This window comes from Haliotis rubra, unplaced genomic scaffold (genome assembly GCF_003918875.1).
Source record: "Haliotis rubra isolate DU_JTF1 unplaced genomic scaffold, ASM391887v1 Scf1120, whole genome shotgun sequence".
Taxonomy (NCBI): Eukaryota; Metazoa; Mollusca; class Gastropoda; order Lepetellida; family Haliotidae; genus Haliotis; species Haliotis rubra.
In genome coordinates, this window is record NW_025765027.1 from 68358 (window position 1) to 212536 (window position 144179).

At 40.4% G+C, this 144179-nt stretch overlaps 6 protein-coding genes and 1 long non-coding RNA gene across 8 annotated transcripts in view; 5 read left to right on the forward strand and 2 right to left on the reverse strand.

Moving 5' to 3' along the window:
* The first annotated feature begins 22578 nt into the window (after nucleotides 1-22578).
* LOC124290024 lies at nucleotides 22579-36469 on the forward strand. Its single transcript, XM_046726710.1, has 5 exons — nucleotides 22579-22895; nucleotides 28986-29348; nucleotides 30635-30985; nucleotides 33429-33504; nucleotides 33900-36469. Exons 2-5 carry the CDS (start codon nucleotides 29081-29083, stop codon nucleotides 34753-34755), a joined length of 1551 nt encoding a protein of 516 aa, XP_046582666.1. The 5' UTR covers nucleotides 22579-22895; nucleotides 28986-29080; the 3' UTR covers nucleotides 34756-36469.
* Nucleotides 36470-39304: 2835 nt separating this feature from the next.
* On the forward strand, nucleotides 39305-40287 carry LOC124290033. The gene is made up of 2 exons (XR_006901813.1): nucleotides 39305-39494; nucleotides 39751-40287. It is a non-coding gene; the product is annotated as an uncharacterized LOC124290033 (long non-coding RNA).
* A 7746-nt stretch (nucleotides 40288-48033) lies between these two features.
* On the reverse strand, nucleotides 48034-49857 carry LOC124290048. 2 transcript variants are annotated; one of them, XR_006901821.1, is made up of 5 exons: nucleotides 49771-49857; nucleotides 49329-49385; nucleotides 48757-48945; nucleotides 48293-48454; nucleotides 48034-48118 (listed from the first exon to the last, which is right to left on the reverse strand). XR_006901821.1 is itself a non-coding variant. In XM_046726739.1 (4 exons), the coding sequence occupies exons 1-4, from the start codon at nucleotides 49405-49407 to the stop codon at nucleotides 48054-48056; spliced, it is 495 nt and encodes a 164-aa protein (XP_046582695.1). In that variant the 3' UTR covers nucleotides 48034-48053. The 2 variants fall into 2 exon arrangements, 1 of the variants encoding a protein (XP_046582695.1); XM_046726739.1 differs by lacking the exon at nucleotides 49771-49857 and having other exon boundaries at nucleotides 49329-49407.
* An 846-nt stretch (nucleotides 49858-50703) lies between these two features.
* LOC124290039 lies at nucleotides 50704-55933 on the forward strand. The gene is made up of 6 exons (XM_046726729.1): nucleotides 50704-51175; nucleotides 51939-52115; nucleotides 52292-52657; nucleotides 53257-53512; nucleotides 53950-54062; nucleotides 54225-55933. The coding sequence occupies exons 1-6, from the start codon at nucleotides 50944-50946 to the stop codon at nucleotides 55730-55732; spliced, it is 2652 nt and encodes an 883-aa protein (XP_046582685.1). The 5' UTR covers nucleotides 50704-50943; the 3' UTR covers nucleotides 55733-55933.
* Nucleotides 55934-61574: 5641 nt separating this feature from the next.
* On the forward strand, nucleotides 61575-91448 carry LOC124290061 (zinc finger protein 345-like). Its single transcript, XM_046726753.1, has 7 exons — nucleotides 61575-61720; nucleotides 65671-65747; nucleotides 78863-79063; nucleotides 81030-81195; nucleotides 87540-87632; nucleotides 89207-90351; nucleotides 90602-91448. Exons 1-7 carry the CDS (start codon nucleotides 61684-61686, stop codon nucleotides 91184-91186), a joined length of 2304 nt encoding a protein of 767 aa, XP_046582709.1. The 5' UTR covers nucleotides 61575-61683; the 3' UTR covers nucleotides 91187-91448.
* Nucleotides 91449-100750: 9302 nt separating this feature from the next.
* Nucleotides 100751-116092, forward strand: LOC124290106 (deleted in malignant brain tumors 1 protein-like). The gene is made up of 13 exons (XM_046726799.1): nucleotides 100751-100777; nucleotides 102147-102183; nucleotides 103236-103371; nucleotides 103842-104013; nucleotides 104353-104407; nucleotides 104793-104937; nucleotides 106060-106229; nucleotides 109003-109175; nucleotides 109408-109560; nucleotides 110692-110894; nucleotides 112065-112393; nucleotides 115086-115199; nucleotides 115955-116092. Exons 1-10 carry the CDS (start codon nucleotides 100751-100753, stop codon nucleotides 110767-110769), a joined length of 1146 nt encoding a protein of 381 aa, XP_046582755.1. The 3' UTR covers nucleotides 110770-110894; nucleotides 112065-112393; nucleotides 115086-115199; nucleotides 115955-116092.
* A 27872-nt stretch (nucleotides 116093-143964) lies between these two features.
* Nucleotides 143965-144179, reverse strand: part of LOC124290113 (DNA ligase 1-like) — a 626-nt gene continuing 411 nt past the window's right edge. Inside the window, exon 1 of the mRNA XM_046726811.1 lies at nucleotides 143965-144179. This exon is cut by the window's right edge and continues 411 nt beyond it. Within this exon, the coding sequence (XP_046582767.1) occupies nucleotides 143965-144179 (215 nt within the window).

Sequence of the window (144179 nt, forward strand, 5' to 3'; positions counted from 1 at the left end):
GAATATGATGTTTTTGATATATATCTAATTGTGTTGTTGATATGATGTTAATAGGACTTGAAAATGCATTTTGAATGGTGTGACGAGTGTAAATGAGAACGTGTGTGTGTGTGTGTGTGTGTGTGTGCGCGCGCGCGTGAGAGTGAGTGAGGGGCTGTTGTTGACTGCTATTTTAGATAGAACATGAGAGAGAAGAATTGCGCGCGCAAGAGTGTGTATGTGTATGTGTGACAGAGAGAGGGACAGGCGAGAGACCGTTTGTGTGTGTTAAAATGCAAGGAGAGTTTAAGTTTGATTTGAATGGTGTGACGTGAGTACATGAGAACGTGTGTGTGCGCGAGCGAGAGCGACAGAGAGAGAAAGAAAGAGAAGGCGAGAAAGAATGGGAAAGAGTGTTGATGTCGAGATAGAACAGACGAGAGAGAGAGTGAGTGTGGGTGATAAAATAAGTATGATATGAATAGTGTGAGAACGTGTGCGTGCGCGTGTGTGTGAGAGAGAGTGTGTGAGGGAAAGAGAATTGACAAACTGTTGAGGTGTGTGTGAGAGTGTGTGTGTGTATGTGTGTGCCTTCAAATATAAGAAGAGTTTCATGTTTATATTGTATGGAAGCTTGACTAATATTTAGGAATTTGTTGTCCATGCATAGGATAAAATGTGCGCCGAAACATGCAATCTTTCACCTGAATTTCTTGAATGTATTTGTACTACAGCGCTACTTAAGCTTAATCAAGCAAATTATTCTGTCATTTATGTTATTGTTTTAAAGAAAAACAGAAAAATGGTTCCACGACACAAATCTTTACACAAATGTTGTCATTCTTAGGTCGATATTCCTGTCAGCAAACCTCAGCTGAAATCATGTTTTCAATTTTGCGATTATCAGGGTGTCTTTTTAACAATGTCGGTACTAAGAGCTTATCCCTACTACTGATGAATTTGTGTAATTATTGTCACATCAGCTAACCTGTGATGTTATTTGGCAATTTGAAACAATATCATAACTTTTCGTATAGGTGACGTATAATGTATCTAATGTATTTTGTAACTTAATCGCTACCTCATTCACAATGCTTATAAGGACGTGGGACACGTCCTTTTTCACAGAAAGGGCGTATGTCGTAGGCACTTTGATGGGGTATGGGTTTTATCGGGAAATATAGACATGTTTGTATATTCTCTGAGTTAAGTTAAAGTTGTGTTATCTAAATCTAAATCACAGTGCTGACAATATACATGAAATATCAGCAGCTTATTATCATGACCATCAGCACAGCCATGTGCAGATCCGCTGCCTGCATGTAATTAACCCTAATGAACCTTAGAGTATGGCCGGCTGGCCACGGAAGTTTAAGATTGTGGATGAGGTGCATGCTGGATACTGCAGGTTGACCATACATGTATCGTAATACGATACAGGGCAGCCTGACAGTCAGTATAGTATATAGACAATGAATTCTTAATGTAAGGGACTTGACCCTCGGACAGCGGCTAGGCAGGTGGGCTGACGATCGCCTCTGTGATGCTGCCTGGCCGTTGCTGCACTATCATGTAATTACATACTTAGCTGCCGAATAAAGTGTTGTAGACCCACATATGGACTTTTGTGTTTGAAGAGACAATATCCCCCAAAACGCTTTAACCAGCCCGGGATATTAGTAACTGAGATTGTTAGTGCGGTATTTCAGGTCAGCGACTGGTAATCAGATGATCAGTGGTTCAAATAGGCTTTGTCATCCCATATTTATTTATTGATATCCCAGCTTCAGACATATTATAACAGACATAGAATCATCGTTTTAGAATTTCACAACATGTGCCACTGCTTCGGAAGCATCCGTCTTTATTGTATGAACCAAAATGGAAGCATTAGTGCACACAGGTGCAACACTCCATCCCACTTGTGTTGTACTCCAACAAGCACCTGCTCCTTACCATTGATTAAATATAAGGTCGTAGCAGTCATGGCAAAAGTGAGTTAATGAGTAATGTTTCAGGCCGCATTTAGCAATAGCGTAGATTCGTACGCTACGCAAGATATGAGTTGTTGAAGTTTGTGTAACACGTTTACGCTATGTAACATTAAGTTGTGATTCGATTTAAATATATTTTATTCATTGAAGAAAAGGATAGGTCAAAAGTTTTCCAACTTAGTGAAGCCCTCTTCCAATATTTATAACAATTATATTTACATGATATAAATCAAATATGCATAAGTCAGAGAAATAGACATATATACACAACGGATCTTGACTTTGGGAATATCACAGTTTAAGATGAACAGAGGAATCGTTTAGTTTGATTGATGTAATGGTGGACATGTGTGGAGATTCTGGTTTTCTTCAATTGGGAGGCCGGCATTGTCATATAAAATAAGACATATACATGTACCTAGTAAACATCTATTTTCCAAAGTATCACTTATGTTAGCTAACAAAGTTTCTCTATGTGTTTTATAACGGGAACAATCAAAGAAATAAGTATATACATTTCACAAAGACATCCACAAGAACATGATTGATGGGTTATAATGCTGATTCTGTACAAATCATAGTTGAGCGTACTTACATTGTAGCCTAACATATTTAGCTTTCGTATACCGGATGTAAAAATATGATGGGGCACCATTACGCATTGTTTCTTTTAAATGAGACATGCTTGGCCGTGATTCTTTCATCACAAGGGATGCAAAACGGAGGATCCTCACCTTTCAATAGGTATTCATGAGTATATCTCGTGTGGCAAATACGACACCGTCATTAAGATGACCTCTTCAAATCTGGACTGACAACCCAAGTAGGTGTAACCAATATTGTGTTTTATTTCATGTAATTTATTGATACCTACTTTGGTGTGCCACTTCTTCTGCATCAGATAACAGATGTAGGTTCTAATGCTAGCTTTGTCATCAGAGTAAGCAATAAGAATTGGTGTCACAGATTTTTGAGTGTTGCATTGGCAGCAAGATCAGCCATTGTGCTCCCAGGAATGCCAACGTGGCTGGGTAACCAACAAAGACGATGTCGCATTGGCCAGTGGCAAGAACATTATACAATTCAATACTTTCAATTAGAAGTGGATGTTTACAAGAGAGATTTTTGATAGCCTGAAATCAAGAAAGAGAGTCAGAAAAGATTATGTAATGTTTATGTTTACGGTGTTTATTAATATATCTAAGAGCTGTTAATATAGCATTAGCTTCTGCTGTGAAAATAGAGCTGTTATTTGGTAGTCGACAAGATATTGTTCTCGATCCAATGACAGTAGCACAAGCCACCGCGCCACCGTCCTTGGACCCATCTGTAAATAAGGATTTGTATGTATTATATTTACTTCTTAATTGATTATATTCTTGTTTATATTGTAAGTCATTAGTTTCTGATTTTGTAACAGTGGTTAATGTTAGGTGAACCTAACCAACTGCCCAGGAGGAGAAGAAAGAAGACGAGAAGGAGCTATATTTACTAGCTCAATGCAGGCAGCAGAAATGAATGTTTTAATTCTTAAGCCAAGAGGAGGAACAAGAGAAGGCTTTTTGTTGTACAAATCCTCATAAAGAGGATTAAAAACACAGTTAAATGCAGGGTTAGAATAAAGGTTTGCTATATACTGCAAGGACAATTTTATATGGCGTTGTTTAAAAGATGGTTCATCTGCCTCGACGTAGAGACTGTCAACAGGAGAAGTTCTAAAAGATCCAAAACAAAGTCTTAGACCTTGGTGATGGACAGAATCAATTTTGAGTTGCTTTTGCAGGCTCCACCATATACAATGGAGCCATAATCAAGTTTAGATCGCACCAATGATCTGTATAAGTGAAGGAGGGTACTTTGATCCCCCTCCCCACTTTTAATTGGAAACAACTTTTAACAAATCGAGTGCCTTCAGGCATTTAGCTTTAAGAGTTTTAATATGTGGCAAGAAGGTTAAATGAGAATCGAAAATTAGACCCAAGAACTTGGCCTCCTTAACAACTTTGATGGGAGTGCCATTGAGAAACAGTTCAGGGTCTTTATGCGGTTGATATTTTCTACAAAAATGTATTCAATTAGTTTTGGATTTAGAAATTTTAAAGCCGTTTTCAAGACACCATTTATTTATTTTGTTTAAACATAACTGCAAAAGTATGCATATTTTTACCGCGACAAGAATTATTAAAATCATCCACAAAAAGTGATCCATCTATTGAATCATGTAAAACCTTGAATAAACTGTTAATCTTAATGCTAAACAATGCGGGACAATGCGGGACACCCTGCTCCTGATTATGATGGTCAGACAGGGTTGAACCCACTCGGATTTGAAACTGCCTGTCTCTTAAAAACTATGATATAAAAAGAGGAAAACGACCCCTCAGACCACAATCATGTAAATCTTTTAAAATGCCTTGCTTCCAGGTCGTATCGTACGCTTTCTCGCAATATAAAATATCGATACTGCATGTTGTTTATTGACTATGGCATTTTTAACAAAGGATTCTAAACGTACCAAATGATCAATGAAACTTCCCTGAAACCACATTGGATACTTGTTATAAGGTTATTGGTTTCAAGATACCAAGTTAATCCCTTTATTTATCATTCGTTCCATGGTTTTACAGACACAGCTAGTTAGAGAGATAGGTCGGTAATTCGATGGATCTATACGATCCCGGCCAGGTTTTGGAATTGGGATTACAATAGCATTACGCCACGAAGAAGGAAAATTTCCAGACGTCCATAGTTGGTCAAATATATCTAAAAGTGTCATCAGACATGGATCAAGCAAGTGTTTCAGGAGCTGATAATGTATATTGTCATCACCCGCTACAGTCTCATGAGCTTGCTCAAGAGCTGTATGTAGCTCATGTAATGAAAACACTGCATTATAATCTTCACCGTTATTTGATTTGAAAGTAAGTTTTGTCTTTTCCTGTTGTTTCTGATGTCCCTGAAACTCAGGAACATAATTTGCCGATGAAGTTTTGGCAAGAGTTTCGCCAATTTTATTTGCAATTTTAGATTTGTCAGTTATTAAATTATGACCATCTTTAAGATGGTGAACAGCAGATTTTGAACCTTTGCCTTTTATTCTCTGAACCATGTTCCACACCTTAGACATAGGCGTGCGTGAATTTATATTGGAGACATACTTCCTCCAAGATTGTCAAAGTTTTTTTTTTTAATGTACGAGGTGCCTTCGCATTAAGTATTTTAAATTTATTTCAGTTATGGACAGTTAGATGGTGACGGAAATAATGTTCTGCCTTTTTCCTCACTTTTCTGGCTTATATAGAGGCCTTTGTTATACACTCATCAGCTACTACCTTTAAAACGTCATCAAAAATCTGAATGGGATCAGTTACGTCACTGAACTGAACTATTTACACATATTTTGAAATACGGACCAGTTAGCCTTTGAAAAATTCCATTTGGTATGCGATGGAGAATCAGATGGAGTTATCTATCTTTTAGGTGGATTAATTGGGGATCTACCCCGCACCTTTCTTCGAGGGCGACAAGCTGTGTGCCCTAGAATGGACGTTTTCAGACACGTCCCTGTCCTCTAGTGATCCGTATTTGTTAAATAATTTAATTTTATCATCAAACCGATTTGGGGCTCTGCCACTTTGGGTTTTTTTTAAGAATCTGGCTTCGGTTTGGTTTTGCTTTTGACGTTTGTGTTAGATTGAGACCTTTCAGTTGACTGAGATGATGTGTCACGATCATGACATGGTTCCGCTGGATTTGGGCCGTGACAGGAAGTGGTTCCGCAGTTTGTGTAGACATAGCAGGTGACAAAATTGTAGGAGAATCGGTTTTGAGCCAAGTTAAATTCGTCTGACTGCTTACAGATGATTTGGCTTCGTCTGACTGCTTACAGATGATTTGGCTCAGACGATGTTTTGGTTATGGATGCATAGGTTTCCTTAATGTTAGATCTTAAGACAAGCTTTTTTGGCATCAGGAAAACTAATGCTTTGGGTGAACTTTATCTTATTGACCTCTATCTGCTGTTTCCAGATCGGACAATCTTTTGAGGATGATGAGTGATTGCCTGCACAGTTGGTACATTTCTTAAAGTCACTGTCACAATTTTCTGTTGTATGTGTCTCCTCACCACAGTGAGCACACACAACAATTTGCAAGTACTAACACCATGACCAAACTTCTGGCATTTAAAACACCTTAAAGGATTTGGTATGTAGGTGTCGACATCAATGTGACAATATCCCGCCTTTACTGATCTGGGAGTATTTGGAGAGGAAAACGAAAACAGGTACGTATTAATCTAAATGGTTTCCTGGTTTTTACGTGTTGTAAAACGCTTAACGTATGTCACCTCTTGATCTTTCATTTCTGAAACAATATCAAGTTCAGACATGTCAGCCAAAATCGATCTCTATCTCTGATGATTCCTTTGCTGGTGTTAGGTGTTCTATGAGGAGATACTGATACTGGAATGCCGACGAATGTTTCGAAGTCATCAGGTTAGTTTACTGTTGTCTTTTGCTGCACTCTACGAGCAATGCACCTGAACGTAAACGTTTAATATTTTTAACGTCACCAGCAATGCCTTGTATGCCTTGTATGTTGAGAGCTCTTAGCGTTACCCAGCACCCACCACGAGGAGGTGGCTCTTCACGGGTGCCTGTTTCCATCTCAAGGGACCGATGAATTGGTGCATTGTCACCTTGAAACAGCCATGGGTTGTCAAGGAAATGCTTACAACAACAGGCCACAAATAGTTGTCAAGTGTATCTACATACTAAGCACTGTTCGTAAACCTTATCTGGTCAAAGGCAGAAAAGTAAGCTATTCTCAAATCAAAATAATGATACTGTAATTATTGAACATGAGACTAGCAACAAAAATTCTAAAAAATAATAGGACTGTAGCTCAATTTTAATTCAATCGAAGAGACAGAAGTATCCGTTACTGGGATGAAATGTTCTTTGTGGTTGTTATTGATGCTATGGTAATGTTTCTATTGGCCACTTGTAAGTCTGCCTTATCAAACACAGAGTGACATTACTTTGTAAAATCCGAAACGTGACTAATAACAAAACAGTAAGTGATGGTGTTATTTTTTTTATTTAGAAATGCAATGTTCGTTAAATCGTTACTTCCTATTTTAGATGACCCTCGAATCTGAGTCTTTGGTGATTGTATACATCCTCTTTGACTTCCCCAATTGGATAGGAGTCACGTGATATTTGAAAAATAGCATCAGAACTTCACAAGTTATGTATAGTCACGAGCAGAAAAAATGCGACTAAAAACTTTATTCTGTAGACTCGATCCTACTATCAAAACAGCCGAAATACATTGTTTCTTGCCGCCAGTAGCTTGCCTCGTTGGTATGGAATTATCCCGCTTGGGTTCAAGGATGGCTTGATCACGTGACCTCGTTGCTAGCAGACGATACCGAAGCTTTGCCATGACGTTACAACACAAGAGAATCGACTCTTGGCATATTTGGAAGCAGATGTTACATCCGTAACTAGACTTGTGAAACTGACGGGACTGCATCCGGTTGTACTTTCGAATACCCTGGTAACGAACATTTCAGTAACGGAATTTACATACTCTCGCAAATGAAGCAGTGAGTTACCATTAAGTCTTACCAACTCACTCACTCACTCAGCTTAAAAGTGAGTAACTTCGGTGCTTACTAAACCTGTCTTCTTGGTCATACATTGAGTTCTTGGGTTTACCAGATTGTTTGATGTTCTGCAGATGGGTTCCTTTTAGTGATATAAGTTGCAAACATTAGCTGAATTCTGCAAAGGAGTGTCATTATTGCGTTGCTGTTCTGATCATATTTTCTAAATGCAGGCTTATCCTTGATTTCGTCGACTCTGTACATTACAATGCTCTTGATGTAGCACTGTTGAACAGAGCAGGTGTGGAGACATGCAGGTTGGCCCCTGCTGTGAGTAACTAATGATCGCGTATTTCTGATTAAAATACCATTTGTGTCAAACAATCATAATAATTATTATCATTGATGAATACAAATTGGGCATAAACACATATTTCAGCACTGTACTGTTCAGTAGAAATGAGAACACCTGCTGTCAGTGGTAACTAACCTTAATTAAATGTTTCTTCTTGCAACAGGCTTTATTAGTTCTCACTCATAATATATTGAAATTAAAAGTTCAATGGTTCCTATTGTTTTCACCCATCAAATATGCTTTGTGTTCCACTGAGACATTTTATGACATAGATATGGAGTGCTATCAGTAATGCTCGTGTTACTGAGAAATAAAGTTATATATTCAACTATTAATGTGATAGATAAGGCGTAAAAGCAGACAATACACAACGGACAATTTAACGGTAGCGTATAGAACTGAAATAGAAATCAAGTATCCAATATTGTCTTAAACGAGTTATTGATTGAAAGAAATTGACAGCAAGCTGTTTTCCCTGTGTCGTTAGATATGTTCATGTTCATCTGAGGAAATGTATTCAGTTGACAATGAAACACACATTGGGACTATGTCTATAAACTACCACGAGTGTATATTAACTTATTCTACACTGAATGTTTTATACCTTGTGACAGAATAGATCACCACAGTCAAGCAGAACACGTTTGCCGTGATCCTTTTATCACAGGGGTTAAACAGAGGATCCTCACCGTTCAATAAATATTCATATGTGTGTCTCGAGTGTAAAATAGGACTTTGTCTTATTATGACCTCCTCAATGATGGACTTGTAGTTAACGTCCCCACCTCTCCACATGCCACTTCACTGTTCCCTCTCCACGTAAATATCATACAAACATTGTCATGCAACGTTATTTTCGGTAGCAATAAAAGACAACGACTTAATCTCTATCCATTCAAGCCACATTCTTTAATTGTTAAAACTATCACTTGCTTCTGTTTTACCAAGTATGGGTCTCGTTTTGTGATTTATTCATTTTAATTGCTCCTAATGTTAAAATATTATATCTGCTATTCCATATCTGGCTCTTTACCTGTCAGTGTTGATGAGTGTATATATTATTTAATCCTAAAAGAAGAAATTTTTGCTTATCTTCTCACACAGCATTCACGGAGTTCAAAACAATAAAGTCAAGGATTTTTCAAGGCTAATAATTTATTGCACATGATTTCCAAATGTTTTGTAAAAATTGCATTATAAAGTCTATTATTATTAAGTTTTCATACAGCCAACTGTATTGCTTTATTTTCCTGAAATATACGTCAGTAATAATTCCGAACAAATTTTAACATAAAGTGTAGTCCGATTTCCAACTCTATCATAACATTCATTGACTGACTGACGGACTGAGTTTTAGTTTTACGCCACTTTTAGCAATATTCCAGCAATATCACGGCCGGGGACACCAGAAACTGGCTTCACACATTGTGCCCATGTGGAAAGTCGAACCCGGGCTCTTCGGCGTGACGAGCCAACGCTTTAACCACTAGTTTACCCCACCGCCCTCATTCATTCACACCTTTCTGTATGTTACATAGAACCCATATCAGCTGTCTCTGCAGCGTCTGGTTTAATCTTCCAATGCGAACAGAATATGTCTTCAAGAATCGATGCTTCTCATTACCGTCTTGATGATTTTACACAGATTGAAAGCAGTTAAACACCCATTGAAACCTATTGACAACAACAGATGTTGGTTTGTTCATTATGGATATGAGGGAGTTATAATGGTAAATTTTCAGAAATGTTGTTACTACTATTTACCATATGGATATACTCTTCAAAAACTATATTTTGGAAACATGGAATGTCAGCGAAAAGAAAAGTGCGTCAAATACACTTTATCATCAATAATATTTATTTATTGATATCCCATCCTCGGACATATTATAAGAGACATAAAATCATCGTTTTAGAATTTCACAACATGTGTCACTGCATCCGTCGTTATTGTATGAACCAAACTGGAAGCATTAGTGCACACAGGTGCAAATACTCTATCCTACTTGTGCTGTACTTTAACAAGCATTTATTCCTTATCATCAATTAAATATAAGGTTCTAGCAGACTGGGCAAAACTGAGTGAATGAGTATTGTTTTACGCCGCATTAAGCAATTCCCTAGATCGATGCAAATGCTGTTGGTCACTAGATTGTCTGGTCCAGACTCGATTGTTCATAGACCACCACCATATAGCTGGAATACTGCTGAGTGCGGCGTTAAACAGCAAACCAACCAACCGACCAACATTCCTCTCGGGAGATAAAGCACTTGCCAGACATACCTCGTGCACTCATGCTATGTCTAACCAAGCATAATGTAAAGCCAACACCAGGGAATAAAGTTATGTGAAGACATTGATATACAATGTGTGAAGACCATTTCTGCATAAAACAGAGAAACAGAGAAATATACCTCAGTGATCTTGGCTTTGAAAATATCACAGTTTAATATGAACAGAGGAATCGTTTAGTTTGATTGATGTAATGGTGGACATGTTTGAATATATTCTGATTTTCTTCAATTAGGAGACCTACATTGTCATATGAAATAAGACATATATCTAGTAAATATACATATTGTACCCATGTGGGGAATCGAACCCGGACCTTTGGCGCGACGAACCAACGCTTTAACCACAAGACTATATCCACCGCCCCACGTAAACAATGAACTATAACAAGATCAAATGTCTTCCAAATCAAATTTAATAGCTGAAAAACACCAGTGAATTAACTGTTACTTTCAACATGTGTCACTTAACACTTGTGTTCCTATAGCAGTCATTTTCCCATGAGCAGGGAGATGTGGTGCAGTGCGGCTTGCTGAATGCTCAGTCTATGCCCCATCACTATGCGCCATTCAGCATAATGATTATGATTTTCTGGAACTTATAGCAATTCAATGAGAAATATGCGAGCTGTAGTTACTCACAGCCCTTACGGCACAGAACCAGCAAACCCTGCACCCCTTCTGTTGGTATCGACTTCACTGATTATAAAGACCCTCGGATTCATCTGAGGGATGAAATTGTCTCTGAACGTTTATCAACTGACGTTAAGCCCCTGGCAATTGTCACAAATGTACATTTAGGTATTTCTCAGAAGATTAAGCAGGAATAACAGTTTACATTAGCCAAATGGCATTATAGATACCAGGGAGACAGAGCTGTTGATAACCGGCTGTTCAGGAAATGCTGCCTCAAGTGCTTTGGTTGTGTTTTACCTTGCCGTGGGTCTCAATGTATAGATTAGATGAGGTCAAGGATATGTATGCATTTAGGAAATATGCATCGGACCAGCAATGTGATAATGATGCTCCACTTGCTGAATTCAAGCCATACGGGATCTTGGATTGTTTCAGCAAATGTTTGCAGTTTGCAAGTTGTACACATGTAAGATATCACCCAAAGAAGCTGGTCTGCAGAACATCAAAGACTGTGCCATCTGGGAAACCCAAGAACTCAAAGAGTGACCAAGGCTGGATTTGTTGGAGAAAAACGCTTCTGGTAAGGAGATCAGTTTCTTGCATCTCAGCTGAGATTAAATGTAAAATACGTAAGGTATAGTTATCTGATCCCGGTCTTTAATTAAAGGGAGCCGAAGTATCATTTGTTGTTCATAATGTGACTGTAATTTGGCAACCTGTGTGCAGTGGACTGCGTCACTGTGTCGGCAGAGGAATGGTGTAATAGAGGGCGCTGGAGCTGACAAGAATGTTCTTTAGCTCAACCTACCACTTTGAACATAATTTAATTCATATGAAGGTTTGGCAGAAAGCCTTACTTTATCTTCTGTTGACACTCTATGTGTGAGGGGATGTGTGTGTGTGTGTGGGGGGGGTGGGCTTACGTAGCTCTTAACAATATTCCAGCAACATTACAGCTAGGGACAGCTGAACTGGGCTTCTCACTTGTATCCATACGGGGAATTGAACCCTTGTTTTCGGCGTGACAAGCGAACACTGTAACCACTAGGCTCTCTCCTCCCTCCACACCACACCCTATTGTAAATGGTAATAAACCATTTTCCTTTTGGCTTCCACCACCCAGAAACAAGAGATGACACTTTGACAATGACATGTGCTCTGACGTGAAAATGAACTAAACAGGATTCTTACTAGCAAACAAGGATAAGTTGAGCACCGACCTAAAAATTGACCCGTGTTGGCATGTATGAGTGCCGCCCACTGTAGCTTGCTATTGTGAGCGAAGGGGCCTCAGGTTGTCAGCGATCAAGTGTAGTGCGATGGGTGAAGCCATGATCGACGCCTTCTGCTCGGATGCGTCTCAGTGAAGAGAGCGAGAGAGATAAACCGGTGGCATTGCTAGCTTTTAACAGTGCCTCTTTCGTATATGTACATTCTTTCTCCATGTACTTAATAACATAGAATGCCACTTCTCTGGTCTGAGAAGATATTATCTGACTATGCTTAACTAACTTTGAAATATCTTTCGAATATCCGAATATTACCGACTTGCTACACCAACCACGTGATAGTCTTATGAGCAAAGCGTGTGAAGCTACCCGCGGAATCAATTTCATCATCATGCACTGCACATGCACTAGCCTACATCTGCTCTACCTTTCACAAACCTAATGGGTTCGCTCATTGCCATGCACCGCCTACTTCTCGTAAATGCGTTCTCTGTGCTGGTCCAACTTATACTTGTTTGCCAGTAGTTATTGAAGCTATTGACAAAGAACTAATCAACTGATTCCTTTTTCTTTTGTAATTTTCAATGGTAACGCTGCATTCAGCTTCACAGATAATAACTTCTTGTTTGTTTGCAAAGTGTAACGTTTGAATGTAGATGATAACACCATTACCAAGCTGAAAGTGACTATGATCACGTGATGGGTGGTATATATGCATTAAGATCTTGTGATATTTGGTGGTGGTCCGATTAATTGAAATACTTAACGTCCGAAATACTAAACGTCCGATTAATTGAAATGACTAAACGACCAAGCAATCGATCTCATAATCGAACACAAACAATTATAGAACACTTGTTTGCATTAACAATACTTTTCACAATGTTGGTTTTGTCTGTTACATTTCATAAACATTACAAGCTCGTTCGAAGTCAGGATTGAATTTATCTTAAAGACTCCAGGAAATTTATGTTCCTAACATACTACTCATCCTTTAAATATGTTAATTTTGCACATGCATTTTGTGGAATTTGCCAAAAGACTCTTAAAAACTACATGTTTTTTTCTCTGTTTTTAGTGCAGTAACAAACATACCCAGAAAAATTTGATAAATGATGCTGACCAATTATTTTCGATGATTGATCTGTTGTAATGAACCAATCATCAATTTTGATATTTTATCCAATTCCCAACACGATTGATATTAAGGGAAGGTAATTGATAACAAGTAGCACACAATTGTTTGAATCCACAAGAAAAAAAATGGTGATTTCCAAAAATTTCCAATTTGGAAAGATGATATTTCCAAAAATTTCCAAAATTGGAAAGATGATATTTCCAAGGCTTGGAAATCTTTGGAAATTTAGGAAGGATTTTACCACTACTTCTTTCAGTTTCTCCTTTTCCCAAGGATCCCCGTGAGTGTATAGACTGTGTATTCGTCCTCCTAGGAGTGTATTCGTCCTCCTATGCGATCAACTATAACCAGGGAGACTATAAGACGTTGTAGATTATTCCTGGTATAACTTCTCTCGTCTGCATCCTTGTTGTTCTAGGTGTCAAAAATTGGCATTAACTGTCATATTTGCCCTGATATGGCTAGCATTTTCCAAAATACAGTTTTAAGTGTATGGTTTACTTATTATCCACAAAAGCGCAAATAGTTTTTTGACCTGTCACGGTTTGCATAAACACAAATTACATAGACCTACGTTACATCATTGATTAAATAAAAGTTTACCGGACCCACTGACTGACTGACTGGCCATGGTTTATTACATGTCATAAAAGTGAACCCTTGCCAGGGAATAATAGGCTTATTGTAGTAGAATACATTCTTTAATGGTACCCTCTAATTAACACCTGACACAAGGGATGGACCGTTTAGGTGGTTTATCATTGCGAAATCAACAGTCAACAGACCATGAAATGTTGTTTTAAGACTGTGAGCGAATAGAGAGCAACCCGTTTGGGTTTGTGGTCAGAGACGGTGTTATGCAGTTGGTGTATTCACGAAATATCATGAACTTAATAATAGATAATTGGTTATATTGTCCACACACAGGCGGACTGGGGCAAAAAGAACCCAAATGAATTCCTTCTTAAAAACTTCATAGTGTAACTAATTAATTTGGTCATATACAATAAAAGGTAACTAGATGTTTAATTTTAGATAACGTTAAATAATTTCTAGAGAAACCACTACACAAGTTCATATCACAGATGATTCCAGAGACAAATAGTTTATGAGATTCTAGTTTATGAAAAGCATTAAATTCCAAACAAGCCAATCTGTTCTCTAATGCTCGGGAATTATTACCACTTACATACCATAGTTTGAGATGTCGAATCAGGAAGCCGACCTTTCGATTCTTATAAGGCTCAGGACATTGACAAGGGGTACGCTTTAAAGTTTGGGTGTTATTTTAGCACATGGCTAATCTCATGTGACGTGTTATTACAAGCTGGTGGTTGATGGAAGTGAACACATCGCACACTGAAGCCGACCGTGTAAAAACATGATCAAAACAATCATATGGTAAACACATTTAACAAGGCACTGATCCAGAGCAATTTCCGCGCACTGGTTGTTGCTTTTGTTATTGCTTTTCTCCCTGAGTACCCGGATGATATCCCAGTACTTTCGATTGGTTCGTGACCTTTGCTGCGCAACCCGCATGCGCAATTGATCGTATAGGTGTAGATTGATCAACAAAATAAAATCTTTTTACTCGATAATATTTCCATCATTTTGAAAATGAAATGAAAACACTTCAATCATCTGCCAGTGGTAAAAAATGTCAGGACTGAAAAAAAACGAAGTCTATGTATGTCTATATATTTTGTCTTATAATCCTAATTATTATATTGCCATATTTGGCATGCATTTTGAAACTTAATAAAAAGCATACGATTATACTTATAGCGTATTTATAACATGACTGTAATATCTAGACATTTTATAGAATGCCAACAAGAATCATATTTCACACACACCCTAGGTATGATCTAGTGTATGTTGTCTGTCTCATTACGGCGAAAACAAATGATTCTGTTGAATGCTACCACAAATGATTAAAAACAAAATGCAAATATTAGAAATAAAACCGACTAAAGTCTGCAACAATGTCAGGTTATTACCTTGTTCGAGGAATGTATCCATCAATATCCACATAGGTTAAGTCCCGATTTTGACAGCCTCAAATTTGGATATAGGAGCCAATAGAGCTTTGGTCTGGATGTGTATGCTGTTTGTCCCTCTTCTGACAACAGTCCCATCTGCTATTGTAGTGACTGAGGCTGTTTTCAGGCACTGATATCTCCATATAATGGTACCATTCCTGCTGGCAGTTCGTCTCGTATTAGTTTGTATTAGTGTTGAAGAATTTTACTTGTTCTGTACTTCTCTCAGGTGATTGCATTAACATAACTACCATTAATTGGTGCAGCTAGTTATCCCAGGTTTGAGAGCGAAACTTCGCGAATCAGTGACCAAGACGCTGTCAAAAATGGGACACTACCTCCACATAAAGGAACAATATGCCATGGATCTGCAGCTGACAAAGAATCCCGTTCCATGCCAAGTGTCTTTTAACAGTCTAATACCCGAAAAAGGGATGCATCGATTCAGTTTTCACATTGGTGTATAATCTCATTGGTCAACTAATTGCATGATGTCCGCCATTCTTTAAAAGGTAATCTAATTAGCCAATAATGAGCATTAAATCCACTTGTGTTTTCTTGGCTTGGTCATCTCCTCCCCCACACTCCCCACCCACCCGTACCATTGTCTTGCTAATTAACATGGTCTGGTGATCCTCTTACGCCTTAAATAAACAACTTGCCCGACTGGCAAAAGAGGAACACCCCCATCAACTTACTGGCGGTTAATACATTGAAGGAAAGATGTTGTTTTTACACAGGTACAGGGTAGGACAGGGTGTAATCAGTATAGATTAGTAAATCTACATACATAAACATTACCTTTTGACAAATCCACTGTGCAAGAAAAAAGTAATTAATCAATCAGCGTGTTATCGGTTAATCCTTTGATCAATGTTTGTTTTGTATCTCAGCTGATAATTCGTCTTGCTGCAGTTCCATGAGCATATTACATAACATGTAATACACTTGTCACATCAGACCTTAATTCATAATGCTGAGTACATGTATTTACTCCAGACACAAGAAATGCGAAATGGGAACCTTTGGCGGGTAACCTGAGTGATATTACCATCATACCTGTTATAAATGCATTAATTGACCATCAAGTGAATGATGACAAATAACATGTGTAGGTTTATACCACCAAACACTCGGCTGGTTACAGCAAAGGGGATAGTAATCGCTGAATTGCATGCAATGTTAATTGCCTGAAAAAAGTTTTGGGCCGACACTGTTTGGAGGATACGAACGGAATTTCATTGTTGCATAAGAAATACATATAAGTATTGGATGGGTACTGAAGTTAAAATAGTATATACCTAAGTACATTTTCATTTGTCATAAATATAATATATAATAGACATCATATGTTTACATGGCATGATTAAATATCGAGGTAAAAAAACACAGAAATAAGATCAAATTGGAAAATTGGATCAGTCACTATGCCATCTATGCATTAGAAAATCCGAAAAGCATATACACTGCTGGTATACTTTATTGCAATCAGACAGGAACTACTGGGGGTATTCTCAAATACATGTAACAGCATCTGATGAGCATCCACCCTTCCTAATGCCCCGCTGTTTGGGTTGAAGAAACTTTGTCAAGGTGGCCAGAAGCCCAGTCCCTGTGTCCGTCACGGTCGAGGGAGCAGATACCGACAAGCTTGCTGTTTGGTTTGGTAATTAGACTGTTGGCGAGAAACATTAATCGCTCTGGATCAGTTCCCCTCTAATTACATTGGGATATATACATGTAATGAGAAGAAGCATGAAAGTGTACATTCGATTTCGAAATGGCTAATGCTCAACTTGAACATAAGTTTATTCCTACACCTCGTTGGTGCAATATGCCGAAGAAGCCAAAGACAACCCACGACGAAGAAATACCGATACCTTGAACGACATCTTCAAGAACTGAGACACCAGTTTCAAAATAAAATGGAATGTTAACTGTTAGACAGTTTGCTGATTCAGCGTCTCTTCTTTCACATCTTTAATATATTTATAATGTACTTATAAATGTGTATGTATATTTATAATTATGTAATATTTTGAAACATTTCATAATATGATGTAATATAACTATTTATAAAAATCCTGTAATATGTAGCATGTTGTAACATGATTAAATAAAATCTGTCCATATAGTCTCCCGTTACCACTCGTGGCTTACGCCTTCTATGTTTTTTATGTGTTTTATATTTCAATGTTTATATGCTGAGACTGAAATGAAACACTATCTTTATACATATATTTGGCTCGTTTTCTCATTAGGTGTGCTCTCATTCGCATAATCCGGAATATCCTCTTCTATCAACACGTAGGCCTATCATTGTCTCTATAATCCAATGTTAATTTGCTAACGGACGGGACATCAACATTTCTCTTAACTCATCTGTTTGGACCAAAGGTCGATAGAGGGGAGTTTCCATGTATATTCTCACGCCGTTATCATGATGACAGTTACCAGGTGAACAGAAGTATATATGCATAGTGACTAGCAGCAAATTAACACCAGGTGATTCAGCAAGTAGCACATCGTTGGGGGCATGAGGAGAGTAAGATCAACAAGTCTAAATCCACTCCATTCTCCAAGTGATGGAATCAATCAACATTCAATCAGCTTGTCTATCCTGAACGTTGTACATCGAAATGCCCTTCTATGCAATAAACAGGGAGTTGTTATCACATCAGTGGTATGTTTCGTTGTGTATCCCCATACTGTTTACTGCAGTATAAGTGAAATCTGCTTCACTTTGCGAATGGCCAATCTTTTGAAGTTGATTTAAGTTCTACTTAAGTAAACTGCTACCTAACAGATTAATCCCAGATTAAAACATCTCATTCCAAAGTCGTGTTTTCTATTTCAGGTACTAAGAAATACTGAATTTTTACATATTAGATATAAATCTATCGGTACCAGTTTGACGTGTCTGGTCATGAGTCAACTAACATAGTGATTATATATTTTTGACCATTACACGTGTCATTCACACGTCACGTTTGCCATTCTAATGTTCTCTGATCCATTTCATCATACAGCATTTATGTCATTCAATGTTTTGAAGCTCATATGAAAACATGAAAAATGTTACTGTTCCAGTTCCTTTTGAAGAGTGAAATTATTTTTGTTCTTGGAGGGTTCCATCCAATATAGTCATTATGGTTACAATCGGCCTGATTTTAATTAATACCTATCAAGTTATAGATGTTATACACGCGTGCATGCACACACACACACACACACACACACACAAAAAACATCCGTAATTTGTGAATTCTGTTCGGACGATAAAGAAATATCTAATTTGATAAGAATCACTCTATAAATTATCAAAAATGTGGAACAAACTTCCGTATACTACCATTTCAGAAACATTGCGATATTGACCATGGAATAATGTTAACAATATGCAACCAACCCAATGTAATACAATTACAATTTTCACCGCCTGTGCATACAACACTGTTGACGAATCTCTCAGGTGTGTTAGAGGCGATAATCACATCGCGACATGATTAACAAACCTACAGCTCAGCAGATTTTTATAACTTACCTTTTAATAAGAAAAACAAGATTTATGGATGTCTACTTCTTTATTGTGAATAACACGAAGTTTCGGAGCATATGCTTGCTCCTTCATCAGAGTGAAAATCAGGTCACAGTAATGCATTCCACTTCTTAATGCCCATCAAAGATTTAACTTACTTCCAGAGACTTCTTTAAGAGGCATAAGGCCAAGGCAGTAGGCCTTGTTAATTGGTGACTCTTAACTGCCTTGACTCACTCATCAATCAACAAGGGATTAGGTCCTGGGGCGTGCAAAGAACAATAATTTACCATCGCCCACCAGTTATCTCCCCTTGTGGACATTTCCAAAATTGTACATTTTTGGAAATCTCATATTTCCAAAATTGGAAACATTGTTCTTGAATATGTCATGCTTTTTGCATATTTCATGCAATTCGAACAGCAACTGTTTGACTGCGTTATTCCTTTTTAACACATCCTTGCACTTTGCTATTGCTAGAAGACTCTGAAAATTTACATAGGTAAATAGGTAAATACAGTTTTAGCACACAGCAAATACTTATATGTATTTCTTTTGCAACAATGAAGTTCTGTCCGTATTCTCAAAATAGTGTCGGCCCATAGGTTTTCACATGCAATTAAAATTGCATGCAGTACAGCAATTAATACTCCCTTGTTGTAACCCGTGTTAGGTGGTATAAACCTACACATGTCACTTGTCATCATTCACTTGATGGTCAGTTAATGAATTTATAACAGGTATAATTAGTGGTAACACCACTAAGATAACCCGACAAAGGTTCCCATTTGGCATTTCTTGTGTCTGGAGTAAATACTCAACAGTATAAACATCGATCAAAGGATTAACCCATACTTTTATCTTACACAGCGGATTTGTCAAAAGGTAGTGTTTATGTATGTACATTTACTAATCAATACTAAATACACTCTGTCGTGTCTGTGTCTGCGTAAAACAACTTCCATCTTTCAAAGGATTAACCGCCAAGACATGATTCCAATACATATTTAACTACGAGTAGAAAGTAGTTTTGCTTTTCTAACTTGATGAAAACAAACCATAATCTCATTAATTCTTTAACAGACTTTAGCCCGTCATGTTACAATTATTAAAAATGGCAGCGCACTGTCGCGAACATCCGCGAGTCTGAGAATAAATGCTATTTAGGTTTGTTTTCACCGAGTTACAAAATCAAACTACTTTCTACTGGTAGTACAATATGTATTTGATTGATGTCCAATAGGATTTGCGTGACATATCTTATATCATAACAATTTCTCTCGAGGAAGCGAGGTGGGTGTCAATATAACACTACTTACAATATTATTGTCACTTCCACCACGACCTCACTTCCGAGAAAGAAATCTTTATGCTTCAAGTTGTGTCATGGAAAATATGTTTGGTCATCAATCATATATATATTGTACTACAAGTAGTAAGTAGTTTGATTCTTTAACTTCCGCGAAGCGATCTGGACAAATGTAAGATATCGTTCCAAGCTTCCACAACGCTTGTTTCGCACTCACAAACATAACTCATTTACTAAATGATTTAGCACGAACTGCGGGGTCCGGTGGAAATTAGTGCATGGTGACACCATCATCGACCCCAGGACGGCAGCGCAACGATTGACAACAACGCAACGATTCGTTTTGCTTTGAGTAAGTTTCGTTGTTCAGACCATCCTTTAATGTTGGAATAAGGGCGAAAAGTAAATATAAAACAACATGAGTGATTCTACCCTCTGTGTATTGTACTTACCATTGAATCAGAGTACCAATTCTTTATTGAATGTTCATTATACTGTGATCTGAGAAACAGCCTTCTCCCACAATACTACATAAATAATCCATGTGAGAACATTGACAAAAGAGCGAAGTTTTGAATATAAATTATAAGATTAAATTAGACATTGTACACGTTAGCATACAGCTTAATATTATATGGCGCTGGATTGTATTTTCATCTTTATAATTGTAAAACGGGTCGGTGGCCCTTGTACGAGAATAACTCTCACTGACTAGATATAAGCTTATGATGATACATATTTAAACTCAACGTGACAAATTCACTTTTCACCCACAACATTGAACACTTAAAATGTGTTCACTGCAATTTCGAGTTAGTCAAGTCGATAATCCTTTCGTTAACCCCTTAAACAATCATTACTAAAACAACACCAATTGGGATAATCAATACCAATAGACTTCCTGATCTAGCAGAGAGCCACAATTGATACTTACGTATACTTGAGGGAAATATCAATACAATATTTTAAACTTTCAATTATATTTCTGTTACATTAAAAAACAGCTTTGTAAGCATTCAGTAATATGCATCACATTACATAATTTTGTTGTATCTATTGGCAGTGTAATCAGTAATATTTTCAGCATGTTAATGTGATAGCAAAGGCCATAAGCTGGTATATGTATGCAGTAACTAAAAATAACATTAGAGTTAACTATAGATTAACTACATATTGAGTTTAGTCATTTGCTTGTCTGAGTGAGTTAGTGATTCAGTGAGCAGAGAGAGAGAAGGGAGGGAGAGAGAGGTTGATAGAGATAGAGTGAGTAAGGAGTGAGAGCGAGTGAACCAGTCAGTCATCAGCGAGTCAAGTCAGTCAGTCAGTCGGACACTCAGTCAGTCAGTCAGTCCAGACAGTCTCTCAGTCAGTCAGTCAGTCATTTCACTCAGTCAGTGTGTCAGTAGCATTTCACCTGTGTGGCTGCATCCTGTAAATAATCAAGTCTGAACCAGGAAACTGACAGCAAGATCAGTGATCCACAACCGTAAGGTGATAATGAACACAATCAGCCTTGTCACTGAGCCTGAACACCCGATCCATTAACTCTCCACAGACTCTTACCACAGTCACAGGTTACTGGGCACCTTTACTACCCTGTAATTCTCTTCAGGACAATTATATTTACATTACAAACATATTCAGTGTGTGGTAATTTAGAGTACTGGCTAAATTCCACAGTCCACAAAAATGTATTCCATACAAAATACACACACCAGCTGAGCAGTGGGCAACTGATAATTTACTATAGACTGATCTCAAGAATGCTTGCTGACTTGGACCTTTCAAGTTCCATTTAACTCCATTCCATATGTTGAATGAGACCACCTCTGGTATAGTGGATAGAATGTCTATTCAGTGACAACTGTCGACTCAATGACAGTTGGTAGTTTGTACCCTGACTGTGTCATACAAGCTGCTACTTTATAGATGATATTTGTTGTTACCCTTGTTGTTACCCTTCCTGGCCCAGCATTAAGGGAAAATAACAAGGACTGGTTGCCTGAGAATCTGGATACAGTATGTTTGTGGTTTATTCATGACAAAACTATCTCAGTTACCTAAGTTAAAAAATCTAGCATTATTCTGACTATTATATGCACATACACAAAAGATGAAAAAAACCACTAATAAAAGTAACTATGTTTTTGTACAAATACATGTTGTGATGGTTTAAAATTCAAAGTTTAAAGAAGGAATCATGATGCTTGGAGTGTTTCTTTGAACTGAAAGTGAGAATACAGTTACTTCCCTTCCCATATTGATCTTGGTCATTAACTCAATATTTTATGGGGAAAACAAACAAAATTTTGTTATCAGACTTCTAAGCCAGGTTATACAAAAGAATAAAAGATTATAAAAAAGTTTATACAAAATCATGTCGGACTTAGGGACGGTATAGAATTCAGCCCTTAGACAACCAAAGGTGCATTTATTGCATACAACACGGTATAGTGGTGTATGTTCACAGCCAACACATAAGTCCATGCAGGAGCAATACCTGTGACAGCGGTGCTTACTTGACTGCTAGATTACACACTCAGTAGTCCATGAATGCCTGTGATGACTGGCCTGTAGTCTCCTGTACAGTCCAGGAGTGGAAGAGTCAGGTGCTATAATATAGCTAGCACTGGTCCCATGTGCTTTGTGTGAGTGGACGGCTCTGTGGATGGTTACATAGACAGCATGGGGATCTCTCGCTGCGGAGGAGGAGTTGTGTCACTTGGCTGATTCTCCTGCTGATTTACATCTTCAGTGATGTTACATCAGGTAGGACAACTCACTTAATTGAAATGACATATAAATAAATGTTGATGATTGGATTTAATTTTTTCATTGTAGGGATATAATTAATGTGTATGTTCACCCCTATGTGTCTGGTGATGTTTGGATGTGGGTTTATATACATGTTGAACATATACCCTGTAATGACAACTGAAATCAGTTCATGTTGAATGAGGCAGTGGGGTAGGCAATGGTTAATGGTTACAGCGCTTATTCATGGGGTAGCTTGAAGCTCGTCCCCTGGATTTCATTAAGCCCCTGGTGTCATGGGTACAAATATGTTAAGCCCATTTTCTGGTGTCCGCTGTGATAATGCTTGAATATTGCTAAAAGCAACATAAAACCATACTCACTCACACGTGCTGAAGGATATTTTCATTGGGGTATTCCATTGGAACAGCTCATGCAGTACTTTCTAAACCATAATTGTATAAGATCACAAATGCTTTCATAACCTATGGTATTCACAAGTAGTAACAGAGGTAGAAATCAGCAGGTATCAAGTTGATAAACACATTTTAATGAAAAAATCCCCCTAAAATAACTTCTCTTAACATGACAACAATCAAAATGGGTTTCCTGTTTTTATATACAGGTGCACACATCAAATTGCATTAAGTAGAGATCATCAGCGTCAAACTAACCTGCTGGGTATACAAGAGTACACATCCATGTTTGATGGTGTCTAAAGCTGTACAAACAACAAACAGTATTTTCATGGTGATGCATTTGATATGGTCATCACATACAGCTGTGTTTAGGACCTTGATATTGTTTCAAACACCAGTTTTAATCCAATTGTGATATTTTAGTCATTATACTGTCCTTCGCTGGCAGGTTTTTAAATAAGTATACATATGTTTATTATTAGTACATAACTTTTTGTCATCACAATATGGCTGAAATATTGCCGATGTGACGTTAAATATTAACTCACTCACTCACTCAAACACCAACATTTTGATAACATTAATAGTTATTTGACGAATCCCGTTTTCTTGGGTATCCATTCTTTGCCCATGCGCAACAACTAAACCAGGAAATGGTCATGAAACCACACAGTTTTAATTTATTAGAACAGTATTTTTTTAAGTCTCATGGAGAATCAGATGGGTATGTCTCCAGTCCTATTCAGCATCTACACATGATGAGGTGTACAAAATGAATGAGAATTTAGTGTAATGAAACACAGGAACCATCTTGATGGTTCTATATCTGAATTTACAAAACAAGCACCAACTGAATGAAAATTATCCCAGTTAGAATGCTGACACAATGAAATCTATCTTCAAAATGCAAATAATTGAGTGTCAGTTTCATGAATCATTTCCTCATTTAAACAATAATTAAACATATTCACATGGATGAAACAATTGTATCTAGATGTTTTCATCACCATTGTTACCTGTCATAAAGCTCCATTGGTGTCTATGTTTATAATATATAGGTGTCTATGTTTACAATATAAAATAGTGATAATGTCACAAAGGGTAGGTTTTACATGGATTGTCAGCAGAAGCCTTTGCTGATAATATCATTTCTATTTTCAGTCCTTAAACTTGAAAGACATGTGGTCTGGCATTACACACCATGAGCATTGTACTAGGTATTCAGAAAGATTTTTGGTCTCTTGACAGAACCTGGCAATTCCATTGTCTATGATGTCATCTACACATTACAGTTGATGAATGTGCCAAGGCATTGAAAGGAGTTGCATCCCTTATGTGGGCCATAGACTTGTGTGTTTGAATCCAAGATTCACCTTGGTTCTCATATAATTTGCATCATATGTTTGAGTGATGGTTTCACCTCATTGGAGGAAATATTTTAGTATCTTACACATCTTAAAACGTTTCAGAAAATCATCACATCATGCTTTCCCTTGGCATCAAGCTGACCTAACACGATGTGACTGAAAAAACAAGTTGCATACATTGCATTAAACAAAACTCACTCACAGTATGATGTTACTTTTGAAAGACATTATGGATATGCAATTGATTTTTCAATATTTGTGAACTTTACATTCATTACTTGGAAAATATTCCTGCCAATTGTACATTTTCAGTCAGTTGTACATTTTTATACATGTATACATATACCATTGTATTATTATGAAACTTATCAATACATGTTTGCCTGTACCATGAAATATGGAACAAAAATATATACAGAAAAATGTGGAAATATATCCCTGCCCTAAAGTATTGCATGAAATCAATGGTATAAGGCAGAGGTTTCAAATGTTAAAATGTCTAGGCATATAACACTACATGTCAATTCCAGCGGTAGGTATGAAAGAAAATATGTTTACCTCCTAAATGAAAACCCAATGTATCATATGTTTAAAGATTTGTATGAACAGAGGTGGTACTTGGATTAAATGGCCCACATCCATGGTGAAATGGTCAGACTTTACTGAGAGGAAAAATGTTGGTTTCTTGATTCTCTGACCATGTCATACCAGAAGACATTCAAAGATGGAACTTGTTGTTCAGTAACCCTTCCAGGCAGAAGACATCATTACAACAATACTGAGTAGAATAATGCAAGCAGCCACACATATTTGCAGTTTGCACACCCTCATCCTATTGCCAGTTTACCTCACCTCACCCTATTGCCAGTTTACCTCACCTCATCCTATTGCCAGTTTACCTCACCTCATCCTATTGCCAGTTTACCTCACCTCATCCTATTGCCAGTTTACTCTCACCTCATCCTATTGCCAGTTTACCTCACCTCATCCTATTGCCAGTTTACCTCACCTCATCCTATTGCCAGTTTACCTCACCTCATCCTATTGCCAGTTTACCTCACCTCATCCCATTGCCAGTTTACCTCACCTCACCCTATTACCAGTTTACTTCACCTCATCCTATTGCCAGTTTCATCTCTCACCTCATATTGCCAGTTTACTCTCACCATCCCATTGCCAGTTTCACCTCACCTATTACCAGTTTACCCCACCTCATCCTATTGCCAGTTTTTCACCTCATCCCACTGCCAGTTTCACCCTATTGCCAGTTCCCACCTCACCCTATTGCCCTCACCTCACCCTATTGCCAGTTTACCTCACCTCATCCTATTGCCAGTTTACCTCACCTCATCCTATTGCCAGTTTACCTCACCTCATCCTATTGCCAGTTTACCTCACCTCATCCTATTGCCAGTTTACCTTCACCTCATCCTATTGCCAGTTTACCTCACCTCATCCTATTGATAGTTTACCTCACCTCACCCTATTGATAGTTTCTGAAGAGGAGATGGATTTGTCACTGGCAATGGGGAAGTATTGTGATTAAAGTATTCCTTCAGACCAAAGTTTGATGTCACGTATGGGTCATATATGTAAAGCCCATTTCTGGTGCTCCTCACCATTACTATTGCTAAATGTGGCTAAACACCATACTCACTTACTCCTTCATGAAAAAACCCCAGCTTAACTTAAATTGATGACACATGTGGCCCAAAACTTAATTATTCCTAAAGAAATGTGATGTACACGAGAGACCTTCCGCACTCACCATATCCCACTGGATTGGATATATTATGCAAGATTTTCCATTTCAATAACATGCATCAAAATGCCTATTTGCCACACCACCAAACTGTCCCTATCCCTTAATTTTTATGCAAGCATTGAGTCATGTTAAGTTCTGTGTAAATTTTGATTAAAACTTATATTACACAGCTCTAAACCTCCAGCATTTGGGAAATTGTAAATATTGTCTTGGCTTGACTGTTATTGACATACAATAACCAAGGTGATATATGTTTCACCATATCTTACTCAGTGTTTTAATCATACTCTTGATAGTGGTAAATTTCCATCTTGTTGGGGTATAGCATTATTTGTCCTGTTCATAAGTCTGGTTGCAGAGGTGATACTAATAATTACAGAGGAATTTCTCTCATAGATTCTACTTGTAAAGTGTTTATGTCTATTCTTAATCGTCGCCTTCAACTATGGTGTGACGTTCATGATATTATCAATGAATCACAGGCTGGTTTCAGGGCTGATTATTCAACAATTGACCAAATTTTTCCATTGCAGTCCTTAATTAAAAAATATATTAGCAAAAAAAGGGGTAGAATTTATTGTCTCTTTGTAGACTTTGCCTAGGCTTTTGATACTCTAAGACTTGATGTTCTTCTAAAGTCACTCTACGAAGCTGGTATACGAGGTAAATTTCTTATGTCGTTAACATCTATGTATAGTTCTTTATCAGCTTCAGTCAGGACATCTAAGGGTGTATCAAAAAGGTTTTTTGTGTGTGTAAAATCGGTACTCGTCAAGGCTGTGCTTTGAGCCCTCAGATTTTTACTATTTTCATAAATAAGTTATGCAGTCTTATGAAGTTGGAAGGTGGTCAAGGTATTACAGTTTCTTCTTCTATTAGCAATCTCTGCTCTCTTATGTTTGCTGATGATGTGTCAGCAATAGTTGACACCTGTGCACAGTTGCAAAAAAAGATTAATGTACCTGGTAAATTTCATGAGTAAACTGGTGAGCGTGAATTTAAAGAAAACCAAGATCATTGTGTTTAGAAATCGTGGTCCCTTGCGCTCATATGAAAATTGGTTTTATAATGGTAAGGCTATTGATACTGTGTCATTTCACAAGTACCTTGGAATTATGTTCACTCCTAAATTATCCTGGAGTAAAGGTACATCTTGCCTTGCATCACAAGCTAATACGGCAATATTCTCTGTTAACAATTTCCAAAGGAAACTTGGCAGCATTAATTGTACAGATTTATTTAAGATTTTTGATTGTATGATATCATCCATCCTATGTTATGGGTCTGAAATATGGGGCACATCCTACTGTAATACTATTGAATCTGTCCATATTAAATTTTGTAAATATGTTTTGAAACTTTGAAAATGCACCTGTAACAATATGGCCTTGGGAGAATGTGGAAGAGTGTCTTTACAGTTTACTTATAATACAACCAATGCAGTGAAATACTGGTGTAGACTTCTAAACATGCCTGACTATAGATTACAACAATGTTATAGAAAACAATGTTAACTTATGCTATTATCTTTAGACAGGGTAGGGCAAAATTCATGGGCAACTGAAATTAATAATATTCTTTTTCAATTTGGTTTTGGATTTGTTTGGATAAGCCAGGATATTGGTGATTACAAAATCTTTGTTGAATCATTTAAACAGAGATTACATGATAATTTATTCCAGTCTTGGCAATCATCTTTGGATAGGTGTGAGCCATAAATGTTTTTTACTACAAGCAATTCAAATCTTTCTTAAATGTAGAGCACTACTTGATCAATTATGATATCCCTCAATATTAAAAATTATGTAAGCCCGATTTTGGTGTTGTAATTTTAAACTAGCAGTTGAAACTGGTAGATACATTAATGTTGCATATAATGAAAGGCATTGCCTGCTTTGCAAATTAAATGGTATCTTCGCTGTTGAAGATGAATGGCATGTGTTTTATATCTGTGATGCATATCAGAAATAAGTACATATCAAAATATTTTAGTAAATGTCCATCAATTATTAATTTTATATCTATATTACAGAGGAAAAATATTATGTAAATATATATGTATATATTTGGGCCGGAGACCAATAACTGAAATATGTTATTCTGTTATGTTATGTTTCCAGATAGGGGAGAGTCTTTTCTTTCATGACCTTCCACACAAAGACAATACACAAAAGCAATGTATATTTATTTATGTATTGTCTATTGCTGCATGACCCTTGAAAAATATGTATGTCATATTTTTATGATCCTCCGCTAAAGACCTTTTTTAGGTTGACCCTGACCCCTCATTCCCTCTCTGCCTGAGGTAGCAAATACCACAAACTACCAAGGACCTACTAATGATACTGCTTTTCTATCCCTACTGAGACTATATTCTGACAATTCATTTAAACTTTCACAACTTTATTTGCTTCAGCAAACTCAACATTGTGTTTGTGAATATAGCTATTTTATCCACATTACAGAAGTAAAAATAACATCACATATAACTAGACCCACATTGCAAAGATAGTGTATATATATACCATTGATGATGTTTCTACTTTCTACCAAGGACTACCGGTACAGACATGCTCCTCAGGGACAGAGACCAGCTCCACTCCAATCCTGCTGGATGTGTCTAACACACAGATCAACACTGAGGGAGGGATGTGTTCCTGTAGACTGACTGTGACACAGACAACACAGGTGGATATGTTTGCTTTCGGCTGGACACCACAGTGTGATACATACATGACTATACCAAAGCAAAGTGGAGGACAAGTACACAGTGTACAAATGGTGTTGTTCAAACTCCACCTGCACAGACTCACACCCGTCACTACCGGTGAGGAGATATGGATCCTGGTGGTGGCTACAAAACCTGGAGCCAGAGGACTGTCAGGACAGCTGCAGTTTAAGGTGAAGCAGCCATCAGGTGAGGAGATATTGTCAAAAGTGTAAAGGCTAAAACACAAACTGATGTTGTTTGACATCAAAAGTGTCCTTATGATATTCATAATGGTACAGATGTCTATACTCCATTTACTTAAAGGTATGATAACAAACAAACATGAAGTATTGGAACACACACAATAAACAACATTTAGATTTCAACAATACACACAACACACACAGACACACACACACACACACACACACAAACACACACACACATATATATATATATATGAATCTGATCACATGCAGTTGAACTCCTATGCTTTTAACATACCATATACTGCTGTCTATAAAATTACCCCACATATAAGGCAACACAACCTGTAAAAGCTTCTGATTAATGCTAATTAATACATCCTGTCCATAAAGACAGAGTCAATACTGTTACACTAAAAGACAAGATACCCTAAATCTGATTCAAGTTGTATTAAAATTCAGCTAAAGGAATCTAATATCTTTTTCATTTCAACTTTCTGGAAATTAATTTCCCATTATGTAGAGCAATATTCCAGCACCTTGGGCTTTCAGTGCTTACTTTTCATGACTTTTGAGGTACAATTGAGCACCCTCTCTCACGCAGGTTTCAGTTAGCATCATATGACCCTTGCTTTATCAAGGTTAAATTGCAATGATGTATATTTCAAATTTGACACTTCAGTGAGTAAAATTGATGTCAAATACAATTCTCTATTTTGATGGGGTTTTTTTTCAGGTTATCAGTAGATTTGTGTTTAAATGTACTTGCGCTACATGCCATTGGTGGGTCAGGATAGGCTCATCCTTTCATGGAAAGCTGGTATCTACATTAGTTCTTAGATAATCATAAAAACCTGCTCATTAATCATAAAAACCTGCTCATGACAAGTCAGAATCATTAGAATCCACAATCTGTTCACATTGGTGCTGCAATTAACCAATCAACATCCCAAGGCTGTACTGGGTTCGATTCCCCACATGGGTACAACATGTGAAGCCCGCTTCTGGTGTCCCCCGCCATGATATGGCTGGAATATTGCTAAAAGCGGTGTAAAACCATACTCACTCACTCCAAGACTGTATGTTTCATGTAACAAAATTTCGTTCATAACCCTGGAAACAATGTAACTTAATCAGTGACCTCTTGAGGATTGTGATGATCTTGTATTGTTAGAATATTATTTCTGCACATATCAGGATGTATTACTTCTCATTTCAATGTTGTATGTCTTCATACAATTTACATTCTGAATAACCTAAATACACTTTCTCTCCCCACTGCATTAGCCCAGCTTACCATTGAGTGTTTTGAGCCAAACACCAACAGTTCTACAACAACTCCCACAACAGCATCACCTACAACAACACCAGTACCAACAACAACAACAGTTCCAACAACCACAGTAACAAGCATGATGACAGCATCAACAAGGTCAACAACAAGTACAGAAAAACATTCTGTCACAAGTCCAACAGACAGCACACCTCAAGTACAGACCACTTCTGGTGCTGCCACAGGAGACACTTCTACTAGTTCATCAGCTGAAGTTACTTCTGGGTCAGCTGCAACACCAGCAGGAACTACTCAAGCTTCTTCTCCTACTCAAGGTGCCATTACAGACAATAAGGGCTTCCCAGGTATGTATGCTTTCCAAAGTTCCACACTGGCTCTCTCACTGACTTCAGAGATTGATTAAAAAGAGGAGTGTTACTTCAAGTACTATCATGAAACAGTTCGGAAAATACTACCATCGAAGTTACAAGTTAATGTGGGTGTCTTTCGTAACTGACAGGTTAGTCTGTTAAACATATGCATTTAATAACAAATAGTGCGGAAGTGCTGAGAATCATAAATGTAAATGCTATGATTCAAGCAGACCAAAAGATGCAACCTTGTACACAATATTAGGGCGTCTGTAATAAATTCTGTGTTTCTCATCTGCCGCCGCCCATAAAAGTTCCACCCGCCCATACAATAAAAAAAACTTTTTTATTTCTAAACTATGTGCCGACCATTCTCATTTGTACACCGCCCATTGAAAAAATAATGTTTCACAACAAGTAAAAATAAAAATTGAGCTTAACATGTATTAAATTTCATTAAAAACAAACAAACAAATCTTCAGCAGGTATTCAAATGGAAGCAACTAGTTGCATCTTTACTCCCTGTCACGATTTAGGATTCAATTCCACTAATGTATACGATCCGGCAATGTTAGGAGTTCCCATTTTCACTTGCAAATATGCAGTCAACTCCACAATATCGTGTGTATGTTCACTGGTAGGGAACTTGGTTACAGTGAGAGTGGAGTCTATCTGACTTTTGCTACAGAAACTTTATGATTTGTCACTGAGTCTTTGCAATGATATGTGTTATAATACGATAAAATGATAATCATAACTATAGTTTGTGGTATTAAAGACTATATTTTTCCATATCAACACATGATATCATCTTGCAACTTGATAATTTACTTTGATAAATCTAACAATAGCATAGATATCATTTTTATCATAATTTGCAATGAAAGTCATTTTGATAATATATATGAATAAAACATCAAAATTAACAACCCACGAAGGACAAAATATTCACAACAAATAATGTCAAGTTTTCCACATGAAGTTGTGTCATATATATCAATATTTCAACATTAATTTCCCTAAAATGATATTTTAGAAATGTCTTTACCTCTGGTAACAGAGAATGTGGCAAGTGGCTTTTTAAAATAATTTTGAACCCCTGAGTGTGCATCATGTACAGTTCTCCAGTTTTTAAATTCTTAAAGCATGTCTATGTAACATTTTTAATGAGTACCTGCAAGTGATTGCAAGTCACAATATTATTACCTCTGGAAATGGAACACATACAAATAGATCGTACAAAGCCACATTCACAATACTTAACTCACATAGTTTGTACAAAAACAATTATTTTCAGAAAATGATTTTGAGGCTGATTGTAATCTACACATTGTTGTAGATTATGATGACTATCTGTTAGTCATAAATATAGTATAGTGTTGTCTCATGTAACACAATATGTGAATAAACACTACAGGCTTGAAGAATAGACTGTAGTTTTACATCCCTGTTCATGTGGTGATTCATGGCTATTTTAATCCCACAAGTGGATTCATTAGATTGGTTTTTACTGAACTATATAAATATTCAGGAATATTGAAGTATATCTATGGATAGAGAAAACTATGCGAAAAAGGAAGGTACTGGTATGACAGGTCTGCCTTACAGCAAGTTTTGTGCCAGGAGAATTTCACCAAAAGTGAACCGATTCTGCACAATTCTATATTAAGGAATCTGCGCAAATTCATATGCTTCATGATGAAACTAAGGTTCAGTTGTTAACTAAAGGACCATTCACATCATCGGGACTGGTGGAAGCTCTGCTGTACCAGTCTCTCAGATTATTGGAATTGCAAGGGGCACACTTTATTGTCTTTACGGTGATTCCCAATGCATTTGGGGAGTATACATTCATATTTGAATATTCAATTTTTTGTTTCGTTTATTTTTTTTTCGCTCGCTCACCCACCCCAATCTGGGAACAGTCAGGTGATGAGAAACACAGAATTAAATACGGACGCCCTTAATCAGATGAACATTTTTCAGGAAAATCTGATATTACCATTAGATATTTCTTAAAGCAAATGTGCACTCACTTCAGCACTGGACTGGCCAAACAAAGACTTCTGTTTCAAGGTTAAACTAAAACATATATAAAACAGTCCAAACTTGCAATAATAGTTTCATATATTGAATATTTGCATCACATTACAAATTAGATAGCAAAATGAATACTCTACCTATCTCTAACTCACTGTCACAAGATAGTCAGCAGAATATACAATGTAAAATGTTTAAACAAGATACTTGTTTATAATGTTGTTGATTGAAAGAAAACTGTAATGAAAGAATCACAGAAAATGAATGTCATTGTCAACACTTTATATACCAGTAGTTTGAAATGATCACGTCAATAACTTATTTGTTAGAATTGTTTCTTTTGTCCTGTGAAAGAAGAGGTGTAAATAACTTTGAAGCATGGCTGTTTTCTTCACAGTGGCTGCAGTAGCAGGTGGTATTGGAGGAGGTCTGATTCTCATCCTCATCATCATCATAGCTGTCACTTGCTACAGGTCAGATGAATCATATTGTTTACTGCAGTATACACTTTATGACTCCCTTCTTCACAGACATGAAGGTGACTAGTTATCCGTATTTCAGATATGAACATCTGTATATATTCTGCAAAAGTCATATTGACTTGTTGGAATTCAGTATAATCTGATAAGGTCCCCCTCCCATCCCCCATACTATGCTACTTTTTTTCTCTAAGTTGATAATTCATCCTTGCATGAAAATATGAATCTCTCCGAAAGTATACATATATACAAAATGTATCATTCATGAAATAAATTCAAAATCATCTAAATATTTGATGTGTCCAGATAGTTATGTACCAGCAAACACATGCTTTATCTATTTTTCATTTTCTTTGACCTTCATATGTGAAAATTGTCTGTTTTGACAGGAGAAAACAGGATAATGATCCAAGGATTCTGGAAGACATCCCAAGTACAAACAAACAACACAGTGGCTATGTGAACCATTCCTATGAAAATGAGGAACCTGTAACCCAAGGAAATGTTCTCTACCATTCTTGCGGAGCATATGACAAGCAGCCTGAAGAACAGGCACTTGGTAAGGAAGAAGACAACATCCAGAAACAAGAATCATCCCCTGTCTCAGGAGCTCCCCCAGGTGAAGGTGGTGATGGGATGAAACATCCAGGTGCTGATGCTGATCCAGGACCTGCCCTAGTGTCCAGTGATGTCTCTGACATGTATGCAGCTGTGGATGAAGTTCAGGCTGGAAATCCTGTGCTAGTTGACAATGACATGTATGCTACTGCTGATGGAATTGCCCAAGAACAACCATCAGGGTTAAATAGCACTCTTGGCCTGTATGCAGTTGTGAATTATCCTGATGAACCAGCTGCAGCAACAGAAGAACCCAAATCACAGGATGGTATTGTTAGTCCATCAGGAGATATCTATGCTGTTGTGGACAAGTCGAAGCCTGGAGAACAACCTACAGAAACAGATGAACCTGGTTCACAGGAAGGCATTGTCAGTCCATCTGGGGACATCTATGCTGTTGTAAATAAGTCAAAGTCGGTTGATGATTCTGCAACTGATGATGTGTATGCTGTTGTAGACAAATCCAGAAAACATGGATCCATGGATCAAGATGGTTCTGGTCAGGAAGGCGATTTATCAACTGATGACCAGGAAGCAGCTCTCAGCATGATGAACTCTGCATTAGAGGAAGGGCTGGATGATACTGCACCACCAGCATCTCCAACAATCCAGTCTACTGACCTCTAGGGACTGACATGTGCTCCTAATATACTCTGATATGTGCTTTTGTGCTCAAACATGAAGTAGCTGTTTCCAGGATTAGTTCAGGCAACTTTTGAGTACACTTTATGAAATCAGTCAAGTTGGTTGTGCTTGAAATGAAGACATTTTATTTTGGTTTAAAAGGGATACTATTAGCAATGTCAAAATATACATGAAGCTTTGTTGATCTGAAAATGTGTAATACTGTGACTTAGAGAAGGGGTCAGTCGGCCCTGTTGTATGCCATGATGCAACTTACTGTTAAGAGTTGTGTCCCCTTGCTGCCTGTATTTTCTGGTTGTGGGTCCAAAATTGTTAACTTCTCCATTCATAGGCTTTTATCTGTTTGCAGTATATTTATTACATGTTTCACCAAAGTAGTATACATTGTATGTCCACATCATTGTGAACTTCACATAAACTGATACACACCACTGTGACAGTGTTTCCATCTCACTCATGCACATTGCCCAACATTTATATCTGAATGGTCACCTCTGCTTGTTATCTTACAAATTAGACAAATCATTGTAGAGGCACAAGAAATACTTGGTTTAAAAAGGTAGACACATATCTACTTGATCAGGTACAAAATATCTAGGCATATTTTCTGATCTTGTTTAAAAAGTTCACCTTGGCAATCTGTTATAAATATTAAATACAGTCAAAAGCCATTGTGTTGAAGTTGAAGGGGCCTCCATAAATACTTCAAGCTATCCAGTGTCGACATAACCACAATATGATGACTAAATTAGGATATACACTGGCCAAGCTGTTAGATCGACAGTTGACAAGTGATAAATGACACTGTCCCAGTTCCATGGCGTGACCACAGGTCTGATAAATGAAAACTCAGTAAGAGCTGTAAACATAACAGGAAGAAAAAAACATTGACAGACAGGAGATCATGTTACACCAAACAATGAAAAATATATATATACCACAGCTTACAAGAAAGAAAACACCAGGGAAAAATAAATGTATTTTTTTCACAATGTGCAGAATATTCATCAATAAATTCAGATCATAACCAACAATAGGCAAAAGGGACTGTCATGAGAAGAATAACTGCCATTTACATAAAATAATTTAAAAACACAAAATGAACTTGCAGTTTTAAGTAATAGGCAAGAAGAATAAAGCAAAATTTCCAATAAAAGAGATGCATTTAAACTGATGAATAATATCCCTTTATGCTTGCCATGTGATAATGTTGTGATATCCTATACCAGATGTGGGAAAGATCCGGGTGATACACATGAGATATATAGGTTCAGCTCCTGCCACAAGGTAATTACCCTGGATATGCTTGACAGGAGACAATAGTTAATGGTGTGAACACCAGGAACATTATAGATGCAGCCTGTGACATTCAGATGATGATCTATGTTTCTACAACAGGAACTAGGACATATGAATTGATCATGGTTGGAACAGTGTATGGGTCGACTAACACTTTGTTTCTGAAAATATATCATTTTGACAGACACAAATTACTCTGTTTAAATTTAAATGGAGGGCATGGTTTAAAGGGCTGGGAAGTATCTAGACCTGCTTCATTTAGGACTTTTGGGCAAGAAAATGATATGGTTCACAGACTGTAAGACAGACTTTTGTACAAGGTACAGTATGTCGTCACAGGGTCTGGAGACATATAATGGAGGTTCAAAATTGGCTTGTTTATATTATGAACTATGTCCTTGAACTGAACCTGAAATTCACCTCTACATTAATATATTTCCTTTGTATAATGCACGTTTGAGTATATACACACCATGAATAAGGGAACAAAATATTGTCACAGGGGTTGGACACATATTTATGGAGTTTATAAATTGGCTGGGTAAGGTATGCAGGGCTCCAGATAATTATTTTGACTCATGGGTATTTCACTCCTCAAAATTAAAATTGAGGAGTAAAATACCTAATGGAATTAAAAGGAGGCATATTTCACTCCACGAGTTTCTTTTGGTTAGTCATTTTTACTGCAGACGACAGGAAATAAAGGAGAGTGCAAGTAGAGCTATTGCACATTAAATATTTTCCTACGCTGGTTGAGGGCCAGCACATAATCTACAGTAGCCAAAAAGCTGTATTACTACTGATATGGACCGGGAACTCTGTTATTTCAGTTGAAGGGCTAACTTTTCAAAAAATATAACTTTTGAATAAACATTGTTCCATTCGTCACAGTGATCTTATGTCAGGGGATATGATTTCTGATCATCTTAGTAATCTGGTGTTAAAGTATGGGATTTCTGAACCCCTTTGTGAAATGTTGAAGCATGGGATTTGTGATGATCTTAGTGAGCACATCCCTTTGTGATGAACGTGATCCACACATAATCAATGTAAATGAGAAATTTATGATAAAGTGAAAATTAGGCAAAATTTTCCTTGTTTCTAAACTGAAATCTGTTGATTCAAGATTCATAGAGCTGGCCATGGTACATATGCATGACATATCTTCAATGAATCAAGTAGTCATGCTCGATGACATTCATTTAGTATCATCATGCCTAGCTTTGTGAGTCAGGTCATTAGAGGACTTGATTTTATATTTGTGCTGATTAGGGCTGCAACGATTCACCAAGACCTCGATTCGATTCAATTCAATATCGAACCCTTGATTCGATAATTTTCGATTTGATTCTTCATACAAGTAAAAACTTCAAATTTCATTTAACTCTCAGAATTGGCTTTTTTAGCGTGAAATCCATCATCACCTTGGCGATGTCTACTAACAACAATTCTCATTGGATAATTAGCTGGTGTCTGTGTACAAGCACAAGCACATTTCGCTTATTTCAGCACTCTAAACTGCTCGAGTTGGAGTCAAAATTACGTTCTGGCTGTGTGGAAATAATTATAATAGTTATTCAAAATATATCTAATCGAAATACATGTAGTGATAATGCTTATCGAAAATTGAAACTAAGGTGTCAGATTTGATTTTAGATGAATTGAACCAAATCATGCAGCTCTAATGCTGATCCCAAGCTACGTTACAAACCGGTATATCTAAAATGAAATAACTTGTCATGCTTGATGATATTCATTTAGTATCTTCATGGCTGGCTTTGTGGGTTGGGATTCAAATCAGGAGAGCACTTGATTTCAGATTTATGCTAGTCCAGTCAGCTAACATGCTTGCTATATCTTAAACATAGTGGGACAGAGCTCGCACACAGTCATCTATAGGTGATGACATGTTTACCTTGTAAAATAAATCAAAGCAATTATTCAACAGCGTAGACATAGCTTTTGTCTTACTGAAAGGTGTGTCTAAGAGTTGAGTCCTTAAGCTAGGATTTGTCTAGAAAAATCTTTTGAACTATGTAGCCATAACTTATATCTTTTTGAATAGTATGTCTGTGAGATGAGTTTTTATCACTTTTGACTGAAGTCTTTCTCTAAGTGATTACAGATCATGGTGAAACTAATATTATATATTTATATTTTCCTAATATTTGAATCCTAATATATATCGCTTGTAGTGGTAATAATTAATAATGAGTTTTTGTATGAATTATTACTCCATGATAGAGCACCATCATACCCAACATAGTGGGACAACCTCACACACAGTCATCTGTTTGTACATTCTAGATTTGATTATTTTCAAGCTACTGTAATATTACTTAACTACTCAGCTGATTGTGTCTTTAAACAATCAATCAAACAAACAAAATTTTGCAAATAATATTTATGCATTGTTTCCCTACATTTCATGATCTTAAGGAGTAGTAGAACAAACGTGTGCATAAATCGTGACATGATGGGTTCAGAGAGACATCAGTGTTTCTGGATGTATCCTATTTGTGTACTTGACCTCCTGTGTCATCTGATGTCCAGTGCTTATCAACACAAACTATAATAACGATGCAAAATAGCATTATGTTTCATCAAACTTTTATTCCACTGAACTATTTTTCTGAAAAAAAATGTATTGGACCAAACAATGTATTATGGATCTTGGTAACATATGGTCATAAATTCATCATCAAATGATTTACCAGAAATGAAATGCAATAACCAGTTGTAAGGTTAGAGTGCCATATATGGTTTGTGTCTGTTAGATTTAGCTCAATAGGGTTCTCTAGCAGTTTAGTTGGTGTACTGTTAAGGCAAGATAGTCTTTTAAACTTGAAGAAACAATATAACATACATGTAATTTCTGTTCACAAGTTATGATCAATGTCTCATATTCCCAAATAATGATATATATTTTCTACAACTGACATACAATATGATTGTCATACAACAATGCCTTAATCAACAGAAATTAATGTACATCCCAAGATAATTACATCTGTATCAAAATGTGTTATGCTCAGTTTTTCAATCTAAGTATAGTCAGATTATTCAGCAGCAGCGATACATTGCAAGACCAAACAACGTATATATATTTCATAGTCTTGCCAGTCTTACGGTCTCTTGCCAAAGGATAACTTTAAACTTTCGCTTTTTGGATCTGGGATGGATTCCCCACATGGATACAACGTGTGTCCCCACATGGATACAACGTGTGTCCCCACATGGGTACAACGTGTGAAGCTAATTTCTGGTGTCCCTTACTTACTCACTTCACATTACTGCTGTGCAGTCAGTTGATTGTGGGGTTGAGTAACACAGCATGACATCACACTATTGCAATAAACCTAAATCAATCCAACCCTCATCTTGAATAAACTGACAGAGAAACGGAATATTAAACACTTTTTGTCATTACTGAATTTGTGGTTAAATCAGAAATGATATCAGTTGTTAGTGAATGGCAATTGTGTAAGCAAATGTTTCACAAGTTTTTAGTTTCAAATATTTTTCCTCACTTACCAGGCTAGTGGTGTTGAAGTGGTATAATGTAAGCACTGCTATTTGAATGAAGCACTGAAAGTTGCATGTTATCATACCTATGACAATAATATGTTGTGTCGTAACATTCCGTTTGTATTTCAAACTGTAACTGTAAATATTGAGAAACAGGGACGGAATATTCAAAAGAATGGACAGGAAAGTTTATGATGATTGAACATGACTTTCTTTGTTATTGGGTAAGATGAGCAGCCTTGCCTTGAGGAGTTACCTCCCTTCCTGAGGAATTCTGAAATTCATCGATATTTATGATGTTCAGTCAACCCATTGACATTAGTGTAATGTTTTGATTGTGTGGGTATCATTTTTATCTCTGCTTTCTCTGATTCTCTTGAAGTGTAAAACAAACATATTGAATAATTGCATGTTGTACAGTTAGGAATATTCTTGATTGTGTAAATAAGATTGTATCAATGTAAACATTATCACTTTTATCATAATGGATCTCTGAGGTGCACTGTTTGGATTTGATACAATGGACTATTTTTTTATAATCTTTATGTACATAAAATACTCAATATTTGATAATGATCAGCTTTGATGTCTCAAAACAGAAACCAAAAGTGCTTGCATAGTTTACATCCTGAATAATCTTCACTCTACTTGATAATCAGGTTTTGATAATAAAGTGTAATTGAACAAGAACTTGTTGTGTTGTTCCTAAATTGTCAACTATATATTGTTTCACAACTGCAAGAATGAATACTTGGACATATTGTAGTTTCCACCATAATACAAATTACAACAAAATGCTTAACCATTCAGGTATTGTGAATCACACCTTCAATTTATAACGTCTTAGTTTAAGTGCTGTGAACACTTATCATTTTGCATAATTTGTTTGCATCAAAAACCGCATTTCTGTAAACGAACACGAATTTGAACTTTTTTTACGCAGTTAATGCCAGGAAAAACCCAACAACATCCAGCTTGTTATTAGACTTGACATTTTACCATCGCTTACCCTGCTTGATTAAATACAGTGACTTACTTTGTAAAACAGTTTCATGGAATCTTTTAGCTGAAAACTAAGCAAAAATGTCATCATTATGTCATAGTCTTAATTCAAGTTGTCAAAAAGGATTTCATTAATATATGAAATGTTATCATCATGGTATGATTGAAATACATGCTGATTTGACAAATTTTAACACACTCACTCACTCAAAAGTACTTGACATATATTACATAACATTAAAGTTTAGGGTTACAAATACTCATGCAGATAACATGAACTTCACAAATAATAAACCTATAGCATTATTTAAGGGCCTGGAAAGCTCTCAGTAATCACTTTTGTGACAATCAAGATTAAAATCAGTTTCTAACAGCTCTGTATCAGAAACAGTATTGATGCTACTTCTATACATCTATTTAAATTCGTTAAGGTTCAGTTTATCAATATATTATATATAGTGTAGAGAGATTAATCACTGTGGTCGTTCAGGCATGAACTGATCTGTATCAGCAATGTACCATAATATACTCAACCAAAAAAGTTTAGCACACTGCACTAAATTGTCCTTACAGATATAATCAATGTTCTCATTAGTCTGAACCTGATACCTGTAAACTTGTGACACCTGTGGAATTGCTGTGTGACGAGAGAATTGAAAGTCACGTGCATTTGTCTGTGATTTTCGTGGAATTCACGTGAAACACATTTTTCATGTCTCAAAAACAATGAAAATCATCCCGTGGCCGATGCATTATTGCATACCCACTGAGACATTCTCCTGAAAGGATAAAACATTTTTAAAGTTTGAAAATCAACCATGGGACGCAGAGGAGGCATGCCTGAAAATAAGAGACATGAAGCGATTGGGAGACTGAATGCTGGTCAAACAATTACAGACGTAGCGCATCATTTCAACGTGCACAGGAGCAAAATTTCACATCTCCAGACACGTGTACAGCAGACCAGTCATGTCAGAGATCGGCCACGCTCTGGCAGACCCCGTAAGACCACACCCCGGGCAGACCTATTTTTGGTGGCGTCATCCACCACAGGTTTACAAGTGCACACAAAGTTGGCTAGACAGTTGCAACAGGCCACCGGCAAGCCTCTACATCCCCAATCGGTAAGGAACCGTTTGCACACAGCCTGACTGTTTGCCCGACGTCCAGTGGTTGGAGTTCCATTGAGTCAACGTCACAGACAGGAACGTTTGCAATGGGCACGTGCTCATCGGCGCTGGCGTCGTCAACAATGGAACTAGACATTATTCACTGATGAATCACGTTTCTGTGTGGAATTTGCAGATGGACGACGCAGAGTATGGCGTCGAGTGGGTGAACGTTTTGACGCCAATAACGTCATCGAACGTGACCACTAAGGAGGAGGCAGCATCATGGTATGGGCTGGGATCCATGCAGGAGGAAAGACAGACTTGATTCTTGTCCCAGGAAACCTGAATGCACAACATTATTGCGACGAGATCATCAGACAAACTGTCATCCCATTCATGCAACAAAATCCTGGCTTTACGTTTCAACATGACAACGCTAGACCCCACACAGCCATTCGAACAAGAGATCTTCTTCGGCAACACAACATTCAACCTCTACTTTGGCCAGCAAGATCCCCAGACCTCTCTCCCATAGAGCATGTGTGGGACATTCTCGCAGGAGGGTCAGAGAACATCACCCCCTTATTGATAATTGTTGTGACCTTGAAAATGCCCTCATTCGTGAATGGGGTAACATTAACGTTGGTGAGTTGAGTGCAGTTGTTAACAGCATGAGACGGCGATGTACAGCTGTAATTCAGGCCATTGGAGGCCACACGCGATATTGACGTTTTTGGAGCAATACCCCACTCTTGATTTTGGGGTCATAGTGGCGTTATGGAGAACAATGAACACAAGTCTGAGTGATTTTAAAATGGAAAAATGAAATTTAACACCAACATGATTTGGATATACAATATATTTTTGGTACCACATGGTTTTTGTCATTTTTTATACCAACATGCTAAACTTTTTTGGTTGAGTATAGAATAGGGTTCAAATATCTGCCTTAGCTGACACACTGCTGGATATACCTGCCCGAAGTATATTCTATGGATGAAGTATCTACATCTATAAAACTGTGTTGTTATTTGGAGGTGCAGTCAGTGTGAGGCTATTTGTGACCATTTAAACAGGATACATGGTGACATTTGGTGCCACCGGGGAGCAGAGTATGGTCACCATTTCACGTACTACTGTTTTCAAGAGACTCATAAACACTTCCACATTCAATGTGAAGCTTGTGTGTGGGTGCCATGATGTGCCATTCATTATTTTCCAGATAAAAGGATGCTGCAATACACTTTTCCTCATCTGTGTTGTTACTACATGATAGCAGTATGATACACAGATAATTTCATAACACACTACTTCCATTGTGGGATTCAATTTAACAAGTGTCAAGTTTTTTATTATGATGAGTATATTTAAAATGCCAGTGTTATGAAGAACAAGAGTCATCAGAAGATGACATAAGCCCCCGGCCCCCACATCTTTGGAAGAACAAATCATCTGACAGTTACTTAAAGTCCAGCTTGATTTTAGACTAAGTGCAAATCGTTTCCATGGAAATCATGAAAAAAATAAATGACAAAAATCTGCAAATAGCAAAAGGCACCACTTCAAGATCTGCCTAACATATCTGCCAAGTTTTTACTGAAAGATGTTAAGAAGGTTTTGGGCTGTGCTCCGGAAACGAAACCTACCCCTCCCTACCAAGTCCAAAACGTTTCCATGGAAACCGAGAAAAATAAAAAGGACAAAAATCTGTAAATAGTAAAAGGCACCACCTTAGGTTCTGTTTGATATAGCTACCACTTTTTGTTGAAAAATATCGAACGGTCTTGGAGTTAAGCTCCGGAAACAAAATGATTATGGACGGACAGACAGACGGACAGATGGACGGATGAGGCGACAACTATATCCCCGCGGCATGTAATGCCGGGGGGATAAAAATCCATTCCAGGCTAATTGGTTCCTATGGTCACTAGAGGACTGGTTTAGCATAGTGACTAATGTATTCGCTTTTCATGCCTCATTTTTTTCACCACATGGGTACAATGCGTGAAACCAGCTATGATATTACTGGAATATAGCTGAAAATAACACAAAACATAGTTAAAATGGTTGCTCACTGTCACTATCTCACAGAACAGTGACCATCTGGAAATACAGACACACTACTTTGTTTAAAGGATAACAGGCTTCATGATTGCATTGCACAAATAACAAGAGTTGGGATATCCACCACATGACCGATATCATAGTAAACAGTGGTATTAGTCCTTGGCCAGTGGTGCTAGAAAAGTCCCGATCCTTTAGGATCTCTCAGCAGCAGTAAAAGTGCTATCCAGCAATTAGTGTGACACCTCCCACCCTCCAAACATTCTTCTTGATTTTGAACTAGCCACAGAATATATCAGGTTACTAAAAACAAACAAGGTTTACCCCACTGTTGAAGGTGAGGTGAGTTGAAATTGGGTTTAATGTCCTGCTTGAGAATATTTTGCTCATGACGACGTGCATGCGTGTGAAAGTGTATGTGCGGCTGCTTGTACTAGCCCAGACTTAAGCTGGTTTTATAGTGCTAGCCCACTGAGATACCATACCGCAGTGAAGCATGAATACCCCACTCAGACACATTATACGGACTCCGACCTGACCAGTCCTTGTACCCATTAATGTCGAGCGCCAGGCAGGAACCAACAAATACCATATTTTAATGTCTTTTGGTATGACGTGGTCGGGGATCGAACCCGCGACCTTCCGCTCTCCGAGCGGACTCTCTAACCACTACACCATGGGGGCGGTGGAGTAGCCTAGTGGTTAAAGTGTCCGCTCGTCACTCCAAAGACCCGGGTTCAATTTCCCACATGGGTACAATGTGTGAAACCCATTTTCCGGTGTCCCCTGCCGTGATATTGCTGGAATACTGCTAAAATCGGCGTTAAAACTAAACTCACTCACTCACTCACTCACTACACCACGGAGGCGGTCCCTACTGTTGAAACAGTGTCCACATGTTCATAGACAAACTGCATGAGTACTAACCACATGATATAAAGGACTGTGACAAGCATTGATGTTCAACATGGTCAAGATATGCAGTATGGGGAATAAGGCCGGGTGTATCATATTACCTGATTTGATACTATCTCTGCATTTGGCCTAGGAGTAGTATGGGTTGTCTAGACAGAGTGACAACTTTCATTTCACAGATTATGACAAGTTTTGTTTGTCCTTTAACACTACACTCTGCATATGAATAAAACTGTATGTAAAAAATTGTGTCTGAAACACAATCCAGGTGTTGATTTTATTTGGTACATGTGATGAGAGGAGTCGGGATGAAACAAGTCCTGACCCTGACCATCCAATCCACTGAATCACCCTTGTGGAAACAGAAGGATGCTGAGAACCTGCTCTAATCCAGAATCCTTATGAGGACACAGAAAGCCTATTCTTCACATTCCTGATGGATAAATAGTTGATATCATTCTGCAATTCAGTGCTATTTGTGGCACTGCATGAAACACAAAATGGTAATCTGAAATAACATTTGTCATAATCGTAATAAGAATACCTGTAATTGATCATATTATAATACATATCCCGTGAACATTCATAAGCAATCAATCTCCAAGACATGCATATCACATTAATCATGTTAGTGCCATCTCCGCAGACACTGATCGGTTTAATGCATTTGACATGTGGATATAAGCCTGCAGCTTCCTAACAAAGACATTTCGTTTTACAAAAACTTTCACTATACAGTAATGTACGCCATTAAGCAGAACACAGTTTCTCAGTTTAGCTGATGGACATTCTTGATCTGGAATTAACACTGGTATTGATATATTGATTTTGACACCAATCACCTACATGAATCAGATTAACAGTTGATTACAGGATCAGCAAACAGTGCTACAGTGAAAAACAGTCATACATAATACACTGTGTTGTGTGTGAATAGCCGTATTCCTTGGGTAATTGATCAAACCGTTTTGTATCCTGATGAGTGAGTCATTAGGGCTTTAAGTTGCTTTCAAGGGTATTTCATTTATGTTGTTGCATGTCAACTTAATGTCCCTGTAAAGATCAAAGTGATGAAGGCTGCAGATGTTTGTGTGATTGATGTAACCCGTGGATGTGGTTAATAATGGGAATTTGCTCCAAGTTTCAAATTCGATAAAAAGTGTGAAACTGAGTCATTGATTGTTGATATTAAGTGTAATTATTAACTAACAGATCAATCAGTACGATAAATGATAACAGACAAACACAGGGGTGTTATAACAAATTGATGCCAGAAGTGCCAAGCTGCCTGAACTTGAATTGAATTGTTGGAATTATAAGATTCACCGGGTTGCTGAATCAGAGTTGATATTGTTAAATATAACTTTGTAAGCAAATATTACACTGAACGATTAGTCACAAGTTATCATAACTCAGACTGAGTTTCAAGAACAGAACCTCTTCCATCAGCTACTCAGTGGGTCATGGGTTTGAATCCAAGACTTTTCAAATAATGATCCTTTGTCTTGCTGAATCACTTTGACCTCATGTCTTTCACCAAAGTGATAAAAGCCCATAATTCCTGTAGCTTTCTTCCCAAAGTGGGTGGGTAGCCTAGTGGTTAAAATGTTCGCTCATCACACCAAAAACCTGGGTTCGATTTACGACATGTGTACAATATGTGGTGTCCCTAACCATGCTGTTGCTGGAATATTCCCTTACCGCTTGGAGGTATCATTTGGAGTGCCTTTCGAGGTCTTATTTTTAGTCCCCTGGTAAAGCGCCATTAAGGTCTCAATGGAAGCGCCCTGCTCTCAGCATGGGGTCTCATTTGAAGCGCCCTTTTTCAAAGTGGGGTCTCAATGAAAGCGCCCTTTCCCAATAGAAACTTGCATTGTTCCAAATATGTAAATTACGCTCCATAAGAAGCACCCCTGTGGAGTACCCACTGTGGTTCTACCTGGAGCGCCATATAAGGTGCCCTCTCAGTGCTAGCACATGTAGTCCCATTTAAAGCGCCCTTTGGGCACTGCATATGTAGTACCACTCAGGGCGCCCCAGACCTTTTTGTGCTACACCATGTAGCGCCGTTCTGAGCGCCCATTGATATCTTGTCCATATCATGTAGCGCCCTTCCAGGCACCCCTTGAATTAGATTTGAAGTCCCATCTTAAGCACCCATTTGAGTACCCTTAAAGGTGCCTATTAATGTACCATAGGAGGTGCCCATTGGAGTACCATGAAAGGCACCCTATGGAGTACCCATGATCAACCATAAAACTGCAACTGCATGAGAAGTGAAAACCCATTAACCATATGAGCAAATTTAAAATGGATTACACCATGTACATTATCAAAGGACAACAAATTTTATAAAAAGAAAAAATATATATTTCTTTTTTTCACAGCTATATAAATCAATAAATCCACAATCCAGGTTTATAGAGTAGCTTCGACTTTGTTGAGCTGCTTCTTTTTGCGGCATCTGAAGGCCGAGAGCTTGTTCCTGAGAACTTTTGTTACTCTCGACCTCAGAGAGTCAGATACACTCATCGTGAATTCTACAAAAAAAAAGAAAGAAGAAATCAATCACTGACATTATGATCTAAATACACAAACCAATGATATTCATTTTCAATTTAACAAAATTAAAGGTAACTAGATGAGATGTTTCCGAGGTTTCACATTGTCCCCAATGCATTCTTCCTTAAAATCCTTCAATCGTCATGCAAGTCAAAACAAAAAAATTAAGGAAGTATAAACAATAAACCACACAAATTTTAACATGAAAATGAAGTTGGAAATTAGTTTTTAAATCTACTTAAATTATTCAAGTTTTAACAAATAAAAATGCTGAAGGAAACACACCAATTATCCCGTTCACAAGGTAAGGGTTGAGGCAGGGATATTGCCCATCTGATGTCAGGGACTTGTTTGACATATCTTCCTTAGAAAAAAATATGCCCAACAAGTACCTGGCACAGCTGGAGCCATCCCGCCTCCCTTCTTGACCCAACGAGATTTTGTTGGAGGCCCTCCTCAACTGGTCCTCATATAAATATATATGAGAGTGGGGAAGCAGTTCTTTCATCTGTAAACAAAAATGACAAGGAATACTTGGGATGGCATGGAAACAAACAATTCAAGGATATTGTGGACAAATGTTATTTCATTCACTGGTGCCAAATGCTTCATGACAACATTCACTTCTGAGAACCTGAGCTACATCTCACAAAATTATCAAAAGGACATTTAAATAAAAAAAATCTATTAATCCCTTTCTTTTTTCCACGTCAAGCGGACAACAGAACTATCACACAAAAACAACTCTGGTGTACTTACACTACTGCATCCCTTTGGGTAGTAACCCGCTTTGGCCTTTCAAAGCAAGATGAAGGAGGGTTTACTTGTCGAGGGAGGCATGCTCCTGGCTGATTGCAGAGATTCTTAAATTGAAATTATTTTAGTTTAGGTTTCATTGTTGATTTTAAGTCACACAAACCTCTCCAATCATGTGAAATGAAATAACCTTCATAAAACATTTACAAAAATAAAATATATATTTGAATTCACGATTCATTCATTATACATATCAAACAATATATGAATTTTCTACCAACCCAATTGTTCCTCCAGTTTCTTTATGTGCCTGTTCTTTTTGGCCAATTCATCCTCGAGGAGACGACACTTGGTACATGGATTGTCGTCCTCCTCATCTGTCCTCCTTTTTCTTGGCTGTTTCACAGCCATTGTGGGATGTCCCTTGCTGTTTCTGGGAACATCTGTTTTAAGCAAGACAATTTTACCAAAATTAATGAAACATGAACACAAACGGCATGTAGTTCATGTGACATAACTGTTTACAGCACAAATATATGGAATGAGTGCACTCTGTTCAACCTCCAACATCTCCAGTGTAATGGTACATTTAAGATGAAGGATCAATCAGCATATACAGCTACAACTCTTACATGTTTATGTACGTCAGGGTAAACAGTTAAGACTCAAAATTGTTTTCGACTTTTTCTTTCAGTTTTACCTGTAACACTAACAAATAAACATCTAATTCCTGGTTCTTATTTACCCTCTAAATTTGTTTCTTCTTCTTCGGCCTCCGTCTCACTGGCTGAAGCGTATTGAGACTCGAGGAGACTGTCCATCTCCTCCAGGACCCTCTGTTTTGACTTTTTCAAGGCCTCGGCCTTCTCGGCCTTCTCCTGGCGGGCTTTCAGGAGGGCATCCTTCTTCAGTGTATCACGCACACTTTCTTGAACTGAAAAATATTTATTCATTTGTATTCACAATGATGTCAGTAAAAACCTTTTTTTTAATGTAGATAACAATAATACTATGCCATATATCCTTTTTATTTCATAAAGCATATACTTCAAAAGAAATCGTTTAAGAATGACGTAAACAAATGTTTACAAAGGTAAACAATAAGTTCAATCTGTTTGGGCGTATTCATTGGTAACAAAACAAGTATCATTTGTGATCTATACTGAATTTTTTCTCATAAAATGCTTATGAATTAGAGATATTTAAATCTACATATATTTCACAATGTCTACATGATTTGTTTTACTACTGTATTTCATTCATATATTATTTCTATCTACCCAAATTTAAATCATGAAAACGTTGAATTTTTCATACCTGAGTTTGAAGGTATTGTGACACTAACAGTTTTTCTTTTCTTTGGTCTTGGAGTTTCTGTTGACAAAAACAAATTCATAATAATTTTTCAAATAATCTTTTTCAATTCAATTCAAAAGTCAACAGTTATCATATCAACTCAATTTGCATATCAACTCAATTTGATCCTTGCAATGAGCATTCAGAAAGAGTTCCGCCCGTACCCCCCTCTTTTTACCTGTTATATTTGCTCCAGGAGGAGTCCTTCCCCGGTGTATTATTCCAACACTGAAATGAGTTCATTGATTGTTTTTTATAACTGTTCTAGTTTATTGAATGAATATTTAGTGTGGGGTATGCATGTTAGTTTGTAATTTTGGTTTTTCATGGGGGTTGGGGGTACGGGCGGAACTCTTTCCAGAGTGTTTAATCCCAAAGAACCAAAATACACATTTCTGCTTACCTGTCACAGTGTTCAAATCCACTTCCTTCTGAGCCTTGTATTTTTCCACAAAGCTGTTCCCTTCCACATGGAGTGCCTTTTTGTCATCTGAAATAGACAAATGAAAAATACAATCTATGAATAAAAATACAATCTATGAATATTCACTTGCTTATCTACTTATTTCCCTTCCTAATCTCATTTTAATTTGTATATGAGAGCTTGAGCAGTGTGCTGACGTAAGTTTTGATTTACTTTAAGTGAACCTCTTCCTTTTCACGTTTCAGTAGTATTATCGTGTTGCATAACAATAATAATTCATTTATATAGCGCCTAGTATCCATCTGACTTGTTGCTCACTGGACACACACTGCACAGGACCACAATACCACAAATATCCTTTAATAAAAATGAAAGCGAATCGAAATCTACAAGATCATTTAGTATTAATGCAAAGTGTAATGGCATTGGCATAATTGTCACTGGCATAATTGTCACGACTGCAAGAATATTGGATAAATCTATAGGAATAATATATATACGCCCACCTGAGATATGGATGACATCCGCGGGGAACAGTTTTCCTGCAAACTTAGCCTGCACCCGATCACCAGGCTTGTACTCCCAAGCTTCTTTTCTTGGCACACAAATTGTGTTCGTCGATTGGACACTAAATGCCGAATCCTCCACCCAGAACAACGCAACAAACTTGTAGGAAGACATGTCGTAGTACTAGTAGTAAGATATCGCGGATTTCTATGATAGTAACGGTAGATCCAGTCAAATGTAAGCGCCAAAGTTGTAACCGGAAGTTGGAAGGAATGGTGGTTGTATTTATGAAGTATTTTAACAGTTATCTAACAACTAGCCATTTTCAAAGGGCAAAGTTGGAACCAAGTACAACAAAATACTCAAAACTAAAAAGTGTTACGAAGATGCGGATAATTCTAAACTCTTATTACCAAAGTTTCTATAAGATCTTCACATCGCTTTGCTTTGGTACCATAGAATATTATATTAGGAGCGGTGCCTACGACAAAGCAAGGAATTTTGCCTACTTCCGGTAGCAGTGACGGGTTTGGAACGCATTTTTTTATCAACACAAGGCCACGTGGCAAACAATTTGGTAAATAACAATTTGCATTGGCCCTTTTGTCGTGAATTTAGCACAATTGAGGTGATAAACTGGCAGAAATGACTGAGAGGGCAGAAATGACCAAAAGTAAAAAAAGAAAACGAGGCCCGTATAAGAAACATGAATTTGACGAAACTCTGACTCCAAGAACAACTTTATGGAGAAAAATGAGAGAAAGTGCCGATGAAGCAAGCAAGCAGTCTTCCGTGCAGTCGAACGCCAGTGATGAAACAAATCCCATTCACGGAAGACAACCCGATTGCAACGAAGAGTATGGACACAGCGATAATGGTTTGTAAAATTACGAATTTGTCTCTCTTGTTCCCTATGTATTTTGAAGTAACTTGGTATAGACATAATGATTGCTGGGCACTAAAAGTTGAAGGTTATTGTTTACTTATGCTTTTGGACAGGTGTGGATGAACCAGCGTGTTGTCAGCAGTTTCTAATTGAATGTAAACAGATGTATTGACACTGACGTTCCAAACTGGGTTTCAGATCTTCGTAAGATTCCAAACTTGAGAATATATATATTCAATTAGAAACAGACAAATTACAATATATTTTTCTGAAGAATATTATTTTAGTTTAGTCTTGAATGTGCTTATCTCATTGTTAATAATTCACATTAAAAAATGTTTTGCCAAATATATTTTTTTTTAGCTCAGAAGAAATGAAACAAATATTTTGCATCATGTTGATGCTATCCATTATATGTAATATTGCATTAAACACAACATCTGTATATTGAGAATGTTATGGCGCCTCGTTATCGTATTGTAGCGTTAACTCACATGTATGATGGGCCCCTTTATCGAAATATACACACTCTCATAATGGTTAATTCCAAATGATAATCGAGGGACTTCAAAGAACAAACCATCAATTTTAAAATTGTTTTTACTTGCTTACTTTTTACTACCTTACACCTAAAGTATAATTAATTGTATAATAGTTACAATAAGTTTAATGTAGTAAGTTAAGTTTAGTCAGAAAGTCTTTTATGCATTAAAATTGTGCTTACAAATTTCATGTTAATTTATTTAATGCTTAGATGAAGCAAAGGACCCAAAGAGCCCTGTATCTGAAGATGATATGCAGGTAGACGATTATGAAAATGAAGATGCAATGAAAGCAGAGGGAAAGTTTGCTGATGACGAAGAAAGCTCATCAGAGATTGAAGAATGTGATGAAGAGATGAAGAACCATGATATTGATGATACAGAGGACAGTAAGTGCAAAACTAAATGCACCTTTTTACAGATACATTTTAAAAATTTTAGATTCACATTGAAAGATTCACATGAAAATAAACATGTCAGTATAAGTTGGTTGGTCATGGAATGTTGGAATAAGATTTTTGAATAGTCATAATCATTTAAGTTATGTTTTTGTTCACATTTTCAGATTTCCAGAACTTTGCAGAGAAATCACCCCCATTGTACAGTGGAGCTAGAATTACGGAACTAGTCAGTGTGGTTTTGATAATGAGCTTCATAATAAGACATCAGCTGACTGGGGAAGCATTGAAAGATTTATTGGTCTTAATTGAACTTCATTGCATAACTCCAAATTTGTGCAGAACTAGTTTGAAAATGTTCAACAACTTCTTCAAAAGTATGTCATCACCTGTGCAGATGCACTACTTCTGTAGTTTTTGTAACACTTACCATGGGAAAGCAAGTCAGCCAACCTGCCAGAAATGCCAGAAAAATCAACAGTCATCCTTCATATACATTCCAGTCATAGGTCAATTACAGTCACTATTTTCAGGTAAGAGTCGAGATAGGTAGTAACCTAATTTATTCAAGGTTTTGACAGACTTGAAATTAGGGTGCTGCCTTGGAAAGACCCTAATTTCTTATTGAAAAATATGTAAAATGTCTTGAAAAACCTTGAAAATAAATAATCCCTATATTTCAAATAAAACTTCAATAATATTGTATTGCTTTATTAAAATTGATAAGATTGCAATTGCTTTATTTTCCTACATTCATTTCTTAAATTCTTAGGTATATTAGATGCATCAATTCCCTAAGCAAAGTTTTATCAGTAGTTGATATAATAGTCAGTGAACAAACCTGTATGACCATTTTACTATTGGGAAATGTTTGACAACTGTTGTGTGATAGAAACTTGTACTTATTCAACTTAAAAGACTTTAAAAGGCCTTAATTTCTAAGTGACATAGTCTGTATCAGCACAGTTTATTATCAGTTTATTTATTACACATAGATTACTATTTGTGTTGGTCTTTTGTCGTTCTAGTCTTCAAGATATTTTTTAGTGTTACAATTTTTGATTATATAATTCCAGTTACAATATCTAACCTGGCATGTGTCAAGTTCAACAGATAATCTTTCTTACAATAGGTTTAAAGAAGTCAGACTTACTTCATGGAGGAAGGGTTAAGGATAATCCATCAGCAATTGAAGATATCTTTGATGGGAAAACGTACAAAGACATCTTTGAGGATGACTTCTTCAAGGGAACACATAAAGGAAGAAAAGAGAAAGAAATTCACATTTCTCTACAACTCAACACAGATGGAGTAGCTCTTTTCAGATCTTCAAATTACAGTGTTTGGCCCCTGTATTTAACAGTAAATGAACTGAACCCAAAGTTAAGGTAAGCTTTCTCAATTTCATTGTTACTTTTAAGTTTCAACAGATGGAACTGGTGAACCTATGTATTAACATGAGGTCTGTGCATCCGTCTGTCCGGACTCTGGACAGGTTCATTACTCCCTTACTTCTAGTCAGATTCTAATAAAAGTTGGAAGGAAGATGAAGGATCATATGATGATGTTGAGGATGACTGATCTTGTGTAATAACTCTAGGAAATACAAGTTGTGGGGGATATTGTTCATTGTGTTAAGTGGTTAGTTTTAAGAATTGGTTATTCTAAAAGGAATTTGTCATAATGTTATCATAGATAGACTGAGTTCAGTTTGATTCATTTACCTGCTTATATACTCATATACATCCTCATGCAAACTTGCTGAGTAAAACATTGTAATATTGAAGAAGACCTGTCTCAGATAAATATTTGACAATGTTTTCAGGTACTCCGCTGAATGCAGACTGTTTGCTGGACTCTGGTATGGCATCAACAAACCTACAATGTCAATCTTTCTGCAGCCTCTTGTTGAAGAACTGAAGTCCTTGTATGAAACAGGTTTGTTTGTTGTGATGACTGGCGTTTAGATTGCTTGATGAATTCAATTTCTCATGCTGGACAGAATTTCATGAACAATAGCAGGTAATTATGTTTGAAATATCAAGCATTTATTACGGATTTTAACAGCAGTATTTACAGTTCTTTCTTTTTTTCACTTAGGTACTGATGTTGTCCTGGAGGGCAGTTCACTTCTTTTGCGAGCAGTTCTTCATAGTGTTGTGTGTGATGCTCCTGCAAGATGCCTAGTTCAAAACTTTGTACAGTTTAATGGATATTTTGGATGTGGAACCTGTTTGTCCAAAGGAAAATCTGTGAAAACTGGAGAACGTGGATCTATGATGTCCTATCCATTTGACATATCAGAAGCTGGTAATCTCACTGGTGTCTCTACGCCTCGCACGCATACCCAGTGTCTGACTGACGCAAGGAGAGCAGAAGAAGACGGATCAAGTCGAAATGGTGTCAAAGGCTTCTCCCCTTTGTACAAGTTGCCCTTTTTTGATATGATAAGATGTGTTACTGTGGATTATATGCATTGTGTTCTTCTTGGCGTGCAGAAGAAATTCTTACATCTGTGGACTGACAATGCAAACAAACATGAAAAATTTTACATTGGAAACTTCACGTCAATACTTAATGACAGGTTACGAAGACTCTCTCCGCCAAATCTTATTACAAGAATGCCGAGGTGCATTGAAGATTTGAAGAATTGGAAGGCCTCAGAGTTCAGGTCCTCTCTTTTATTTTATTCTGTTTGTTGCTTGTATCAGATTTTACCCGATGAATATTTCTCACATTATCTCCTTTTGGTTGAAAGTATATTTATTCTTTTACAGAGGTCAATTTCGCAAAATGAGCTTTCAAGAGCTAAGGTGCTTATTGCCAAGTTTTGTGCATCAGTTGATTTCTTATATTCAGAAAGGAACATGACATCCAATATGCATGCACTCCTCCACCTAACTCAGAAAGTTGAAGATCTTGGACCCTTATGGTGTCACTCTTGCTTTTTCTATGAAGATTTAAATGGGGACTTGCGATCGCTGTTTCATGGTACACAGAAAGTAGAACTTCAAATTTCAATGGCTGTAGTAATACATCAGAAGCTACCACGTTTATGTGCCCTTATTCCAAAATTCTCTGAAGCTGAATATATCTATCTCTCCTTTAAGGGAAAACATCACAGAAAGAACCTCACTTTGATTAAGGATAACATGTTTGCTGTCGACCCAATTAAGCCTTGTAACTTGTCTGTCGAAATACAAAATTTGGTTGAGGAATTTATGAATGCACCAGTAACAAGGTCAGCACAGTTTTACCGCTACTGGTGCAATGGTTTTATGTTTCATTCAAAAATGTACAAAAATGTAACAAGGAGAAACAGCTACTCAGTTGAGTATATTGGAACTGATCAGAAACGTTACCTTGGTCAGATTCAATATTACCTTGTTTTATTTACTGAGAAGAGTGCTATGTATTGTGCTTTAATCAAAAGGTTTATCAAGAAACGTAAGTGTCATTTGCGTGTACCAGCTCATTTTGTTGAAGTTGAAACTGGAACCTTGTTTGATCTCATACCTGTTGAGAATATTAAGAATATGTGTGTGTATATGGATCAGGGTAGTGTGAAATTTGTAGCACTAATGCCAAATGTAAGAGAAAAAGATTAGATTTTGTTTTCATCCTGTGATAGAAGTTATGATGCATTTTTGTACATACATGTACATGTATTTATGAAACAAAAGGAGTTTGTTCATTGTAATATTGTAAGACATGTGTATGCATTCTGTTACACTCTGTATTGCCTTCTGTTCTATGTACTTTTGTGTAAATATGTACTTGAATCCTTTCAAATTACTTTATGTAAACATTATTGCTCACACGCCTTCAAGATTTCACAGATTTATTTTGGAAGTAATGCAGTCAATCTGTAGTGCCCTTTATAGGTTCCAAATTAGGCGCCCACCCCAGTTGGAAGCCTCATTTTCAGTACCCTTTGGGGCCCTAACCACAGTGTAGTGGGGGAGCCTTGAGCGTAGTAAGGGTAACCCGTCGCCCGACAGAATGGATGCTCCACACACAGAAGATATTCAATCAAATAATCATGGAAATAGGATCTCCTCTGATAGACCTATTCACCCACTCGATTCAACAAGCAACTGACAACATTCGTATCGCCAGTTCCAGACCCACTAGCATGGGCAAAGGACGCTTCTAAGCATATCGCGGGAGGGACTCAACGCGTCACGCTTTCCGCCTTCCAGCGTTAATCCCACAAATCTTACAGAAAATCAGTCAGACGTAGAGCCTCCATCTGATTTTGGTCGCGCCCTACTGGCCAGAGAGAAATTGGTTTCCAGATCTCATACAAGAAATCGGGAAACCAATTCTTCAGCTCCCACAACGCGCCAATCTATTGATACATCCGCACACCAAACAAGTGCACGAAACACCAGAAGCATTCCAACTTCACGTATGGATTGTATCAAGGCATGTCTGAATAAGAGAGGTTATTCTGCCAGAGCGGCTGAAGCGGTCACGCTTGCACATCGTAACTCAACTCTAACTTATACGATGACAAATGGCACAGTTTTGTCAATTACGCTGCTAAGAAAGGATTTACAGCCAGATATGCTACACATCCTCAAGTGGCAGATTTCTTATGTTATCTACGTCAACCTTGTCCACTTATCTTGCAGCTATAAGTTCTGTCATAACTATGAGAACGAGGCGTCAAGTTGACAAAAACACCAGAGTTACTCGCTTTGTTACGAGCGTTCCGATTGGAGGATCAGAAACGGAAGTTTCACGCTCCAGCCTGGGATCTAAATATAGTGCTCCAACACCTCACTAGTGAGGCTTATGAACCATTGCTATCTACTTCGTTTGAATCACTGACCCACAAAACCTTGTTCCTGTTAGCACTAGCTACGGCCGCCAGGATGTCAGAGATTCACGCACTGGATTACGAGAGAACACGCTTTGATGATATTCATAACATCGCTCATCTGGGACTTCTGCTGGGATTTTATAGCGAAAAACCAACTGCCAGGTCAACCAGACAGATTATTCCACGTCCCAGCTCTCTCATCCATACTTGGACCGCATGATACGATGGATCTATCACTATGCCCAGTTCGAGCACTGAAAATATATCTCCAACGATCCAAACAGAGCAGAAGGATATTCAAGAGATTATTTATCCCTATATCTATAGCTACGCAGACGGAAGTCTCACGTACTACTATCTCTATCTGGATCAGAACTGTCATACTACGTGCCTACAAGGCTGCAGGACTCGACCCTCCAAGAGCTTCTAATCCTCACGAAATTAGAGCGCTAGCCTCAACTCTCACTCTACATGGGAATTGCACTTTGAATACCATAATGGAGGGATGTTTCTGGAGATCCGATATGGTGTTTGCCAACCACTATCTGAGAGATATCACCACCAAGGACGTCTCAGGTATCCACCATTTCGGTCCCATGGTCCTATTTTGCTTAAGTTTAAAGGTCACATGCAGCGTAAAACACAACTTTGCAGATTCTGATACCTTTCGGTATGGACATACCGAAACAAATCGTCAAAATGCAAATTCAACTTATAAAGTTGAAAATAGCGATAGAAAAAACGCGAAATCGAGTTCAAACGTTTCACTAATTTTCCCCAGACTTTTCTGGGAAAACGGGTTTCAACAGCTGGGCTGCGCTCATAGCACGTCGCGCAAAGTAAATAGGTTCAAGCGCAGCTTGGAAGGCGGGTTGTCGGGTGAATACTCGGTGAAGGCTTTGGTGTGAGCTATTTTTCTAATGTTTTGTTGATATCTCACAGGCGCGAGAGCTTTTTATATGTTATGACAGTAAATTAACTGTTTATATAATTTCATTTGTCTATTTCACCACACGTTCTTCTTACCGAGACACTTTCTCAGTTCGATGCTTAAAAGCAATGTCATTATTTAGCGTTGACACAGAATTTCTAACTGTGATATAGATATGTCGTTGTCACAGACAAAACTCAATGTCTTGTTTTATTGGCACCTGTGTGTCTGCCTGCCTGTCTACTAATGACAATATTCAATACACAACTGCAATCACTGACCACATGCAATTTGAACTTAACACCAATCAGGCTATACACCATAAACAAAACGCATTGATTTATGGCCCGAGTTAGGTCTCTGTCACATTATGTAATTACACAGACAGGCAGGTGTGATACTTGACACATGACATGTTATGATGTCTGTTGATTGCAAAATGTTATGCACAAAAAATGAGCATGTATTTACAAAACCCAACATCTCTATATACACACACAATATGAGGCCTGAAGGCGGCATCTGCTAATGAACCAGCCGTTACACTTGAGTGCACACCCACCAGCTCTGACTGGGTTCGGTATCCCGGCTGCCGTTTCGAGGGAGTAAACCCAAGTACAAAATATTGCACTTTTGATTTGCGATTATGCGGCTTATAATTTTGTTTATTTGTTTTTCATAATCAGCTATGCATATTATATGTCATGAAGAAGTGATAATTGTGTTTTAATTATGTTTGATTTTTGGGTTGCATGTGACCTTTAATTTATTATCTTAAGTTCAGTACTATGGTTTTATATCATACTATAATAAACTTACAACTCCTAGGAGTTTTGCTATTATATATATGTTCAGCTTAAGTTTCATCAATCCTTAAGCTCAGTCATATGGTCATATGGTCATATTCATAAATGTATTAACTAACAAACTCTAAAGAGTTGGTTACTATTATACAGCTTAAGTTATAATTATATCTTAAGCACAGTACTATTATAACTTAAATATATGCATATCTTAAGCTTAATACTTTGGTTCATTATAAAAGTATTCACTATAAACTCACAGAAGTTTATACTATCACATTAATAGCTTCAGCTTACATTAATGTTGTATATACTTTATTATATTCAGTAAATTGTAATAACCTTTATATGGCAGCTGATAAGTTAACAACAGGAATTCATCAGTTCAGTGCCTTTATGAAGTTCCCATAGAGGTTATTACAATCATCACAGTTCAAATCACTAATTATTAAAATCCAAAGTATATATAATCCCACCTCTTTTTCCGTCAGTTCTACAAGCAATAAGCATGAGTCAGGATAAGGAAAAATATGAAATTTTTAGAGTAAAATTGATATTTTATACTTATCCTGACTCATGAGGTAAGCCCTCCTGTCCTCCCCACTTAACACTTTGTATTTCTTGGGAAAAAAAAAGTGTCGGGCTCGAAACAAAAAAGGAGAGAGTGAGGCACATGGGTTCAGGTGGCGCCCTCATTCCCGCGCTTGTGGAAGGGAGGTAACTCGTGGTGAGTACTAATTAGTGATTTTTTATTGAAGGAAACTTCAATTGGGAGATACACGTGTTCCACTATGTTCGCAAGAAGAAGAGGACAAGCAATAAGCATGAGTCAGGATAAGTATAAAATATTAATTTTACTCTAAAAATTTTATTTTTCATCTGCAAAAGACTACTTTTCTTTGGTCAGGTTTACCAGTCATCAAACCTGACTTCATGCGAGGACCCAAAGGAAAGAAGCGGGTAAAGAAAGTTGTTGAGGACTCTGACAGTGATGAGGAATGGATACCAGCATCACGGAGGAAAAGTACCCGAAGTAGGAAAGTAGTTCAGAGAAAAAGAAATATCAGGGTTCAAAATTAATATCAGTATGCTACTTAGAGACTAGTGAAATTTAGAAATGCTTCAGGACTAGTAACATAAATTCAGTATTTCAAAATAACTAATGGCTTAATGCTTAAAGTTCCCTTGGAATTTTCTGAAAGTGTCTTAGATCAGACTAGTAAGGGAATTTTTGTCCCATCTAAATAATTAAAATTGTCTCAAAGTTTAAAAAAAAGAGAGATGGTATATTTTAGCGATGATTCAAATAAAGTAATACTTGCAAGTCGAAGCTTGTGAGAATACAGGAACCAGTTTTACATTCGCATTCACTCGTCAAGTCACTCCAACTCAGATGTGTATTTCCAACAATGATACCAATATGATATTGGTCCGAGGATTACAAAATATAAAGTACATTCTGAGTGCTGATGCATCACTAAGATGAGTTTGTGTGATAAGTTTGTTTTGTTACAGTCTTATTCCGGTTGAGACTTTCATTCTATAAGTACATCTTAATCAGAACCCATTGATGAATAAAAGTTAGTTTGATAGCAATTTCAGATGGATAATTTCATTACCTGAATTTATCTTGTTCAGAAACCCATAATGTTTTGAATCACGAAGTGATAAGTTTGTTCTATAGTAATTTCAGATGTATAATTTCATTCTCTAAATACATCTTGTTCAGAAACCCAATGATTAATGTTTTTAATCATAAGTCACATATTTTGTTTTAGTGATCTTACCCATGAATTGATAAGTTTGTCTTTTGGTAGTTCAATTGAAGACTATACAGTGAATTTGTTGAGTTTTTTTAAATAAAAAATTGACCACACTTTTGAGTACCTTATAGTAGAACTATAACGATGCACCGAACTATCAATGAATTGCAATTGTTGAGTTACCTTCTGTCACGCATGCATGCACGCACACACAAACACACACAAATAATTTTCTTGTTTTGCACTGAATTGGCATAAAGTGCTCTTACTGACAAAACCTGCAAAAAAAATAACATGAATAATGATTTGAAGGAAAAATCTTTCAATGCTTCACCACAAGGCATTGTCACAACATGGCATGGTATCCTTGAAGCCATTCTTAAGTCTGGGATTCAAGTTACTTGTCAGTTATCAAAAGAGACTGAAACTACTTCAACTTATGTTTATTTCATATAAACTATACATTCATTTGGGATGTAAATGAGACAATTCAAGGTGAGAAACACTATTGCAATAGTTGTTGCAATAGACTATCGCATCACATTAGTATGTTGCAATAGACTATAGTAGACTGTCCATATCACAATAGTTGTCAGTAGCAAGGTAGAACCTGATACAGAGATAATATATGTTGTTTTATTCACTACACAGCTAGTTCTTCATTATCAAATGAATTAAGAAAGACACCATTTCCCACATAAACAATCTGTGCAATAGTAAATTTACAACTGTTTTAAAAGTTCAAAGGAATATATTAGTATAGATAGTTAAAGCTAAATCTATGAATAGACCGGTGATGGACCACCCATCAGTAGTTACCAACACTGCTGATAATGGGATATACGAGCAATAAGGAATTTTTGTTTAATTGTTTGTAACTCTATAAGTCCAGTAGAATCCTGTCAATACCAGAGATAATATATGTTGTTTGATACCTGCCTGTCTGTGTAATTCACTACACAGTCTAGTCAGATATCTTCTGATTATCAAATGAATTAAAGAAAGACACCATGTTTCGCTTGACTGGCTGTTACCTGAGATATCACTACAACAAATCATGATATACCAGTAGCTACTAACTAGTTGGAGTGCAATTCATTTGGGTGATTTTCACTCAAACTGTAATGATTATGATGATTAGTATAACCTGTTGTTGCAGAGGGCTGTTAAACCAACAGCCACAGAGACTGTTAGCTCCCCCTATCCCCTTCGACAGAGACCTGAGTTGAACTACATGAGGATGGAAGGCCCCGATGATGATCATTTTCTTTGTGAGTTTCATCAGGAACAGTGTATTATAGGATATTTATATATTATTATTATAGGATATTTATATAGCGCACATATCCATGCACTAGTGCATGCTCAAGGCGCTGGTATTTTCCCCCTCGATCATTGGATGTCAATATCAACTGCACATCGTATTGTCAATCTCAACTCCCTGGGGAGTATACAACTCTTGCAGCCACTAGGCGCACTGAGTTATTGTGGCTTTCTCATCCTAACGAGGTACCAATTCACAGCTGGGTAGACTGGGACAGATAGTCACAGCACTTTGTCCAACTTCACTGCACGTTGCTGTACCCGCAACTAGGTGTTTGCACGTATTCATGTGGCCACCATCTGGTCATATACCAACGGATTCGTGGGTTCTTTTAAGTGCACAGGGTTGTGTACTGTACACTAGGGGTTGTGACAACACTGAAAGAGTCTGCACACAAAGTTGACTCCTAGGTTTTTTACACCCGGTCACAGGTGGGCTCGATCCCTGCACCTCAACCTCGCTGGATCAGTAGCCTGGCGCCTTAGCCAGCTCACCCACCGCACCCCCCCAACAGTGACGGTATTTTAGCATTGCATACAAAGAAATATTTGAAACTGGGTATTAATTCCTTCATTGTGAGTGAGTGAGTATGGTTTTACGCCGCTGTTTATGTTAGCAATTTTCCAGCAATATCACAGCATGGGGACACCAGAAATAGGCTTCACACATTGTACCCACGTGGGGATTCGAACCCGGGTCTTCGGGGTGACGAGCGAACGCTTTAACCACTAGACTACCACACTGCCCCAATACCTTCATTGTAACTGATGTAAGTGATATTTGTGCTGGGATTGGGATAGAGAACTTTGACAATGGGCCATTTTCAAGATTATTAGCCATTTCCTAAATTTAGAATGGGCCACTGCCCTTGTATCAATAGTAAACTTTTAATGGGCCATTTTTTATTCTAATGTGCAAAATGGCCGATGGCGCCTGCCTTTCCCAATCCCTGTATGTGTATTTTTATACATGAATATTTTGTGAATAATAATAATAATGGAAATCTTAGCAATGTATTCTTTGCATTAAATGCATGCTACTCAAAAGTTGAAGACCACACAGTGTGCTCAAATTACCAACACCACTGAAGATGTTTATGGGATATGATTCTGAATGGTTCTTGTAGTAGTAGTAGTAGTAGTGTCGGTGAGTATGGTTTTTTGCCGCTTTTAGCAGTATTCCAGCAATATCACGACAGGGGCACCAGAAATGGGCTTCAGTAGTAGTAGTAGTAGTAGTAGTAGTAGCAGTAGTAGTAGTAGTAGTTCCCACTGGCACTATAATTATCTTGGCAGTAATGCAAGAGGATGTCAACCTTATGTTGTGTGTAAAGAAAACACGGTTTTTGACAGACACTAACAAATCTGTAAATGTAACACATGTTATGTTTGGGATTACACTTGATGAGTAAAGAACAGATTCTAGTCCTTATGTTGGCTTGAGTATCTTCTGGGATTCAAACCCACACCCTCAGAGTCAGGCACCCAGTCGCCAGCACACAAAGTCAGTCTTCTAACATGATCAGGCTCTGTGGCTTCCACATAAAGTGGAAGTCTGACAATTGGCTGACATTGTGAGTGAATGAGTGAGTTTAGTTTTACGCCGCACACAGCAATATTCCAGCTATATGGCGGCGGTCTGTAAATAATCGATGCCAATGTCATCATTAAATGTCATTCTGTACCTAAACGTATCTGTTTCAGCAGACAATCGTGACTATGTTTTCTCAACGTTCAGTTGACGTTTTGTAAAGGTTAAGGGCGTCCGGTCTGTGCATTTGTAATTGTTTGATTGGCATTCTAGAGGTCTGTGAGTCAATAATGAAGCATAGGACTTTATGGATAACAACTTCATGTTAATTGCATAGAGCGACATTTCGATGAAGACTCTTAACCTCTATGAAGCTATTTCGCTTGATAGCAACTTCTTGTCTATTGCATAGAGCGACGTTTCAGTGTTGATTCTTTCACCGTTATCAATCTAAATAGCTATTTCGGTTTGATAACGTTTTAAGAATCTACACTGAAACGTCTCTCCATGCAATAAACAAGAAGTTGGTATTCATAAGGTTGTATGCACCACCCTACATTTCTGGAAAAGGTTACATTTGCCCGATTCGTATGCAGAATCCTTTTGCTGTGATTTTATGGCAAATATTTGTGATGTTTAATATCGTCCGAATCTTTTTCTCATGAATCTGTAACAAAAGGTTCCACAGATTTGGTTGGTTGGTTTGTTGTTTAACACCGCATTCAGCAATACCCCAGGTATATGGCGGCGGTCTGTAAATAATCAAGTCTGGACCAGACAATCCAGCGATCAACAGCATGATCATCAATGTGTGCAATTGGGAACCGATGACATGTGTCAACCAAGCCAGCGAGCCTGACCACCCGATCCTGTTAGTCGCCTCTTACAACGAGCTTGGGTGGCTGAAGGTACATTCTAATCCGGACGACCTTCACAGGTGCTGACATTGTGTGCTGGCAATTAGTTGAAGATGGCTGTCAGTCACTGGCTTAGACTTTAGCCATTACTGCATTGCCTGAATCTAGCATAATCTATTTTCATCTAGTAAACTTTGCCATTAATACTAATACTCAGATGATTTCAGAGAGATTCAAGCAATAATGGCAAGTCTTTGGCACAAAGTGTCAGGTTCTAAAATGTGTTTTATTGTATTTATGCCCTGTTTGTGTTTAATCTGTTTCAGTGAGTTCATTCAAGTTTCCTTTCAATAGTGTTTACATAAATATTTTGTACCTGTACAGATGTTATTAGATGTATGCAGGCTGTGATTTACACACTATTTCTTTACCATTTGCACCTAGTGCTGGCTGTAGTTACCAAATGACTGCAACTACTCAGCTTACAGAAATATTGAAACAAAAAGACATGGAAAGATGACCAGATGGATCTTCATTTTACTCATGACCAGACCCACTCTTCATTCCAGACCATGCGTACAAAAAGTTGTTGTGGTGTCCTGCCGTGATATTTGCTGGGAATATTCTTAATGTAAAACCCTCAATATCCTGAAATTTGTATGTTGCTTATGATTACTGTATTATGAAATCTTAGTTATTTTGATCGTGGGATTAATTTTGGCTCTTTTAGCGGAAAATGATTGTGCGTCAATAATCATACCAAGCGAAATATTCATGGTCAAGTCATGACAAATACTCAAGTAGGAACAACATGCAATTTGTTTATTCTCTTAGATAACAACATCAAAACAATATACAAAGGAATAGAGGCATATACTAGTATACTAGTAATAGCGATCACAATCAGCAAATGTTTGTTATCAGTTTGTCAGTTAATTGATAGCTGATTACTCGTAATCACAAAATGAACGAAGCTCACTTACATCAGTCACAAATCACAATGTTGACACAAGTATAATCCCACATCTCTCTGATTGTTTTAGTAATCACGATTCAATTATGGCGGCTAGCTTTGATCATTGCATTCTATGGGTTGTGAAAACTTTGTGATGGACACCATCACTCAGGCGTTTGAAATGCGAGAAAAAAAATACTGCGCTAATAGGTCTTTTGTGAACTTTCCGTGAATATTGCACCCTGTGAAAATATATATGATTACAGTACTTCAGGAGTGGCATACTTCAGGATGATTGTCTGATTTTGTCATGTCCTGCCATTTGCCAAATTTGATCATCTCATCTCATTTTTTCTCACAATGAGAAGGGAAACAGTCTCAACTGTTGTTAGTTTGACTGTGTTATAATTATAATTATTGCTATGATTTGACGAGAGGAAGTTTTTGATTTGACTGGTTGTCATTTTCTGATAGGGTCTGACATTTGTGTTGTTCCATTGTTACACTAGCATCAATAGATCATCAGTTATTGAACTAATTAGAATTGTGTTCCAGACTGTGAAGAATGCAACAAGGAGTATGAGGGAGATTGTCCTGTTCATGGACCACTACTAGTCATCTTAGACACTCAGGTTTGTACAGACAGTAAAATCTACAGGATATAATGTAGATAAGCCAGATTTTGAAGGCCTAAATATTAGGGCTGGGACGATTCACCGATGCATCACAACACATTTAAGTGTGATATAGCCATCGTATCGTGGACTGGTGTATCGATGCAAAAAGTTATAACATTTTTCAAAAAAATTAAAACGCAAAACCTTGAAATAAATCATTTTAAATCTTGATACCGTGTTATTCTTTCAAGGTGTATGTATCATGATACGTATCGTATCGTGACATAGTGTATCGTCCCAGCCCTACTAAATATTGAAATAGCATGGATGACATATTTCCAGTGTGCCCTGGCATCACCACTAAATTTATGAACATGACACTCACCCTTGATTCATTTTATGAAAAACGTGATAAATTGATTCAATGTAATGATTCAAAGTATCTTTTTGCTCCCCATCAAACTGTTTATCAGCTCAATCTCATGGCTTAATATGGGCATGGTCATTTGGAATGACAGTGGGCTAAACAGGAAATCCCATCTCAGGGATGATAACAGTTTGTGGGTTAGTTTATTGGACCTGAGGACAAATGAAGCTGATCTATTCTTGCAGTCATGATAATGTTCAGGAAATAAAGCTGTCAATTCTACAGGTTTAAAGTTTGTTTACTGATTTCTTAAACAATAAGTTGAAATGACATAATTGTTGTGATGTTTTAAGTTTAATTGGCTAATCAAAAGTTATGGGCACACTTATTTTCACAATGGCACACCTAAATTATCTGTCTGGTCCAGTATGGCACCCTTTGAAAAAAATGCACATCGATCCCTGAAAGATAATGGTTACACTTTTCATGCCTCAATACAATACAAAAGTGCTCTGTATTGCTGCAGTTGAACAAGCTTGAGAGACAGAGCTACAGATAATGTTTGGGTCATTGAGTTATGTACTCGCTTGTGTTCATCTCAATTGGGTATCCTAATTTTCCTGTCAGAAACCAAATACATTGTAACCACCTCACTCAAAATCATTTGTGTTTTCTGACATTTTCCATTAATTGTGAAAAAAATGATAAAGTTTAAATGTTGGTGTAAATGTTTGTTATTTATATTTGATCTGTAATATGAGGAACGATAAGAAAGAGTGCACGCTGCCAAGTCAGAGCTCGATTTAAGAGATGTTAACCTATTTGCACCAGGTGCAACCTGAGATGAAAAACTAGTTGCACCAGGCAAATTCCAGTTGCACTGCTTTTATTGCAATATTTAATTTAAGAAATATGCTATTGAATTATTTAGATGTTTTATTCAGAGTGTACCCACTCACAAATTGAGTTCCACCTATTGCAAGTTAGACTAATAATTAGGTTGCGCTTTGTAATTTTGAGTTGCACCGGTGCAAGTCACAAAGCACTAAATCGAACCCTGCAAGTTCATGTGCTGAAATAGAACCACCATATAAATCAGTTACTTTATTTATCCTCAGTAACCTCCATCTGTAGCACATGGGTCAGCTTATTCCTAATTCTAGTAGGTTTGCTGAATGTTAAAAACAACTACAACATGATACATTCTGCATTCAGTTTAATACAAACTTGTGTGTATGCATTCAACATTAATCTTATTTAGTATTTACAAAAATTCAAGCATATTTGTACGCAACAGAATTAATAGGAATTGAGTTTTCACATGAATATTTGCATGATTTAGGCAGATACACAGCTTATCTGTACCTCAGAAGAGATACCAAACTGCTCTAAATGAAAATTTAAAACAACTTATTAAGCAATACTATACTGATATATAAACTGCATAACTGTAAACACTATTTTCCGTATGATCGCTTCTGGGTGATGCACATAAGACACGCCACAACAGTGAGTAAACAGTCGCTGAAAATAGTCGTTTTGTTAATATTCAAGGATGTCAGCTTGCACGGAAATATTAGCTAATGGTAACCATGTCATCAGAAAGCCCTAAGCATATATACTGCAGGTCAAATATCTGTGTTTTATGCGGATTTGCGTTTGTTGAAAGATCAGTGTCAGTGACCAGGGAATTTTGTAAGTCCCGTCAAACCCCAAACAGTTGCCGTTGTCTGATTGGTTAAATCCATTTGATTGGGCCGGTCATAGGTTAGCTGAAGCTCAAAGGTTAGACCTTCTACTAGGGTTTGTTAGACTCAGTGTAGCAGTGTAACAAATAATACTGAGCCTAAATTTACTTAAACTGGTACACATGTCAACCATGATCTCTAGATGTGCCTTTTGGGGGTTAGACTAAGATATGAATTTTAGTTTTTGCAGTTTCTATGGAAACGTGACTTGGGCTGTGGCTATGAGGATGTCATCTTGTCCAGAGCAGACCTTCTAGTTTTCAAACTATACATGCTAGCTTCATTAAACTTGGTACACATATCAAGCATGATCCCTAGATGTGCCATTTGATGGTTAGACCCAGATACAAATTTATGTTTTGTGGTTTCCGTGGAAACTTGACTTACGCTTGTGACTATGAGGATGTCACCTTGTTGCTCCATGGCAACAAGTCTATAAGCTTCTAACTGAATTTGGTGGTAGTGTTCCTTTCTGGAGCAGATCTTAAAAACCTTTCAATACTCTCCTTCCACTTTGCTGTATACACTCCAAGACATTTGACATAATCATGACTAGTAGACATATTCATACTATTTTGTCGTTACTGGGGATATTGATGACTTTGTCTCTTGGTGTTTGAGTTGAAAGCCATTGTTATGGAAATGGGAAACCATATCTATTATTTAAAAGATCTCTTTATAATAATTTGCCAATTACGTGAAGATGGAATTATATAAGAAATATGTTAGAGGATATTTCAGTGGAAGAAACGCAACAGTTTTCACTTCTTTCAATGTTTATCTGGACATTATAAATGTGTTAGCTTGCATTTTCATAAAAAATAACTTATTTAAGTTGTAGGTGTTTTATTTGAATAATATGATAAAAATAACTTTCATATTTATGAACATTAGGATTAGACCTTTCAAATGATGCATGACATGGAGTAGCAATACAGTTTTACAAGCTGATATGTTCCCCGATTTACTTTTAACAAGTCAAAGAATCGAGGAGTTGATACTTTTAAAAAATAAAAAAGAAGCATTTTCACCCTGAGTTTCTCTTATTTAATGTGTGGAATATATCCAGGCCAGACATGATCATAGCCAAATGCTTTTATATATTTCTCTTTTACAGAAAATTTACTGAAATAATTATGGCTGTCAGCATGGTCAAAACATTATGTTGTTGTTTCACTGAACATGTTGATAATGATTAATGAATCATCCACTAAATTGTTATTGTCTTTGTAACAAAATATCCGCCATGAATTTCTGACATTGGTGGCATTTGCTCTTCGCCATACTCGTCAATCAAAAGGCGGAAAACTTTGAAGACCTAAATGCACGTGAAAAATATAGCTAATATAAATGCAGGCAGCAATGCGATTGAATATTTAAATGGAATGCGATTGTAACTGACTTATATAATAAAAGAATTGAAGACTTGATTTCAAATGAAAATTTCACTCAATTTACTACCGCCATGCATGTGGACCATACAGAAAAATTATGAAGGGTTCCAGGAGAACAATACAGTGATTTCAGGATCAAGGGGAGACAACTCGAGGGGTACATTAGGTATACCACTATGAATTGCTATGACCAGAGACCATATAATAGAGGGGACGGCCCCTCGAGCCAGTCGCCAAAACCATCAGCTCTACGGCTTGTACTTTCGCGCAGCCTATCTGGAAGCTGGCAAAAACGTGTGTTGACTTCAGTCGTCGATTTCGCTGCGTATTTTCATTGCAAAGGTAAGATTTGATATTTTTTCATGTATTCTCATGCATATACTAAATTTGCAACAGTGCATTAGAGGTGTATTAGGGGTGCTAAAGCATATATTTGTCTTTGTATTTGATGAATACTGTCATGTGTGCTCATTGTTCTGTAGAGAACAATGGCGGAGGTGTAAAATCGGTGAAAGTCCCGATTTTGATTTTCAATAATGGATACTAATTCTCAATACAAATCCTTAGTTACCGAGAGGGTGAAATGAAAGAAAATAAGATAAAGATTGGTATAGGGGCATTTATAAGACTGTGAGCGGTCTCGTGTAATGCGATTTAAATATGATGTTTTCGAAATATTTACTCCACAACACTTGATTTTAAACGCTTTCACAAGAACAGCTTATTACTAGCATGTTTGAAATAAACACGTCAACATTCATTTGCGATTTCCTCTTTTGCGTTGGTACACTTTTTATGGCTGTGGATCGGTTATTTTATTTTTAGATGATTTTTGGCGTAAACCCATATTTGCGCGTTGTATACTGAACATTTCAATTATGTAGCAGGCGACATAACATTCATTTTGTTCGTTAATATAAGCGAATATATATTTAAAACATTCTACAAAAGTCTCATTTACCCTAATCGTTTGAAAAAAGTATGTTTCCATTATTGTTCATTTTGATGATTATATTTGTGGAAAAGGTCCTTATTTATCATGTAACAATTCATGTATTTTTCTGTTATCATTATTCTTCCAACTGAAGTTATAGGTTAGGTTGCTATATATTATTATATTATCATACAGTACTCCAGCAGCCTGACTTTATGCAACAATGAATCAACACTTTATTTATATCATTACACTATTTATATAATAAATTATCATTTGTTTGGCAGATGCACAGGAAAAAAAGAAAGTTTTCATCAGCAGTGACAGTCGCCGAAAGGGCTACTCAAAGAGGGGTCGAGACAACAAGGTGTCAGTTCTTCCTCTCTCTCTCTGACATTCTTATTCATCAGTTCAATCAACTGTTCCTGATGATTGCAGGTAAGTAATAATGGAAGTAGAAATTCACAAATGATGTCTTTGGAAAAAAAATGAGTAACTTTGTGTTGATATTTTGTAGTTATTGGTATTTATTTATTTTATTGGTATTTGTATATCTGGTACCTGCAGAAATAAGTTTAAAATATCAAAGCAATTGTATAATCAAATATTAATATTGTGTCTTTTCTTATGTAAAACAAAGGTTAGTGTAAATTATAAAGTACAATATTCCCATCTTGAGTACTGGTAAGTAACTAGACCTAGTTTGAAATTGCATTGGCAACCAACTATTACATAATTTTAACAACTATTTAGAACACTTCAAAAAAAAAAAAATTTAATATTAATATTGTGCAACTCCATTTCAGTTCAAGAGATGCACTGTGGGACAAAGCAAGGAAGTCATTCTTCATTGAACCAACAGATACCCCATGCCTGGAAGAAGCGACAGATTCTGATGGATTTGTTAGGCTGATGAATTCTTTGTTATTTTGGACACAATTCACCAGTATCATCAGGACAACAATGTTGATGAATTTGTTGATGGCATCCTGCGATACCAGCAATATTTAACATTAAAAAAGGAGCCGTTTAAGCATGTAGATGAGCTAGGCAATTTTACAATTGCAAGAAACAAGCGTTAAAACATTACTATTGTGCAGTTTATGTTGACAATGACATAGGCTCAGTCCAGCTTTCAGTAGTCATCAAGCCATCTTTTACAGCAGCAGTATATGCACATCGACGTGACTTTGGCACAAATCCATGAATTCTAGATTGGTTTTACCTGCATTTTCTCCACTCTAAGAGATATGAAGAAACTTTTATCAAAACTGTCTACATACCATGTTTGCATCCATGTTAAGTATGAAGAGTAGATTTGCAGGACTTCATTCAGTTGGTGCAGGCATAAGTGAAGGAGCTATTTCAACAATATCTGCCTAATAATTTAACATGTAATAAAATTACATGAGTAGAAATTATGGAAATTAAAATCCAATGTACAGTCCACTTCATGGATATCTAAAATATCTGTTAATGAAGTTATATTAAGATTGTGTACAGATTTTGTATGATTTTTATGTTTTACATTTCACAATCAGTCCTAAATGGACAACATAACTATGCAGGTTGTGTTGCAAGAAGTTTATAAGTTATCATCTTCCCTTATTTTATCATGACTACAATTAATATACTTTTCTGTTATCATTATTCTTCCTAATGAAGTTTGATTATGAGTTTACCTGGGTTTAGACAGTACCAACAGCCTGTCTTATGCAACACAAAAAATAAAAAATGCACTCATTATTCAACATTATATTTATATCATAAAATTATCATTTGTTTTGTAGATGCCCAGGAAAAGAAGTTTCCATTGGTACTCATCGGAAGGGCTACTCAAAGAGCCTCAACAATATTCCCATCTTGATTAAGTAGATACACCTTGTTTGAAAGAGCATTGGCAACCAACTATTGCATAATTTTAATTTCAAATTCAGTTTAGAGTTTATTTGCAACAGTTGAAATTCACATTTACTGTGTTTTAATGAAAGAATATCTAAATGGTTGAATTTAGTAATCATTGATTAATACATACAGATCTATGGTCTATTCTACAATAAATACATTGTACATATAAGAGCGTGTGATGTTGTGTTTTAATGTTATTGGTTGCATTTTCCTGCCAAGTTAAAGTTGACACTTTGCTGAATTTTTTTTTAATTGATAGGGTAATGTAGTACAGCCCATTTACGCACTATATTTCATGGGCTCGGAGGAAAGTGACTTTAGTATTTAGTGGCTTCCCTTTGAAAAACAATAACAAAATGTCTCCATGCGGCCCAAAGCAAAATCACTGCTAGCCCTTAAACTGGCATTATGAAACATTAGCAGCTCTTGGATAATGTGAAATCGTGTTTCGTTGGGACTATAAACTTTATAATATAAAATTATGCGAATTAATATACAATTAGAATCAGAGACTATAATAAGCGTCATTTAGTGAAACACCAGCCAGTCACATTCCCTCGTGTCTTTCGAGGATTCATGATTTTAAAAATATTGTTTTGAGATGACACCCGACTGGAAATGCTTCACAGTACAATACATAATTACAAGGCGGACACTTCTAGGGTGCACCCTACCCGACTGCGTTGCCGATCGCTCTGATACCATCGCATTCAATCGATTAAAACTTTATGTAAACATAATCATGGATGATTGGCCTTATCGAGCAACACTCATGACACCTACCAATTCTTTATTGTTATTTCTGCAAGTCGATTGAAACCCGAATTTGACTCTCAACTAAAGCGATCTTGACAAATGGATGACGATATGTCCGCACACAACAGGGTGTGGTGAAACAAATCTGCACAATCTTTATAAATTCAAGGGAATTTTTACTTTCATCGACTGCTTGACCACACCCTCGTTTTGTGCCAGCGAATACTTGCAAGTAAATCTTGAGATTAGCCATGTGATGATACATTTAGTGAGCATTTGGGGATATTGGCAGCTGTAATGTTAAAAGTGCCTTTACCTGACTGGTAGTCTGTAAATTCTCAAAAAAGGAAGTATCGAGGTCCAAGTAAGTAATCATCACAGTGAATGAATTAAGTCGTCCATGGCCATGCCCAAATGTTGAAACAAATATTCCAGGCTTATGGCGACACGCATTTCGCGAATGATACACGTTCTGGGCGATGTTGTCAGTTGACATGTGCAAATGAGAGATAAGATAAAAATTAAGATTATTGTAATCAGTTTATTGGAGCTGTCCATGTAATGTTTAACTGTCAAAGCGCAGCTGGTGAAATCCGCTAAGGGAATTAACTCGGCCCGGATATTACGCAATATTATTTACGTGATTACCAGAGTGCTCATTTGCGAATGTCTAGCATCTGTTACGCATGTGTACCAGTAGAGGGAAGTTAGTAGCAGGGTGTTGATGTGTATCAGTTACATGCCAGGCGTAGCACTGATGGTTAGTGATAAACTGTTGGGGAGGGCCGTCCCTCTATTATATGGTCTCTGCTATGGCCGTGTTAAAAATTTCTTTTGATTTTGTGTATGTATCTGTGTGTCCACAGGAATAAGGCTACCAGAATCAGGCCGGAATGTTTCGCGTTATAATTAATCATATTCATTTACCCTATATTCGTAATATTTATCATATTAAGCCTCATAGTAGATCCGTTGCAACCTTATTTATCACCGTGTTTTGGTAAAGTTATGACCATGTGGAATGAAAGTTATGCTTTTCTTCTTCTTCTTATTAAAAGCACAGTTTTTCTTAGCCTAATTGATTATAGATTTGTTGATAATCTATTTCTTTTGCCTTGTCATGATGGGATAAAAGTGTTTTGTTCACGAAATACAGGGGAAATGGTAAAATATCGGTGGGAAATTCTTAGGCTCCATATTGGTTCCATGTTGTTGAATTTAACTTCTTGAAGGGAGTAAGGTAGGTGGGCCAGATTGGGGTAGATCTATTTGATACAGATTTCAAGGGTTTTATATGGAAGTTCCTTTAAAACATGCCTGTTTGATTGGAAACATTTCTTTCATCTCTCTCTCTGCAAATATAATAATGGGAAAAAGAAACTGTGCATAACAAAATTTGCGTAAAATAGAAGTAATATGAAGTTATAAAAATAAACATGGAGCAAAAGCACTTTGCATGAAACTTGATGTCACGTGTCGCATGGCATGTGCACTTTGTGCACAATGAACTTCCTCATTTTTGCATGCTTTTTTCTCACCTGAAGTTCACACACCTGATATTGAATATTGAAGAATGGTTGATTATTCTCAAGCATCTGAATGTTGTGGAAAACATGTTATTTTTCAACCTAAACTGTGCTTAAGTCTTGCCACAGCTTACAGAAAATCAGCAGCACTCGCGTTGGTATGCTGGAGACTGGAATTTCCCAAAATGAAGTGGCCAGACAATTTTGGTGTCCATCCAAATACGATCTCCATATGGAGACCTATTCAACATAATAACGAACACAAGAGGTTTGCCTCAACCTGTGCGTCCACATCAGCAAAGACAACCACATTTGGCTAACCCACCTAAGGAATTGTTTTTCAGACTGCCAGTGTGACTGTATTTCTGGCTTTCATCCAATCATTGCCATGACTGTACAGAACCAACTAAGGGAGGACAACATCCAGCCCCCAACAGCCTGCAATACATCCAGTTTTGCTCCTTTACCGTCTTGCCTAGAAACATACAGAATCTCGCCTATGTGTCTACTGATATCAATTATATCAACACAGTTGATAAAGTTACAAATATCAAAAGGCTTGCCGAGGATATTTTCACCCTTTATCAACGGTGTTGATAAAATTTATATCAGTAGACACTAAAGAATAATTCTATTTATCATAAGAAATCATTCTTCATTAGTTTTCAATGAAACATATACATCTCTCAACACTGTACTACCATTAGACTTGCGGTGTAGCGATGTCATAGCATTGTGACAGTGTGCAAGTTAAGTGACACCATAGCATTGTCAGGGCATTAATGCACGAAATCTACTGTCAAAGCGATATCTCTAGGAGATATATGATCTCACACAAAGCGATATCTCATGTAGAGAACACAGTTTTGGATGATAAACATAGCATCTAAGTTACAGGAGACAAGATCAGGATGGTGTTTTTATTGACTGATGAGTCAAGATTACATCTGGACAGCTCAGATGGCAGGGGAAGGCTGTACAGATGGCGAGGTGAACAGTATGTTGGCGGGTGCGTTGTTCATTGTTAACAGTTTTCTGGTGGAAGTGTTATGGAATGGTTACCGGTAGGCATCACATCTGATGGTGGGACACAATAGGTCATTATCCCCGCCCGGCGTTTAAGCGAAGCAGAGGATATAATTATAGGCTCCGTCTGTCCGATGCGATGCGTCGCAATTGGAATATCTTAAGAACCATTCTCTAGATTCTTTTCATATTTGGTACCTAGTTTCATCAGAGTATAAGAAAGGTCCAACTCAGGTTTGGTGACCTTGACCTTCATTTCAAGGTCACAAGGGGACTTTAACATTTTACCTGCATGTTAAGCTATATCAAGAACCGTTCTCTGGATTTTCTTCATATTCAATACCAAGCTTTATCTAGGGAAGGCACAGGGCCCAGTCAATTTGGTGACCTTCACTTAATTTTCAAGGTCACAGAGACACTTTGAAGATTTCAGCATATTAACCTACATGTTATGCTTGTCAGCGAGATACTTCAAGAACCATTCACTGGAGTTTCTTCATATTTGATACCAAGCTTCATCCAGGGAAGGTGCAGGGCCCAGTCGATTTTGGTGACCTTCACTTAATTTTCAAGGTCACAGAGACACTTTGAAGATTTCAGCATGTTAAATTGCATGTTAAGATAGTCAGTAAGATATCGCATAAAAATATTCACTGGATTTTCTTCATATTTGACACCAAGCTTCATCTAGGGAAGGCCCAGGGTCAATTTTGGTGACCTTCACATAATTTTAGGGTCACGACTACACTTTGAAGCTTTCAGCATGTTAACCTGAATTACGGTTCACTGGATTTTCTTCATAGAGTTTTAAGACTTCTCTTGAATGTTTTCAATAAGCAATTTCTTAAGTACTAGTTTTGCATATTTCATACACTATGACATTAATGTCAAGGTTAAAGTCAGTCTTGAAAATATGTGTGTGTGTTTGAACAACTAAAGAGCCAGATATTAAGAGAGGTTGATTAGTCATGTTTTGTTGACATTTAACTTCATCTTAAACTTTCATTACTATATAAGTTTGATTTGATAATTTGCGGTGGGGATAATGTCCCCTTAGTGACAATGCTTGTTGTCAATGGCAATCTGACAGGGCTGTATGATACAGGTATGTGATTATTCAGCGTCATGTGCAGCTGTTCGTTCAAGGACAGAGACATAAGTTCACACTTCAGCAAAATAATTCCTGGTCCCCATGTTAGCGTGTTGTGACAGATTTCCTGAGACAGCAGAACATTCTGGTTCTCCCTGGCCAGCTGTTTCTCCAGACCTGTCCACTGTCTGCTTGGGATGAAATGGAATGACGCGTTTACATCAAGCCGAGAATCAGCCATTGGCTTTAACTTACTTAGGACAAGCGTTGGTTCAGATATAGAGCAACATTCCCCAAGCTTTCTTCAATCGCCTTATGTCGTCTGTGTGTGAGTCAGTTGTCAAGCCTGTATAAACGCCAATGGTGGACACACATAATACTGCGACTGTTTACTCCCTGGTGTGAATAATGGCATCCTCCATGTATCACTTTCGGAAGCGATCATGCAGAAAATAGCATTTGGAATCATTCAAGTACAAACGTTTTCGAAGGTAGAAGTTAAAGCGTTATGTCGCGAATGTTAACTTTCACGATTTGGTAAGCTGTGTTCCTAATTGGTCAGTTCAAAGGGTTAGCAGATGTGACCTCCTGCTAGGGTTTGTTATCCCCGCACTGCGTTTTATGCGTGGGGGTGTAAAATGGAGTGTGTTGTTCGTCTGTCTGTCCGATCCGTCCGTTGCACATTTGTCTCTTCTTGAGCAAAACTCTAAAACGGTTCAATATTTCTTCACCAAACTTGGCACACAGATAGAGCTGGTGGTGTACTGGTGCCTTTTGGTAGTTTTGGAATTCTGAATAAAATATTTTTGGCATTTCGTGGCAACAAGTTCGACTTAGACTGAAATTAGTGGTAGTGTTCTTTCCGGAGCTGAACTCTAAAACCGTTAACTATTTCTTTACCAAACTTGGCACATAGATTGGTCAGGTGGTGTACTGGTGCCTTTTGGTAGTTTTGAAATTCTGAATAAAATATTTTGGCATGTCCATAGCAACAAGTTCGATTAGACTGAAATTAGTGGTAGTGCTCTTTTCGAGACAAAACTCTAAAACCGTTAACTATTTCTTCACCCAAACTTGGCACATAGATAGATCTGGTGGTGTACTGGTGCCTTTTGGTAGTTTTGGATTTCTGAATAAAATATTTTTTGGCATTTCCATGGCAACAAGTTTGACTTAGACTGAATTGGTGATAGTGCTCCTTTCTGGAGCAGAACTTTAAAAACCTTTCCATACCCTCCTTCAACTTTTTCTTTATACACACCTAAATATTTGACATAATCATAACTCGTAGACAATAATCATGAAGAGTATTTTGCTATTACTTGGGGACATTGATGACTTTGAGTTCTTGTTAGACTTAGTATAGCAGTGTAACGAATAGTACTGAGCCTAAGTTTACTCATTCTCTCCCACAGAGGTTACTTGTCATATCTTCCTACGAACCTCTGTTCTAATAATGGCCATATTTCCCGTTCTCGTAAAAATCCCCTAGAGGCAAAAGATCGCAAAACAAATTATCTCCCTTCTTTCTATCCAATCAGAACACCTGTTACATCGACTTAGATTCAACTTAGACTAACACAAGCAAATGTGAGGCCACAAATATCCCCCATCTGCCGGGGGACTTGTGTTGATGTTACACACAAGACTTTTAATGGTTAGCGTGTCCGTTGTCAGCGAGGGGCGATGGAGACGCCTCTGATCCGGCCATAACATGACTGAGTTCTGTCTAGAAGAAACGTTTGCGCATCGCGCAGGGGAAGAAGGTTTAGTTTTCGAGAAGTATCACGAAAGGAAATTACCGAGGCCTTGCGGTAATGATCACTTTTGAAACATCGCTTATTGCACAACTAAATCTGATTGCCTCCAATCCACGAAGTCTTGAACGCTCACACCATGAAAGGGCCATATTAGAACAGAGGATGGATATGACAAACAGTTTACACATGGATACGCATAACAGGGGACCATAAAACCATGCCCCTTATCACAATGCTACAACTTATAATAATGCACAGTTACTTTATTCAAGTAGTAATACAGTCATAATATGTCATAATTCCAGTAGTATATGTCATCAGAAATTCATGTCTCCTTTTGGTAACAGTTCATGTTAACTAACAGTGTTATATTTTCTCAAATAACATATATTGAAACTTTCAAAATGCATGTTTGAATTTTGGTGATATTTTCTAAAACATCAAAGTAAGTTCTAAGTATTTAGGAAGGAGATTATGTCATTTATTCTCTCTTTTTTCCTTTTCTCTCAGAATCTCACCTATATGCAGGGCATAAGTGTTTTAAAGCATTATATTTCTGTCTGATTTCTGTCTCTTATTATTCTGATACTTAATGTGTGGTGTTCATGTTTCCATATGCAGGTGTTGTCTCTAAGCAAGAAGGGTGAACGAGCCGAAAAGACACTTCCACCAGGTCTTGAGATTAAACAATCCTCAATCCCAGATGCTGGCCTTGGTGTGTTTGCCCAAACCGACTTCCCAGCACGCTCAAGGTTTGGTCCGTATCAGGGAGACATCATTAAAGATGCTGATATAGCACACAACTCTGGATACTGTTGGCAGGTACAGAACCAGAGCCAGACTGTGCAATAGCTAGTTAATTATGGAGGGGACTAAGTTTTGGAAGGTTCAGCCCTATTTCAAACACTGCATTTAAGATGTGAAGTACTATCAAAAGAGGACGGGATGGTGGATACATGAAGCTGAAGCATATTGTTGATTCTGTTCTTCCCAAAAAAGAAAAACGTCAGTGTATTTTGATCTATATTAACTTGTAAATGATGTAAGCTGTGCAGAAATCCAGTGTGAAAAGGAAACACCATGAGGGAATGCTGACCTACTGACCAACAATATGCTGTAGTTATAATTTGTAGTTATGCTTTTGAAACTTTCTTTTACATAATGTACTCACTATTAAAATTACAAATATTAACAAAACTTTTGCAGCAGTGATGTAATCGGCTGTCACGATAATACCATTGCTGTCAAATGTAACAACATGATTATCCCCGCAACGTCGATTCCATCCGCGTCTTTCGCGAGGGTATTAAAATGGACTCATGGATCTGGTGGTGTACTGGTGCCTTTTGGTAGTTTTGGAATTGTGTTGGCATTTCCATCCGTAAAACTGAAATTTGGTCTGTTTTCCAGAGCAGAACTCTAAAACCGTTCAATATTTCTTCACCAAACTTGGCACATACATGGATCTGGTGGTGTACTGGTGCCTTTTGGTAGTTTTGAATTTCTGAATAAAATATTTTTGGCGTTTCCATGGCAACAAATTTGACTTTAGACTCCTTTCTTGAGCAGAACTTTAAAAACCTTTCAATACTCTCCTTCCACTTTTCTATATACACACCTAAATATTTGACATGATCATAAATTCCAGAGATAATCATGAAGAGTATTTGCCATTGAGGGGGATATTGATGACTTTGTCTTCTTATTAATTATTGCACTGAAGATGTTTTGAATGTTTCTGATATGGAAAGGTTTAATCTAATTCAAAACAGATACGCCAGTCTGATTTTAATACTGCCAGGTACCTCAGCAAAGAAATTGAACAACTTATCAGGAAGACGTTTTAATTATACAAGTGTTGCGGGGGATATAAAAAGCATCCGGCATATAAAAAGCGTCCGTCACACTTTGTCCGGAGCATATCTCCTAAACTATTGGTGATAGCTTAACCAAACTTGGTACACATGTCAACCATGATCCCTAGATGTGCCTTTTGGGGGTCAGACCCAGATGCGAATTTTATTTTTTGCTGTTTCCATTGAAACATGACTTAGGCTGTGGCTATGAGGATGTCTTCTTGTCCGGAGCAGATCTCCCAAACTATACATGCTAGCTTTATCAAACTTTGTACAGATGTCAAGCATGATCCTTAGATGTGCCTTTTGGGGTTAAGACCAAGAAATGAATTTTTTTTGGTGTGGTTTTCATTGAAATGTGACTTAGGCCGTGACTATTAGGATGTCATCTTGTTGCATTTCCATGGCAACAAGTTAGATCTTTAAAACTTTTCAATACTCTCCCTCCACTTTGCTGTATACACTCCAAAACATTTGACATAATCATAACTAGTAGACATATTCATAAAGAGTATTTTGCCGCTGAAGGGGATATTGATGACTTTATCTTCTTGTTGAAGTTATCATGTGAGCAGGTTTCAGGGATCGGGGAAGGCAGGGGCCTTGGGCCATTTTGCACATTGGAATAAAAAACTGGCCCATTAAAATTTTGAAGTTTACTAGTGATACAAGGGCAGTTGCCAATTCTAAATTCCTAAAATGTCTAATGATCCTGAAAATGGCCTATTATCAAAGTTCTCTATCCCAATACCTGAGGTTTACTTTTCAAACAATGTATAGTCATGCTGAAAAATTAACTTACCAGAAATTATACATATATTGAAATACCGCCCTAACTACAATTCCCTTAGAAGTTAAGTGCGGCAATATTTGTTTGTGTTGCAGGTGTGTGTTGTCTTCTCTTCTTGACATTGATGGCTACTGAGTTTCAGGTCTGTGAAGATGGTCGTGGTTCTCACTTTGTGGATGCTGCCAATATGGAGACTGCCAACTGGATGAGATTCGTGAACTGTGCTCGGACAGAAGATGAACAGAATGTTACAGCTTATCAGTTCGAGGGAAATATATACTATCGATCGTACAAGCATATTTTACCAGGTGAACTTACCTATACAGAGAAACCATTCTGCATTTCATTGACTTAAACAGCACATGGCAAAACCCTTCTTATTTTTGGTATATTCAGTATTTATTGAAAAGATCTCGATTTTTTTTGTGAATATACACTTAACTAAGAATGAGTTCTTAACCCATTCAACACTGCGATTAATCGGCCAGGCAGTAGTCACGTCAAACTGAGACATCATTTTAGGAACCTACCTGACTTATGATTCATATATTAAACCTATAACATTTCACAATGTCTGAAAACACATATTAAATTTCATTTGATCATATATTATCGTCAGTATTAAAATTATAAGTTAGCACAATGTTATTGAAAACGATTCTCGGACACATGCTTCGGCAGCGGGTCTACAATAACATTGTCAAAGAGCAAAGTAACGATGTTTCGAGGAAATCATTAAATAAATTGAATAAACTAATGAATAAAATCAACAATATCATTCATAAAAGTTGTCAAATGTACATATAAAATTACTATTTCCATCTTTTTGTGCATGCAATCATCATAGTGATGTAAGTCATGTCACTGACAAGTGACATCTCGCCTCTATGTTTACGCTCGGACACAATGTTAAATTGGTATTACTTCTCAAGAGGAAATGTAGAGCAGGAATTATGCTTGTCTGAAACAAAAATAAACAGACTGGTTGCTAATGGAAGATTTATTGTGTATTTTAGGTTGTAGGGCTGCAACAAATAAACTTTGAGATGACCCCCGACTTGAAATGCTACACAGTACAATACAACAAGGCTAGACACTTCGGTGCACCCCACCCGCCTGCCTTGCCGATTGCTACGCTACCATCGCATGCAATCGATTAAAACTTAAAGTGAACATACTCCTGGATGATTGGCCTATCGATCACCTATCGTGAAACCTACCAATTCTTCATTGTTATTTCTGTAAGTCAATTGAAACCCGATTTGGACCTAACTAAATGATCTTGACACAATGGATGACGATATTTCTGCACAAAATGGGGGTGTGGTAGAAACAAGTCCATGACACGAGGGCCTGTGCTTGTGGCCTAATGTTTTGGTTGACAGTGCCGTGTGCAGCCTTGGCAAACTAACATGACTTGCACCACCTCATGGCTAGTACATATTCCACTCATGCCTATCTCACTTTGAAAAAGAACAAAAGTGTGTAAGTAGAACACACACCATTTCCAAAATAGGAAAGATGAGTTAATATTTGGTTCTGGTGACCACGCGGAACAAATTGTATTCGTGAACGGCTATGGTTTCATTCACCGAATATGCTAGTGAATTGTAGCAGCATTAGTAGATTGGCAGGGGAAGATGAACTCAGGTTAGGTATTCCATGGGTGTAGATAAATCATTAGATCCTACACTATCAGTTAATAGGTTTGTTATGATTCACTTGCGTATTTGGAGAATCCAACCATATCCATTGATATAATATACCGCCAAGGTGTTTGACCATGATGGATATTGATTGTAGGTGCTATTTTCTGCATGCTAGTGAATATTACAGTCAAAGTCATGACAGACATATCACTGTTCCTTGTTTTGTCAGTTTCGAAGGGAAACATTTATGAATGAATTTCTGTGTATATTTGTAAGGTGAACTGTTTAAATAACAATTTTTTTCCAAAAATACATCCCAGTATCGTGAAATACAGAAGAAAATACTGCAATATGTAATGCTGGAAAAGTATCCCAGCAGGCACATCAACGTTGTTTCAACGTTGAGAATTGGTTGATTCTCAACGTTGAAAATAGGTTGTATATGAAAGTTTTTTTATGTAGATATCCGACGTAGAATCAACGTTGAAGTTTGACCGATTATCAACGTTGAAAAAAGGTATATGACAGTTTTTTAGACGTAGATATCCGACATGGAATCAACGTTGAAGTTTGACCGATTATCAACGTTGAAAACAGGTTGTATATGAAAGTTTTTTAGACGTAGATATCTGACGTGGAATCAACGTTGAAGTGTGACATATTGTTAACGTTGAAAATGGGTTGTTCCGTGGTTGTATATGAAAGTGTTTTTTGTCGTAGATATCCGACGTGGAATCAACGTTGAAGTGTGACATACTAGTAACGTTGAAAATAGGTTGTTCCGTGGTTGTGTCTGAGAGGTATTACGCTTTCCTGTAAATAGACTCGCACTTCATCTTTAAACTACACTAAAGTAGCACCAAACTCCTGCATCCAGCTAAAATACCCCAAAAGCTACCTGCAATAAACAGTGTTCAAACAGAAAATTGCCGTAAAAATATTTACCTGATTAAAAAATACTTGGTTAAAATTCCACATTCAATATAATGTTCATTTAAGTTTTATATCAGTTGGACGTATAATTCCAGTAAGAAGAAAAGAGTATTCCAAATTAAGAAAAACTATTTACTGTTGTATTGTTACCTTGAAAAGGTGGAAATTGTCCCGAGACATTATTTTGTCTGAATTTCAGCTATTGGACGGACCCCCTGAATAAACACAATGCAATTACTTTCACCATGAAAGGGATCCAAGATGACCAGGAACTATACCTTAAAACAGCACATAAAACAAGTCACTTTTCATGAAATCTTTATGAACACACACGCACAGAGAAACATGGTTTAATGCATAATGTAAAACATCACACATGACATAGTCTGTAGGTGATCTCTGTTGTGCTAATAACACTATATCATCTGCATATAGCATCAAAGTGACATTTACGCCACCAACGATGCTTTCCTGTCATATATTATTTGCTATGGTCATGATGAATATGCTGCACTTGGTAATTAACTTACCAGAGATGATTGAATACAACCTTGTATTCTTAAAAGAAAACTTGCCGTTTTGCCCATCAACATTCACTCCTGACATCAAATTGTTTGACATTGTCCTGCAAAACAATGGAAGATTGTTGTTATTCTGTCAGATTTAGTTTTCTTTAGAGATTCTCGGAAATGATTATTTCAAATTTATAGGAGTTGTACTGATGTAGCAATTTTGCTACCAGGAGTCATAAATTGTAACAAAACCCGTGAAGGTCCGGGGTAGAATAGCCCTTCAGCAACCCAAGCTTGCTATAAAAGGCGACTATGCTTGTCGTAAAAGGCGACTAACGGGATCGGGTGGTCAGGCTCGCTGACTTGGTTGACACGTGTCATCGGTTCCCAATTGGGCAGATCGATGCTCATGCTGTTGATCACTGGATTGTCTGGTCCAGACTCGATTATTTACAGACCGCCGCAATATAGCTGGAATATTGCTGAGTGCGGCGTAAAACTCAACTCACTCACAAAAGCCATTTTACATGAAATGATAAGTAAACAAAATGGGTGGTGGTTCACAGGTCAAAGAACAAGTCTATTGTGGGAGGTCTCCCAACACCATTTGGATCATGGAGTTCTGAAAACAATAATGAGCTCTCATAAGTATACAATATATTCTCTATTATCTACTCTCTCTCTCTTTGTCATTTGTACACTCATAAAACTCAGATAAATAACTTCTTTATAATTCATAAATGTCTACACTTAATCTCTGATAGGAACGCTTAGAAAATCTCTCATATAATGAATTATGTGGGCGTATTATCTGCGACGTCATAACTGCTTCTCTGAATCATGAACAATAGAATAATGAGATTAAACTCTACACTGCCAGAAATAATCTATCATATCCTGAATAATAAGACATTGAATAACATCTCTTACAACTCCAATCTACACTCAAAAAGACTTTAATGTACTCGTAAACAAACATTGCTGGCACACGCAAATTCTTGGAAACAGTGCATCTCTGACTCTCAATTCCAAGAAATGGAAGTCCTACTCTATTTGACCAAAGGGGTGACAGGTGGCCAAAACATATTGAAATGTAGGTCGTACACTGAAAATAACTCTGATTTAAAACACTACAAATATACACCTTCTCTCTAATATACTCAATAGATGATCTTAACAAGGGAACATGTACATAAAATGCTTATATCTAACAACACCTGTACTTTAAATAATGGACTCTTCCAAATCTCAGTATGTTTCACTGCACACATATTAGATTGACAATAATAAAGAAACATCATATTCAAATTCTACAGCTGACCAAATACCTGAAGAGTGTGCCTTCCAGCAATAAACATCTATATATATCTATAAATGTATGACTTCTGTCCTCTCGCGTGCTATCTCGCATCCAGCTGTTTACGGCGAAAAACAATATGGCGCCAAGCAAGGGAGTGCTCATTAAGCTAAACATCTCTGGGAGAAATCATTGTCAAATTTTTCTCTTAAATGATGAACCTTATTATATATAAATGAAAATAAAGTCCAACTATTATCACCAAAAATGACAAAACATCACAAATATTCAAAACAGGTGGTAATGAAAGAGCGTTATCATCTTTCTCTTAATCTTTGTGGTGGATATACTGGAAACAAGTGAAATGTTAAAAACGTGTGACCTTAGCATTGCTCCTTTTATGTGATCCACAAAATTGCCGCCACCCAGTCTAAGAAGATGAGATTTCTGCAAATTCCATTAAAATTATAGATTATTTCATAATTAAATGTTCCTTACTTTAACATTACTTCTTTTGTATGTAAGATTTTAACCTTTAAGAGACATGAATAATGATATCCCTTCCAAACAAGTGTAAGAATGAAAGTATGTGGGTGCAGTTTTGTTAATTGTCCCATCAAAGAATCATTAGTGAAGTTACACTTTTTGTAAATAAATAAAAGTTCAAATAAATTATATACAATTTCATCCTTAACAAAGACTTTTACAAGACATTTTGATGTGAAAATATCGTTGCATTTCCTTACGCCATTCTCCACCACCCCCCTCCCCCCTCCCCCCAAATAATATACATATGTTGACAGGGTTCAGGGCGTGCTCAATGCATAATTTACTGATAGATCTATTCAAACGAACAAATGTTCATAATAATGGGATGCAATATAAAATGTTGATTAATCCTATCCGATTTTGTATAGCTGCCCTTAGGGACCATTCATAATGTATGGCTTTGGGTGATGTTGATTTTTATGGAGAAGCATGTACAATGTGAATTCCCCAATGTGGGACGGCCCACCCTGCATGTCATGTACATTATCTATGGCGCCCTCTCCCTTCCAATAATTTCTAAGCATCATATTAAACATAGTGCGTGTGTACAAAAATGCTGACCCCTTAGCTCCCCTGAAAAAATGGGTGACACCCCACCCCTTACAATCATCACCCCACCGCATAGCCATATATTTAATTATGAACGGTTCCTTATATTGATGTACTTCATTGATTATTTGAAAATGTATATTTGCAAAATTCAAATCAGGTGATGGGTACGAAAGGAAATATTATTCGATTATATAATAAAATGCCAAATATATGCATGTAAATATATTGAAAAATAACAAAACAAGTTCATGGAAAGCACGGGCTTCCACTAAATTTTGAGAAACGTACTGTGACGTACCGGTAACCTTGTGAGATAAAACATGAGCCCTAATTCGGAGTTTCTTGCTACTTTGACCTGCTAGATTCCTACGTTTTCAGAATACATGAAGGACATACTTACCAAATAAACACCAGCATGCCGTGAAGATGGCGAAAATAGAACGATATTGCATTGAACCGAACCTCGCTAGCTGCCTTCATGCTGCCTTTGGCGATAATTTGTCCGCATGTCCGGATATGGCCAAACGAGGCGATCGACAGGTCAACATCTGGCATGTGTTTGAAAGCAAATTGTCGGGAATTATACAATTTTCACAGTTTTGTTGGAAAATATCAAATGTACTGCAATTTGGATAAGTGATGACTTTATACCTAAAATTGCGATTTACGTAATATTTCCGTCCGTTGATCGATGCACAATCAAACAATATATAAGATTATATCTGTCACTAGCTCGATCTTGATCTTTTATGAAAATAATGTTCCGAAATGATAGTTGCTAAGTTGGATACCTATTACCAATATGAATTATGTATCAAATTTGCCAAGGAAACAATTAGTTGACATTTTGTTGGTTCCTTACGTTGAAACAGCGTTGACAACTAAACGAATCTTGACTAACTTTCTTTGGTCGCATGATAAACGTTGAATCAACGTTTATGAAAGGTTGATCAACCAAACAACCAAAATTCAACGTTGATTCAAGGTTGATTCAACGTTGTGTGCCCGCTGGGATACTGCATTATGCTGGTATATTGGTTATACCATGCTGATTTACTATTTGTATTATGTCTGACTGGAGGCTGTCCCTAGCTTTAAATGCACTGTACCATTGCAATGCTGACAGATGTGAAACTCATGTGGTGATTTGTTTACATCAGGTCATGAGATGCTGGTTTGGTATGGACAGGACTATGCACGGGACCTGGGAATAAGAAGAGAAGTTAAAGTACATCATTCAGCAATTCCAGGTGGTAGTATTCTGTGTGATAGGTTTTGCCAAGAAACCCATAATTAATCTTTCCTGATAATGAATTGTTTAATGGAAAGTTCATAGAAGTTGATAGATGACAAAGTAGAACATTTTCTTTAGTTTACCGAAATAGCGGTATTTCGGTATACATGCAAGTGATTGTATTGTAATCTGTGTTGTAACGTAACATGATGAAAAGGGTGGTAAAACATTAGACTAAAAATTTACATTGATTAACATGAGTGCATTGGTAAAGAACTTGACTCAAATGTGTCTTACAGTACCGGTATATAAAGATAAGATAAGATAATTCTTTATTGTCCCAAGGGAAATTTGTTTTGCATCATACATTCTCCAGTTTTTCATTCATAAAGCAGCCATACATAACATTGCAATTGGTAATCATGAAATAATCAGGATATAATTTTATATATTTAGTACACAAACATAGATATTGAATAGAAATTTGACAGTTAAAGACAAGTAATTCACAGAATTTGTTGTTAATGCATCTAATACTAGCTGCTTGTGTACATCTGCTTTACAAAAGCAGATGTTATCCATCAATCATGGTTATCTTTGTGGCTATAACAGACCCTCTCAGCTACAGTCCATTTGGCTCAAAAGGGGACCGATGAATTGCAATCTAACTCGAAAACTAATAAACATAACATACTCAATGAAACGCTGATCATAATCAAAACATCATACCCACTCTGTGAGGTTTTTGCAGAATTTTTGTCCTAAAAATAAAAAGGTTGTTTAACAATCTATCATTAAAATATTGACACAGTTCACTATTTGTTACGAGGGAGGAGTGCAGAGAAAGGGACAGCCAGGTGTTTGAGAACGGATGGAGACGGCACAGCACAGGTTAATGAATAAATAACTTTGTCAGTGCTTCTTGAACACCTGACTGTCCCTTTCCCTGCACTCCTCCCTCGTAACAAACAGTGAACTGTGTCAATATTTTAATGATAGTTTGTTAAACTTTATTATTGTTAGCACAAAAATTCTGCAAAAACCTCAGAGTGGGTATGATGTTTTGATTATGATCAGCGTTTCATTGAGTATTTTATGTTTATTAGTTTGAGTAAGATTAAAATTCATCGGTCCATTTTTGAGCCAAACGGACTATAGGACTGACAGCTGTTATAAATATGTATAGAGGTAGTTTCAGCGCTTTGCAAGATATCAATGGCAAGAAGACATTGTCATTATTGTATCAGTTTTTGATATGACTCTTTCTAATTGAAACAAATTTTCCAGGTGACAAAAAGTCAATGTTCTAAAAATCAAAATTGATCTGAAATCCTGTTGCCTGAAACCTTCACCATCTGTCTGAATTCAAATGTTTAGTAATAGTGGTGTGAGAGGTTGAGTAGATAGAAAACTTGAGTAAAATCTATCCAGAACACAAACCAGTACAGATTGCAATTGAAAAATAGATTTAGAAGACTGCAAGTAGTCTTAGATTTTTACTTGTCTCTGGAAGTACTGAAGTCAATGCTTGTGAATAGTTATATAAATGGTAAGCTATTATGTTATTTTAATGTTCATGTTTTAACCTTACAGATATCTATCCATGTGATAGCTGTTATCTGAGTTTCAACTCCGTTGGCTACCTGTGGAAACACATGAAGAACAAACACGAGGGCCGAGTCACTGATCAGATCTGCGCCATGGCCAAGTTGTATGGATACAGTGTCAGAGATTTCACTTTCAAGTTGGGTTCTGGATTCATTTTTGTGCCTCTCTCTGCCACAGAAGAGAGAAATCAGAAAGGCAGACAATGTGTGAAAACGGAACCATCAGTTGATTTAAAGATCCCACAAAATGACTACAGAAATAGAGAAGCTAACGGAAATCATTTTAGATCAGTACAAGTGTTATCATGTTTCAAATGTGGGAGAACATTTAAACATTCAGACTCTTTAGATAGACACAAATGTGTGATAAGAGAGAGACCTTTCAAGTGTAGTGAGTGTGGGAAGGGGTTTACAGTAGCAAGTAACCTGCAGCAACACATGAGATGTCACACTGGAGAGAAACCTTACAAGTGTAGTGAGTGTGGGAAGGGGTTTACACAAGCAAGTAACCTGCAGAAACACATGAGATGTCACACTGGAGAGAAACCTTACAAGTGTAGTGAGTGTGGGAAGGGGTTTACAGAAGCAAGTAACCTGCAGAGACACATGAGATGTCACACTGGAGAGAAACCTTACAAGTGTAGTGAGTGTGGGAAGGGGTTTACACAAGCAGGTGACCTGCAGAAACACATGAGATGTCACACTGGAGAGAAACCTTACAAGTGTAGTGAGTGTGGGAAGGGGTTTACACAAGCAAGTAACCTGCAGCAACACATGAGATGTCACACTGGAGAGAAACCTTACAAGTGTAGTGAGTGTGGGAAGGGGTTTACAGTAGCAGGTAGCCTGCAGAAACACATGAGATGTCACACTGGAGAGAAACCTTACAAGTGTAGTGAGTGTGGGAAGGGGTTTACAGTAGCAAGTAACCTGCAGCAACACATGAGATGTCACACTGGAGAGAAACCTTACAAGTGTAGTGAGTGTGGGAAGGGGTTTACACAAGCAGGTAACCTGCAGAAACACATGAGATGTCACACTGGAGAGAAACCTTACAAGTGTAGTGAGTGTGGGAAGGGGTTTACAGTAGCAAGTAACCTGCAGAAACACATGAGATGTCACTCTGGAGAGGTTTACAAGTGTAGTGAGTGTGGGAAGGGGTTAACAGTAGCAAGTAACCTGCAGAAACACATGAGATGTCACACTGGAGAGAAACCTTACAAGTGTAGTGAGTGTGGGAAGGGTTTACAGAAGCAGGTAGCCTGCAGAAACACATGAGATGTCGAACTGGAGAGAAACCTTACAAGTGCAGTGAGTGTGGGAAGGGGTTTACACAAGCAAGTAATCTGCAGAAATACATGAGATGACACACACTGGAGAGAAACCTTACAAGTGTAGTGAGTGTGGGAAGGGGTTTACAGTAGCAAGTAACCTGCAGAAACACATGAGATGTCACACTGGAGAGAAACCTTACAAGTGTAGTGAGTGTGGGAAGGGGTTTACAGAAGCAAGTAACCTGCAGAAACACATGAGATGTCACACTGGAGAGAAACCTTACAAGTGTAGTGAGTGTGGGAAGGGGTTTACAGAAGCAAGTAACCTGCAGAAACACATGAGATGTCACACTGGAGAGAAACCTTACAAGTGTAGTGAGTGTGGGAAGGGGTTTACACAAGCAAGTAACCTGCAGAAACACATGAGATGTCACACTGGAGAGAAACCTTACAAGTGTAGTGAGTGTGGGAAGGGGTTTACAGAAGCAAGTAACCTGCAGAAACACATGAGATGTCACACTGGAGAGAAACCTTACAAGTGTAGTGAGTGTGGGAAGGGGTTTACACAAGCAAGTAACCTGCAGAAACACATGAGATGTCACACTGGAGAGAAACCTTACAAGTGTAGTGAGTGTGGGAAGGGGTTTACATATAGGTCTTCCTTTAAGAGTCATATACCATGTCACAATTAATAAACATTCTTTAATGGGGTAGTGCAATAATATAACTTAGCACATAGTAGTTTTTGTTTACTGATGCATGGAACTTGAATGTGTTTAAATGTATATTTACACTCTAAATGAAATATATATACTCAGGTGATTGCAAGAATTATTATTTTGTACCGTCTTTTAAGATATGCTATTTGAATTGTGATTAAATTGCCAAGCTTTTATAATGCTCTTATGAAATATTGTAAATATATGTTGGGAAAAATAAATGTCATACATTCAATCGTATTCTGTCTTCAAGATCAGAATAATGACATCAAAAGATTAATTGACTGAGCTTAGTTTTACTTCAGCAATGTCATGGCGGGAGACACCAGAAATGGGCTTCACACATTGTACCCATGTGGCTTTAGCCATTACCATTAGTTCTAACTTCAAAAGAACAAGTTTGAATACAACATGAATACACTGCTCACTATTCGTTGCTATATCAATTTTAAAACACTAAGTGTAACAAAGTAAAACAGGCGACAACAAAAGGTTTGCAAGAAATTGGAATATTTATTTCAGTCACAGTCCCATCACAGAGTCCACAGTCCCATCACAGAGTCCACAGGGCTGGTCTGGTCAGCATGGTCCCGGCTGGGTCCAAACAGCTGTAGGTAGAGGCAGGCAGAGAGGGCAGAGAGCCCCTCCTAGCTGGCGGTAGTGTCGTCTGTGAGAGTCGGTTGGGATCTGTTTGAGAGTGGGGCTTGGCTGCATTTTAACCAGCGTACCCCCTCTCTTAAACGTCATACTGGCCACAAACAATCTGGCAGGTTGATCCAGCTAAGTCCACTAGATTAATCATTCTCATGGCCAATGTCCAGTGTGGCGTTTCACGTCAGTTTTCTTTAACTCCTTGTTTTTAACTTCTAGTGAGATATGGTCTCTTACTTGTCATATCTCGGTCAGTCTGGAGGGACTGTGGGCAGTACACCGGTCACGCTGGATTAGTGTCCGATGCATTTGCTCCTGTTTCTATCCACCACATGAATCACTTCTCTCATTAATGTCTGGTGTGACATTTTTTTTAAGCCTTCGAAAGACCATGTCCTGACTTTTAGTGAAATATAGTTTCTCAGCCCGACACGCACCGGTCAGCTAGGTGGCAGAGAAATAGTGCGTCTGTCTCACTGGATTAGTGTCATGGGCCAACACAGCGGCATGCTGCTTCTTGTGTTACAAACAGTAAGTCTATTGGACGTTTTATACTTCCAAAGATTTGCATATTGACTTTTTGACAGTCTGTACCAGTTGAATTATGGTGAGTAAAATATGTGAATAAGTTGTAGACACAGGAGCCCCAGTCACGAGACCGCCAGCACGAGCTCAGCAGTTTTCCAAGTGCAAGTTTCCTTCGACAATAACAACTGGGATTTGGGTTCAGATAAGTGTTGGAATCGTTTCCAAAGCTGAAAGCTTAAACTTTTTTGGAGGTATGCACCCTGGGCATTTTTTATGGGTATTTTGGCTTTTGACTCAATAAGCCAACAAATTGGGACCTTGGCTTGTGTGAGGAGTTTGGAAAGACTTCCGCCCGTATCCCCCTTTAAAATTCATTCTAGTCAAATCATATCACCTGATAAGGATGAGTTTTAACATGTTTCTTTGATCGTATCTGGACATACTGAAAGACATATCCAACTTTTGAACATGCCACTCAAAGAAATTTTTCCTCATCGTTAAAATTTAGGGGGGATACGGGCAGAAGTCGTACCAGGAGTTTTACGCCGCTTCAGAAATATCAAGGCGGGTGACACTAGAAATGGGCTTCACACGTTGTAGCCATGTAGGGAATCAAACTCGGGCCTTTGGCATGACTAGCGAACGCTTGAACCACTGGGCTACGCCACCACCCCACCCCCAACCCCGCCCCCACACACAACCCCTGGGTTAAATGCAAGAATGGTTCGTATCAGTTATGTAACTTATTAAGTATGTGTAGTATTCTTTGGTTAGGTTTGTTTGTTCTTAAACGCCATGCTCGGCAACCTTTCAGCTATATGCGGCAGTCTGTAAATATTCGTGTCTGCGCCCTACTACCCTCTTACTTACATGGGTTGCTGAAGACCAGTTCTAACCCTGGGCCTAGATTTTCAAAGCTCTCTACGAACTAAGACAGTCGTAAGTTGATGTTGATGTATGGGACTTAGACTATCTTAGCGCTAATAAAGCTTTGAAAATCTAGGCCCTGATTATTACACGTCAATATTATTAACTATACTTGGTGTGAAACTATGCTTTCCAGGCATGTGCATTTGTCCCATCGGGATCTTTATTGTTATATTTCTTATTTGCTTTTGTAAGGCAACGTTGACATAGCCAGGTCAAGCAAATGCATCGTGCATCAAAGCAAGAATTATTTCCGTGTTTTTATCCCCCCGGCATGTAATGCGGGGGGATTTAGTCGACGCCTCGTCAGTCCGTAATCATGTTTCCGGAGCATAACTCAAAAACCGTTCAACATTTTCCAACTTTAATTGGTAGATATATCAAACGGAACCTAACGTGGTGCCTTTTGCTATTTACAGATTTTTGTCATTTTTATTTTTCTTGGTTTCCATGGGAAACGTTTTGGACTTAGTCTCAAAAGGGAGGGGTGGGTTTCGTTTCCGGAGCACAACGCGAAAACTTCTTAATATCTTTCAACAAAACTTGGCAGATATGTTAGGCAGATCCCAAAGTGGGGCCTTTTGCTCTTTACAGATTTTTGGCATTTGTATTTTTCTCAGTTTCCATGGAAACGATTCGGACTTAGTCTCAAAAGGGAGAGGTGGGTTTTGTTTCCGCACAACGCGAAAAGCACAACTCGATCCCAAAAACTTTACAGATTTTTAATATCTTTCATGGAAACAAAACTTGGCAGATATAATATCTTTCAACAAAAGGCAGATATGTTAGGCAGATCCCAAAGTGATGCTTTTTACTCTTTACAGATTTTTGGCATTTGTATTTTTCTCAGTTTCCATGGAAACGATTTGGATTTATCCTCAAAAGTTAGGGGTGGGTTTTGTTTCCGGAGCACAGCACGAAAACTTCTTGATATCTTTTAACAAAACTTGGCAGATATATTAGGCAGATCCCGAAGTGATGCCTTTTACTCTTTACATCTTTTCGGCATTTATATTTTTCTCGGTTTCCGTGGAAACAATTCGGACTTAGTCTCAAATGGGAGGGGTAGGTTTTGTTTCTGGAGCACAGCTCAAAAACTTCTTAACATCTTTCAGTAAAACTTGGCAGACATGTTAGGCAGATCTTGAAGTGGTGCCTTTTACCATTTGCCGATTTTTGTCATTTATGTTTTTCATGATTTCCGTGGAAACGATTTGCACTTAGTCTAAAATCAAGTAACTGTCTGATGATTTGTTCTTTCAAAGATGTTGGGGCCGTGGGGATATGTCATCTTCTGATGACAATTGTTTTATTTTGTTACTTGAATGTGCTTAAAATACGCATCTCAATATGTTTAGATATGTTAGTCAATCAATCAATCAGTTTATTGCATGAAGGCCAGAGGCCCATATACAAAATAAATATGTATGATATGTACAACATATACAACATGCGACACACACGTTGTACGTTGTAGTCTGTACCGTGGAGTGTTTATGATCAGTAGAAAACGTACCGCCATTCGTTAAAAGCATGTTCAGATATGTCTTCAAATGGTCGCCATGTTGAGTCAAAATGGTCAGAAAACTAAATGAATATAATTATGTGTCTGTGCCAGTTGCTCTATCCTGGTTCGCAAAGTGTGAAGAGAATAAATGTGACGAGTTGATAATACCGCAAAGAGTTAGACGCCATGACATCCGTACAGGTCGACAGCCATCTTATAGCTTTAAGGCATCAAAGGGCTTATGACCGATCACTCAGACAGATTCGAGAACTTCAGTTTCAATTGACTCAGTGGTTTCACATGCATGCACATGATAAAGACGTGTTTGTTACGTGTTTAATGTGTGTACAGGATGTGACAACGGTCTAGAGATAGTGTACAGGATGTGACAACGGTCTAGAGATAGTGTACAGGATGTGACAACGGTCTAGAGATAGTGTACAGGATGTGACAACAGTCTAGAGATAGTGTACAGAATGTGACAACGGTCTAGAGATAGTGTACAGGATGTGACAACGGTCTAGAGATAGTGTACAGGAAGTGACAACGGTCTAGAGATAGTGTACAGGATTTTACAACGGGTCTAGAGATAGTACAGGAAGTACAGGAAGTGACAACGAAGTCTAGAGATAGTGTACAGGATTTTACAAACGGTCTAGAGATAGTGTACAGATAGTGACAACGATTCTTTACAATCTAGAGATAGTGTGTACAGGATTTTACAACGGTCTAGAGATAGTGTACTAGGAAGTGACAACGGTCTAGAGATAGTGTACAGGAAGTGACAACGGTCTAGAGATAGTGTACAGGGATGTGACAACGGTCTAGAGATAGTGTACAGGATGTGACAACGGTCTAGAGATAGTGTACAGGATGTGACAACGGTCTAGAGATAGTGTACAGGATGTGACAACAGTCTAGAGATAGTGTACTCCAGTGAGCTCCCTCATCCGGATACACACCCGGCGTGTATGCGCCTGCGTAGTTGTAGCCCCATCATACTATTTCGGCCACCTCCCATATGCCGTACCTCTTGCAAACCAGTGGCCCGCTGGAGTCACCCAGGAATTAGAGAACAACATGTAATCAGTCTAGTGTACAAAAATAGTGATAATAATACCGTAAAAACAATAATTCATTTTTGTAAATGAAAACAAATAATGATGTTGGTGTTATGGGTAGTAATGATGATGATGATGATGATGATGATGATGGTGATGGGTAGTAATGATGATGATGATGATGATGATGGTGATGACGAGTCTAGTACTTCCTAATACAAGAAGCATAGTAATAGTGATGATGATGAAGAAATGTGTCCTGGGATATATCTGCATATTGAAATTGCTGGTATTATATACTGTGCAGTTGAGCCTTTTATTCCAGAAACTGTAACAACCTTCAAACGTTCTTAACAACCCGAGAGTTATTGCGGCCTTTTTTTCGGCTGCATGCTCACCTTGCATACCGCTAAAGAAAATAGAGTCCCTTTCTTCAATGTTTAACGAAACATATTTTGTACCAGTCCTTATTACCATATTTCATAATACATATGGAATTTCATTAAGCAACACTCGTATTGTTTCAGGGAATTGAAGAATAATGTCATAATAATGATTCCGAATGATTTTTCACCATGAAAACCTCCCTAAACCCGCTGAAGAGTCTGTCTAAACGATCGTATCCAAAATGAGACTTGATGAATATTCTGAGTGTCAAATGGGGCACAAAAGTTAAGATGGGTAACGGGTCCTGAGGATACATGTATATGTATATTTGTCGAGATAGAACACCCTTGAAATTCGAAAATGGCTACCTGACAGCTGTCGTGTCCCCTGCACTTGTTGCCGGCACACAACTCGGACCTGGGGATTGTCGGGTCCATCAGAAGGGAACAGATATCATTCTCCACTAGAGGCAGGTCCACCTTGTACAGACGCCTGGTCACTTATCCATGTGGAGAGGGTACATTCAACAATGTCACCATACACGACAGGAGTAGAAGCAGTTAAGAAAATAACCTCCTAGAATGAGTGAGTGAGCTGGGTTTAACCCCACTTTGAACTGTATTCTAAACTGACGTACGAAAGAAGGTACACACCTAGATTGTTTCCCCCAAAACGTAAATATTTGGAAAAGAGTTAAAAGAAAAGAGTTGTCGTTGTGACAGACGATATTGTGCATGTCAAGATATCGTACCAGTTGCCTCACGTTCCTTGACCAACGTAGACGATTCACACCCCTATCAACTTATATACAACTGCTTGGCCCATCGGTTGAGTCATTTTCGAGCAGTTTACACTAAGCTGGATGTGGGTTGTTAGAACAGTTAATTACCAGAACCCGTCAAGATCCGTGTTAGATATCGGGCTTCAGCAATCCATGCCTGTCGTAAGAGGAGACTAACGGGATCAGATGGTCACGTTCGTTGAGTTGGTTGACACATGTCATCGCATCCCAGTTGCGTAGATCAGTGTCCTCGATGTTGATCACTGGATTGTTTTACCAGACTCGATTATTTACAGACCGCCGCCATACAGCTGGAATATTGCTGAGTGCAGCGTAAAGCTAAACTCACTCACTGACACACTCATTTCTAAAACAACGATTACAAGATCAATACATCACACACTAAAGTAAATTTTGGTTATGAATCATATCTAAGTAATCTTCCAAATCATAAACATAGATGTGCTAAGAGAAACCTAAGATTCACTATTTACGTGGTAGGTATGGTTGTGATAGAATCCCACTGGAGGCAGGAATATGCACAAACTGTAATCATGGAAGTGATTTGGAAGATTTCTTATCATTAAATGTCAATAGTGAAGGCCGCAGTGGCTGAGTGGGTTAGGTTGCTGACTTTGTGTCCTGGCGATTAGGTGCCTGACTTTGAGGTTGTGGGTTCGAATCCCAAAATGGGCTCAACCCATTTGTGGACTTTCTAACTGGCGCTGTGTATTCAAGTGAAACCAAGTTGAGTTTTACGCCGCACTCAGCAATATTCCAGCTATATGGCGGCGGTCTGTAAATAATCGAGTCTGGACCAGACAATCCAGTGATCAGCTGCATGAGCATCGATCTGCGTAATTGGGAACCGATGACATGTGTCAACCAAGTCAGCGAGCCTGACCACCCGATCCCGTTAGTCGCCTCTTACGACAAGCACAGTCGCCTTTTGTGGCAAGCATGGACCTATTCTACCCCGGATCTTCACGGGTCCCCGAATTGTAAGTATCTATACAATCCATCAGTTTAAGTAAAGTCATACTACGATTTCTCCCTGTGACCACGAGAATCACTATCTAGCGGATCCTGCCATGACTAAGCAACGCGACTCTTGAACAATGAACTTGAGATGTTAAAACAGCTGGACCATTGATCGCTATTGGGTTTCTTGACAGATACATGATCAGTATTGATGATCAAGATCAAGATAGGTTATTGCCAATGTAAGGCCTCCTGCCCCCCATGGATACATGTTGTTGCGATGACACGCAACGTATGGACAGTGCAAGTAGTGAAAAGAATCATAACACTGTGATTGGTTGCCAGGAAGAATTAAACTCTTCCTAAATGTCAACGAATGTGTTTAAAACAGGGCTTTACATGAACAGATTCGTCTACTGGTGATTAAAACCTGATAAGTGTTTTCCTAGCCTAGTCGGGTGACACAAAATATTTCTGTGGACTATACACCTCAATACTAGCATCACATATAAATATTCGCTTTCGACATCCGCCGTACAAATATGTTAAAATCTTAAATGTTTTGCCAAACAAGCGTTTAAGTGTTGATGATGATTACATCACAACTAAAACCACGGACAGAAGGTGCTGACCTCGTGATGACCTGATTCCGTTTACCTTATCAAAGAAAGAGATTACCAGTGGCCAGGAACATACTGTTAGCACGAGGAACAATGTGGTCCTCATCCCTGACTGCGTGCCTCTTCCTGCTGTACCCTCTGTACATGGTGAGTGACCATATCATGTCTACATCACAACGTATATGACTGACGTGTAGCCACAAGATTTAGATGTTGTCTTATTGTACTCAAACCGTTCTTACAACTTGACAAGGTCACCCGTTATCTTGACCCTACCACCACAGTGGGTCACGGGAATGTTTGCTGGAAAAACAAGATTTCTATTGAAGATATATGTAAAATAATGGACGACCCTTTTCATTTTCTTTGAAAATACATCCGGGTGCGTTTCTCAAATATGTGAGACACATATACTCGGCACAAAAAATAAAGGAACCCCCTGACTTTGTGAAGCATGTTTTATTTAATCAGTATGTCAGAAATACTTAATAACGAGTGTGTCCACCATGAGCAGCAATACATGCACGACACCTTGCAGGCATGCTGGACACCAAACGCTGAATTGTCGCCCTTGGAATCAAGTGCCACTCTTACTGCAGTGCTCTACCTAACACATCAAGATTTGCTGGTGCAGGCTGCCAGAGACGCACTCGACGCCCAAAAACATCCCACAGATGTTTAATGGGGGATAGATCTAGTGTTTTAGCTGGCCAGGGTAAAGTTGTAACACCTTGTTGTTGAAAGAAGTTCACGGCAACACGAGCATTATCGTCCTGAAAAACAACTATCACCTGCCCTGTGAGCCATTGGAACCACGTGTGGCTGTAAGATCTCATCCATATATCGCTGGCCTGTCAAATTACCCCCGTACAAGAATTAAATCAGTCCTCCTATTGAAAGAAATTCCTCCCCAGACCATGATAGAGCCGCCTCCATAAGAATCGTGTTCATGTAGCGTGGGTCTCCCATAACGCTCTCCTCGGCGACGCCACACACGCAATCGTCCATCCGTGAATCGCAAACAAAAGCAGGATCACTAAACATCACATGTCGCCATTGCCGGTTTCCCCACCTCTGACGTTGATGAGCCCACCAATAATGAAGACGTCAGTGTTTAGCTGACATCGTCACGCCTTTGAATGGATGTCTTGACTTAAGACTTCTGCTACGGAGCCTGTTTCGTACAGAAGAGTTCTAACAATGCGCGTTCCTGTGGCTCTGAAGAATTCCATCTTCAAATCAGGGGCTGTGACAAATCGATTCCTCAGAGCTATAGTTCTCAGGAAGTTGTGTTCTCTGGGGGTGATTTTAGGGCGTCTTCCTCGACCGGTCCTCATTTTAATGCCCCTGTCTGACGGTAAAGGTTGATGACAAAAGGACGCTTTAGGACTTCCTGAAGAACCGGGCAACGCTATTCTGAGATTGTCTACCCTCTATCATTAAAAAAGGCCTGCCATTTCTGTACGCTTGTCAGGTACCGTCGAGGTGCCAATTTCACAAGAGATAGTGGGAAACGCTTACTGTCAGTCTTATAGGCTGGAAGGCACGTGTGGTGCATGGTGCACACGTGCATCATGTAAAGGTAATATGATGCTGACTGTCTTGTCAGCCGTAGGTGATTTCCGATCTGGGTTCGAATGCCATCAGCTTGCAACTTTTATGTAGCATTGTTTCAACTATAAATTCCACTTGGGGGTTCCCTTATTTCATGTGCCTAGTATATTTTTTTTTCGGCAACCAGAAACACGTTGTGTGTGGTTTATTGTATGTTTACACCCCATTCAGTAATATTCCAGCAAAAATTAGGGTGATTTGTAAATCAAGTGGTTGCCATCATGAGCGATGACCGAGCCAACCACAGAAATAGATGGGTTAGTAAGAAAGACAACAACGGGCCCAAAACCACCACACAATGGTAACATTTACTTCGTGAGTCTATGGAAGATACAGGGGCTCAAAATGAAAAAGTGAGTGTCAGGTATTTCCACCATTGGCAGCACCACATGCCATACAATGTCTTCTCAATGATCCAATGGGTCTTTGAATAGTGTCTTGGGGATACCATTCCACACCTGCGGACAGTGAATCTTAAAAATGGCGACGAACTATATGGCGATCTTGGTGAGGTGTCGTTACACGACGTTGAACAGACGTATTCGATCTCTGGTGGTTCCTGTCTGCCTTCGTCTGATCTGTAGTCTGAGGATAAATAATAATAATAAGTAATTTTCTACAGCGCACAGTGTCCAAACACCAAGTGATTGCTCGTGGCGCTTATCAGAATCTGATTCTTATTACCCCGGATAACCCAAGCTGCCTGTTAGGCGCTAGAAGGTTATAGTCACTAGACTTTAACCAACCGGGTCCCCATTTTCTGCTGGGTAAACAGAGGCAATTTGAACAAACTCACTTGCCTAAGGTGAGACAACATGCATCACATGTGCTTCGTTGTGGGGCAGGACTGAAGTCCTAGAAACTCTCAGGAGTCAGGTTGCCATCCAAGGATTGTCCGAGCTCGACGTTGCTTAACTTCATCTGATTTGTGACCTGAGCTCTGTGCACAGGACCATGGTTGATTGGTGGCGTTGATGGCGCTGCGCTGTAACTCTACCTGACTTGCCAAGTTGAAGCATGTCCAAGACACGTTCACATGTCTCCGCTGTCAATCGTTGCATCTCTTCTCTCAGTACCCTTTACGTCTTCAGCAACAAGTGATGCCAGGCTATGCAATATAACCGGTTTACCGGTATTTTCCGGTTCCGACCTGAAAACGACACGTATTGCGATACGCTGATCGAAAACCGGTATTTTGACTCGCATTCGGAAAAAATTCGTAACACTCGGAAATCTTCGGATATGTCCTTGTTTCATTTGTGCCAAGTATTATTCTCATTTTTATTTTATCATGATTAAAACTTGTTATTAAAGCTTAATCAAGCCTAGTGATTTTGTTGTGTATTTGCTCTATAAATCAAGAATTAACTTGATTATAAGTAGTTTTTTTGTTTAAAAATACTTCATGCAATATATTGCAATACATATCGCAATACATGCTTTTGCATCGCAATATATCGCGGGGCGGTGGGTTAGCCTAGTGGTTAAAGCGTTGGCTCGTCACGCCGAAGACCCGGGTTCGAATGGTTTCTGGTGTCCCCCGCCGTGATGTTGCTGGAATATTGCTAAAAGCGGCGTAAAACCAAACTCAGTCAGTCAGTCAAAATATAGCAATACAAAAATTCTCTGCAATACCCGTATTCTGCATATAAACAGTTTCCATGATGTTCAAGCAATTGGTTGCATTTTGGTGATGTCGCTTACAGAGGATTTATAGATAGGTTTTATTAGTGGTCCTTCATCATGTTTTGTCTAGAACGTCGTGTATACCTCTTTCGCTGATATATTTTCATATGGCATAAGCCCGAATAAAATAAATCCGTTTTACTATTGGTTGGTTTTCAATGCTGTTCAGTATATTATATACTTTTTTCAGATCGACATTACAGATTCTAATACGATATTTGCACAAGGTAAGTGGACCCTGTCTTAAGTACACTTGCAATCCGTGTATAGGACATGTGGGCGGTGGGTAGCCAAGTGGTTCAAGCGTTTTCTCCTCACGCCGAGGACCCGGGCTCTGTTCCACACATGGATACAATGTGTGAATCCAATTTTTGGTGCCCCTCGCCGTGATATTGCTGGAATATTGCTAAATGAGGCGTAAAACCAAACTCACTCGCGTAACTGATAATGTCAATTGTCAGTAAGAGCTATGCCTTGCGTGTCAATATAGAGCAAGGAACACTGGAGGGGCCAACAGTGAATCCCTACACACTAAACATGGTAGGCTGTACAATGCATATGACACTAATCATGGTAGGCTGTACAGTGGATATGACACTAATCATGGTAGGCTGTAGAATGGGTATGACACTAAACATGGTAGGCTGTACAATGGATATGACACTAAACATGGTAGGCTGTACAATGGATATGACACTAAACATGGTACGCTGTACAATGGATATGACACTAAACATGGTAGGCTGTACAATGGATATGACACTAAACATGGTACGCTGTACAATGGATATGACACTAAACATGGTATGCTTACAATGGATATGACACTGAACATCGCGTGCTGTACAATGGATATGTCACTAAACATGGTACGCTGTACAATAGATATGACACTAAACATGGTATGCTGTACAATGGATATGACATTAAACATGGTATGCTGTACAATGGATATGACACTGAACATCGCGTGCTGTACAATGGATATGACACTAAACATGGTATGCTGTACAATGGATATGACAAATGCGTACACGGTGGATTCTCTGATATGGTCTGTGCGATGGCAGAGTGGGTCAGATCGCTGTGTGCTGTGTGCCCAATTCTTAGAGTGTGGCTTCGATTCCTGAATGGAACGTAACTGAACTAGTAGGAGAATCTTTACTGATAAAGCTTCATCCCAAATGTAACATTTGACAACTTTCTAAAGACATTGTATATTCGTTATCATAATTGTATCCAATACTGACGCTCTCTCTCTCACTCACTCACTCCACAGCTGAATCTACGCCTCTCCTACTGACCAAGGCTGACCCCCGGGTCCAGGTTTTCCGGAACGGACAGTGGGGCTTCATCTGTGGGCATGGCTGGAACTCTAAAGACGCTAAGGTCATCTGCAGGATGCAAGGATACTGGTGAGACCGCTACCAAGTATGACACCCGTGAGCTTATACTGGTCGCAGCGGGCTCCTTAAAGGTTGAGGGGCGGTGGGGTAGCTCAGTGGATAAAGCGTTCACTCGTCACGCCGAAGACCCGGGTTTGATTCCCCACAGGGGTACAAGCCCATTTCTGGTGTCCCCGCCGTGATATTGCTGGTATATTGCTAAAAGTGGTGTAAAACTCATCTCACTCACTCACGCTTGAAGGTTGACGTGGTTAGTCGCGCGTCAGTGTAGCAAACAATTTAGAAAATGTTATGACTAGTTACATTGATGATTTATGCCTTTCAAGTTACGAAGCAACGTCATATGTGAATTTGTGTGGTCTAACGTAGCATTCAGCTATATTCCTTCAATATCACGACTGGGACACTACCAATAGGATTAATACATTGCGAAGTGTTGCAATTCTCTAAGTCAACTGACATGGTATTTGTGACACTAGGCATGGGACTGGTTCAGCTCGGATCATCCCATTGGCTGGCGGGGAGAAGTTCTGGCTCGACGACGTGGACTGCGCCGGCAACGAGACCGACATTATCGAGTGTAGCTTCCAAGGCTGGGGATACCGTCATGTCCAGCTGGGGGAGTGGCGGGAGTCAACTGTGAGGTGTCGGGTGAGTTTCGTGGCATAGATGGAGCGGATACCGTCATGTCCAGCTGTGGGGAGAGGCGGAAGTCAACTGTGAGGTGTCGGGTGAGTTTCGTGGCATAGATGGAGCGGATACCGTCATGTCCAGCTGTGGGAGCGGCGGAAGTCAACTGTGAGGTGTCGGGTGAGTTTCCTGGCATAGATGTAGCGGATACCGTCATGTCCAGCTGGCGGAGCGGCGGGAGTCAACGTGTGAGGTGTCGGGTGAGTTTCGTGGCATAGATGAAGCGGATACCGTCATGTCCCGCTGGGGGAGCGGAAGTCAACTGTGAGGTGTCGGGTGAGTTTCCTGGCATAGATGTAGCGGATACCGTCATGTCCAGCTGGTGGAGTGGCGGGAGTCAACTGTGAGGTGTCGGGTGAGTTTCCTGGCATAGATGGAGCGGATACCGTCATGTCCAGCTGGGGGGTGGCGGAAGTCAACTGTGAGGTGTCGGGTGTGTTTTCAGTGCTGTGAATAGCAATATTCCAGTAATATCAGGGCGGGGAACACCGGAAATGGGCTTCACACATTGTACCCAATGTGGGGAATCGAACCTGGGTTTACGGAGTGACGAGCGAAAGCTTTAACCACTAGGCTACCCCACGGCCCCCAGTTGCGGCATGTCTTGGTGGGGTATCAACTTTGTAGTGCCAGGGATGTTGAATGCAGGTGTATTACCGTCAAGATTCGGGTAAGATTCGAAGCCTGGAGGTATCGCCATGTTTTACAAAGATTAGCAAGTCCATGGTTCCTCCTTTCAGCACAGCCCAATGTCCGGCTGACCGATGGGTTCGGACCATGGGAAGGCCGTGTGGAGATCTATGAAAACAACATGTGGCAGCCCGTGTGTACAACAGGCTGGGACGACAAAGACGCTCAAGTCATCTGTAGAGAACTCGGCATCAGGTATCACACACCATCCTCCTTTGTCTAGGGAATTATAATAACACTTCATTACTTATATCGCTAACGTTGCATTTATTTTCTCTCCCCTGTGTAATTAATGTGATTGGACGGCTAGCATCGTGTTATGTATTTTAATGGTTTATTTACAGTTATCTTCTGGCATGTGGGGTTTTAAGATCAACAAACTAAGCAATAATCATAGTTGCTACCTTTGCTGCCTTACTTCCTAATCATACCAATTCCTCCAGGGAGACACGTACATCTCCGGATAACACAACTCGGGGACAAATTCATTTGCTTCTTGACTTTTACCAAACGCAAAATACTTCAACAAGCTTCCCCGGAACTGGTCAGGTCACATTTCCAAATAATCCATATGGAAATATATACACACGAGCATCAGTTAAACACCAGCTAAATCCAAGGGCTATTATTATAGTTATAACCCAAACAGGCGAGCAGTCTTGACTGTGTATTTAAAGCGCGTGCTTCGTATACAAAATATCAAAGGCAATATTTGAAAATCAGTGTCAGTGTCGTGATCAACCATTAACGCCATACGAGTCGACTACCGAGTTTTCATGCGACGATAGGATACTTTCTGTGTTGAAACAAAACGTTTCAATTTCGTTGAATCACACTCAACCAAAACCCCGCGTTTTTTGTGTCAAATGTGTTAAAAACGTCCGTTTCTTTAATATTAAAACGTCCCGTTTCTTTACGACTAGAAGTAAATATACGTACGCATCATATCGTGACTTCTACTTTGTGTTACGTATGTTATTTTGACCTAGCTGCATCTTTTCACCCATGCTATAAGTCAATTATTCAAACGTTCCTGTTCTTTACGATTAGACCTTACCATACCTATCGCTATATGTACCATATCGTGACTTGTGCACTGTGAAACGTACGGTATTTTGACATTTCTGCATCGTTTCAACCCCTCCAGCGTTTTTGTCAGTCAAATATTCTTGTTTTCTTTACGATTAGACGTAAATATGCGTATTGCAATACGTATCATACCGTGATACGTGCCGTATTTTGACCTTGCTGCATTGTTTCACCCCTACTATTAATGTAAGAGAATCCTAAGGTTAATTAATGGTGTTCCACAACCAGGTCCCAGGGTGGGCTTGCACACAATGATGCTAAGTACGGTCGCAGTGCCAACCCTCCCATCATCACCAGCACCACCTGCGTGGGGACTGAGACAGACATATCCATTTGTCCGGCCACGAGGGTCACTCCCGCGCAGACATCGTGTGACCAAGCGGGCGTCGAGTGTTATAGTGAGTACAATGTTGACCAGGCAGGCGTCGAGTGTAATGGTAAGTACAATGTGTTATAGTGAGTACAATGCTGACCCAGCAGGCGTCGAGTGTAATGGTAAGTACAATGTGTTATAGTGAGTACAATGCTGACCCAGCAGGCGTCGAGTGTAACGGTAAGTACAATGTGTTATAGTGAGTACAATGCTGACCCAGCAGGCGTCGAGTGTAATGGTAAGTACAATGTGTTATAGTGAGTACAATGCTGACCCAGCAGGCGTCGAGTGTAATGGTAAGTGTATTATAGTTAATGAGTACAATGTGTTATAGTGAGTGGCCACAATGCTGACCCAGCAGTCGTCGAGTGTAATGGTAAGTACAATGTGTTATAGTGAGTACAATGCTGACCCAGCAGGCGTCGAGTGTAATGGTAAGTACAATGTGTTATAGTGAGTACAATGCTGACCCAGCAGTCGTCGAGTGTAATGGTAAGTACAATGTGTTATAGTGAGTACAATGCTGACCCAGCAGGCGTCGAGTGTAATGGTAATACAATGTGTTATAATGAGTACAATGCTGACCCAGCAGGCGTTGAGTGTAATGTGTTATAGTAAGTTCAATGTGTTATAGTGAGTACAATGTGTTATAGTGAGTACAGTGTAATGTGTTATAGTGAGTTTAATGTGTTATAGTGAGTACAATGTGTTATAGTGAGTATAATGTGTTATAGTGAGTATAATGTCGATCCATCGGGCCTCGAGCGTTATAGTGAGTACAAAGTTGACCCATCGGGCCTTTAGTATAGTGATTACAATGTTGACCATTATGGCGTTGAGTAGACCATTACAGAGAGTACACAATTGATCAATATGGCGTCGGGTGTTATAGTGTGTATAATGTGTTACACTGAGTACAATAATGTTCAAGAGAGTGTTGAGCGTTATAGAGAATACAATGTTGACTATCAAGGCGTCGAGTGTTACAGTGAGTACAATGTTGACCAATAGGGCGTTGAGCGTTATAGTGACTACAATGTTGCCCAGTCGGACGTCGTGCGTTATTGTGGAGTACAAGTTTGACAAAGAGGGCGTCGAGTGTTATAGTGAGTACAATGTTGGCTATTCAGGCGTCGAGCGTTATAGTGAATACAATGTTGGCTATTGAGGCGTAGTGAATACAATGTTAGCCATTGAGGCGTCGAGCGTTATAGTGAATACAATTTTGACAAGCAGGCGTCGAGCGTTATAGTTAATACAATTTTGGCTATTCAGGTATCAAGTGTTATAGTGAATACAATGTTGGCCATTGAGGCGTCGAGCGTTATAGTGAGTACAATGTTGACCAGTCGGACGTCGTGCGTTATTTTGAGTACAAGTTTGCCAAAGAGGGCGTCGAGAATTCTAGTGAGTATGATGTTGACCATTTTGGCGTCGACTGCTATAGTGAGTACAATGTGTTATAGTGAGTATAATGCCGGCCATGCTGGCGTCGAGCGTTGTATAGTGAGTACAACGTTCACTGTTATGGCTTGGAGTGTTATAGTGAATACAATGCTGGCTATTCAGGCGTCGAGCGTTATAGTGAATACAATGTAGTCTATTCAGGCATCGAATGTTATAGTGAATACAATTTTGGCCATTGAGGCGTCGAGTGTTATAGTGAATATAATGTTGGCCAAGCAGTGGTCGAGTGTTATAGTAATTAAAAATATTGTCCAAGCGATGAGAGTGTTATAGTTAGTACTTTACTAAAAATAGGATTCTGTAAAAATCCCAAACCCCAAATTATTGTCTCAGTGTTCTATTATAACGGTTCAGTATTTATTCATGAAAGGGTATTCCAAACGTGATTCGTCGCCGTTTACATTACTTGAAGAACACAATGTCGTACAAAGTCCTAGAATATGGCGGGACAAACCGTGTCGTCTTACCGTCACTGGAAACACTGTAAGTTTTTGACAAAGAGGGCGTCGAGAGTTTTAGTGAGCATGATGTTGACCAGTTTGGCGTCGACTGCTATAGTGAGTACAATGTGTTATAGTGAGTATAATGTCGGCCATGCTGGCGTCGAGCGTTATATAGTGAGTACAACGTTCACTATTATGGCTTGGAGCGTTATAGTGAATACATTTTGGCCATTGAGGCGTCGAATGTTATAGTGAATATAATGTTGGCCAAGCAGGCGTCGAGAGTTATAGTGAATACAAAGTTGGCCAAGCAGGTGTCGAGTGTTATAGTGAATACAATGTTAGCTATTCAGGCATCGAGCGTTATAGTGAATACAATGTTCGTCATTGAGGCGTCGAGTGTTATAGTGAATACAATGTTGGCGAAGCAGGCGTCGAGCGTTATATTGAATATAATGTTGGCTATTCATGCATCGAGTGTTATAGTGAATACAATGTTTGCCATTGAGGCGTCGAGCCTTATAGTGAATACAATGTTGACCATTATGGTGTCAGTGTTATAGTAATTAAAAATATTGTCCAAGCGTTGAGAATGTTATAGTTAGTACTTTACTAAAATAGGATTCTGTAAAAATCACAAATCCCAAATTATTGTCTCAGTGTTCTATTATAACGGTTCAGTATTTATTCATGAAAGAGTATTCCAAACGTGATTCGTCGCCGTTTACATTACTTGAAGAACACAATGTCGTACAAAGTCCTAGTATATGGCGGGACAAATCGTGTCGTCTTACCTTCACTGGAAACGCTGTAAATCTTGTGAAGTTAATACAACGAATGGTGTGCCCCCACCTTACATTCCCAGCCTGATACAGCCCTTTGTTACAGATTGTGGAAACCAGTACTCCAGTGAGGCGGGCACCCTGCAGTCTGACAACTACCCCCAGCCTTACCCTCGGAACGTCCACTGCCTCTATATCATCCGTCCCACCAACACAGGCCAGCTGTACAAGTTGGAGTTCTCGGACTTCAAGACCGAGTCATGCTGTGATATTGTACATGTAGGTACCATACTGTCTTCAAGACAGAGCCCTGTTGTGACATCGTACATGTAGGTACCACACTGACTTCAAGACAGGGTTCTGCTGTGACATTGTACATGTAGGTACCAAACTGACTTCAAGACAGAGTTCTGCTGTGACATCGTACATATATGTACCACTGACGTCATGACATTTTGCATGTAAATGTGTTAATTTGGTCATCATGGGATCATTCTATACTGTTTGCTAGGTCGCCACACTCAACAGTTCCTCCAGCATCCCCGTAGGTGGCTCCACCTATAGTGGCAGCAGCAAGCCCCCCATCCTCTCGGCAAGGCCTTTGTCGTCAGCTTCGACACCGACGGTTCCAACAACATGGGCGGTTTCCAAGCCACGTGGAGCCGTGAGTACTTTTACGTACAAATTAGACATACCGAGGGGAAGTAGAAAACTTTCGTTATTTGTTTTAGGTCTGGATCAGATTGTTCTGTGATTGGTGTAATGAAACTGGGATAAAACTGGGGTCGTGAGGTAGCGATTCCCCACACAGATACAATGCGTGAAGCCCATTTCTGGTGTACCCTGCCGTGATAATGCTGGAATGCTGCTTAACGCGGCGAAAAACTACACGCACGCACGCACGCACGCACTCACTCACTCACTCACTCACTCAAATTTACAGCTAACCAGACCCATGGTCTGGTAAAAACTTGAGATAACTTGTTCCATACATCTGAGTAAATTTACCGTATCTCAAAATCTATTTTTCAAACTGAACGTTACATTTTGACTTGGCAATTACTGTTTGAACATTGAAGTATCGTATCACAAGCTCAAAGCACTGCGTTGACATCACTGTAACTAAAGATTGAGTTCATATTTTCTTGGACTGTCTGTTCTGAATAAACCCATTTCAAAAGTTATCAGCCCTAATATCTGGCTGGGTTTTTTGGCTCATTTCAGACATTGCCAATGTCCTTAAACTGATAGTATACATTCCCATCTGACTGGTTTATTTATTACACGTACAAATAATTAAACAACTCGAATAAACGAGCATATATACATCACTATAAAGTGCCTTATGACACAGACCCATGAAGAACAGGGTTGGAACTGATTTTCAGTAACCCATGCGTGCAAGAGGCGACTAACGGGATCGGGTGGTCAGACTCTCTGACTTGGTCTACGCATGCCGTAATTTCCAAATTGCGTAGATCGAAGCTGATGCTCTTGATCACTGGATTGTGTGGTCAAGACTCGATTATATACAAACTGTTTGGAATATTGCTTAGTGGGGCGTTAAAAAACCAACCAACCACCCCTAGGGCACGACGCATAATTATCTTTACAAGCATCAACACCCAGTATAACCTTCCGTTAACTCTATGTACACCTGCATGAGACATAATGTCAGGTATGAAATGCCTGTTAACCGTAATTATACAATTTGTACTGTACACTATATACTGGCTGTTTACACTATGCAAACGTATGTTGGTGGCACTGTCAAGGTTACTTTGTCCATCTACAGCGGCGTTGGTGCAGGATGTCGTCAACATGTCGTGTGACGCGGGGACTTTCAATATCCAGATTGACCTCACCTTCCTGAAGCGACTCTACCCAGCTTCCTCAGAGAGAACCATCGCTCTGGCTGATTCCTCCTGTACCGGCACCATCATCAACGACAACATCGTCATAAAAACAGACGCCGATTCCTGCGGGACAATTGTCAAGGTAGGTGTGTGGCGACATAACCCCAAGTGACGTCATCCTTTTGTTTTCACAGTGTCTTGTTTTCGTAGAATAACCCCTTAGCAGGGACGTAAACAGAATATACTTCATGAAAAATATGTTACGTCCACTGCTCAAGGTTGGGAAATGTTGATGATTAAAGAGCCATTAAATACTGTTTTAGATTGTTCTTTAAGTTTTTCAGTGGGCCATAAACTACCCCGTTTGAGGGTTTTATATCCATGTCTCTTTTTCATTCTTAACCAAACAATTGTGTGTTGCTCTGAAAGTTAAATAAGAAAGAAACAAAAACAAAAACAAAACAAAAACAATTACATTCAATCAATCTTGTAGTAAACACCAACGATTATAGTTGAAAGATCATTGACTTATGTACGTGCGTGCGTGAGTGCGTGTGTGTGTGCGTGCGTGTGTATGCCGCTCGGGCGATGAAAATGAAGTGTAAGAGGGACAAAGAAAGACGACCTGATGCACAGTGAGTGAGACAATCAGAATTGGAAGGGACGGTAGAACAAGAGTAATGGGATGAGGCTTCTTGTTCCCTCGTCACGTCGAAGATCCGAGTTTGACTCCCTCTCATACGTTGCTATAAACAATATCCCAGACATATCCCGGCGGCGAACACCAGGAAAACACTTCACGTGTTGCATCGCGTGGTTAAAGGAACCAGGGCATTCGGCGTCATGAGCGAATAGTAATAGTAATAGTAATAGTAATAGTGATAATCTGCTTATGTGGCGCTCATATGCAGGCGCATTGCCTGCTCACGACGCTACGTACATGACTATCTCCGGTCATAGGACACTCTCCGATACCTTTTCAACTCCCTGAGGACCATACAGCCATGCTGCCTGTTAGGCGCAATGAACTACACACTCACATTGCTAGCCCATCCTCACGGGTACCCATTTTTCAGCTGGGTGAACTGAGACAATGTGGATCTAAGTATCTTGTCCAAGGATACTACGCAAATGTGCCCATATCGGGACCCGAACCTAGGTGCCTCCACCGGGGATCGAACCCGGGCCTTCAGCGTGATAGGGAGACGCCTTACCACTGCACTATTGCGCTCCACGATACTTTACCCAGTACCCCACCATACCACCCCTTTAATATCCAAATTACTGTAGCTAAGTGTTGTATCTTTAACAGACAGAGACAGACAGACACGTCTACACCAACTTCCTCGTGGACAGAATATTCGCAACCGAGTCAAACAACATCGTCAGAGGTGAGAGATGGAAGATTCCTATCACGTGCTCCGTGCCTCGTTCTGAATCCTTCTCCATCCACTACCATCCATAGCCGGATGTAGGCACGCGAAGACGATCCGAAGTGGAACGCATGAGCAGGGAAGTCAAAGGTCATATCCGGGTACAGCAGAATTTCCCCACAAGCATCAGTGTTTTCGAAGACCAGGCGATGACTATCAGACAGTTCACAGCTCCACAGAAGAGACTCGGGGAGGATCTCTTTTTCAGGTAAACACGGGGCAATAAAACGCCGAGATTATTGTCAGTGTATGAAATAAGCCAAAAACCCAGTCAGACATCAGGGCTAGTAACTTCAAAATGTTACCAGCCCAAATTGAATTGAACCAGGCCAGACAATCCAAAGAAAAAAGCTAATTGTTTTGTTACAATGAATAATTCAATGAACCGGAGACATGTATTTACTGCCTTAGCAGTCTTTTTCAGAGAAATCCGACTCCGCGCGTCGATAGGTGTCGCTGTTTTAGTGATAATATGTCAACGCAGTGCTTTGAGCTTGCGATACGATAGTTCAATATATAAGCAGTAATTGTCAAGTCTAAATGTAACGCTCAATTTGAAAAGTAGACTTTACAATATGGTGAATTTACTCAGATGTATTTAACATGTTATCTAAAAAATGTTGCCAGACCATCAGGCTGGTTTGTTGTAAATTTAGACTGTCCGTCAGAAATCTAGCCCGATCCGAACGGTCGGACGGGCCTTGTTTCATACACTGTATTTGTGTTTGGTTTTATCATAATATATACTGCTTAGGTTATACACTTTCTCTATTGACGTCGGGGCGATGGGCTAGCCTAATGGTTAAGTCGTTCGCTCGTTACGCAGTCACCCAGAGGTATGCTTCTGACTGACTGACTGACTGAGTAGGGTTTTACTCCACTTTTAGCAATTTTCCCGCAATATCACGGCGGGGGACACCAGAAATTGGCTTCACACATTGTACCCATGTGGGGAATAGAACCCGGGTCTTCGGCGTGACGAGCCAACGTTTAAACCACTAGGTTACCCTAGCGCCCCGATATGCTGCTTGGTCTTTGAGGAAACGATGACATGTAACAACCACTTCAGCGGACACGGTAAGGTGGCCTAGTGTTCCGGGCGTCCACTCGTCGCGCCGAAGTCCCGGGTTCGGTTCCTCACATGGTATAATGTGTGAAGATAATTTCTGCCATGCTATCGTATCCCAATTGCGTAGATCACTGGATTGTCTGGTCCAGACGGTGCAAAGCTAAACTCACTCACTCTCTCTATAGAGTACATGATATATGGCCAGTTTATTCGGTGGTATTCACGATACAGTGATTTCTCCGATGATGTGTTCACAATGTCGTGCAGGCACTGACATCATAAGGTGATGTGTTTGTCATGTTATTGTGTAACACATGTTATATGAACGATTGCACCTACTTAGTTCAGTTCACGGTGTATGCTTCGACGGCTGAGTGGGCTTAATCGCTGTGCCTGCCTCTAAGGTTCCAATCGGACTTGAATCTGTACTTTACTGAGAGCTGTATTATATTTCACCTCTTTCTAAATGGCAGTTTGTATTCATGCCACAGTACAACCACTGTCATGATAACCTGCAACATCTGTCCTGCCAAAGTGCAGCCATTGCCATGGTAACCTCTTGTTGTGTGTGTCATGTCTAAATACAAACACTGTCATGACAGCCTGATGTGTGTGCCATGTCAAAATACAACCACTGTGATGGTAACCCGATGTGTGTTTTATGTCAGAATACAACCATTATGATGATAACCTCATGCGTGTGTCATGTCAGAATACAACCACTGTCATGATAACCATATGCGTGTCATGTCAGAATACAACCATTGCCCATTGTCATGTTAACCTCATGCGTGTCATGTCAGAATACAACCATTGTCCATTGTCATGTTAACCCGATGCGTGTCATGTCAGAATACAACCATTGTCCATTGTCATGATAACCTGATGCGTGTCATGTCAGAATACAACCATTATAATGATAACCTGATGCGTGTCATGTCAGAATACAACACTGCCATGATAACCATATGCGTGTCATGTCAGAATACAACCTCTTTCATGATAACCTGATGTGTCTCATGTCAGAATACAACCACTGTCATGATAACCTTATGCGTGTCATGTCAGAATACAACCACTGTCATGGTAACCTGATGTGTGTGTCATGTCAGAGTACAACCACTGTCATGATAACCTGATGTGTCTGTCATGTCAGAATACAACCATTGTCCATTGTCATGATAACCTGATGCGTGTCATGTCAGAATACCACCATCATGATAACCTGATGCGTGTCATGTCAGAATACAAACCTCATGATGCTGAACCTTTATGTCATGTCAGAATACAACCATTATCATGATAACCTGATGCGTGTCATGTCAGAATACAACCATTCTATTGTCATGATAACCTGATGCGTGTCATGTCAGAATACAACCACTGTCATGATAACCTGATGTGTGTCATGTCAGAATACAATTCACTGTCATGATAACCTGATGCGTGTCATGTCAGAATACAACCACTGTCATGATAACCTGATATGCGTGTCATGTCAGAATACAACCACTGTCATGATAACCTGATATGCGTGTCATGTCAGAATACAACCACTGTCATGATAACCTGATATGTGTGTCATGTCAGAATACAACCACTGTCATGATAACCTGATATCTGTGTCATGTCAGAATACAACCACTGTCATGATAACCTGATATCGTGTGTCATGTCAGAATACAACCACTGTCATGATAACCTGATGTGTGTGTCATGTCAGAATACAACCACTGTCATGATAACCTGATACCCGTGTCATGTCAGAATACAACCACTGTGATGATAACCTGATGCTGTGCCATGTCAGATATTTGTTTTATTTTGCCAGGGTACAGCTGGATCAGGCTGACTCGGACTTGAAGCTGGTGGTGACGTCATGCTTTGCTCTACCGACATATCTTGAGACAACAGGCAGCACTAAGTACATCCTCGCTCAGGAAGGGTTAGTATCATTGTAGCCGTCAATTTGTATGATTGAAATTATGAATTAACAGAGGAAAGTATTTTTATGAACGTGTATTAATGTACCGCTGTACAACTGAAGCGGTATATGATATATTGGGGAATTGTGTTATTGCTGTATAATAGTTGAACATATGTATTATTGTAGCTGTGTATATTGAGAGTGTTGGTGTATTATTTGTAGGGGCGTATTTTTGCAGAAGTGTGTCGTTTTAACATTGTTGCAGTGCATTAATGTATTATTGTAGCAGTATTTTGTTAGATACATTGTGTAGTATTGCAGTTGTATATCATTGCAGAGATACAGAATTGCAGTAGCAGTATTTTGTTTCAGAGATACATTATAGTAGCAGTAGCAGTATATTTGTTTATTTTGTTACAGAGATACATTATTGTAGCAGTATTTTGTTACAGAGATACATTATTGTAGCAGTAATTTCTTACAGAGATACATTATTGTAGCAGTATTTTGTTTCAGAGATATATTATTGTAGCAGTATTTTGTTACAGAGGTACATTATTGCAGCTGTATTTTGTTACAGAGGTACATTATTGTAGCAGTATTTTATTGCAGAGATACATTATTGTACAAAGCAGTATTTTGTTACAGAGATGCATTAGTGTAGCAGTATTCTGTTTCAGAGATACATTATAATGGCAGTTCATTTTGGCAGAATCACATTATTGTAACAGTTTATAAATGCATCCCTTTATCGATGATGCCGTATGTTCCAGCTGCGCAGTAGACAGTGGTACCCACATCCTCAGGACAACCAATCACCACACAGACTTTCAGATGAAGGTGTTCAAATTCGCTGGGAACTACAACACAGTGTACATCACATGTGACGTCAGAGTCTGTCCAGTCACGGATAACTCTCCCTCCTGCCAACAGACCTGCACATCGCCCCGGGAAGAGAAGCAGTGAAAGAAACACAGGGACAAACAGAGTTAGGTTTGGTCCTGTCATAGTAGAGGACCTACCTGTCAGCTGAGCCTGTTGTCAACGTGTGTAGTGGCTACAGGCCCACGTGCCTTTGCGAGGATTAAAGATATAAAAAATATATTTTGAGATGACCCCCGACTCGAAATGCTCCACAGTACAATAAATCATGATTGTATTGTACTGTGAGGCATTTCGTGTCTGGGGTAATCATGATTTATTGCACTGTGAAGCATTTCAAGTCGGGGTTCATATAAAAAAAACGTTGTTTTTGTTTTTTTTAATCTTTAATCCTTCCAAAGACACGAGGGTGTCGCCCATTAAACAAGGGATTGCGTACACAACGTTTGCTAATAAACAGATCTAGTATTGAGTATGCCTGAAATCTTCCATTTTATACCTTTTTGCACATCATTTACTAATGTTATTGTCTGCCGTGAAGTCGGAATGTTGTGATAGCTTGGGATTGTGGCCAACTCCATACAGATAAGGTAAGATAATATTTTATTTGAGTGTCACATGATATACATTACTAAAAAAAGTGTCACACAGAAAAAACGGTTAAAAAGTATACCATCCGGCCATAAGGCTTACGAGACACTATCAGAGATAGATATCATAAATAATATCGCAAATAACGATAAAACACATGTAAGCCTATGCAGCACTGAGGTGCTGTGCATGCTCTAACTCTATGACAGTAGTGTACAGGGTCACCCTGGCGCCTTTTTCAAGATGGCGGCACATCCGGTCCCCATGGGCGCCGCCATCTTGGATCAAGATGGCGACGCCCACGGGGACCGGATGTACCACCATCAGGGGGAGATCACTCGGGTTCCGGTTCCGGTGGTTCCGGTTCCGGTGGACGCGCACGCATGGCGATGACGTCACGTCCGGTTCCGGTGGATGCGCGCGCATGACGATGACGTCATCTCCGGGCCAAGATGGCGGACGCGTTTCAAGAGGGCGGCCCCATCCGGTGGGATCGCGTGAGATCTCGCGGGATCGCGTGGAGTCTCGCGGGATCTCGCGAGCGTAGACGCCTTTCAAGATGGCGGAACGGGCGAGCGGCGGACGGGACGGGACGGGACGGAGAGGGAAGGAGAGAGGGAGGGAGAGAGGGAGAGAGAGGGTGAGGCGGACACGATGGTGTGGCTAGACAAGTGTGCGTGTGTGTGTGTGGTTAAAAAACATTGCATGGAGCATTCTTTCGAGCCAGGTGGGTGGCCCTGAAAAGGGCCGTTGGTGTGGATGGGTGAGAGATCACCGAGGCATCTAGGGTGGTGATGGTGGTGCACTGGAGGCCGTGCTGCTGGAATCGTCCATGGGTTCGACAAACTCTAAGATGCGTTGAAGTAGAGAGTACATGGTGTCTATGCGATCTTGAACGAGGAGAACCTTGTCATGGAGTAGAGCCAGTAAATGATGGCTTTCAAGTTTACTCACTTTCTTTGGTGGTTCCCTTGGCTGGTAGGTGGGAGGAGCCGGTCGTTTCTGGCCCTTGTTAGAGCAGTACATACTCTTATGGTCCTCTTCACCACAGTGACGGCAGGGATGTGGACAGGCGTAACTGAGATGACCTTCGTTTCTTCCACAGTTGTAGCAGGTGTTGTTATCGTGCTTGTTGTTGTTGTCCTTGGTCTTCTTGGGACATACGTAATAGCGATGACCTTGATCACCACACTCGGTACAGGTCACCTTGGGACAGTGTAGATAACTGTGGTCATCTGTTTCGCACAGGCGGCAACGGAAGGAGGCGGAGGCGGAGGCGGGAGACGTCTGCATGCTTCCAGTTTCAGTGAACAACTGATGAGGAGAGCTGGAAAACCTCGAGTTTATATAGCTGGGTTGATGACGTCACTTTGACGCCTCTGGTTCGCACCGGTTGCATCCGGTTCGTACCACTCTCCTCCTGACTCAACAAGTTAGTGTGACGTCATGGAGTATGACATCATTCCTATAAATAACACATGAGCTCATGTGTTATTTATAGGAATGATGTCATAGGGTGACGTGGCCTATATAAACCAGGCTCAGCGTGGGTCTTGCCAGTTCTCACCATGCCGTCACCACGAATGAGCGGCAGAGAAGGAAGAAGAACTTGAAAGAGGAGCCTGCCGTACCAGTTGGGCGGACAGCCCAAAAAACAGCCAAGAAATTCGGACTGATACTCAAAGCTACCACCTGACGTTCAATCCTGTTTGGCTGCAGCGTCAACCTGAAGACCTTCCTGTAGGTGCTCAGAGAACAGTTTGATGCGTGTTAGCAGATTTGAGAGGCGATGTGGGCGGACGGGATGGTGATGCGATGGGACTGGCCCTGGAACACCCGCCCTGGATTCAGACATCTCCATCACGTTTTGGCGGATGGGTGACCTCAGGGGGAACACATCATGGCGAAGTGGAAAAAGTACAACAAAGCAACCCGCGACTTACATATCGATGACACCATGGACATTTTCTTACTGCATGTAGAGGATCCTGATCAGTATCGGTGAGGGGACACGGACGGCCCAGAGCACCTTATTGGCTTAAACGCCTTCCTAGAAAAGAAACAATGCATCGTTCAAATCAAGAATGAGGATCAGCTCTGCTTTGCCCGTGCCCTGGTCGTGGCCAGTCACCACGCACACCAACCCGATCCTGTGACCAAAGAATGGACCAAGCAATGGAAATACCTGTGTGACCATCGTAAACCAGCGCAACTGAAGGCTGCCAAGGCCTTGTTTCGGCAACTCAAGATCCCCGAAGGTCCTTGTACAGGGCGTGCCACGTGGGAGTTGTTCAGTCAACGTTTGGCCCCTTACTATCAGCTCAAAGTCTACTCCCAAGAGGTGATGAATCGACTCCTGTACAAGAGTGAAGTGGCTCAACCCACCAAGATCCTTCACCTGTATCATCACCATCAGCATTATGATGTCATTACCTCCATGCCTGCTTTTACAGGCCGTGTCTACTACTGTGAAACGTGTGACCAAGGATACAACACTACTGAAGATCATCGCTGCACCCGAGAATTTCGATGTTACTGGTGTCAATGTCTTGGATACTGTGGCGACGTGGTCAGGGGAGGGCTCTCCTGTCTCCAATGTGGCGGGTGGTTCCGAAACCCAACCTGCTTTGAACGCCATCGGACGGCCTCCGCCAAGCATCCCAGCACCTGCTCCACCATCCACACGTGTCATCGATGTCTGGCCAAAGTCAACGTGAGAAAAATCCAGGGCATGGCCAACCACCAGTGTGGCACGAATGGGGACTGCAAGATTTGCAAAGAACCCTTGAAACCCAACCACCAGTGCTACATGTCCGTCATCGAACCACCGAAACTAAATGAAGACGGTGAAAAAATGGATGAAGACAAAGAACGACAACAGCGTCAGTTCATCTTCTATGACTTTGAATGTACTCAAGATCAAGGAACTCATGTTCCCAACTTGTGCGTGGTACATCTGGGATGTGGAAAATGTATTTCCGAGGCCTCGGATCAGTTGTGTGACAAGTGTCCCTGGCGTAAAGAAGGAGAAGGGCCGAGTCGCATCAAAGTGTTTCGAGGATCGACGACCTTGAAGGACATGGGCGACTGGCTGATGTCCCTGGTGGAAAAGAAAGAGAAGCAGAAGAAGAAACGTAAGGCATCCCAGCAGCAGTCGTCAGGCCGTGCCTCCAAACAACCCAAACTGGTATCACCAGAATCCGATGATGATGATGATGTAGAACAACAAGATGACGACAAAGAACAAGACGGCGAAGACGACATTTCTCCTACCCTCGATGATGACGACGTCTTGGTCATTGCTCACAACTACCGAGGGTATGATGGACACTTGCTCCAACAGTACTTTCATCAACATCTCGTGAAAGCACCCCAGGTCACACTACGTGGGAATCACATCTTGCAGATGACCGTGGGACGTCTTGTTTTCAAGGATTCACTCAACTTCCTCACGATGGCTCTGAAGCAGTTTCCGAAAACGTTTGCCTTGACGGAACTCAAGAAAGGCTACTTCCCTCACTTCTTCAACACCGAAGCTCACCAAGGCTATGTGGGTCCTTATCCTCCCGTGTCTACTTACGATCCTGACAGCATGTTTCCTGCCGAACGTAAAGCTTTCTTGGCCTGGTACGATGCACGGGTGGCTGAAGGGACTGTCTTTGATCTGGATGAAGAATTGTTAACTTACTGTCAGAGTGATGTGGACATTTTGCGTCGAGGTTGTGCTGCATTCCGCAACATATTCATCCAGCAGAACAACGTGGACCCTTTCTATGAAGCGGTGACTCTACCCATGGCTTGCATGCTCACCTTCCGAAAACAGTTTTTGGAACCCCGCACCATCGCCATCCTACCTACTCAAGGTTATAAGCCCCCAAGCGTCGCTACTCGGCTTCAGTGTCTCCACTGGCTCAACTGGGTCATGCATCAACACCCTGGGGTTCACATCCAACATGCTTCCGGAATGGTGGAGAAGTAGGCTTTGACTGTGCTGGCGGAAGTCGTTACATGGCAGATGGCTACTGGCGCCAAGACCGCTTACCGTGTATGAATACTTGGGCTGTTTCTGGCATGGATGTACTAAGCTGTTACAAGGCGGACCCGATGTGAACGCCATACTAGCTTGGTACCACCCCTTGGGAACGATACCATCATACCATGTGTAACCCACTGGGTGTGTTCACGCCAACATCCGACATCGACCAAGTGGTGAGCCTCTGGGAATGCGATTTTCTGAAACAACAGAAAGACAAGCAGTGATCTGAGAGCCTTCCTGACTACCCTGCAAGGACCTCATGCCTACATGCCTGATCCATTGAATCCTAGAGATGCTTTCTTTGGAGGTCATTACCAACGCCACCAAACTGTACTACGAAGCCAAAGAAGATGAAGAAATCAAATATGTGGACGTTTGCTCGCTGTACCTCTTTACATCTGCAAGTATGGTACTTTTCCGTGGGACATCCCGAGATCAAAGATCATCCTCCCGTGTCTGACTTGTTTGAGCTCCGCGGCCTGATCCAGTGCCGAGTCTTGCCACCCACCGACCTCTATCATCCTGTTCTTCCTTACAGAGTGTCAAGGCAAACTGCTCTTTCCGGCTGTGCCGCGTGTGCTGAAGAGCAGTTGGATGCTCCCTGCCCCACGGGGATGAAGACGGGCATGGATCGGTACCCTCGTCAGCAAGGAGCTTCAGTTTGCTGTTGAAAAGTGTGGCTATCGGGTGCTTCGCATCTTTGAGGCTTAGCACTTTGACACGCTCGCCACCCTCGACCCTGACACTCAAGAGGGAGGACTGTTTGCCAAGTATGTCAACAATTTCTTCAAAATCAAGCAAGAGGCCAGTGGCTACCGAAGGCTGCCCAGACCCAAACGCCTACATCCATTCCGAGATACAACAGAAGAGGAGTCACCTTGGATCCTGCTCGCATCGCTCAAAACCCAGGACTTCGTGCTTTTAGCCAAGGCCTGTCTGAACAACCACTGGGGCAAGTTTGGTCAGCAGCGTTGGGTTTGCCAAGGCGGAATATATCAGTTCCCTGAGAGGTACTTTGCCCCTCCTCCGGGATGAAGCGCCCGTGTGGTGAAAGACATTAACATCATCAATGAAGACCTCATCTGTGTCACTCACGAACCTCAGGCAGACTTCACGACCCTCATCCAGCCCACAATGTGGCCATTGCAGCCTGGGTGACAGCACAAGCCCGTCTCAAGTTGTATTCTTATTTGCAACCGTTGGATGCCGTCGTGTCCTCTATTTTGATCTGGACAGTATCATTTACATTCACCGTCCACGAAGTTACAACCCGCCACTGGGAGATACCTTGGGGAGCTGACTGATGAACTGGGAGGGGGGCAACAGCATTCAAACCTTTGTCTCGGCAGGACCCAAGAATTATGGCTACAAGCTGCGTCATCCTCAATCTGACGGTGAGTGTGGGCATCAGCAAAGGTCCGGGGATTTACTTTAAATCACAGGGCGAGCCAACATGTCAACTTTGACAGCATGAAGAACCTCGTCTGTCAGAGGATCAACCCAACATCACGGTCCCGATACCCACACCGCATCATTCGTGGAGGACTTAGCCAGAACAGCGTGTTGCTGTCCAAGGACACCACCAAAGCTATCGCTTGGTCTACACCAAGCGCCGAGTGCAGTCACGACCCCAAGGTGTCCCCAGGGAAACTCTCCCTATGGCTACAAAGAGTGAACACATCCCTCCCATGGACTTTGTTGCAGACATGCTCTGATCGATGGATGTTTAACCCATAAACTGTGATTGCCTTGTTCATTTGTTGTTGTTCTATCATTCAATAAATTGTGATTGTATGGTACTCTTGTGTTATGTCGTCCCTCTCTTCAGGGCCAGACCTGGTGGAGTCCATGGTCACCCTCAATCCTGTTGTACCCTGTTCTTAGACTCAGACCTGGTGGAGGCCATGGTCACGTTTACCATGGCATAGGTACTGTCACAAAAAAAAAAGGGAAGAGAAGGGAGAGCAGAGTGGCGCAGTGGAAGCGTGCTGGGCTCATAACCCAGAGGCCCGTGGATCGAAACCACGCTCTGCTCATTTCTTTTCTTTCTATGTGGCGAATACAACCCCTTGAAGTGAGGTTTGACGTCGTCACACCCCCTATGACGTCATCACGACCCTGGGCCTATAAATAAAGAGACGTTTCTGTCAGAGTCATTACAGATTCTGTTGTCTAAGAAACAGGATGGAATCCGTTCACCGCGATAGGCTTAGGGAGAATCGTTGTGGTCTTGTGCTCGCTATCAAGCAGGTCGAAGCCGTGGTCGACAAACTGATGACGTTTAAAGTCCTGACCCTCCTCATGAAGGCAGAGATTATCGAAAAACCTCGGACCTCCTTTGACCGTGTCAGAGAATTGTTAGACATGCTTCCCCGGCGTGGACCCCAAGCTTACTCCCTCTTCTGCAAAGCTTTGGAGGAATGTGGAGAAACAGAAGCCATGACCTTGCTGGGTCTCAAGACTCCCACGGACAAGGCACAGTCACAAGTGACACTCCCCTGGCTATTCTTCTATGGAATCCAGTCGCCGTTCAGCAACTTTCATCCCGCTGTGTTTACCTTGGATGGCGTTACATTTAATTGTGTTGAACAGTGTTACATGTACTCTAAAGCCATGTACTTTGGAGATTTGGACAGTGCGACGCGTATTCTGCAAGAGGCCGTTCCAGCTAAGCAAAAACGTCTGGGGCGATGTGTGAAAGGCTTCACTCAAACAGTGTGGGACACGGTCAGTCTGGAAGTGATGACCAAGGCAATCACGGCTAAATTTTCCCAGAACAAGGACTTGAAACAGAGATTGATTCAATCCTACCCTCGGTCGTTAGCTGAAGCTAGCCCCTACGATCAACGATGGGGAATAGGAATGGGTGTATCTCATCCGAATATTGACAAACCCTGGACATGGTCGGGGAAAAACAAGCTGGGAAAAGCTCATGCATCTTCGTGACACATTGTTGTTGGTGTGAGTGGCGTCATCCATGGACCAACTCCCATGACGCCATCCATGCACGCGTGACGTGACGTCATCCTGTGTATCACTATAAAAGACTCTGGCCCCATCGCGTGATTCGTCATCATGCTGTTCACGCTGCTCTTTGTGCTTTCGCCACCTATCTCGAGAGACACTTTTAGAACAGATCAGAGAAGCGGTGCAAAGAGGCCATCCAGACACAACACGATCGTGACGTCATTTGAAGTGGCGTCATAGCTCAGCGCTGTTGGTGTTGCCTATAAAAACGCAGGATCGATCGAAGCGGGTCATCAGTTGCATCAGTTCAGTCGTTCAGATGGCATCTCCAGGCAACCTCCCTTCTTCTTTCGTCAACTTGGCCGCTGCAGGCAAAGGACCTCGCTTCTGACATGGCCCATCTCCACAACACCATGATGACTCAAAGTCAGTTATACAAGACCAACTACATGGATCTCCAGGACCGGCTGCGTGTGATGGAACAAAAGTTACCGTCGATCATCCGCAAGCTGACAGGTATTCATCCGAAAAGAGAAACACTGTATGGCATGATGGGTCGCTTCTGTGAGTTGACTGAGGAAGACTATTACTGGATGGCGTATCACCAAGACCACTTAGAAATCCTCTCCGACAGCCAACAACTCTGTTGGCAGTCCTCATCGGTATCAACGATGCACATGCCAAGGAAAATGCAGGGGAGACCTTCCTCAACAAGCTGTTCCACATCGTGTTCAAGTTGAGGAATGGACGTCCTATGGGCTACGAGCATGGTGTGCTGTACAGAAAGCTGCTGGACAAACTCCAAGTGAAACTCTGGCCTCACCCTCCCAGCCATGATCTTCGATATGCCACTTCCACTCTCCCTTTGTTCTCCAACGATCCAGAGGTCACCGACATGACGCCCAAGCCCGTTGCCTCGAAAAGAATACCTCCCAAGACCACGCCTACCCAGACTTCTCCAAAGAAGAAGAAGAAGAAGGTCTCCACCCCACCCCTTCCCAAGGCGCCCACCAAGATGACGTCACCTCCCCAGGGGACCCTGGCCACGACTTCTCCAAAGAAACAGAAGAAGAAGAAGGAGGCCCCCACCAAGACAGTCACCAAGAAGACGTCCCCTCCCAAGACACTCACCAAGAAGGCACCCCCCAAGCCTAAGAGTCTCAAAGCACCCCAGACTCCAAAGAAACAGTTGGAGATGACTGACTTGTGGGAGAGCGAGAAGGGTCAAGGGATCAGTCCTGGGGCTATCAGAGGGGGAGAGTTACCTCCAGATCTGCAAGACTTGTATGATCTACTCCCGATGGCTATCACCATGGAAGCAGAGCAGACAAGGGCAGAGCAGAGAGTGAGAGCAGAGAGGGCTCCAGAGACGACTTCAGTGACGGCTCCAGAGACAGATCTGGTGGTGACTTCAGTGACGGCTCCAGAGACGGATCTGGTGATGACTTCAGTGACGGCTCCAGAGACGGATCTGGTGATGGCTTCAGTGACGGCTCCAGAGGAGGAGCCGCCAGTGGACATCATCGACATACCCATGTATAACGATGAAAACCATTTTCATCCCGGTCAAATGGACTTTTTACGGTGTTCGACTTGCAATCCCAATGATCACCTGAACTGGTGGTGATCTGTGGATGAACTGTTGTTGTTGATCTGTTAATGCATTGTTGATCTGTCTGTTTGCCATGTTGATGTTGTTCCTCAATAAAATGTGAATTCCATTTCAAAGGGTTGTGTCTTCTATATCTTCAGGGATCGTAGCTCTTAGAGGTCATTTCCGGTGCAACCCGCAGGGTGGTAAGACGTATGTCAATATGTCAGGGACACTATCAGGGACACTGTTAGACTCAGACCTGGTGGAGGCCATGGTCACCCCACTCACGTTACGGCATCCCTTTACCATGTTGATTGCAGGCCCTACAGGGTCAGGTAAAACATCGTTTGTCAAAGCCTTCATGGAACATGTGTTTCAACCGGGGATCCTAGATCTTCCACCTCAGGGCATCGTGTGGGTGTACAGTGAATGGCAACCCATGCATGAGGACTTGGAAGTTCTGACCTTGAGGTTAGGGATACCCCTGACGTTTTATTGCAAACCATGGGGAAGCCAACACGCAGTTACCTGCAGGGTCGGGGCTAAGACGAGGAAGGTTTGCCTCACAGCCCCATTGGTTGATCATTGATGATTTGTTGGGCGACAATACCAAAGAGGAAGAAGCCGAGGTCCTCGCGATGGTTTACCAAGAAAAGTCATCATGCTTAACCGTCCGTGTTGTACTTGTATAAAACCTCTTTGCTTCATCGCCTCATCATCGTACCATTAGTTTAAATGCCCACTACATGGTGCTGTTTAAAACCGAGGGGCGCCTATTAAATGGATCACTTGGCCAGACAAATCTTTCCAGGACAGGCGGCCTTCCTTCCGAAGCCTATGAGGATGCCACTTTGGCTCCTTATTCCTATCTGTTTCTGGACTTGAAACCGACCACGGCCAAAAAGAGCACCGTTAATACACGGTCCCATCTCTTCATTACCCCACCACCGTTTACATTCCCAAGTCGTGATAAATAGAGATGATCGTCTACCCTACGGCCAGTTGACCCAGAGCTGCCATGGGAGACAGACGGAAACAGACCCGCCCCACAAACGTGCTGTTGCCACAGGGTTGTTTAAACCGATCCATAAACACACCCTGACCACCTTGGGTGGTGATCCCACCGAACAACATCGATTCGGTGTGCACCTTGGCTGTCACGAAAGTCTAAGTGCTCCTCCTCCTCTGCTTCCTCCTCCAAACATAGACGTTCCTTAAAGCAGCTGTACCCCACGGCACCCACCATGAACACGTTTGTCCCTGTCAGTACGCATCGTGGCTCTCCTGCCGCCTTCTCTCCCCCTTCTTCTTTTTCGGCCTCTCCCCTTCATTCCCATCGTCTCTCTCTCTCCCACCCTGATTCAACCCTTTCAACCCTTGACCCAACGGTACCACCAGCACCCCACGCATCGGCAAGAAAGCATACGGGTGCTAAACGCCTTCCGCCTGGGCACCCACGCAAAGGAAGCCACAGAAGCATGTCCGCCCGCGATGAAAAGTCAAACCCATCATGCTGAAGAAACAACTGCCTTCGGCAGAGAGCATGGCTGTCAAAGGACGTCATCGACTGTTGCAATGGTTTGTCATTGCCGTGAGAAATCTGCGAGCAGGACGTGTTCCTTTGAAGACGCAGCACAAGACCTGGCTGTTGAGGCACCAAGGCGTGCTGACCAAGATTGCGAATCCACGACTACCGATGGATGAAGCGCCTGGAGTTACCTGATGATGAAGCGCGAGTGGAAGTGAATGCGTTGGCTGGTGTGTTGACCGTATCTTGCTGAACTGGCAGACCTACCTACAGGAAAAACAACAGAAGCCCTCAGCACCTCGCCGTCGCCGCCCGTGCCTAAGCCACCCCAGGGACGTCGCAAGTCCCCACCGACAAAGAGAACAAGAAGAAGAGAAAGAAGAAAAGGGTGACTTCCCCTCAGCCCCAGGTGCAGCCTTGACCCGAATGGTGTTACGAAGTCAAAAGAAGAAGAAGACAACGACAGCTGCCTTACCCCCACTCCCTCCAGCGACATTACCATAAATAGAGGCCTCCCACCCCATCCGGGTCAGTTCAACGGTAGCAGCTGCAGGGACGACACCATCATCATCATCATGTCTGCACGTTTAAAACGTCACAAAGAAGCGCTCTGTCATGTGTGTAGCCCTTCTGCGACACCAGCCATGCGACAGGCTATTTTGAAACAGGCCCCATCGGAACTGATTCAAGCCATCTGTGAATGCGTGGTGAATTTGTATGGAGGCAACATTCCTATGACAGCACAGCAACGTCAACGTTTACAAAAGCATGGGTCACTGATGCATACGTTGATGAAAAAGAAGGTGTCTGTGTCCAAGAAACGTCAACTATTACAACAGAAAGGAAGAGGATTGGGTCTCTTGTCTGCCTTGGCATCGGTGGTGGGTCCCTTGGTGTCTGGTCTGTTGGGCAGATGATCCTCAAGGAAGATCATAAATAGAGGGCGCATCCTAGATTGGGGTTAGTTGCATCTGCACCGTCCTACCACCAAGATGAAACATGCACGGAAGATGGTGATGGTCCCAGAAGAGGTATGGCAAAGTCTGCAAGAAGAAAAACGTCAACGACATTTGCTCAAGTCCAACCTGTTGGAACAGAAAGCATACACTGCAGCTTCCACGATATGGATGCCCTCGTCCGTGATGACACGGTTCCCTTTAGGGACCGAGAGCAACAGTATAACACCTTGTTGCAACACACCTTGGCGTTTCAAGATCAGCCAGCGGTCAAACCTTTCAAGGCCGCTGGCACCCTAGGGACGGACACTCCCAGGATGGGTATCGCCAGGACGGACACCCCAGGACTGGAACTCCTCACCGTAGAAATACGGTTGACTTACTGAGTCGTGTATCTGCATGTGCCTGTGTAAAGTCGCCTTCCTAAGAAGGAGTCCGCGAAGCGGTCGTGAGAGCAGTGGCTCATGGTTTGTTCTTTTGTTTCAGAACCCAATGTTGAAGCCATTCTGCATGAAGTCGTTCAAACGGTTCCCAAAACGCTACAGCCCAAGGCCAGGCAGTTGATGGCCCGTATTCGTCACGCACCCGACTTGGGTTGGAATGAGGCGGGTCAATTCGTGGTGGAAAGGAACCCATGCCTGGGGCTTTACATGGTGGATCTCATCAATGATCTTGTTCGACAACGTACCAAATCAGACCCTCCACGGGGTTGGAATATTCTGGGTCAGTATCTGCTTCCTCCAGCAACGTACCCCATGAACTGATTGGTAACCCTCTACGTTGGTCCTGGATGATGAAAACCAAAGGGTCATCCACCCAGCCTCCTGACACCCCAGTGAAACGTCAACACCCTCCACCCGCTGACTTGTTTTTGACACCACCCGCATCCAACCTTCCTCTGGAACCCCAGAAGAAGAAGAAAGCGGCAGAGGTCCCCCCTCCTCCTCCCCTCTCAACCGGGTGCGTCAGTGGATTCACTTTTAATAAAAGGGAGCAGAGGGGGATGTCAATGACAGTGTCACCATGAGACGTCCAAAGAGAAACAACAACAGCAGCAAAGCATCATCGTCTCTGTCTCCTGCATGGACACGATGGCTCCACCACACCTATTACGATCCCAAACACCCAGCAGGCTATGGAGGGTGGCGCTTGTGGCAAGCAGCAGGACATCAAGCCAAAGTGGGACAGGAAGGGGAGTCCCAAGACGGGGACCAAGGCCCACCCAACGTCAGGTTAAGCCAATGGTTGAAAACCCAGGACCGCGTACACCTTGCACAAACCAGCCCGACGTTCGTTTCCCAGGGATCATTACCGTGTGGGTGGCGTGGATGAATTGTGGCAAGCGATCTGAGTGATCTCCTTGCGTATCAGAAAAGAGAACCAAGGCAACCGGTATTTGCTGTGTGTCATTGATGTTTTTCTCCAAAATGGCCTGGGTGCAGCCCATGAAAGCCAAGACGGGTGCCACTTTGATAGAGGCCTTTCAACGGATCCTGAAACAAGCCAAAGGACGTGTGCCATCCCAGTTACAGACCGACAAAGGGACTGAATTTGTCAATGCACCTTTTCAAGCCTTCCTCAAGAAACGGGGTATTCATTTCTACACCAGTCAAAACCCAGAAACCAAAGCCTCTGTGGTGGAACGTTTTCAAGGACGTTGAAAAACCGTATGTGGCGTTACTTCACCCAACAGGGGGAACCGTCACTACCTGAAGGCCTTACCCCAACTGATGCATTCCTACAATCATCAGCGTCCATCCATGCGATTGGACAGCGCCCGTGGATGCACGCGTCCTCACGCTCCCTACGACGAAATTCGGGTGTTGGATCACATGGAGCGACAACATCAGAAGCTGAAGCAGCCAGCATAAGACAAAGAAGAAGAAGAAGAAGAGGCACCCTCTCTTGTTACCCAGGACCCGTGTCCGTTTGAACAAGACCAAGGGCACGTTTGACAAAGGGTACCTTCCCAACTGGACCACCGAACTGTTCACCGTGGATCGAGATTGGTGAAAGGGCGATGTTCCTCCTGTCTACCAGTGAAAGATGATCATGGAGAAGTGCTGCAAGGCACCTTTTACCCACAAGAACTGCAACCCATTCAGAAAGCGGATGGCGTGTACAAAGTGGATCAGGTCCTGAAGCGGCCCGGCGTCGTCAAAAAGGATGAAGTGTTGGTGAGATGGTCAGGATACCCTGCCAGCTTTGATTCATGGATCCCCTGCGGCTCATCTGGTCTTTAAATAGCGAGGCCTCCAGTCTCCCACCGTCAGTGAAGCCTCCACCATCATGCAGAGCAAACCGATCTCAAGGTGCAAGGAGAGCGGCAAGCCATCCCCACGGTGGTGTTGCTTTGGCATGGACTTGCCACGAAGTGAAGTGGTGTTTTTCTCTCAAGTGTTTCTGATATATGGCGTGGTCATCATGAGCATGGTTCAGTTGGCATTGGACCACGGTGAGAAACAGTTGTGGACAGCTTTGTTGGCCAGTGGCTTGGGGTACTTGCTCCCACAACCCACGTTGGTGTCGTCGCCGTCGTCGTCATCGTCATCCACGTTGCCTCCCTCCTCGACTGCATCTCCAACCCCCTCAGTATCCAGCCTGGTTCCCTAAGAGAGAAAGATGTCGGTGTCTGTGTTTTCCAAGCGGGACTTTTACGTGACCTTACCCAGCGATGCGTCCATGGATATTCATCCCGACAACAGAGTGAATCATTCACGAAGTCAAACTACCCTTTCCCATTCAAAGTGAATCGCCAGGAGTGGGAAGTCGCCGTCAGTGAACTTCATTTTCCCATGACATGGTACAATGTGTCGTACCCCTTCAACTGGTTTGTCCTTCATGTGAACTTGGAACGCGCATGACCCGAATTTACAGTTCAGCAGCACAGGATGCGACCGTGACAGAAGAGAACTCCAAGCATCGTCAGAGCAGCCAGCGAAAAAGTCATTATTCCTGAAGGAGCGTATACCTGTCGACAATTGGTCCAGAGACTGAACATCTTGCTTCAACACACCTGTACCGGCTGTTGGAAAAGTATACATCTGATGTTCGAGGAGTATACCAACAGGATGATCGAGGACGTTTCACCGTCACCATGAACTACCCCAAAGAAGACCTCCGATTTGACATGCGTGGCAAAGCGATGTTGCTTTTATGCTCCCACCCGAAAGACATGTGCAGAGCCATGGCCGGGTGCCCCTGCAGAACCGCCAAACCTACCTGGCCACGATGCCATCAAGTCTGCCTACACCACCCGATTGGTGTTGCCTGCTCCTTTAGTACGTATGCTGGGATTCATACAACTCCCCATGGTGGACCGAAGCAGAAAAATAAGCCAAAGTCTCTGCTCAGCCTGTCCAGGTGGGTGTGTTTGATCGATCCTCGTCGTGGGTGTAAAGGAAGCACACCACCTGGCTGGTTTTGATACTGTAATGCGTCTACTGGATGCAGTGGAAGATCAAATCGTCGGGGATACCATGGCTCCCTTACTGATGTATGTCCCGTGTCGGCCAGATGATGGAAGACAGCGTCATTGATTAAAACCCCTCAGCACCTACGCTACATGGGATTTAGCCAGGCACCGCGGATACCATTCGAATCTATTTAGCGGATGGCATTGGGGCGCCTCGTGCCATTCCAGAGTGGGAAGGCCATCATTGACACTTCATGCCGTCCCGTCGCCTGGGTACGTACTGAGACTCAACATGGTAGGACACCAGTGTATCAGATGCCACAGCGTGGCAGAGGTTTGGGTGGACAGCAGCGAGAGGCAACTTAACCGTGGTACCGAGGGCGCGCATTCATCAGCGAGGGAGAGGTTTGGTAACATCTTGGGAAACTTGGGGCGTTCAGCACTCTCCATCCTCAAGACGGTGGGAAAATCAGCTCTCAAATCAGGCGTCAAGATGTTGCCCGGATTGGTGCAAGATATCAGTTCAGGACACCGAAGTGTGGGGGACAGTTTGAAACATCATGGAAAACAAGCCTTACTCGCCACCTTGCAACAGCACCCACCACCAGGATCACCCGCTCGCAAACGAAAACGGAAACAGCCCGTGGGATTCACCAAGAAACGTAAACCCTTGTTTTGAGAGAAGGCGTCATTTGGCTTCAAGTCGTTGGACAGTGCAGACGTATCAGCATGAGTGCATTCGATGTCCCCGATACGGAATGGGTGTCTCAAAAGATCAGGCACAAGAAGTTGCATGTGGATATATCCCCATGGAGACCATCTGGGGATATTCCTTCTTCTCCTCTGTCATCATCCTCAGAGGATATTCCTTCTCCTCTGTCATCCTCGTGGACACAACCTGGATACAGCTTGAAGAATCCTACTCACCCTGGTATGCCAAGTTTTATCAACGTCTTGAGGGTCGTTTGAACATGGCCTATACAGATGGCCCAGTGTCCTTATGACATGGCCATGGCTGGCTATTTCTATCATGGACGAGGTGATAGTGTGATCTGTTATTGTTGCGGCCTGAAAATTCATCGATGGGAAGCCACAGACCAACCCTGGCGAGAACACCTGAAGCATGCCGAAGTCCCTTGTGAATACTTGTGCCTGTTTTGTCCTGAGGAGGAAATCAATGACAACTACAGACAACTGGTGGCCAAAGGAGAAGAAGAAGAAGAATGCAAGAGAAGAGCAACGTGCTTTGAACACAGTACAACACCAACAACCAGCTGTAGTTGTTGGGGTCGAGATGTCCCTGATCAGACAGCATAAAGGGTCGTCCAGATGAAAGAGGAGTTCAGTTCAACACCAGACACCGTAGGGTCAAGACGTGTTGTGCAGACCTGTGGTCCAGACCTGTTGTGCAAACCTGTGGTCCAGATCAGCGGTCAAGATGATGCGTCGGGATGCCTGTGAATGTTCCAAGGCCCAACTGGATCTCTTTTCGGTGCCCCCTGTGGTGACGTCCGTCCAAGAAGGTCAGTGGATTCGATACAGCCCTCTGGCACCCCCTTCGGTCGCAGGCCCCCTTCAATTTAACATTGCTAACCCTGTCAATGCCTACATCGATTTGAGTCAGTGTTACCTCCGCATCTGCCTCAAAATCAAGAATACAGATGGTACGAATGCAGTTCATGCTGGCGATGGGGCACTCGCCGTGTCCACGGTGAACAACATGATGCATTCCCTCTTTCGTGAAGTGCGTGCAAAGTGGGACACAACCAACTGGAAATTACTCCTTCCATGGGTACCTACCCCTACCGAGCCTATTTGGAAACGTTGCTGAGTTATGGGCAGGCAGCCAAAGGGACCCATCTCCAGTGTCAGGATGGTACACCGATGAAGCTGGAAAAATGGATGACTTTAATGCTGCGCCCGAATGCCAACCTCGGACTTGTCACACGGACGAGGGGTCATTCTACCCACCGAGGCGATGGAACTGACAGGACGTCTCCACTGTGACCTGTTTCTCAAGACCGGTACCTGGTGGATGGAGTCCCCATGAAACTAGAACTGATTCGCAGCCCAGAGAGTGATTTCTGCTTGATGAGTGCTGGATGCGTCGAGTCATGCCGATTTGAACTGACCAAAGCCGAAGTTTTACGCGGCGCCAAGTCAACATCGATCCTGCCATACGGGAACAACACGTGAAACACATGTCACCAGGAGTCGGCCAAATATCCTTTGACCGAGTCCAAGTCACAGCCCACGACATCTCAGGAGGAGGACGCGATTTCCACAAAGATCAACTGATTGGAGGCCAACTGCCCAAACGGAGTGGTCTTGGGATTGGTGGACAATGATGCTTTTGCTGGCAGCAAGGAAAAGAACCCCTACCATTTCAAGCACAACAACGTGACCAGCCTCAAGCTGAAACTCAATGGGCAAGAAGTGCATGGCACCGAAATCAAAAGCGACTTTCAAAACAACAGTGCCTGCAGCTCAAACAGTTGTACATGAACCTGTTCCAACACGGGACACCTGTGGTAAGAACATCCCTGCAACCTCACCCTGCACCGAATTCAAGAACGGATTCACCGTGTGGGTGGTGGATCTGACGGCAGATCTGGGCGCAGATGAAGGGTATAACTACTCCACGACAGGCGGGCAAGTTGGGACTTGAACTTCAGTTTGCAGAACCCTACCACGCCCGTCACGCTCGTCTGCTACGAGGAATCTGGCGCTTTTGAAATTGATGCGGTTCGCAATGCTCTGATGGTCTAAGGATGGGCGACGGCGACAGTGGTTTGACAACCAGACACTTGAGCGCCCTCGATACGACAGGATCCCCTGCTGCGACCCCTCTACCAAGGTACCTTTGCCCGATCACTTTGCCACCACCGTGCTGTGTGAACAGCAGGAGGGACATTATCCTAAAGCCTACATTGTCAACACGGACCCCAGTCATCTCCCAGGACAACACTGGGTATGCGTGTATCGCCCAGTACCAGGTGTCATGGACTACTTTGACAGTTATGGACGCCATCCCTATCAGCAGCATCAGACTTCGAATGTCATGACCTTCGCGGATGGCTCCAACAACGGTGGAATGGCCAGTCACTTCAACCCTGGTTCAGTGCCTCTTGTGGAATGTACTGTTTGTATGTACTGGCTCATCGTGCCCGTGGATGGTCTTTGACGAAGTGATGGAACAGTTTGATCCCTACGATACCCTCGTCAATGAAGAACGTGTAAGACGTTGGTTTCAACCCACACGCCTGACAGACAACAACAAGCGCTGACCATGATCCACACCCCTGCCAAAGGACACAACCTTATCGTTCTGATGTAATGATGTTACAGTTCTGATGTTACAGTTCTGATGTTACAGTTCATACCGTTTGTAAACAAAAGATCAGGGACGCCCCTAATCCTGTCTCTTTTGTCAAAGTGTTCTTGTTAGCGGGGGAAATAAAACGTTTGAAAAAATGTCAACCTAGTGTTCTTATTATTGTTGTTGGCATTGTAATGAACCTTTCTTTTGGGAGAGATGGATGGCCCTGAAAAGGGCCGTTTTTTCGGAGTGTACCTCACTCCAGGGACCAAAGTTGGCACCTACATTGGCAGGGATGAATGGTCAGTTTTCCTTTCACGGGGCACTTGCTTCCATGGGTCAATCGGCGGATGTACGTGTCCTTCAAGACAGTGCCACAGTACACACATTGGAAGGTACCACGATAGTCATCAGTCCCATTGACGTAAACAGGCAGGCAGCCATGACATTGTTGACACTGCCATGCCGGCAAGGGGGGTGGCGATGCTGTGTCCAAGGGTATCAGTTCTAACTCCCAATTTTCTTCAGCCATGATTGCTGATTGTAACACTACTTCCGTCATTCCGCTCATCCTATATAGTGAGAGCTCACGATCATGACGTCAGCGGTGCCACGTCACAACCCTCACGCGCGACCATGACGTCATCGATACCACGTCATCGACGACACGTCATCGCTGTCTCGGCGCATATATAAACTCCAGCATGGGTCAGTGAGAGCTATCTTCATGCAACATGAATACAAGAAAAGTAGAAGTCATGCGACCGACGCCTTACAGGAAAAATTGTGGTAGGAAGCAATGCCTACGATGCAGCCCTACCTTACAAGGGAAGGCTGACATCAAAAGGGAAGAGACAGAAGCAGCGGCAGCCCCACCATCCACGGCAGTACCACCTCCGCCACCGACATGGCAATGTCTACCACCCAATTGGAAGTTCATTATATGCCAAACGTGTTGGAAAGCCTTGCCGTCCAACCAATTCGATGTCGCCCCAGGTGCACCGTGCTACGTGTGTACCTACTGCGGGGGCGGCATCCGCAAAGGGGCTAACCATCTCCACGATGAAGTCTGCCCCGGGAAATTTATTTTCCGGGGCCTCGACCTGCTCTGTCTATGTACCATCGCCACCACAAAGTGAGGTCTCACCTTCCCGTCCATACCATCACAACGGCCCTTTTCAGGGCCACCCACCTGGCTCGAAAGAATGCTCCATGCAATGTTTTTTAACCACACACACACACGCACACTTGTCTAGCCACACCATCGTGTCCGCCTCACCCTCTCTCTCCCTCTCTCCCTCCCTCTCTCCTTCCCTCTCCGTCCCGTCCCGTCCCGTCCGCCGCTCGCCCGTTCCGCCATCTTGAAAGGCGTCTACGCTCGCGAGATCCCGCGAGACTCCACGCGATCCCGCGAGATCTCACGCGATCCCACCGGATGGGGCCGCCCTCTTGAAACGCGTCCGCCATCTTGGCCCGGAGATGACGTCATCGTCATGCGCGCGCATCCACCGGAACCGGACGTGACGTCATCGCCATGCGTGCGCGTCCACCGGAACCGGAACCACCGGAACCGGAACCCGAGTGATCTCCCCCTGATGGTGGTACATCCGGTCCCCGTGGGCGTCGCCATCTTGATCCAAGATGGCGGCGCCCATGGGGACCGGATGTGCCGCCATCTTGAAAAAGGCGCCAGGGTGACCCTGTACACTACTTATGACATCTATGACATCGACAACATGGCAGCCCATCCAAAATCCCACACGAACGCCCCACCAAGCCACGGCCACCCCACCCCACCCACCTCTCTCTCTCCCTGACACACGCATTTGGCCGTGATCACTGCGGTTGAGAGAGAGAGAGAGAGAGAGAGAGAGAGAGAGAGAGAGAGAGAGAGAGAGAGAGAGAGAGAGAGTCGCGGGCGGTTCCCTGGGTGAGCCGCCACAGTACCAATGACACAGACCCAGAACATACATTTGATGCTGAAAATAGGGTTACCGTAGTAATTGAGAAAAGTATATATGTTGTATAGTGGAGTTTCCTCCATTTATAAAAGCAGTTACAACTACCGCTAGGGTTTTATTAAGATTATCATTTTGCATTTAGATTAATAAATTGATCTTTGTGTATTTTACTGCAGATGCTGGTATCAGTTGAGGAAGCCAACTTGAACAATTCGTAACGCAAATCCGAATAAAATTCACACTCAGTCTAAAAATGTATCTCATCTTCAACGCGATGGCTGTGACAAAGCTTACATACACCCAGGTGGAGTGGGGACGCGATTATCTCCCAACTTCTATCTCCAAAGGGAGAGAACTGCAACGTAATTTGGCCAACGTGCTTCTGTGTTGCCTATCTATAATTACGCGAACATAAAACGATGTATGTAAAGAGGTCTTGAAACGTCTAAACGTTTTCAGCCTATTTCCATTAATGTGACCAGTGTCATCACAGACATCGTGTAACCATTTTTCTGATTCCAGTGTAGTCAGTTTACTTTCAATTGGTCACGTAATGAAAAGTTGATTAAATAAAATATACTCTAATCTGTTTGGCCAATCAGAGGTCTGAAATCGCAATGACAATCCCTGATGCAGCGCATTTGGTTACTCAAAATAATCAGCAACAGCCGCACTGAGTGGTTAAAAGTGGACACAGTACGTGGACACAGGCGGCGTATAGAGCATTTAGAATCTATTGACAGTATGAATTACAGAATTAGTGCCAGTCCCAGAACATTGATGGACCTAATGTTTTAGGTGTAAACATTGTAAGATTTCCACAGTACTCAATGAGTGATTGAGAGAGTGATATAAACTCTGTCAAAAAAGAAACGCAACCCCTGTCCTCAGATATGAAAAATTCGTTTGAATGAAGTTATTGCTTCCAAACTAAATTTTATTCGAATGTATTGAAATTATACACGTAATTAATGAAGATTACCATCCAAACAACTGCATTTGTACGCATAAGTGTATTTTATTGCTTATTCCGTCACAACGCATGAAATGACCCTCATGGTGACTTCGCACAAATAAAACACATGCAAATCATGAAAATGGCAGTTAATGTAGGGGTGTATAAAAGCCCATGTGCTTTCGTATTATATTCATTCATTTGTCGCCGAAAAGCTGTGTTAAAAATGCCACGATTGAGTGCTGCCGACCGAAATATCGCCATTGGTCGTGTTCAAGCCGGAGAAAGTTTGGAACTGTTGCACGGCACCTAAATGTTCACAAAACAACGATATCCCGACTTTGGAGCCGCTACAACAACTTCAATTTGACCAACGATCGCCCGAGAAGTGGAAGGCCAAGAATCTGACCGCCCTTCAAGATCGGTACATCCGGGTCCATCACCTGCGTAATCGGCATGCCCTACCAACCGTGACTGCCACACAAATACCAGGTTTGAGAGAGTGTCAGCTCAAACGATTAGGAACCGCCTGAAAGAAGCGGGTTTACGTGCCTGTAGACCAGTTGTTGGACCTGTACTACGCCCCTACATCGACGCCGACGACTCAGGTGGTGCAACAACGTAAGGATACGGACTTTACAAAACTGGAGGCGCATCTGGTTTTCTGATGAATCACGTTTTCTTTTGCAACGTCACGACGGAAGACAGCGTCTGTATAGGAGACGTCATAAACGTTTTGCGCCCATCTGCGTCCGACAGGTGGACAAATTTGGCGGAGAAAGCGTCATGGTTTGGGGAACCATCTCATACAACCAGAAATCAGACTTGGTGATCGTTCCAGGGAACCTGACAGCCCAACGTTACATCAACCACGTGTTAGAGCTTCACCTTCTCCCGATTATTGACCAACAGACACAGAGATTTTTCAACGGGACAACGCCCGGCCTCATACTGCACGTGCAACAATGAACTTTCTGCAGAATTCCAACGTCAATGTCTTGCCATGGCCTTCTAAATCACCAGACCTCAACCCTATTGAACACCTGTGGGATACTCTGGATCGACGCGTACGTCAACGTCAGCCGCCGCCACAGATGCTGCAACAGCTCGCCGTTGCACTGCAGGAAGAGTGGAGAGCCATTCCCCAGGAAAGAATCCGGCGTCTTATCCGTTCTTGTCCAAGGAGATGCCGTGCAGTGATTGCAGCGCGTGGTGCTCATACGAGATACTGAGAAAGACGCCCCCCTGGTGACAAACTGGTGTCTGTGAGATGACTTTTGAAATAACAATTTTAAACATGCCCATCTGGGTTATTATTCTGCCAAATTTCAGACTTCTGTCTTAAATAATAAAAATGCCGTGTCGTCCTAAAACTTCAGATCAAAATCTCTAAAATACAGGGGTTGCGTTTCTTTTTTGACAGAGTTTATTTGGGTTTAACACTTCAACGACTATTCTATCTCTGTAACAAAAAAAACAAAAAAATTCAAAGAGATGGTGTGATGCCCATTTTCTGGTGTCCCCGTCGTGTTATTGCTGGAATATTGCTACATGCGGCGTAAAACAAAACTCACTCAAACATTCAAAGAAATGATACCCAATTGTCATACTTATAAAATAGGCATCTATAGTTATTCCTAGTAAAAAAAACCGTGGTATGAATCAAAATAGGTATTATAGAAATTCAGACCGATTTTTCTTAAAAGAAAGATTAAAGTACCGTCGGAAATGCTAGAAAAATAGTTTTTAGCCTTAATATCTTCAGAAAGGTGATAAATGTATTATGTTGTCAATATGTCAACTCACCTATAGTGTACCTAATTTTTATTTCAATTGATTTAACATTCCCATGCATTTAAAGGGCAGTTTACGGAAGAGCATTTGGTATCAAAACAACAACTTAAGAGTTCAACAACAGAATTCTGAAATAGTCTTTACATCTATGCTAATAATAAAGGTGGTGTAAATATATAAATTAACGTTTTTCTTAAACAAATAAATGTTGAATGTTTGTGTTACTTTACTTAATTATCGTTTCTTATTGAAGAAATATTAATATAAATGTTAAGTCTTGATAAATAAGTTTCCCGTCATGCATGCACATCTTTATCACAGCGTCCACTATGGCCAACTATTTGCAGACGATTGTTGCAAAGGTTTATAAGTTTTTTTGTGCTTGAAAAAGACAGAGGTAAGCCTTTCATTAGTATAGAAATGGTTTAATACAGAACTTGTAGAGCTTTTGGTATGTCTTACCAACAAGTTTACAATATTGTAACCAAATCAGACAAGACAGGGACCGTCTCAAAAGCAAAAACCGGGACGTAAAACCATCCTTGAGTACTTAGACGGGCGGTCTACAAACTTTAGGAGAATAATAATATATATATTCTAAAGTTCTAAAGAAGCTACACCAGTGACTTCGTTAAAGCTTTGGCCAATGTTCACAACTAGATTAAACTGACCGAATTACATCCATATTTTTGCAATGAAATATACCGTTGACATGCAAAACATTTATTACAACGTTGCACAGTTTTACAATCAATCGATAAGATAACACAAGTGACAGGATTCTTTCCAATGTACAGTAATTCGTATGTTAATTTCACAACAAACACACATACACAAATGATCCCTTACATAACCAATACGTATACTATACGTACACATATTCAACATTTTGAAGAAAACATCTATTGAGATGACCCCTCGCCCGAGCGTTTGCTCGGGTGTCAATTTCACCTGTCGATACCGTGCATGCTGATGACGTAACACAGGCAGTTATTGTTTGTATCAAATAACGTCCCACTACCTCTTATTTTTCTAAGTTTTTGGTATTTTCATCAGTAAAAACGCATTTTAGGGCATGTCTCAAAATTTATTCCCTCGGTCTACATTAGGTATTATAAGGTGATATTTGTTATTTAAGTAACTGTAATACCTCAGAATTTTAAATATAAGTCAAAAAGCATTTTTCTAGCATTTCCGACAGTACTTTAATAAAATCACTGTAATGGGACTTTCCCATTCGAAACTATTTGTAATATAACGTAATTGTTAATTGTACATACCAAGTTGAAAAGGATGGATCATTTCTAAACGAAAATGCACATTTGTCTGGTACTAACCTGAAGTGACATCTTTTGTGACCTAAACAAATCACACATTCAGGAATGACTGTACGCTCTTATTCTATCTTTATACCGTGTTACTTCCAGAAAACAAGCTATCATCAAATATTTTTCCAAGACAGAAAAGGGGGGGGGTGGGGGAAGACAAAACATGGTCACATGTTATTCCCTAGTCCGGTGGATAGAGTGCCTGCCTGTAGAGAAGAAGGTCGGAGGTTCGATCCCAAGGCTGCTTCAAACCAGAAGTCGTTGCCCTCCCTCTCAGGGTGGCGCTCGGGATTTACAAATTGTAGTATGCTAGTATGCTGTGTCTGTCTGAAGCTAGCACCACAATACCAACATCAGTCCGGACGAGTATACGCAGTCAGTCACACACGCACACACGTACATACGCACGCACGCACACACGCACACACATACGGGCGCAAAAACACAATTCACACACACTCTCTCTCTCTCTCACACACAAACACACACAAACAGCCAAGCCACATGTCCACACATATATTATGTAAACACACAAAGACTCACAACTCTCACACACAAATATAAAAGCACACACAGATATACAAACACACACATACACTCACTCACACTCAAACACACAATTTTTCTGGTGTCCCCCGCCGTGATATTGCTGGAATATTGCTAAAAGCGGCGTAAAACTAAACTCAGTCAGTCAGTCAAACACACAATTCAACAGACATTAGTATTTGAATGGAAGTTGTAGCAATCTTGGACGCTACGTGAACCTCCATTTTACTTCACCTCTTGTTATTATATACTCATGCCAATAATGGTTGTCACCCCCCCCACCCCACCCACACCCCTCTAATTAAACAAATTGACGGGGGTGACAACCATTATTGGCATGAGTATAGAATCTTGACATTGCTATTTTTCATCAATTTGTAACGGTAAATATCAGACACCTCCTTACAGTACCAAGTACAGGACTCGCTTAGTACCAGACGTTTGTTTACGTGAGGAACCTTGTAATGAATCCCTGAACACCGTGTGAAGTCCGTGTTTTAACGAAATTCTGTTTATTGATGGAGCAAAAATGAAAATGCAAAGTACAAAAAAACAAAACAAAAACAATGGCGAAGAATGTTATCTATACAAAGAGCATGTACAACTTTAGTCGGACAATTTAAAGTCCACACCTACTGTAGCTTTTAGCATATATAATTATCCGTGTTTATCACACAAAACACAACTAAATAATAAAACACAACAACCAAAAACCAATTAAACAAAATATACAAAAATATGATTATACACCTGTACACAAGGGAGATAATCAGTGTTAGAATGTTTCGTCCCTAGTAACAAGAAGAGATAAATCAGTATGAACATTACACAGTATCAACAAAGATTCCTCTAATTCACAGTATAGTCGGTTATTTTCAAATTATGAAGTCTTTCATAAATACAAATAACGCTATGATTACTTGGGTTAAAGGCACACTGTCACCATACTTCCCTAAAAATATATAATGCATACCTCTCCATAATAGTATCACCCTTCATGGAAGCTACCATATAGAATTTATGGACACTCGAGCCCTCTACCGGCGGAACATGATTTCAAGGGTTATGTTCCTTGAAGTGCTCTTTATGAATGACATGTGATTGAAACCAGTTCGACTAACACCGACAACACTGCGTGCGACAGTTGTTTACATTCCATATATGGAAAGTGTTCTCTGTTTGGAAGCTGTTTGCTTCGAAATTTCAATTATCGTTTTCAGGCAAGTCGTAAGGGATAATACATCTTTTGTTGCATGAATAGGAAGCTAAAGTGAGTACATGTGCCCCAATTAATATGGGCCAAAATATTGTCGAAAATGTTTGACATTGTGCCTTTTATTACATTATTACGATAAAGGCTAACACTGATTCATGCAACGTGACTTCAACAATGTGAACTAATACAAATACACCCATAAAACACCAAGTAAGTGAAACACATTCACATACTACAAATAATTAAAATGTGGACAGTTTACATTCAAAGAAGAGGGAACCCTGGGCACGGAGTTATCATGTGATTCCGTTTTGTTGTGGAGTGCTTGTGACCTGATGATAACAGTTTGGAGATTTTACGTGCGGGTCCCGATAACACGCGTCTTTTGCGCGCGGATTTGCAACTGTTATTTATTATTATTGGATATTTATATAGCGCACATATCCACGCACTAGTGCATGCTCATGGCGCTGGTATTTTTTCCCTCGATCATTGGATGCCAATCTCAACGGCACATCTTATTATCAGTCTCAGCTCCCTGGAGAGTATACAACTCTTGCTGCCAAAAGGCGCACCGAGTTAGTGCAGCTTTCCAATCCTTACGAGGTACCCATTCATAGCTGGGTGGACTGGGACATAGTCACAGTGCTTTGTCCACGTTTTTCTGCACGTTGCTGTACCCGCAACTTTTCTTTTGCAGTCATGTGGCCACCATCTGGTCATATACCAACGGATTCGTGGGTGCTTTTGAGTGCACAGGGTTGTGCGTTGTACACTAGGGGTTGTGACAACACTGAAAGAGTCTGCACACAAAGTTGACTCCAAGACTTTTACACCCTGTCACAGGTGGGCTCGATCCGACACCTCATGCTCGCTGGATCACTATCCTGGCACCTTAGCCAGTTCGCCCACCACGCCCCAGAGGTTGGTGTTAGTTTGCTGTTTAACGCTGTACTCAGCAATATTACGACGGTCTGTAAATAATCGAATCTGGACCAGACAATCCCATGATCAGCATTATGAGTACCAATCTACTCATTTGGTGAGTGAGTGAGTGAGTTTAGTATTACACCGCACTCAGCAATATTCCAGCTATATGGCGGTGGTCTATAAATAATCGAGTCTGGACCAGACAATCCAGTGATCAACAGCATGAGCATCGATCTGCGCAATTGGGAACCGATGACATTTGTCAACCAAGTCAGCGACCTTTACAACCCGACCCCGTTAGTCGCCTCTTACGACAAGAATGGGTTGCTGAAGGTACATTCGAACTCGGACTTTCACCGGTTACTCATGTGGGAACCGATGACATGTGTCAACTAAGTCAGCGAGCGAGCCTGACCACCCGGTTCCATTACTTTCCTTTTACGACAAGCATGGATTGCTGACGACCAAATCTGACTCGAATATCTACGGGTGATATTGCAGACTGTAATGATAAACAACAAGAAAACAAATAAGAACATGTGTTCAGGTTGGACAATATGTCGATATGTTCTTGACTTTACAGTTGTCATCTTGTCAAAAAAATATGACGCACTTTGAAATCTTTAGACGAACATCAGACGTAATTATCTGCCTCACGGATTCAGGTGGTGGTTAAAAGGCAAAGTAAACAGTGATGAAAATTTTATGTTTGAAACACGAACAAACAATGATACTATATTCTATGATTTAACCTTTGCTTGTTGTTTAGGTAATCCACGAGAAAAATGTCTCCTTCAGCCATCTCCAAAAACGCTTCAAGATACTAGTGTCACCACCTTCAATCTTTTCTCGTATCTGTTTACGAGCCTGTTCAAGTTGCAGCTCTTCATTCCTACGTTCAAATTCTTCTTCCATCTGTTTCTGCTCAATATGCATCTGTTTCTGAAGCTTTCTTTCCATGTTTTCCAACGCTTCATCAT

Coding starts and splice junctions, on each gene's coding strand:
- LOC124290039 (XM_046726729.1), top strand. CDS start 50,944: ATGACTGAGAGGGCAGAAATGACCAAAAGTAAAAAAAGAAAACGAGGC. Junction 52,116..52,291: donor TATTGATGATACAGAGGACA/GTAAGTGCAAAA, acceptor TCACATTTTCAG/ATTTCCAGAACTTTGCAGAG. Junction 52,658..53,256: donor ATTACAGTCACTATTTTCAG/GTAAGAGTCGAG, acceptor TTCTTACAATAG/GTTTAAAGAAGTCAGACTTA.
- LOC124290106 (XM_046726799.1), top strand. CDS start 100,751: ATGGCGACGAACTATATGGCGATCTTG. Junction 102,184..103,235: donor TAATACGATATTTGCACAAG/GTAAGTGGACCC, acceptor CTCACTCCACAG/CTGAATCTACGCCTCTCCTA. Junction 104,938..106,059: donor TGTAGAGAACTCGGCATCAG/GTATCACACACC, acceptor TTCCACAACCAG/GTCCCAGGGTGGGCTTGCAC.
- LOC124290048 (XM_046726739.1), bottom strand. CDS start 49,407: ATGAATTTGTTTTTGTCAACAGAAACTCCAAGACCAAAGAAAAGAAAA. Junction 48,946..49,328: donor CACAATACCTTCAAACTCAG/GTATGAAAAATT, acceptor AATATTTTTCAG/TTCAAGAAAGTGTGCGTGAT. Junction 48,455..48,756: donor AGAAGAAACAAATTTAGAGG/GTAAATAAGAAC, acceptor TGCTTAAAACAG/ATGTTCCCAGAAACAGCAAG.
- LOC124290024 (XM_046726710.1), top strand. CDS start 29,081: ATGTGTTCCTGTAGACTGACTGTGACACAGACAACACAGGTGGATATG. Junction 29,349..30,634: donor TAAGGTGAAGCAGCCATCAG/GTGAGGAGATAT, acceptor CCACTGCATTAG/CCCAGCTTACCATTGAGTGT. Junction 30,986..33,428: donor AGACAATAAGGGCTTCCCAG/GTATGTATGCTT, acceptor TTTTCTTCACAG/TGGCTGCAGTAGCAGGTGGT.
- LOC124290061 (XM_046726753.1), top strand. CDS start 61,684: ATGAGGATGGAAGGCCCCGATGATGATCATTTTCTTT. Junction 61,721..65,670: donor CGATGATGATCATTTTCTTT/GTGAGTTTCATC, acceptor ATTGTGTTCCAG/ACTGTGAAGAATGCAACAAG. Junction 81,196..87,539: donor GTACAAGCATATTTTACCAG/GTGAACTTACCT, acceptor TGTTTACATCAG/GTCATGAGATGCTGGTTTGG.